This window comes from Rousettus aegyptiacus, unplaced genomic scaffold (assembly GCF_014176215.1).
Source record: "Rousettus aegyptiacus isolate mRouAeg1 unplaced genomic scaffold, mRouAeg1.p scaffold_m13_p_6, whole genome shotgun sequence".
NCBI lineage: Eukaryota > Metazoa > Chordata > Mammalia > Chiroptera > Pteropodidae > Rousettus > Rousettus aegyptiacus.
The window spans coordinates 66,815,434-66,931,451 of record NW_023416309.1 but is presented as its reverse complement, the minus strand read 5'-3'; the positions used below and the strand labels follow the sequence as shown (position 1 = coordinate 66,931,451).

General features: G+C 38.0%; 3 protein-coding genes and 2 long non-coding RNA genes across 7 annotated transcripts; 2 read left to right on the top strand and 3 right to left on the bottom strand.

Moving 5' to 3' along the window:
• Positions 1 to 1,721: 1,721 nt before the first annotated feature.
• On the bottom strand, positions 1,722 to 47,195 carry CDRT1 (CMT1A duplicated region transcript 1). 2 transcript variants are annotated; one of them, XM_016161285.2, is made up of 13 exons: positions 39,230 to 47,195; positions 37,105 to 37,278; positions 35,992 to 36,189; positions 35,774 to 35,922; positions 34,884 to 35,006; positions 31,724 to 31,833; positions 29,935 to 30,135; positions 22,460 to 22,581; positions 18,702 to 18,850; positions 17,660 to 17,802; positions 7,895 to 8,053; positions 5,953 to 6,224; positions 1,722 to 2,576 (listed from the first exon to the last, which is right to left on the bottom strand). In XM_016161285.2, exons 1-13 carry the CDS (start codon positions 39,735 to 39,737, stop codon positions 1,771 to 1,773), a joined length of 3,114 nt encoding a protein of 1,037 aa, XP_016016771.1. In that variant the 5' UTR covers positions 39,738 to 47,195; the 3' UTR covers positions 1,722 to 1,770. The 2 variants fall into 2 exon arrangements, with proteins under 2 accessions (XP_016016771.1, XP_016016780.1); XM_016161294.2 differs by having other exon boundaries at positions 35,774 to 35,901.
• Positions 47,196 to 47,997: 802 nt separating this feature from the next.
• On the bottom strand, positions 47,998 to 68,721 carry TRIM16 (tripartite motif containing 16). The gene is made up of 6 exons (XM_016161304.2): positions 67,968 to 68,721; positions 62,648 to 62,743; positions 59,349 to 59,582; positions 57,176 to 57,341; positions 56,614 to 56,709; positions 47,998 to 50,572 (listed from the first exon to the last, which is right to left on the bottom strand). Exons 1-6 carry the CDS (start codon positions 68,463 to 68,465, stop codon positions 49,989 to 49,991), a joined length of 1,674 nt encoding a protein of 557 aa, XP_016016790.2. The 5' UTR covers positions 68,466 to 68,721; the 3' UTR covers positions 47,998 to 49,988.
• A 23,748-nt stretch (positions 68,722 to 92,469) lies between these two features.
• Positions 92,470 to 94,432, bottom strand: LOC118603879. Its single transcript, XR_004951419.1, has 2 exons — positions 94,300 to 94,432; positions 92,470 to 94,096 (listed from the first exon to the last, which is right to left on the bottom strand). It is a non-coding gene; the product is annotated as an uncharacterized LOC118603879 (long non-coding RNA).
• Positions 93,420 to 114,773, top strand: ZNF286A (zinc finger protein 286A). 2 transcript variants are annotated; one of them, XM_016161385.2, is made up of 6 exons: positions 93,420 to 94,014; positions 94,504 to 94,670; positions 95,621 to 95,709; positions 99,550 to 99,664; positions 101,640 to 101,732; positions 112,278 to 114,773. In XM_016161385.2, the coding sequence occupies exons 1-6, from the start codon at positions 93,923 to 93,925 to the stop codon at positions 113,504 to 113,506; spliced, it is 1,785 nt and encodes a 594-aa protein (XP_016016871.2). In that variant the 5' UTR covers positions 93,420 to 93,922; the 3' UTR covers positions 113,507 to 114,773. The 2 variants fall into 2 exon arrangements, with proteins under 2 accessions (XP_016016871.2, XP_036078897.1); XM_036223004.1 differs by having other exon boundaries at positions 93,928 to 94,014; positions 94,426 to 94,670.
• On the top strand, positions 101,753 to 102,918 carry LOC118603880. The gene is made up of 2 exons (XR_004951420.1): positions 101,753 to 102,730; positions 102,765 to 102,918. It is a non-coding gene; the product is annotated as an uncharacterized LOC118603880 (long non-coding RNA).
• Positions 114,774 to 116,018: the final 1,245 nt, after the last annotated feature.

Below are 116,018 nucleotides of genomic sequence, written 5' to 3'. Positions count from 1 at the left end.
ACATCAAGCAATTATCTGTGAAACCAGCCGGGTGTACTATAATTTAATTCTGATACTATTCACCTGGAGTTAGCATCAGGTCACACTGGTTAAGGGCTCAGTCCTACAAGACACACACACACACACACACACACACACACACACACACACACACACACACACAGATGCCACCAGTCACAAATCCAGATTATCAGCTGTGCTTCTGACCAACCAGCTATAGATCAAAGGTTCCAACGACCCACCCCCGCACCTGGGGTTCAATTAATTTGCTAGAGCAGCGCACAGAACTCAGGGAAACACTTAAACTTACCAGTGTTTGAAAGGATATGATAAAGCAGAGGTCCCCAACCTCTGGTCTGCAGACCAGTACTGGTCCGTGGCCTGTTAGGAACTTAGCCGCATAGCAGGAGGTGAGTGACAGGAGGAGCGAAGGAAGATTCATCTGTATTTGCAGCTGCTCCCCAGCTCTAGCTAGCATCACCATCTCAGCTCCATCTCAGATCATCAGGCATTAGATTCTCCTAACAACACTAGTCTCTGGTGCCAAGAAGGTTGGAGATACAAATGAACAGGCAGATGAAGAGATATATGGTGCGAGGTCTGGAAGAGTCCTGAGTGCAGGAGCTTCTGTCCCCATGGAGTTGGCGTGTGTCACCCTCACAGTACGTGGATTTGTTCACCAACCTGGAAGCTCTCTGAACCCCTACTGTTGGGATTTTTATGGAGCTTCCTCCATAGGCATGATCAATCATTAACTCCACATCCAGGCCCTCTTTCCTCTCTAAAGAATGGAAGTTGGGCTGAAAATTCTCATCATGGCTTGGTCTGCCTGGTGACCATTCCCCAACCAGGAGCCCACCCAGAGTCACCTCATTAGAACAGAAGATATTCCTAGTCCTCTTATCACTTAGGACTTTACAAGGGTTTCTGGAGCTCTGTGCCAGGAACCAGGGACAGAGGCCAATATAATTTTCTATTGTCTCACAGCATCCTACACATGCTGAGCCACTGAATAGCAGCTCTCCCCTTTGCATGCGGCTTGAGCTCTCCAATGGGCCATAGCCCTCATGGTGGACTGCACTCTTCTAAATTACCTGCCTGAACTATAATACTATCTTCAGAAGGTGTGAGTAGAAACCTCAACACACTCCATATAAGTGGGCCCCTTTGTAGAAAGGGTAAATATGCTTAATTCTCTTCCACAGGAGTTTGCCCTAATTGGAAAAAGAACTTGTAATGTTCTCAAATGCAATAGGTCAACCCCACTGAGGGCTTCTCCTTTTAAATTTTTAACTCAACAAGCTTCATCAGGCTTCCAAGCAAAAGTGCCATGGAACTCCAATGCATTATTCTGATACAATCCCATCAGTTCATTTGGTACAAAAATGATAGCGGTGAATTGGTAGTGATGAGTGGTATTTAACTTTTAATGATCACTTCCGCATTCCCCATCCATGAAATTGTGCTTCTGTAAGTCTCACTGAATGGTTTTCAGTGGGAATACAAATGCCAATTTCTCCCAGCCTCCCTCTGTTTTCTTACTTTGATAATATCAGTTATTTTGACTTATAGGAAGATAATTAAGAATCCCCATGTTAATTACAAATTAAAAACAAAAAAAAAAAAAAAAAAAAAACAAAGAAAGAAAGAAAGAAAGAAAGAAAGAAAGAAAGAAAGAAAGAAAGAAAGAAAAAAGAAAAAGAAGGCCAAACACCAACATCTACTTGGTTTTCTGTTTATTGTAAGACATCGTAATTTCCCAAGGCTGGTTCAGATAAATATGTTTGGACCAAGTTCAGGGGCTGCTATTTTCCCTTGCTTCATGAAATTATCTATAGGCAGGCCTTTGATCTTCCTGATCCATGCATCTTTGCTGGCTTTTTCTGAATTGACCACTCCAGTGGGCTTTCTGGCCTCATATTCTTTCATCTTGGCTTCCCCATACTCTTTCTCCTCCCTCACAGTCAACAACATGAACTCAGTGTTCACTCTAAAAGGATCAAGAGCCGTGTGGAAGCGAGGTCGTTCTTTCTTGACAGACTGGGTTGTCATGACCACTGGCGGAACCAGCATTCTCTTGGGTTTAATGACTTGCATGCTGGTTAAGGGTCTGAAGCTGCCCACTGTTTCACTAATTGAACTGGATGCTCGATCTTCACCCTTTAAGCTGCCAGAGAACCTGGAGCGGATAAGCATAGGCTGGGGTATGGTGGACTGCACTCGGGGACTTTGCAAAGACTTTTTCAAGTTGGGCTGTAGTTTCTGGATTTCAAGGGGAATATTGATTTGTTTCACATCTATGGGAGGGTTGCTGAGTCTCAACTGATCAACTGCATGTTGGATTGATTTTCCTTTGAAACTCAAGACCTTCCTTGGATGTGAAATTGAAGGTCCCCAGGCATCAATGACTTGGGTCTGGGCCCTGCCAGGATAGGCAAACTGCCCTGAATTATGGGCTTGCTGCAGGGCATTAATGGTCAGGAGAAACCGGTCTGGTGACATAGGTATTCGCCAGGATTTTTTCTTTGAGTGACTGGTCAAATCTCCAGGAGTTTCCAGTTGTCCTTGTTTTTGTACTTGTTTTTCAAAAAAGGAGGAGGAAGAAGAGGAGGGAGAGGGGGAGGAGAGGGGGAAGGGAGGGGGGAGGGGAGAGGGAAGAGGAGAGGGAGGAGAAGGAAAAAGAAAACAACAAATTGGTCTTTCATCAAAAACATCAAGTACTTATGCATGAAAATTAAATCCATTCTAACTGCTATTCAAACTGAGGTCTTTGTTGCCAAATGAACAGGTCATCATGTAGCAAAAATCCTCTATGATACTAGAAATTATGGCATATTCAGCAAAACAAGTTTTTAACAAATATGTTAGTACTTGTGTGCAAGAGTATATTAACCTATAGATATGTATAGTTTGCAGGGAACATGTGTAATCCCAATGCTCCACACATTTTTGAAAACTTTATACCTCATTTATGACTCACACAGGATAGGCCTTATAAATTTATAGTAACATACCTCTAATTTTAGACAAAAATTGAATCACAAAATTTGATAACCTTAATCAAATTTGACTCCAAATGATCTTTGAACATTTCCCAAAATCAAAACTGCCTTCAAAATATGTCACCCCTGGGAAATGCAAAATATCCCAGGATGAGCAAAAGGCAATTCCTGAACAGAAGTTCCCAAAATGTTTTGAACAACAATAGAGGGTCCAAAAGCTGATGACAAGAACCAGAGATTTGTTCTGATACACTACATTAAAGTCAAGGCCTACAAGGTGCCTAAGACCTTGAGTTAGCAAGGATATCTTTACAGGTGAGCAAATCTTTCATATCTCTCTCATTTGGGCCTTTCCATCCCTGCATTGCCTCACGGATACACTTAAAGCATTATTCTCTTTTTACAAAAGGAATAACTGAGACACAAAAAGTAGAAGTCTTTATCTATTCTGACCTATCATGTAAAGATCTATGCCCCAAACTATACCAATCTATAACTAGCAAATAAAATGCAATCATGTGTTAAGCATATAATTTTCCTTGGCCAAATAGTTTTATCTCAAGATGTTTGTGTATGGACATGCTAGAATGGAATGAAACTTCAAATTTCTCCCTGACTTTTACTTGGTTAATAATATTTTACTAAAACAAATAAAACTAAAGGAAATTAGGATGTCATAATCTTCCCCACTCCCCTTTCAATCTCAGAATAAATGATTCTGGGTGTGTGTGTGTATGTGTGTGACAAAACACACGGTTTTTCCTCTTTTAAAAAAGGAAATGTGATGACTCATTCATTGTTCATTAATTTCTCTTTTTTTGTATACTAATATATCCTGACTCTTTTTCCAAGTGAATCTATGCAGATCCTCATAATACAACTTTTAGCTGTTATATAATATTGTATAGTATGCATTTTTCACTATCTACTTAGTCATTGCCAACTGATGGACATTTAGTTTGTTAGTGATCATCTTTAAAAAAATGCAGATACCATTTTTACTTATCATACAAGCAAGTACAAACTGATTAATAATACTCAGTGTTGTCATGGGTACAGTAGGAACTCTCATGAATCCTTGGCGGGATGGTAAATTGCCACATCATTTTTTAAAAAAATGACCATGGCATTATCTTTCTAGTTGTTAAATTCAGTTATCCTTTGGCTTAGCAGTGCGACTGCTAGGACTTTATCTTACAGCTATACCTACATAGGTACACAGACTTAGGTACAGACAAGGATAACCACTGTGAGTAGAGCCCTCCTAAAAATTATTTTACTCTCACCTTAAAACTAGTCTCTGCAGGGAGTTTGATCCAAAGAAACACTATTATATTAGCTAAAACTATCTGAAAGACACTTTAAATCTTTACCAAAATCTCTCAAAAACAACAAAGGGACATACCATTTGTAATATTCAGTGATTCTTCTTAAAAGCTTCTTTCCCATCTCTCTCCCTTATCTCCTTATGTCACATGGATAGCACCCACCCCCAAATCTATCTTCTCCCTCATGAAATCCCTTAAAATGCTCTCTGAAATCAGCCTCAACTGCCTCTTCTCTCTTCTGCTGTGCCTATTACTCAGACTGATGACACTATAGTCCAAGAGGTGAGGAGGCTGAATGGCAGGGAAAGGAGACAGGCTATGAACCCAAAATTGGAAACTTAGTCCTTAGAGAAGTTCTTGCTCTGTGGCCTCAAGTCAGTAAAGAGGAAATTAACAAAAATCAGTCACTCTTTGGAAAAGATAGGCATTTTATCTATTCTAAGTTCTCAAAGATAAAGTTATTGACCTACGGAAAATTAGACTGAACTAAGTGAGAGATAAACAGAGACATATTGGATCTTGCCACTGATTCAGAATAAAGTATCACCAATCATCTTATCTCCTGCAAAGGATTTTGCTTCCAAACTCTACTGCCCACCATCTATGCTATTTGTTTCCTTAGAAACAGGACTCAATCTCTTCTTGCCATCTCTTCAGGGTGATTTTGACTTTCCTTGACTTTGAGATGCCTCTACTGACACCACTAAATTAAGATTGAGATGGAAACCATGGTAATTATATAATTTGATTAGGTCTTCATAATGGGGGCATAACTGATAATTTGACTGGTTTTCACCCAAACCATCACCTTATTGTTTATTGTATGAAACCAGGTAGTCTCTTGGAGGCTAAGGATTAGATTACCTCCTGATTCCCCTCCCACCAGCTTTTCCTACCAGTTATTAAGCTCAAAGCATTATCTAAAACTCTTGGTCTTTTCTCCTAGTTGACCATTCATACTGTAATATGCTGGGAGGCGATCTATTAATCTGTAGGTTCAATTTTAAATGCCAAATACAGAGAAGATTAAAGAAAGGAGTCTGGTTATTTTAGCCCCCACATAATTTATTCTTTCTATGTCTTATAAATGGTAGGAGCCATGCTACTTCCCCACATATACTCTCTCTCTCTCTCTTTCTCTCTCTCTCTCTCTCTCTCACACACACACACACACAAACATGTATCTGCTTTATAACTAATATTTTCCAAGTATACATGTTATTAATTGGGAGTCTGGAGATAATACATTCTGCACAGAACATTTTTCTGCTGTACAACAATATCTCTGTTCTAAAAAAATAATTATGGACTATATGTTTGGATTGGGGACATGGGAGGAGGATATTGGTTGCTTGTTTTTTGTTTTAATAGCAAGTATTAAGGGCTTGTGTTAGCTACTATACAAAGATTCTAGTAAGTCTGAAAACTTGGGCCTTAAAAATCAGGAGGTTCCCCTGAGCTGGCTAACACATTGCCAAATCAAAGAGAATGGTTCCCTCTTTTCTTAAAGGTTTATATCATCAAGAAACCACTGGCTAAAATATCCTCCAAAGAAACTAGTCCTGGCAGCCTGCCATCTGCTCTGGGTACCCCTGAGATGGCGTGGGGGTCAGCTTTCTTACCTGTTGGTAACCTGGCTGCCCTCAGGAGAACACGGGGCTTGTGAGGTTTACTTAACAGGGTCTCCTGGGCCACCACTTGTTTAGTAGACATGGAGTCCCCCATGTTGTAAACCTGAATGCTAGCCTTGGAGAGGTCTTCTGTAAGGCTGTTTTCTTCCCTTTCCTCCTCTTTATCCTTATTCTTCTTTTGTTTGGCCGGTTCTGGGGAGTACCGCCACCTTATATTCTCAAACTGGAACATGAGAATATTGCTCTCCGTGTTGACCAACATCCTGGAACCAAAACAACAAGATTGCCCACTAAAGGAGCATGGAGGCTGCCACCGCCCAGCCTCCAAATATGCACTTCAATGACTTTCCTGTCCAATACTGAGGCCAGGGGAAAATTTCCCAGGAAATGACTGTTCTAATAGTGTGGTGTAGGTTGTTGAAGGGTCTAACGTGGTGACAGGTAGCACACCATGTAGCAGGGTTCTCCAACCCTGTAAATGTTTTCTTTAAAAATTAAATGTGAGCAAGGCACATACATTCTGATTACTTTGCTTCTCAAGTTAAATATATTTAAATAAATTTCCATTCTTGGGGTGAGTGCTAAGTACCTAAGATGTCCAACACAGAAGGCTTAGGTACTCTGTACACAGATGTCTTGAAAATCACTCTTTTCTTAAGCACAGAATCCAAACTGTTGCTGTGATGGGGATGTGGAGAACTCTTTAATAGGGAGGGCATCCTCCCTTACTGATCCTCTAGCCCACTCTCCTTCACTCCATCACTCCAGGGTCTCTGTGAGTACTCTACGTTTAGACAGAAATCTTGTACTTTATAAAACAGAATGACTTTTGTCTTCTCTAATTTCCACTTTTATGCCTTAGCAGGATAGAAGTTCCAAACCTAAGCCCCTCAAGAATTGCTTCAAACCCCTCCATTGGTTTCTGTCATTCAGTGTTCACAGAGCAAGCTGCTTTCCCCACTTTGTACCTAGATATCCTACAACCATAAACAAGAAACAGAAATAATATGTGTAGGTTCATTTCTGCTCCAAAAGGCTGCAATTTTAAGATCTTAATTGTTAGTGTAAACTCTCTAAAAGAGTGATTTGTTTTGGAATGAAATCTGGGGAATCATTGCAATTTCATATTTCTTTCAGACTTATTTATACTCAAGCCTAAAGGAAATTGTCTCTTTTCAGATGTCATAAATGAGAAAAAGTCAGAGATGATTTTTTTAACAATGATATTACCTTATAATTGAAAAGTGTTTATTTATTAAGACTTATTACCAGCCCTCCTCCTTTAAGATAGGAAATGGAATTAGTAAAGTTTCATTAAAGGGAAGGCAATATATTTCAGAGAGATTAATTGATGTCTCAGGTGAGACTTTGGTAGAATGAAAGTTAATTCTATTTGGATATCTTCACATAATATCACCCCAAAAGTAGCATATAACAAACAGTACGATATACAATTAGTTCAGTCATGGCTCTGGTTTCTGTAAACTCACCTACTCAGTACTTCCCCCACTGGACACTGGATGGGATACTGCATTCCTCACCCTCCTGTAGGTCTCTGCTTCAGAACTGAAGCATCAGAGACAGCTGGTGGAACTCTTATATAGCTGAATGCATGCTCAGGGAGCAAGCAGGGGCCACATGTCTACTAAACTGTGGTCCCTGCAGAAAAGCCATATTGTAGTCACTACGTGATTTGCCCAGACATCCAGAACAAATTAAAAGTAATATGAACTTTAACGGCTAAGTTTGGTGCAATGTCCAATTAGTCTCCTATAAGACTATTTGTTACTCTCTGCTAGCTAAAATTGGAAGGGGGCCCAATTTTACCAACTCTTTCCTACTGCCAGCAAATCCAGGGCTAGTTTCCCAGAGGAGAAAAAAAATCATCCAAACAGAATTACTCACAGCTCCAACCTCCACACCTACCACCCACCTGTTGCCCTGAATAAAGAAGGACAGCACAGGATCACCTCTGCCATTGGCTTTCATCACCTTCAGACAGTTCCCATTTAGGAAATTGTAAATGCGGATCTTCCCATCTGCACAGGCACTGATGACTCGGAGGAAGAGAAGGGCCACATGGAGCACCTCCCTGGAAGACAACAGACCAACAGGTAGTAACTGTCTTCTGGTAAACTGCCTGGGTTTTTTATAGTTTGGGATATTTTCCATATGGTTGGGAGTAGTGGTCATAACTATTCCTGAAGTGATCATTTTATAATTTTGGATGTAAACCATTAACCCTCAAGACATAGCTGTACTCTCTTTTTTCCCATTCTGCGGTTATTTTTCCTTCAATTTGGTCATAGTGCTACAAGTCGCAAAATACACAGGTTTATTTGTCACAATTTTGAGGGGTAGGAGGGTGGGGGATTCTGTTATATAGATAATCATGCTTTTACAATTTGATTCCTAGCTATTGACATCTGCAAAAGTTATGCTGAGAATTATTTAAAGTTTCTATTTATTTTCTAATAGCATTATTAGATAAAGAAAGAAAAACACAGAAGAGAAAACGACTATCTTTATATGACGCAAAAGCCTGGTATTTGAGCAGTTTCTTCTGGGTCTAAAATTGATGGCTTTCATTCTCAGTGAAACGTCCTGAAGGAAAACAGTTCTCAGATACAAGATTTATGAGTTCTTTTTTATGATGACCAGGAAGAAAAGAGAAAGAACCAGGAGATTCCTCTAACAAAATCCTCCCTACAACAGTTGGGTTCAAGTTGGACCCCAGATATGGGGAGTATTCAATTCTGTTAAGTGTAATTACCCCATTCCTGTTAATGATACCAAAAAGTTGAATTTGGTATCGCCAATTTGTTTGATCTTATATGCAAAGCAAGGCTACTGATCTCTGACATATCTACCCATCTAAGCCATCCATGGTCTAGTTCATAAAACCATCTCTTGTCTCCATCTCCCCTCCACAGACACATACACACACACATACACAAACTTCAGGTATACTGACAGAGTCTCTTGAACACAACCCATGTCTTATTCAATTTTGCATGCTCAGCACAGGGCCTCATCCATAACAGGCCTTCGATAAATATTTGTTGAAAAAGTAAATGTCAGCTCACATTTCAGGATACGATCATTGCTATAATGTGTTAAAAGAATGACATCCACCCCATATCATTTGACCTTAGCATTGGTCAGATCCAAGAGCCTGATTAAGACTTTTTCAAGGCCCCAATCACTAACAAAAAATAATAATAACAAAGACCTTGAAAGACAGGAGCATGGTTAGCATATTCAAAGAACAGCAAAGAGGGTAATGTGGCTTGAATCCTTCCTCATGGGACAGATGATAGATATAGATAGATAGATGATCGATATAAAGTGTAAATTAAGTGTTAAAAAGTCCAACAAAGTGCCAGTCGTTTTCTAAGATGGAAATGCATTAAGCTTCTTGGTGCCTTAAGTAAATCTTAGTTCACCTGTAGGGAAACCCAGCACCAGGAAGGGTGCCTTGTGATGGAGGCTTTGTGATGAAGGGTTTGCCTCTTTCTGTATCTCTTTTAATCTTACTGAGCTGGACCTGTACATATCATAGGTTCCTGTAACATTTTGTAGTTCAGCCTATATCATTATAGCTTAGTGATGAAAAGCATAAGTTGTGGGATCAGAAAACCTGGAATTGAAACCTGATTCTACTACTTACAGGCTGTACAACCTCGAGAAAGTACCTTAGCCTCTCAGTCTTCAGTCTTCTGCTCTAAGAAAAGGTGATAGTGATTTCTGCCTCAAGGAACTGCTGTCACAATTAAATTAATGAAAATATTTAAAAACAGCCCACTATCTGTCATAATAATTGTTACGATCCTAGCATAGACCAATTTCCTTTCAGGTTTTATTTGTCCTAAAAATAAGTCATTTGCCTCCTTTCTTCCTTCTTTATCAAAAGACACTACAGATAGTGAAATCAATGAAAATGGTGGAGGCAGGAACTCCCAACTTCTGTCATTTCATAAAAGCAATGAAAAATCTCGCAAAAAAACTGTCAGAATCAACTTTTTAAGAATTCTGTAAAATAATCAATGACTTGCAACAACCCAGGGAGCACTTAAACTAGAAAAATGGCTTAGTGTCAGTAAGAATCCTAGTCCCTTTCCTAACTCCCCAGCCCAGTGGTAGCCATGAAAATGACAGCCACCATCCCTGTACTGGAAGAAACAGAGCAAACCTCATTCACAATGAACTATTTGACTTATCTGGTGGTTTCCTGGAAGGCTTTAGCATGCTACCTGTGGGGAATTTGTTGAAAACATAGGCAAATGTCTTCATCACTGCTTCCTAAGACAATAAATATTGGTTGGAGCAAACAATACCCTAACCAAAAGGCTTTGAAGAAAAATCTTGGGAATAAAATGTCCATAGAGATTTTAAAAGCTCATGTTTCTAGGACTCTGAATGGGTACATTCAGGGCTGTGCACATACTTGAGAAAGACCCAAAAAAGCCCTACACTTTCACTCTTGGCTAACCTTGATATTCTGCACAAACAGGAAGAGCTAAGGCAGAGTTGTAACCTGCCTGGCTAAGTGTTGAAGGCTTCCCTTAAAAGGCACACAGAGCCCCTTGGCAAAAAAAAAAAATATATATATATATATATATATAAATATATATATATATATATATATTTCCAGGTATTCAAGTAAATATCCTTCCAGTCACTAATGAACCACCAAGATAATAAAACAGAGATTTCAGTGGCCAAACACAAAGAATACAGGCATGATAAATAAACAAACAATAAAGACTATAATAAGCAACAGCAAAACCAAACACTGAGGATGTGAGAAATTTGATTTCCAGAGTTGTCATATTAAAATATTCAAATTGAGAGAAGAGGGAATACTTCCTAACTCATTTTATGAGGCCAACATTAACCTGATACCAAAACCAGGCAAAGATAACACACACACAAAAAGTTACAGGCCAATATCTCTGATGAATACTAGCAAATTGAATATAACAATACATTGAAAGGACAATATGTTGTGACCAAGTGAGAATACAAGGATAGCTTAATATCTATAAAGCAATCAAGGTGATATACCACATTAACAAAATGAAAAACAAAAACCATATGATCATATCAATAGGGGCAAAAAAGCATTTGACAAAATACAACATTCATTTATGATAAAATAAAAACTCAGTAAGTATAGAAGAAACATATCTCAACATAATAAAGTCTGTGTATTATAAACCCACCCTAATATCATGCTCAATGGTGAAAAGCTGAAAGCTTTTCCTCTAAGATTAGGAACAAGATGAAGATTCCCACTGTCACCACTGTTAATCCATTAGTACTGGAAGTCCAAGCCAGAGCAATCAGGCAAGAAAAAGAAATCAAAGGCATCTAAATTGGGAACAAAGAAGTAAAACTGTCGCTATATGCAGATGACACAATCCTATATACAGAAAAAAAAAAAACCCTAAAGACTACACACACACACACACACACACACACACACACACACACACACAAACTATTAGAAACAATGAGCAAATACAATAAAGTTGCAGAATATAAAATCAATATACAAAAATCTGTTATATTCCTATATAATAAAACTAAACTATTAGAAAGAGAAATAAAGAAAACAATCCCAATTACGCTCTCAAAAAAGAATAAAATATCTAGGAATAAACTTAACAAAAGAGGTGAAGAACCTGTACACTGAAAACTACAAGGCATTGTTGAAAGAAATCAAAGACATAAAGAAATGGAAAGATAGTCAATGTTTGTGAATTAGAAGAATTAACATTGTTAAAATGGCCATATTATTTAGAGCAATATATAGATTTAATGTAACCCCTATCAAGATCTCAACAGTATTTCTCACAGAAATAGAACAAAAAATCCTCACATTTGTAAGGAACCACAAAAGACCCTGAATAGCTAAAGCTATCCTGAGGGGGGGTGGGGGGCAAGAACAAAGCCAGAGGTATCATACTCGCTGACTTCAAACTATATAACAAAGCTACAGTAATCAAGAGCAGTATGGTATTGACAGAAAAACACACATACAAACCAATAGGACAGAAGCGAAAGCCCAGATATAAACCCACATATATATGGGCATCAGATTTTCAATAAACGAGCAAAAACATACAATGGAGAAAGAGAAGACTCTTCAATAAATGGCGTTGGGAAAACTGGAAAGCCACACACAAAAGAATGAAATTAGACTGCTATCTGACACCATACACAAAAATTAACTCAAAATGGACTGCAGACTTGAATATAAGCTCTGAAACAATAAGATGGAAGGAAGAAAACATAGGAACTAAAATTATAAACCTTGGCCTTGGGGCGGGGGGCTTTGTAAAGTTGACTCCAAAGGATAGGGAAGTAAGAGCAAAAGTAAAAGTTCTGCAGAGCTAAAGAAACCATCAATAAAACAAAAAGGCAATCAACAGAATAGGGGAGATATTTGCAAATATCTCCAATAAGGGGTTAATATCCAAAATTTATAAAGAACTCATACAACTGAACATCAACAATCTGATTTTTAAAAAGGGCAGAGGACCTAAATAAACACTTTTCCAAGGAAGGCATACAGATGGCCAATGGATACATGAAAAAAAAAAAAAAATGCTCGCATCACTAGTTATAAGAGAAATGCAAATCTAAACCACATGCTGGATAAGATGTGGAGAAAAGGAACCCCTTTTGCGGTGCTGGTGGGAATGTAAATTAGTGCAGCCACTATGGCAAACAGTATAAAGGTTTCTCAGAAAGTTAAAAATAGAGCTACCATATTAGCCAACAATCCCTCTTCTGGATACCTACCTGAAAATTTTGAAAACACTATTTTATAAAGATATGTATACTCATGTGTTCACTGCAGCAATATTTACAATAGCCAAGATGTGGAAATAACCCAATTGTCTTCTTATGAATGATTAGATAAAGAAGATGTGGTGCATATATGAAATAAAATACTACTCAGCCATAAAAAGATAAAACATTGCCATTTGCAACAACATGGATGGATCTTGAGAGTACTGTGCTAAGTAAAATAAGTCAGACGGAAAAGAACAAGAACCATATGATTTTACTCATATGTGGGATATAAAGCAAAAAGCAACAAATGAACAAACAAAACAAACTCAAAGTACAGGCAAGAGAATGGTGGCTACCAGTGGGGAAGGATATGAGGAGGACAAAGAAGGTAAAGGGAGTTAAATACGAGGTGATGGAAGAAGACTTGACTTGGTGCTGAGCACAAAATAGAGTATACAGAGGTTATATTATAAATTTGTACACCTAAAATTTGTATCATGTTATTAACTCAATAAATTTAATAATAAAAATTTTTCAAATTTCCAGTTTTCAACAAAATATTATAAAACATAAAAAGGTACTAGAGAGTATGAGCCATATATAGGAAAAAAGTAATCAGCAGAAACTGTGTCCAAGGAATCACAATGGTTGGACTTTCTAGACAGACTTTATCTATTTTAAATATGTTAAAATAGATAATGGAAACCATGTACAAAACTTAAAAAAAGCATTAGGACAGTGTCTCAGCAAATAGAGAATATTGATAAAGAGCTAGAAATTATAAAAGGATCCAAATTAAACTTCTAGAGTTGAAAAATACAATAACCAAAATGAAAATTCACTAGAGGGCCTCGAGAGCAGATTCTAGTATGCAGAAAAGGAAAAATACTTGAAGAGAGGTCAATTGAGACTATCCAATCTAAAGAAAGAACAGAAAAGAAACAGAATGAAGAAAAATGAACAGTCTTAGAAACCTGTGTGACATTGTCAAACATCAACATATGCATAATAAAAGTCCCAGAAAGAGAGAAAGGGAGCATGGAAGATATTTGAAGAAATAATGGCTATAAATCCAAATGTGGATAAAATAATCTACACATCCAAGAAGCTCAGCAACCTTTAATTAAAATAAACTCAAAGAGATCACACCTTGATGTATCATAATCAAACTGTAAAAAGCCAAAAACAAAGAGAGTATTGAAAGTGGCAAGAGAGAAGTAGCTCATCACATAAAAAAGGATCTTCAATAATAATAATAGATTTCTCATCAGAAACCCTCATAAACTATGGAGGCCAGAAAGTGATGAAATAACATATTCAAAGTGTTGAAAGGAGAAAATAACTGTAAACCAAAAATTCTGTATTCATCAAAACCAATTTGGAAAAATTAAAACATTCCTAAACAAACAAAAACTGAGAGTTTGTCACTAGCAGACCTACTTTACATGAAATGCTATACAGGGTCCTTCAGGTTGAGATGAAAGGGCATTAGGTAACAATTCAAATCTACATAAGGAAATAAAAGCACATCAATAAAGGTAACTATATAGGTAAACATAAATGACAATAAAAATGTATTTTTGTTTATAACTCTTTTTTTCACTCATTTAAAAGGCAACTGCATAAAGCAATAATTATGAGTCTATGATGATGTAAGAATATAAAGATGTAATTCATAACAATAAAGAAGAGGGGCAGAGCAAAATTTTTGTATACTCTAGAAATTAGATTGATATTACTGTGAACTAGACTGCTAAAATTTAAAATGTTAATTTTAGTGCCCAGGGCAACTACTAGAAAAATAACTCAAAAACAGATAGTAAAATAAATGAAAATATCCATTTAACACAAAAGAAGGTCAAAATAGAAGAATTGAAGAACAAAAAAATACACAAGATTATACAGAAAACAAAGCAAAATGGTAGAATAAGTTCTTTTTACATTAAACAAAAATGGATTTAACTCTTCAAATAAAAGGCCAGGATTGGAAGAATTTTTAAGAGCATGATTCAACTATATGCTGTCTACAAGATATTCACATTAGAATCAAAAACATAAAAAGATTAAAAGTAAAAGAATGGGAAAAAGTACTCCATCCCAAAGGAGAGCTGCAGTGACCATACTAATATCACACAAAATAGACTTGTAGACAAAATTGTTAATAGAGACAAAAAAAGGACATTATATAATAACAAAAGGCTGAATTCATGAAGAAGATATTGTAAATGCATATTCACCTCAAAACAGAGCCTAAAAATATATGAGACAAAACTCACATAACTAAAGGGAAAACTATTCAACTCAATCATAGATGAAAACTTCGATACCACACTTTAAATAATGGATGGAACTGGATAGAAGATAAGCAAGAAAAAAGAAGACCTGAAAAACATTATAAACTAACTAGACCTAACAGACATATACCAACATTCCCCCAAATACCAGCAGAGTACACATTAATCTCAAGAGCATATGGAACATTTTCCAGGGCAGACCTCATGTTATACCACAAAACAAGTCTCAATAAATTTTGAAAAACCAAAATCATACAAAGTTCTCCAACCACAATGGAATTAAATTATAAATGAATAACAGAAGGAAATATGAAAAATTCATAAATATGTGGAAATTAAACAACATGCTCTTAAATAACCACTGGGTCAAGAAAAAATTCAGAAGTGAAATTAGAAAACACTTTGAGATGAATGAAAATAAAAACACAACATATTAAAACTTTGGGGATACAGCTAAACCAGTGCTCAGAGGGGAAATTTATAGCAGTAGATGCCTACATTTCACCAATCAATAACCTAAACTTTCACTTTAATAAACTAATAAAAGAAAGTCAAACCAAACTCAAACCAAGGAGAAGGAAGGTAAATAAAGCTTGGAGCAGAAATCAAGGAAATGGAGACTTGAAACACCATAAAGAAAAATCAATGAATAAAACAGTTGGTTCTTTAAAAAGATCAAGAAAACTTTAGCTAGACAAGTGGCAATTACTTAGACTGACCAAGAAAATTAAGAGAGAAAACTGAAATTACTAAAATCAGAAATGAACAGAGGACATTAGTATTGACTGTTGAAAATGTTCTCTAATTAGATAGTGGTGACATTTGTACAACATTATAAGTATACTAAAAACCATTGAATTGTATACTATAAAATGGTGAATTTTATGTTACATGAATTATATCTTATTTTTTCAATTGAAAAAATATTGTTACAATACTAGCTGTGGAAAAGTCATTAAAGAATAAAGAGTTATTTTTCTTAAGACACTACAGAGTACAGAAGCTTTTCTAAAAATCATTCCTGTCAGCCCTAATATGCATTCATTTTAAAGAAGGAGCTTACTTAAAGTCTAATTTCGTTTCTCATATTCATTCTCTCAGTCTTAATTTTGGATGAAAAAATGATAGATTAAGAGAACAGATAGCAACTATATCTTTTTTTTTTCACCTATGTCATATTCAGAAGATGTCTAATCATCATAACTCTCCAGAAAGGCAATCTGTCAAATTAGTCCTCATTACCAATTAGAAATATTTAGTGAGCACTTATAAACAAGAGGATTCACCATGTCCTCTAGATGTCTGTGGATTTGCTGTAACTATGCAAGGTATCAAGAACTAATATGAATGGTATGTTGGGGCTGTCAGTCAACGGAAGTAAGAAGATCTCATAGCTGAGGTGGAGTAGGAGGCTCATGGATTGATATAGAAACCAAACTGCTAGGTATGCTGGAAACAAATTATTTTCTAATACTCAAAGTAAATTCTACTGAATTGTACTTGAAGGTTTTAAAAATATATAGTTACAATTTTCAAGTGACATCATAAAGTTTGACTCCCTCCTTGAGGTCAAGCTTTGATAATCTAGATGACATGCTCTAAGACTTACTAATAATCACCTAAGGGTTGGGTAAATAACTAAACACAGGCCTTTCCCAGCACCCACTCATCAATAATGCAGTCATACAATACAGAGAACATACACATATATCCCCAAATCCCCTTCCACTCCCACAAAGCCAGTGTGCCTGTTCAAGAGGTTCTTATGAGAGCATAAGGAAATCTAGGCCCATATTTTACTAAATAACTATCCCTTGGTAGATCTCCAGAAGACCCATTTACTCTTTGAATCAATTAGGATAGCATTTCACTTCCTAGAATTGTTTATATTGCACTCAGAAGAATTATTCACGTGGTCCAGGCGTGGTAGAGGGCAGCCTATAGAACATATCGCTAATGCAAAACCATTAATTGACCACAATATCCTTTTCAAATAAGGCTAGGTGTGACCTCAGACTACTCAAGTGGCTCCAAGCAGCCACCACTACTAAATTGAGATTGGAATTGTAAAACAAAATCCATTTGCTGTTCTGGAATAGAATCTAGCCCACAGACTTTAAATAAGCTCCTTCTTTAAGCCCTTAGTTATTTTTAAACCTCTTTGTCACTTGGGTCATTTTAAGCTTTTGTGAACACAAACTTCTTACAGTAAAGACCAATTCCAAGAATTTTAAGTTTACTGGAGTTGACATTATATGGGACAGTTCTGTCAAAATTCATAGGTTTGATAGGTAACAGATATAAGTATATCACATGTGCCATAAGTATAACATTCCAAACACTTCAAAATCTACATCTGGTATTGTTATTTCTTAATAGAAACTAGTGAGGGTGGGAGAGGGATGGGCCAAACAGAAGTGAGGTGGGCAGGGGATGGGTAACAGTTGGAGGAGGAGGAAAACAGAAATAAGTAAGGAGCAAAGAGGACACGGTCAGCAGACAGTAGAAGGGACTGACATGCCAAAAATCAAAGTCTAGGCTATGATGGGAAAGAGAGAGAGAGCACCACATTCATCAGACAGGGCTTTCCTGGAACGTACTTTGGATGCTTGAAAGCCATGAGGCATCGCTCATACTTTCCCACCATGCTCCAGGCTATGACCAGGCCATCGGTACTTCCGGAGAGGAGATGCCACTGGTCAAAACACAGACACTTCACAGCTCCCTCATGACCGTTGAGAGTCTGTAAGGAAAGATGAGTGTTTTCAGCCCATCTTTAACTTATATTGTCACTTCTCCAAGGGCCAAAGCTGAAAACTTCCTTTAGATGAATTCCACTGTACTCTATCAATCTATGATTACCACTCACTTGGTATTTAACTAAGCTGACTTTACCTTTGCTCTAAGACCTGTGGAGTCCATGCCTCCTTCTCTACAGAACTCTCTCTCCAGTGAAAGCAGAATGTGACCAGGGAAAGGAATTATTCCTGGTAAGTCTGTGGCTGAGGCAGCTCCCATATTCCCGGAGTACTACAGAGGGCCAGAATTCAGTGTCCTCTGCTGCCAGAAAGCGAAGGATCAGGTGTTCCATCTCCAACTCCTTACCAGGCCCCAGAGGGCACCTGGGGGTATCTGTGCCTATAAATACTGGCTAGAGTAGGTGACAACAATATTGGCAGGAAAAATCTACCAGCCAAGCCAGCAGCTTCTCACTGTGATCTTGTGCTCCTGGTGTAAATGATATCTCACCACTATCCACTAGGCCCAGGGGGTTCTAAATCCAGCAAGAATATTTGAAGTATATGAATATTCAATCACTTTCAAGACAGCCAATGTTCTCATCAGAAAGTAAGGAGAAAACCCATTGTGACTTCACTCATTCTCTTACCCCATGCCAGAATCAGGGTATAATATTTCTGGAAAAGGAATATATTATCTCTACAGGTGTTTAAATATTCTGAGCCCATATATTATGTCCTTTTGGGGTAGGGCCTTCCTCTTCAGCTCTTCTAGACTGCCTTTCTGGTATCTGTAACTCAATTGCTCTAGGGTGGTCTGGCAGCTACATGGTGGGTAGACCATCAGTCTTCTCCAATCCATCACTACCAGTGTCCCATTCCCTCCAGTGCCCACCTCCCTCACCTTTACAAGCTGGGCTGTGACAACGTGCCACACTTTGATTATCCCTCGCTCACAGCTGCTCACAATGTAGGTATCATTGATCCTGGTGGCCAAGATGGGGTCTTTGTGTTTAAACGTCTTCAGGCACTTCCCTGTCTCTACATCCCACTCTGAAAGGGAGAGAGAGAGAAAGGTGGGGGTAGGGAGGAGGAGGGGCATGAAGGTGGGTTACAGTAGAGTTTCACACCCTATCACAGAAGCTAAGACTAACAGAGCCCATCAAATAAGACCCTAGTTGGCTTTTGCCTGGCCCAGAACCCAGACAGACTCACCAACAGCTCCACACAGAGGTCCCTAACGATGGGCTCTTGAGAGAAACAGCAATGCCTAGATCTTGGCTCTGATCTTGGGACTTAGTCTTAGAGTCCAAGTGCTGGACAGCACATCAAGAAGATTCCTCCTCAAGCCTGAAAAATGCTTGCTATGGAGTAGATTTCAGGAAAACCATGATATATGTTTCATGGTGTCATTCTTCCCTGATGCCGTTCTCCTGACCCACAACTTCTATCCACCCCCCAAACAAGAGAAAGTTGTCTACCTTCATTAACATTTTTAGATATTTATGAATCTGACTTGAATTATGAGAATTAAGAGACTGAGGTTAGGTTTACTGCTGCCTCTACAAAGATGGTGCTAGAGCAACTGCCTAGTGTACTGAAAGTTGGGTGTATAGGAGAATAATAGGTAAGTAGAAGAACAGAACTTAAAGGCAAAAATTGAAAATAGGCACCACAAATTCAGGGATGAGAACATTAAAGTCAACTTTATCATCCCCCAAAGTACCTTCCAGGCAATATCATGTATAACCTAAAACAAAATCACCATAGTTGATACTTATATCACACTAAAAATGAGCCAGACATCATTCAAAGTGCTCAACATGTATTAACTCATCTTCCCAAGACAAGTACTATTATTATTCCCAAGTATACAGATGTGGAAACTGAGGCATGGAAAGGTTCAGTAACCTGCTTAAGATCACACAAGCAGACTGAGTTGGGATTTAAACCCAGGGACTCTGGATCCAGAGGCCATCCTCTTAACCATGTATGCTAGAATAATTCTATCTAATTATGCTCTTTTTCCACTTTGTTTTGCATATATGTTGGCCCTTTTATCAAACTAAAAGTGCGAAAACTGAAATATGAATTAAAAGTCACTGGTAAAGTGCTCTGGTTTAAAGAATTTTAAAAGTGAGAGTTACCTTTCAGGTCTCCAAATGTCTCTTTTTCCTTCTATTTTGGTAACCCAGGCAGGTGGGAAGAGCCCAGGGGAAACAAGAAAGCTGGTAGCGAGGGTCAAGATCAGGGTAAGAGACATCTTTTGACATTTTTTTATCATGTATTTTGTGCATTAATTTAGACTTTTTAAATATTGCACTTAAATATATATATCTTGATTACTGAGAGTTTTTTGGTGCCCCCTTAAGTTTTACACCTGAAGCGAAGGCCTAACTCTTTTTGCCTTTGTTCTTGCCTACCTGCAGCCCCACAAGACTCTCAAGCTTGGAGACTTCATCTGCCTTTCTATATTCAGACTCTCACCCTTTCATCCTTTCTGCCTTACTTCCCAAAGCAATCATGGCAACAAAACTTTCATTCAGGTTAAGGAGGACAAAGAGGTAGGGAGTACTTTAAGCAGTGTTTGCTTAAATATATGAGTGTTTGCATATGTCACATCACTCTGTTCTCCCTTTCTCATATTTTTTCTCCACCTACCTCTAACATGCTGTGGTTTCCTGGGTTCCTTGCTTCTCTTCTCTTTTCATTCTTTCTCCTTTATTTTCAAAAGAAATCTCATCTATACCTGGGGCTTCCAACTTTCATTATAATTGATAACCACCAAATCAACATACCTGGAGCTCCAACCATGTATAGCCACACCTGCATCTTCCTCCTGCAATCCTCACCTGGATATCCTCAGGAATCTCATACTCAATGTATTAGCTCTCTATTGCTGCTGTAACAAATTCCCACAAGCTTAGTGACTGGAAACAACACAAATTTATTATCTTACAGAAATCCAACATGACCTCACAAGGCTAAAATCAAGGTGTCAACAGGGCTCTGTTCCTTTATGGATACTCTGGGAAAGGGGTCATTGCCTTGCCTTTTCTACCTTCTAGGGGTCACCCACATTCCTTGGTTCATGTCTCCCTTCCTCCATTTTCAAGCCAGTAATGTCGCAGCTCTCTGACGATTCTTATATAGTCACATCTCCCTTTGATCATAGACAAGAAAATTCTGTCTTTAAGGATCCTTAGGATCCACATTGATAACCAAAGATAATTTATCTATTTTAAGGTCCTTAGTTTAATCACATCTGTAAAGTTCCCTTTGCCATGCAAGGTAACATAGTCATAAGTCCCAGGGATTAAGATGTGAATATCTTTGGTCAGCCATTATTCTGCCTACTACACTCAACATGTCCAAAATCGAAGCCATCACCTTCTCCCCAATTCCTCCCCCTACATTACTATCCCCCTGTTGCTCCTATTTCCATTAGTTGCACTTTCATATACCCAGTGAGCTGAGGTTAAAAGTCCGGCCTCATCATTTGCCCTTCTATCTTTCTCATTTTTCATATCCAATTGGTGGTGAAGTCCTGTCAATTCTTCTTCTGTAAATCTCCATTCAGTGAGTCTGTGTCATATGATGTAAACTTACATTCATCTGAGTTTCTTCACTTTTGCCTATTCTTCGATAGAATGAAAACATGAAAACACCACAGTTCTCTAGTCTAAGTAGTGTTTAACTTGTCCCTTGTCTCCACATAGCCACCCCTCTCGAAATCCTTCTTCCACACTATCACTAGAGTTATCTTTCTCAAATACACATATGATCATGTCAATCTTCTGATTAAAATTCATCTATTGCTTCCATGTCCTATAAGATAAAGTTCAATTTCTTCGAATGATGCAGAAGGCCCTCAATAATCTGGCTACAAACAAACTTATCTTCAACAACACATGAAGCTATCCAGCCATACCAAATAAGGGTAAATTCCCTGAATATACCATCTTCTTCAATGTTCTATGAATTTGCCTGAGTAGAACGTCCTCCACTCTCCCTCTGCCCTTAGAACTACTCATTCTCAAGACCATTCTCAAGTAGCACCCCTTCTGTGATGCTTTCCCTTTTACTCTTACTTCTATGGTTCTTTAGAACTCTGCATGTTGGTTAGGAGCACATGATTTAGAGTCAGGCAGCCCTCATTTCAAATCTCCACTCTATCACTTAGCAGCTTCGATTTTGGGAAAGTTGGTTTTTTTCTCTTGAATTTTGGATTCCTCATCTGCATTTACCTCATAGGGTTCTTGTGAGGGTTAATAAGATAATATTAATATAAGATAATAGGATAAAGTACCTATAGCAGTCACAGTAAGTAGTCAATAAATGGCAGCTGTTATTATACACATATTTTATATCCCCATTATATATTTATATATCTATCTCCATTAGGAGACTATGAGACTCTTCAGGAAATAAAAAGCCATGTCAAAAAGGCCATATACTCATATTTTTCCTTACCACCTAGCACAGTATCTAGCATAGTGTAAGTATTCAACAAATAGTTGTCAAAAAATGGATCAATGATAGATGGATAGGAAGATAGACAAGTAAAAGAATGACTGCCTAGATAAATGAGCAAAACATGTATTTTGGCAACCCATCAAATTGGGGAAACTTCTTAGAAAGTTTAGAGTATTTCTTTCTCACCTTTCACCTGGCAATCTCTTGATCCAGATACCAACTTGTTCTTACATAAATCCATGCAAGTGATTGTCCCCTGGTGGCCATTGAAGATTCGTATGCAAGCCCCACTTTTCAGATCCCAATATCTGCAGGAATCAAGCCAAAAAAAATGTTTTTGAGATTTTCTGAGTGCCGAAGGGATCATACTGTGTAGAATTTCTTTAGATCAATAAGTAGTTAGTTAGAAGGAGGCAAAATTTTATGGTTAAGATCAGAGGCCCGGATTTGAATCCCAGTCTCAGCACCTATTATTGTATAACTTTGGGAAATTTACTTAACTTCTGTGTAAGCTTCATTTCTTCACTGATAAAATGGAAATGATAATAAAAGTAGTTACCACATAGAGTTTTTGTGAAGAATTAAATACATGAATGCAATGATTATCACTTGAGCTCATTTCTACCCCTAGGGGACATTTGACAATGTCTGGAGACATTTTTGATTGTCACAAGTGGGGAAAGAGTTGCTACTGATATATAGTGTGTAGAGTGAAAGGATGCTGCTAAATATCCTACAATGCACAGGACAGCACCACACAAAGAATTCTCCAGCTTCAAATTTCAATAGTGCTGAAGTTGAGAAACCCTGCATTAATAGATGTAACATTAGAACAGTGACTAACGTGCAGAAAATTCTTGATGTTAGTTGGTATTAGGTAGAAGGATCTCTGGAATGAACACAAGGCCTAGAATTCATGGCACTGATTCAATGATAGAGCTGATCTTCAAACAGGAACAACAGAATAATTAACCATAACAACTTAGACCCAAAATATCCTATGTATATTTATAAAGCATATCTATAAGACATATGGAAACATGTACAAGTCGCACTGTTTTTTAATAAGCAAACTTGCCTGAGGTCTCTCAATTATCATTAATACAGACTCCCACTTCAGCCAGATTGCTTTCATGACAGGTCAAAGTGTTATGTTAAGATAATGGGCTCTGGAGCCAGGATGCCTGAGGTCCAATCTCAGGTCCATCACTTATTAACTGTGTGATCTTGGGTAAGTTATGGAACCACTCTGTACCTCAGTTCTCCATCTGTAAACTGGAGATAATAATGGTATTTACCTCATAGAGTTATTATTAAACTTGGCACATAATAAATATTAATAAATGTTTCTTTTGTTTTTCTTCGAATGTGTTAAGCTTTTTCTTCAATTATTCCCAAATGTCCTATGGCCTTACCTGTTTGTCAAAGCCTACTATGCAACCACAGTGTGTTTAACCATGTCCCAGAGGTCCGAAAAAAAACACGTTCTAAATTTCTCTTTTTAACAACATGGTCAATCATATATCCAGGTTGTTTTTCTTAATTTATGCAGAAATGATATTTGATAAATACTTTTAGAAAATAGAAATAGAATAAACTTCCTTGATTTAGTAAACTTATAAACCATAGTCATAACAGCAAATGATGTGCTTAAAAGAGAAGCTGTAGGTATACTCCCTTCAAAAAGGGGAACACGATACAGATGCCTGCTCTCACAGCTACTGCTTGACTAGAAGGCCTAGGCAAAGTTGGAATGACAGAAAAATAATAATAATAATAATAATAATAATAATAATAATAATATAAGCATTAGAAAAGAAGTTAATATATTGCCATTTCCAGTTGATAGGATCATCTACATAGAAAAACCAAATCAACACATTTACTTTTAGAATTAATAAGACAGGTTATCAAGGTTGCTGAATACAAAATCAACCTACAAAAATCAATATCATTTCTCTATAGAAGTAAAAACCAACTTGAAAATATAAACAAAAATAAGATACCATTCACAATAGCAATAAAAGTATAAAGTTTATAGGTATTAAATAAGAATATTCAAGACTTTTATAAAGAAAATTTTAAAGCCTTAAGAACGAAGAAATAAATGTGTTGCATAAATTAATCTATAAACTCAACACAACCCCAATCAAGTCCAGTTAGGTTTTTCTAAGTTGATGAACTTACTCTAAAAACTCAAAAAAATATATGTCATAGCTAAGTTACATTAAAAAAAGAGAGTAGAACTTGCCCCACTATCATACATTAAAACATTCTCTAAACTAAAAACAGTTTTGTTTTAATGAAAATTTAAAAAATAAGATGATCCCAATCAAAATCCCAGCAAGTTATTTTATGGATATTAACAGACTTACTCTAATTTTTATATCACGAGACATAAAACTCAGAATTGCTAACACAATATCAAAGGAAAGGAACAAAGTTGGAGGACTGATATCACTCAACTTCAAGACTTACTATAAAGTTTCAATAATTTAAGACACTGTGGTATTAGTGAAAGAATAAACAAATAGATCAATAGAAAGGAATAGAGAGCCCAGAAATAGACACATATATAGTTAACTGATTGTAAAGGCAATACAGTGGAGCAAAAATAGTCTTTTCAACAATTAGTACCGAAACAACTGGACATCCACATGCAAAAAAAATGAATTTAAACACAGACTTTATAGCTTTCACAAAAATTAACTCAAAATGGAGCATAGACTTAAATGTAAAACCCAAAACTATAAAATTCCTAAAAGATAGCATAGAAGAAAACTAGATGACTTTGGATGTGGCAATGACTTTTTAGATACAACATCAAAGGCATAATCCATGAAGGAAATATTTGATAGGCTGGACTTTATTAAAATTAAAAATATCTGCTCTGCAAAAGACAATGTCAAGGAAATGAGAAGACAAGCCACAGACTGGAAGAAAAATATTTGCAAAAGATACATCTGATAAAAGACTGATATATAAAAAGCTCTTAAAACTCAACAATAAAAAAACAAACAACTCAATTAAAAAATGAGTCAATGAGATCTTGGACAACTCACCAAAGAAGATACATAGGTAGCAAATAAGCACATGAAAAGATGCTCCGCATCATAGGTAATCAGAGACACACAAAATAAAACAACAATGAGATACTGCTACAGTCCTATTAGAATAGTCAAAATCCAGAACACTGACAAAATCAAATACTGGTGAGGATATAAAGCAACAGGAACTCTCATTCATTGTTGATAGAGATATAAAATAATACAGTCACATTGGAAGACAATTGGTGGTTTCTTACAAAACTAAACATACCTTCACCATATGATCCAGCAGTCATGCTCCTTGATATTTACCCAAAGGAGGTGAAAAAAGATTCACACAAACACCTGCACACAGATGTTTATAGCAGCTTTATTCATAATTGCCAAAACTCAGAAGCAACCAAGATGTCCTTCAGTTGGTGAATGAATAAACAAATTGTAGTATATCCAGACAATGGAATATCTTCCAGTGTGAAAGAGAAACAATCAAGCCATGAAAAGACATGAAGGAAATTTAAATGCATGTTACTAAGTGAAAAAAAAAAATCTGAAAAGGCTATGTACTGTATGATTCCAATTATTTGACATCCTGGAAAAGGTAAAGTTATGGAGACTAAAAAGATCAGTGGTTGCTAGGTGTTGGGGGAAGAAGGATGAATAAGCAGAATACATTTTTAGGGCAATGAAAATATCCTGTATGATACTATAATGATGGATACAGGTCATATATTTGTCCAAATTTAGAAAGTGTAAAACACCAAGAGTGAACCCTATGGTAAACTATGAACTTTGAGTTACTATGATGAGTCTGTAAGTCCATCAGTTATAACAAATGTATCACTCTGCTGGAGGATGTTGATAATGTGGGAGATATGCATGCATGGAAGCAGAGGATAGCTGAGAAATCTCAGTACCTTCCTCTCAATTTTGCTGTAACCTAAAACTGCCCTATAAAAACTAAGTCTTTAAAATAAAAAGAAAGGTGATTTTGATGCAAAAACAGAAAAACAAACCAATGGTTAAGAATAGTGAGCTTACAGAGACAATCTCATGTACACATGGGAAATTATTATGTGATAAAGATGACACCATAAATCAATGAAGAAAATGGTAGGTTATTTAGTAGTTGCTGTGGGGGGAAACTGCTTACTTTATTTAAAAAGAAACAAATAAAATGAAAATTCTATTTAATACCACATACAAAGTCACACTGCAAATAGAGTAAAGAACTTAATGCAAAAGGTAAAACTATAAATTAATAGAAGAAAATATTTTAAAATATCTTTATGACTTCGATTTTGAAAGAATCACAGACGCAAGGCTAAAAAATTTATAAACTGATTGATTTTATTATATCAATATAAAGAATTTTTATTTAACAAAGATACTATGAACAAAGTTAATATATTGATTTAAAAAATAGGAGATAATACTTGTAATTTTAAAATTGACAAGGGACTAATATATAGAAGAAAATACAAGGAACTACAAATTAATAATTAGAGTAGCCCCAATAAAAAAATGGGCAAAAGACATAATCAGGCAATTTTAAAAAGAGGAAGCCCCAAAAATTAATAAGCAAACTTATTAGGTGCTACTTAATCAGATTAAGTACTGCCTACCTTAAGTGTCAGCAAGTCCTCTCCTGGGCACATATCCCTAAGAAATCTCCCAATGCCTACGAAGGGACAATGCTGATCAATACAGCCTTATTTGAAGTCGAACTAGTGTCTATCCTTGGGGAAGCAAGTAGGTAAAATATACATATGCAGACCTTGGAGTATGATACAACAGTTAAAATCAACTGACTAGAGGGTAACATGGATGAATCTTTGAAACATAAGGTGAGGTACAAAAGTTAGAAACCAAGAGATGTTAAAATAACACCATGGATGAAAGTTTTTATAATTATACAAAATATATCCATACACATTTTAAAGGAACATAAAAAAAAACATAAATAAAAAAGAAACACATGAAGAAAAATAAGAATAGAAGTGAAAATAGAGATAAAATGTAATTAATAAATAAACTAGGAATGAAGCCTTGTACAAACCAATAATTATTACATGAACAGAGAATTATAATCCACTCAATCCTCGGCACCTGAGGTCTAGAAAAGAATTTTTAAAAAAATCTCCCTCTTTCTTTCCCACCAAAAAATATTTAGATAGAAGCACCAAAGTCTAAGAAAAACTAAAACATTTGAAGAAGAAGGGGTAGGAGGGGGGATTTGTCCTACCAGATATAAAGCCTTTAAAAACAAAAGTAAAGACAATATGGTATTAATGAACAATAGTCAAACAGACAAATGAAATAAAGAACATGAAATTTAAATATATGGACACTTGTCTTATCAGAATGCAAGTAGTACAGACCAATGGGGGAAAGGGCAGTCTTTTTAATAAATGATATTCAGATAATTAGATATCCAAATGAAGAAAGGAAACAAAAAGGTAACTGGACCCTTACCACAGATAATAGCTAAAGCTAGTTTGGGGTTGATTTAATATCTAAAGATTAAAGGCAAACCTATTTTCAAAAAAACAAAAACAAAAAAACCTTTTAAAAAGATACTACAGAGAATGCCTTCATGGCTTTAAGGTAAGGAAGGGTATCTTAAACGTGTCAAATTGACAAAGTCCACTACGTTGAAGTTAATGATTTCTGTACACCAAAAGACACCACAGTGAAAAGATGAGTCTTAAATTGGAAGAACAAATATACAACACAAAATAAACAAGAATTAGTATCCAGAAAATATAAAAAACACCTATAAATCAATAAGAAAAGTATAAAAGAATGAACAGAAAAAATGGGCCAAACCAAAGAAAAAGAAAAAAGAAAAATGACAACAAATAACTGAACAGAAATTTCACAGAAGAGGGAACACAAATGGCTCTAAAACATATTGTGATGATTAATTTTATGTGTCAACTTGAAGGATGTTTTTGGATGAGATTATCATTTAAATCGGTAAACTGTGACTAAAGAAGATTTCTCTTCATAATGCAAGAGGGAATTCTCTAGCAGATGGCCTGTAGACTTCCTCTTCACCCTCAGTTGTCCTGGGTCTTTCCAGGCTCCATAATCATGTGAGACAATTCCTTGTAATAAATCTCTCTCTCTCTCTCTCTCTCTCTCTCTCTCTCTCTCTCTCTCTCTCTCTCTCTCCACACACACACACACACACACACACACACACACTTACCAGTTCTGTTTCTCTGAAGAACCCTGACTCATATACATATGAAAAAATGTTCAACCTCATTAGTAATCAATAAAATTAAAACTGAAACTACAATGAGGATTTTTTAAGTACCCATTAGATTGGCAAAAATATTCGACACTGACAATACTAAGTGTTCATGAAATTTTAAGGGATCTTCTCATACCCTGCTGATGGAAGTGTGAGTAAATACAACCACTTTGGAAAACAATTTAATACTCCTACCTAAAAATTTCACTACTAAGAATATACTTAAAAAAAAAAAAACTCATGCATTCCAAGTAACAATACTGTACTATTTTTATGAAAATTGTTAAGAGAGTAGATCTTAAAAGTTCTCATCACACACACACAAAGTTCTAACTATCTGTGGTGATGAATATAACTAAACTTACTATGGTAATCATTTTGCAATATATACATACATCAAATCAATATGTTGTACACCTAAAACTAAAATGTCATCTGTCAATTATATCTTAATAAAAAAATGTTTAACTCATGTACATGGGCACCAGGAGACAAATCCAAGAACATTAATGGCATGCTCTTTGAAAGAATTTTTAAAAACTAGAAACATCTCAAATATCCATTAACAGAAGAATAAGTAAGTGAGTTATGGTATATTTATCCAATAAAATACTGTATCTCAGTGAAAATAAATTCATTACTGCTACCTACATCATATGAATAAATCTCAAAATCATAGTTCAGAGCAAGAATCAAGTACAGATGAATTCTTAAAACACAATTCCATTGATGTTAAGTTCAAAAATGGACAAAAGTAACAGATATATTTAGAGATAAACAGGTAGCAACACCATAAAGAAATTTATTTTAAAAATACAAGGGAGTAATTACTATAGAATTTACGATAACATCATCTCTAGTTGGGAGGAAGAAAGAAGCAATAGAGGAAAGGTATGAAAGGGATTTAAAGAATGATAATGTTCTATTTCTTGGCCTGAGTGATGAGTACATGGATTTTTATTATATTGTTTTAAAATATATGTACATATACATTTTAACCCTATTTTGCTTCCATACCACAAAAAAATTACTTTTTTTCTGAAGAAATCTATAAAAAGAAATATAATTTTTGCCTTCATCTAAGAATGCTAAAAAAGACTTTCTGACTCACATTCTTCAACTAGAAAATAAACCTGATAATTGTTATATGTATATCTCATATAAAGTTTAAACAACATACAAACGTACAAGGATCTTATTTTGCCAAAAATAAATGTTGTGGGTTATTCTAGAAGTCAGTATCATTTAGGATAACTTTTCAATAAACTAAAAAAAGAAAAGAGCACGTGCTTCTTCCACAGGCTGACATTAAGCCCTGGGTGAAGTATGGACCACAAATTTCTTGGAACTCTCACCTGATACTCAGGTCATAACTCCCACTCAGCAGAAAGTTTTCATCCTCACACAAGAAGAGGGCGCGGACACTCCCAGCATGGCCTCGGAACTCGATGGGTATCTCCTTTACTTGCAAGATGTCCAGAAGCTGAATCTTCCGATTAGATGACACAGCTACCAAATCTCCCCCAGAATAGTGGATGATTCTATTTCTGTCCCTCCTGAGTTGCCGGGGGAAAAGATGAAACATGGAAGAAGAGTTAGATTCCTGCCTCAACCTTGGCACAATGGCTTTCATCTTCAGGTATAATGGAAAATTCAGTGCCTTCCAAATGGGAAAATAGCAGAAGGCAAGGCCTAGTATTAATGGGCCCTAATGGATCCCTATCTCATAACATAACATAACAACAACAACAACAACAACAACAACAAAAACCATTTCAGATAGATTTAAAACCTAAATACAAGAGGCAAATCTAAAATGATAAAATAAAATAAAATTCTGCTAATGTATATGATAAATCCCCAAGACAGAGAATAGAGTATGAAGTATTTCCCAAACTTATTTGACCTTTATTTCATGAAAAAAAAATACAGGAACACAGTTGCAAAGCCCTATCTGTACCCACTGCATATCCCACTGTTTCTTTTTTATCTTTTTATTAGGTTCAAAGTCCTGTGCTAATAGAAACCATGGGAAATACAAAGATGAGCAAGATATAGACCTTACCCTCGATGAGCCTGTAGTACATTAAACAGGACAAGTTGAATTAATTTTCCAATTTTATCCATGCATCCCTCATAAGATTATCAGCGAATAGGTAAAATATAAGAAAAATGACCAAATAACTTACTGCCCAAGCATTTTTTTATTGTGAAAGGAGACACTACTATTAATTATTTCAGGAACGCAGAGTAAAGTAGGATTATTTCAGTAAATGGGGATATACAATCACTCTAAATATGAGGAGCAATTTTGTCCTCATTCCATTTGTTGTATCTTGAGTTCAAGCAGTTATTATATCTTTTAAAGAGCACTAACCACCTTATTCATAAAAACTCAACTTTGCCTTTCCCCTATCTTCTCTGTCTTCCCCTTACTGACTGATCAAGATGCAATTTGTTAGTATGATTCACAAAAGAGGGGCCTTCACACTCATGAATGAAGAGTGAAATTTAGGCCTAAAGAATGGCAGAAAGTTGGTTATTAAAAGGTCTTCTTATGGCATATCTAAATGATGTCGCACTATGTAATTTTCATAAATACCATTTTTATATTTAACATGAAAAGATATCCACAGTATTTTGCTTGAAAGGTTACAGAAATATGTATATCATAACCCAATTTCTATTTAAAATATGTATTTATGCATGCAAAAAATGTAGGATAGATATCAATATTAGTGCAGATTATCTTTAGATGGCAAAATTATAGGAGATGTTTACTTTTCTCTATACATTTTCTGGCATTTGGTAAATTTTTTCCCACTAAGCATATATTACTTCAAAAATTAGAATAAAGCAATAAAGGTACTTTAAAAAAAGTAAGATTTCATGCACATAAATTGTGCTATAGATTGGTCACTACACCCAAAATTTATAAGGGGAAAGTGTCCTCCACACAGTGCTGAGAATGATGCAAAAATCAAGTATCTCTTCTCCAAAGAGGATCTCTTGTTAGTTTGGGGCTAGGGCTTGAGGTGAGGAAGTGTTGCCTTTTCAAGTGAACAAGAGTCATGGAATACCTAAGATGCCAGTGTGGATAATTCAAGGGTCATTGAAGACCTGAGCTCGGACCCCAGTACCTACATGTCAGAGAGAATGCGGATGTTGTAAGTCCCACAGAAGACATTTCTCTCCTCCATCTGGACCTGCTGGGTTTCCTGGTTCTGGTATGCAGTCCACAGGTTGTAGTCATTCTAACAAGGGAACACTTGGAGTCAAAGTACAGCAGCAACTTTACCCACACATCCCTTAGAGCAGCAGTCCCCAAGCTTTTTGGCACCAGAGACCAGTACTCCTACTACAATCTAATAACTGATGATCTGAGGTAGCGCTAAGGTGGTGATGCTAGCACTGGGGAGCAGCTACAAATAGAGATGAAGCTTCAATGAAGCTTCACTTGCTTGTCCACCCACTGCTAACCTCCTGTGTGTGGCATAGTTCCTAACAGGCCATGGACCAGTACCAGTCCGTGGCCCGAAGCTTAGGGACCACTGCCCTAGAGTCTCCCCTGGCAAGGGCACAAGGACCTTGTGCACCTTCCTCTTTAGACTCTGGCTGCTGCTACAAGATGATGGAAGGTGCCAATGAGCCAGCACTAAAGTAATCCTTGAATGAGCAAATATTGAGTCAAGGGTCCTAATTCTTCTTCTACTTCTATGTGTTCTGATTCCATAAACTTTCAATGTTACTGAGCTCATGAAGGGTATGCTTACAAGTCAAGCCACAGGTTCACTTTGACTGACCATTTCACGAAGGTGGGGGTTTCACATTTATATTGCACATATCTAACTGTACAAAGCATACTTGTGGGAACTCAAATCATATGTGAAATTACTGCTACACTTTCTATGTATTTGTGCTTCAAAGTTTTCATACATCTACAACCTTAATTTCTCCTAAATGCTGCCTCACAAAGTATATCATTCACCCCATAAAGTATTCTCATTATTTTACAGATGAAATATCTGAGCCTCAGAGAAGAAATAAATTGTATTAAGTCTCAACAGTGGTGCTTGCCTTTCCTTTTCAATTGTTCCTTCCTTCTTTCTTTTCTTTCTTCCTTTTCCCTCCCTCCTTCTCTCCCTCCCTTCATCATACACTTTCAGAGCAGCTGTGGCATGCCGGGTATACTAAATTCTGGCATTGATGACTCAACTGGACTCCCAGCTCCATTCTTATTCCCAGCCATACTCTTCACCCCCAAATAGTATAAAGTAATCACACTACCAGGAAACCAAAAAATGGGGTGAGATTTATCATAAAAGCAAAGAAGATCATACCATCATGCTTATAACTGGCGTCCTCCTGAGGACATTTCTTCCTAAGTCTCCTTCCAAACCTTAGCTTTCTCTATGCTTGTAGACTTTCCAGGATACCCACTTTCCTCAGTTCACTTGCCTTCCAAATCTCTAACCAAGCACTGATATCCACCTAGAAGTCTCTCCCCAGAAAAATCTGTCAAAGTGCCTGCTCTCCAGTGTCCAAGAAGTTTTGATGTCCTGCCTTGAATTAAATAACGCTTCCTTGGCTTTTCAACCCAGGCTGGAATTCCTTGGCTCTTGCTCATCAATTAAGTTTAAGAGACTAGAAACTACATGATAGAGTCACTGAGAGGAAAAGGACCTGGGATAAAATCCCAGTTTTGCCACTGACCAGCTCTGAGAATTTGGGCAAGTTTTCTAACATCATGGCCTTATTTTCCACATTCATAAACTGGGAAAAATGCTATCTACTCGACCTATAGTGAAGATCAAGTACATGATGTATACAAAGTCCTTGGCAACATGCCTGGCTCAGTATCCATTTCAATCAGCACCCCTCAGAAGCACTCACCTCCACCCTTTCTAGCAGGTCCCTTAATTGCTTAGTCTATTTCATGTGTTCTCTTCTGGTCTCCATACTGCATTACCTGTTTCTCTCTCCTTTCTTAAATTATACATTTCTAAAATATTAAACATTGTCTGGGTAGTCCTTTTTTTCCAGGCAATTACTAGCTACACTACCTAAGGAATAAAGGTGTTAGTTTTGTTATACTCAACAAAGCAACAGGCTTAGAAAACTCAGGTCAGTATTTAACTTGTATGTCTGTCACTTCACTGGCTAAGAGACCTGAAACTCTCTGTGCCTCAGTGTCTTCCTCTATAAAATGAGTTAAAGGGCAAACTCAAAGATTTTTTTAAATTGCAGGTCAAGAAAAGCATTTAAGAAAAGCAAATTATCACATGATAATTCAAATTTCTAGCTTCTTTTGAAAGCTCAGATGGTCTGGAAGTTTGAGATCCACAGTCTCCCATGGCAATAAATAGCTTCAGTTAAGTAGAAATTGGCCCTTCATATAGGAAGTAAACCCTCCAGTTCATCACAGTCCCACCATTCTTTACTGTTCACACTACCCATCTCGCTCATTCGTGAGACCTGTCTGGCATCTACAGACATATGAACTAGATAGTCTCTCTGGAGGGTTCTATATCTCAAATTATAATTTATTCAGTTTCCTTATGGGAAGCTATGGTCTGACCAGCTCTCGTTAAGTATTTTTTCAAGGCCCATTGAATAGATCTCAAAATAGAAGTCCTTTGAGTAGAGAGGAGGGAGCAGAAATCTAATGGTTTTAGAAATGAACCATGGCTGGATAGGCAGAACACAGAGCTCCCAGTATTCCATCTACTCTTCATTATTGCTCAAGATTTGGTATGGAGGTCTACTATTAATTAACTCTCTCCTTCCATCTTAGAATCAGAATGAACCTGTAACTGAAAGGTGAGAAAGCTTAATTCATTCTGGACTCTGGACATTCTGTACCAGCCCTGGCACTCCCCTCATGTCCTTCTCATTCCAGATCCACAGACTCTTGCAGCCTCTAGATGCATGCATGGGCTCATAGCTATCACTCACATTGTTCCTGGTCCTGAGATCTCCACTAGATGACTTGGTACCATGAACATAGGTTATAGCCATGAGATTTGAAGTAAGGAAGAAGCCTAAAAAGGACAATGACATCAATCTACTCATTTAATGGATGAGGCATTTAAGGTTTAAAGAAAGGAAATGACTTGCTTAAGAACACATAGCACAGAACTCTGGTCTCCCTTAAGGAATGTCACCTCCTGTATTCAATATCCTCCCATTTCCTAAATCCTATGTGAGAGCCAAGCCTGAACTTCAACCTTCAATAGACAGTAAGAATGAGACATGGACAATTATTTGTCTTCTTCCACCCACCCCCGATGCCATCGGAACCCACCTTCATTCTCAGTTTCCACTTCTGATTTTTCACACGCACGCGCTTTCCATCATCTGTCATTTTAGGAACTGGGATAAAAATCTTGTTGGCATAATTAGGATCTATTCCCCTTGTGTAGGACCCCTGGGGGAAAAAATAACAAAAACTGGTCATTCTTGGTTCCTACTCTCTAAGAGAAGGGCAAAAAAACTGATGCTTAGCAAGATCTGAAAGATGGGTGAGCTCTGGCTAAGGAAGCTCTGGGCCTGGCCACTTAGGCCCAGAGTAGGTACAGACTGGCTTAAGGAGGATGTTTATACCAAAGATATGTAGCAAGACCAGCAAGAGATGGTCAGCAGTTTCCAGCTTTCCAGAATATGGCCTGCCTCACAATGCCTGCTTCTTCTCATCTTCTCTCTTTTATCTCTGCTGGAAAAAAATCCAAGCTACCAAGAATCCACAGTTTAAGGTTGGGCTTCAGGCAAGAAACAGAAGTAAAACTGCTATAGATGGTTACTATCGGGGGAAAATTGCATTTTAACCTAAAAATAAAGTTGGTCGCCTTGTAAACATCTGTGTACCACACATAAGGCTAACCCAGGAATATACTCATGGCTTTCTCATTGCATAAACCACAATATAGCTCTCGGGGGAAAAGTTTCCTGCTTTGTGAGGTTACAGAAAGGCTCTGCCTCCCTCTTCCTGAGAGGTTTCTATATATGTTGTCCCTGCTAGACACACTGACAATGAGATAGTAAAGGGTGACTAACAAGGAGTCTACATAAAAAGAAAGTGACTGCTGAAGACTACAAAGCAGCAAACATGGAGCAGGAGGCCAATTAAAGTTCAGGCCAACCTTAACAGGGGAATGAGGCTAGTCTCCAGATTGTCCTCTCCCAGACAGGAAGTACCTGCAATAAGGTAATCTGGTTCTGAATAAATGTATGCATCGACAGGTCCATCTTGACTTGCTGTACCAATGTGGCCCAGTGCTGGCTCACAGAGGCACACTTGTGCAGGGTATTTTTATCCAGCATACCTGAAAAAAAAAAAGATAGACCTGGGAACCTTCAAACTGGATTGCAATGGGGAGGTCTCTTGAGAAATCCCCCAATACACCCCAGCATACTTAGGATATACTGGGAGAGATGGATGGGCAGGTAACGGATGAAGTCTCGGTATTTTCTGACTCCAGAAGACAGGTCTCTGACAGCATCCAGGTCAAACAACAGATCAGAAGTGTACCTTGCCTTGGGCATGTCTGCTTTTCCAGAAAATAGCCTATTCATCTCAGAAATACACTGGAGTGAACTCTTCCCTTGGGACTCTAGAATGAAGCCAGAAAAAGGTACATGGTTGGATTGTCTCTGTGATAACTCCAGGACAGCTGAACTATCAGAGCCTGTCCTTCGGCTGCTAGATTTTTGTTATGTCTTCTGTCAAACTGAAAATAGAAACCCCCTAATAAGAGTACTTTTCAACCTCCCGAACTCAAGGAGATATCTGTCGTCTCAAAGCTTGTCTTGCTCAGACAAAATAGCATGGTGTCTAGAATTTCCTTTAAAGCATTTTAAATGATTTTCAAAGATAAAATATAATAATGATAATTATTGAAGCTGAGTGATGATTATGTGAGTGGTTATTACACATTTCTATCTACTTTTGAAATTTGAAATTTTCCATATAAAAAATGTGTTGTGTTTCCTGTAATTGTTTCATGTATATGTCTTGCTTTGAATACCAACTTAGCAGGGCCTTGAGGTCAGGACCCAAATTTCCTGCTGCTTTTATTTCCTCCTCAAGACTGAATTCAATGATGCAAAAATAGCCACTGACTTTTTCAAAAACAGTAGGTTTAATTTCTAGAGGTGTCCACCAAGTCAGAGGTCAGTGACTAGACAAGGGACTGTGGCCTGGAAAAGAGGGAGACTTCCAAAGAAGCCTTTAAGAATTTCTTTCCTGGTCTCTGTTTTCAGATGTTTCTCAGAGGCAGCATGCTGAAGAGGTAAAAACATGGACTTTAGGGTCATACTGACTGATGTTAATTTTTGCTTCTCCCCTTCCCAGATGTGAGATTAAATGAGGAAATAAATATCAGAGAGCCCAACAACCATATATGATAAATGAATGTTAATTCTCCAAATCTGTTATCCCCAGATGCTATTGCCTTACCAGCCCCTCTGATTCCAATGGTACTTCCCAATCTCATACCTGTTAGCTTTCTCACTACAAGCCGACTTACCAGTATTAGATGCTCCTCCCACATTTTCAAGCAAGTTTTCTTTTCTTGAATTTTTGGACAAAGGGAAGGATGTGTTCTTGGTTCTGGCTGCCCAGTAGACCCATGAGGTCTCAGACTTGGGGTCATAGTCTTTCTCAGGAAAGAAAAACATGTAATTAGAGTCTTGTTCAAGCCCTGAAAAACAAAAGACAAGGATGCCCTTTAAGCATGTGTGTGGAGGAAAAGGAGATGAAGAGAAATGGTTTCATTTCTATCTGCTTCTTTTACATCTACATAAAATGGATCAGGCCAATTATGTCTGTTTTTTATTTAGGGCCTCTGAGTTTCTATGCAAAAATCACACAAAGCTGATTAGATTTTGCCAGCCCACCTCTAATACAAAATTTATGAAAGCTCTGTACACTAGGAGAGAGTGTGAGAGTGATATAGGCAGGAGCTAGAAAAGGAACTGCTTTTTTGAAGCTCTGGCTTAATTTTCTTCAATGATATAAATAATTAACTTTTCACCAAACTTTTTAAGAGAGAAGTTCCCCTAGGAAAAGGAGAAGTTTGCACAATCTTACTCCAATATAAGTAGTTGATTCCTATAGAGGGTGATAAAAGCCTTTGAGAGAACCACAAAATAATGCATGTGCTTGTACAAGCCAGGCCTACTGTAGTCTGTCTTCCTTTGTGATGGGGAATAGTGTTGCATAGTGGAAGGTATTCAGGAGGGGAGTCCTGGTTTTCAACCTCCTGCTGTGTGACCTAGGCCAATCACTCAGATTCCCTGAACTTTGGATCCCTTATCTATAAAATTAAAGAGCCGGACTAATTGATCTCTAATATATTTGGAGGATTTTCTAAAAATGGCATACATCAGGATCTAATTGCCCCCTAGGTCAGGGGTCCCCAACCCTCAGGCTGCAGACCAGTACTTGTCAGTGGCCTGTTAGGAACAGGGCCACACAGCAGGAGATGAGAGTCAGGTAGGCAAGCTAACAAAGCTTCATCTGTGTTTTCAGCCACTCCCCAGTACTAGCATCACCACCTCAGTTCCACCTCAGATCATCGGGAATTAGATTCTCACAGGAGCATCAGTCCCTGGTGCCAAAAAGGTTGGAAACCACTGCCTAGGTCACCTATCCTTAAAATTCTTTTGGATACCATTAGTCTACAATGATAACCGCAAATAAGGTCCCATGGACATTAGGAATTCCCATCCTTCAAGAGCTCAAACTCTGAAACTCCTCCATCTGACCTCTCCCTCCCAGCTTTCTCCTACCTTGACTAAACCTGTGTTTCCCGATGTTGGATCTTCTACTCCCAGACTCCACTGGATCTTCTAACTCTTGCCCCCTTTCTGGTTTCTTTTGCTTCCTTGATTGAGCTGGCCAAACATTTCCAAGATCTTCTCACCAACACCCTAAATCAATGGCTCTCAAAGTGAGGTCCCCTGACCAGCAATGTCAGCAACAGCTAGGAACTTGTTAGAAATGCAACTTGTCAGACCTGCTGAGTCAGGAGCTCTGAGAGAACACAGCTGTCTGTGTTTCCATAAGCCCTACCAGGGATTCTAATACACGCTAAAATGTGAGAACTACTGTGCTAAACTTATTTAGCCCTTTTGCTATCTCTAGCCTTGGATAAACTCCACTTTAAGCTTGGTTTTTATGTGTGAACGAGGAATGTGGTGGAAGGAATGAAAAAAAAAAACCTTAAGTTTTTACCTGTTGGTCTGGTTTCAGTGCAATGCAAGGTGAAGAGCAAAACAATTCATCCCTCTCAAGCCCAGTCCACTCCCTAGCTCACTAATGCAGGGGCCATACCAGCCTTCAGTAATAGAAACAGACCAACCATTTCTGGACCAAAGGAAAGCAGAAATCTACTTTAAATGCTTGACAGTTACAAGTTCTGTACAACTTTCTACATTTGCTATGTGTTATTTTCTAGAAGGAAGTCACGTTCAGCAATTTCTCTTTTGATATACAAGTTTGGGTGTCAGGACAAAGAACACTATCCTGCCTTCTAGAAAATCCTCATCCAAATAAGTTTTGTCATACCCCAGGTTTCTTTACAGGCCCCTGAAGCCTGGCTTCCTGGTCTTTGGGGCCCTCTAGTCTCTACTACCTGTGTCCTTATTTACCTGAAATGTTCTTCCACTCTCTCTGAAACAGGACTCTGATGACATCAGCAGCAGTGAGCAATAACTTGGAGTCACACATTTGCAGCAGCAAGAGTGTATAATTTGCCTTAGTCCGGTGGGTGCTGTTCCCAAACCAGTACAATATCTCCCTCATCTTCTGTTCTAATGTTTTATCTAACATCTGGTTCAAGGAGGAATTCACGATTTTCCCCTCCTTCTTGCTGAGGTTGATCCGGGACCTGTTGTAGATGAAATCCTTCCCCTGTGTGGTCTGAAGGATATTTTGAAAATAGTGTAACAAATATAAGCTATCTAACTGCTCCAGGATGCTTACTAGAAACCTCCTCTGCGATATTTCACTAATCCTTTTGAACCACTCTTTGGTAGAGAAGATCTTCCAAGCCAAGACACATGTTTCACACTTCTGGCACACGGGGACAGAATCGTTTCCCTTCTCACAGCAAAAATAGGTGGCATTCTTGAGCCTTGATTCCAGGTTTTCCATCATCCTGAGACGACCAGCTCATTTTATCCTTGCCTATGGTCAACTCCACCAAACACCAGAGGAACAGGAGAAGGTGATAAATATCCCACTTGAGCCTTTTCTGTTATAAACATCTCCCAGAGAAAAAATAAACCACTGAAATGGATGGAAAACTTATCTCTCCCAGAAACTGCCGGTAGAAGTCTGGCTTTTTGTACTGACCTCCTAGGAAACATGGCTTTACCGTAAATCTCCTAAACCTGGCACTTTCATATGGAGGCAGTTGCTGTATATTCTGAAAGAGCTGGTCATCTCATTTCTAGAACAATAAAAATAGTGTTAGTCAAATGTAAGTAATATATAGAACACTTTTAAAGGAAAAAAAAATATTATGGAGGCTGGAATTGAGCTTCAGTTGTTGTTGTTGTTGCTGTTGTTGTTGTTGTTGTTGTTAATGACTTTGAAATATTTCTGAGTATAAAATTAGATGTAACTTCTTATGTTTATAGTTGTTGGGTTATAAGGTAGCTATCCCAATGATCCTGAATATGTTTACATTTATTTTCTTAACTCATCATCAAATAAAAACACAAGTGTTTAATATAAATTTAAGTTATTTACTTGCTTCAGAATGCAAACAGAAACCTCTTCAGGGAAGCACTCCTTAGAGGAAGAATTTTCATTGGATCTAAGAATGTATTTGGGGACTTCCAACCTCAGTCACACACCCACCCCTTGTGTCTAGGAGGCGGTATTGCTTAGCAGTGAAGAGTGTGGAGTCTGGGCCAGACTTCTGGATTTGGACCCCATCCCAGCTGCTTACTAGCTCTGTGCACACAAGTACATTACTTAATCTTCTCTGCTTTACATTCCTCAACTGAAAAATTGAGACAACAGTAGTTCCTACTTCATAGAGTCTTTGTGAGGATTAAATGAGCTAGTATATGCAAATCACTTAGATGATTGCCTGGTACATACTTAGCCCTCAATAAATGCTAACTGTTGTCCCATTGTTTTCATTGGGATCATTGTCATTGGAATCACTATTTTAAGAAGTCAAACAATCAATGCCCACTAGGACGTTCTTATGTGTGTATGTATAAACAATAAGATGCATGTAAAGAAATAATGAATGTGTGTGTACGTAGTTTTTAAAAGAAAAATGACATGGCTTACCTATTTCATGAGATCTTTACCTTTTAGCCCTGGTTTATGATCCATTAAGAATGATGACTTGGGCCATTAGAGCCAATCTATGGGTGCACATGGCCACAAGGCGCTCCCCCACAGAAAGCTTCTGTTGTCAGTCTTGACCCAAAAAGAGACCAAGTGCTCTGGATTTTTCAAACATTTTTAATAGAGAAATCCTGTTTGCAAATCATATGTGCTGTAAAAGCTCATTACATAACAGAAAAAGTGATATTATAACAGTAAAAATTTATTTTATAAGTTCAAAAGTAAACTTTTGAACAAGTAAGGCAATTATTAGCAAGGCAATTATTAGCAAGGCAATTATTGAGAACAATGGGCCTACCTGATGAAGACAAAACTTTTAAACCTGAAGTTAAAAATAACAAATGCTGTCTTCTATCAGCTTCAAAATCCACAAAGTTTAAATTATCAGCTGCTCCAAGGAACCTAGAATCCACAGAAAACAGTTTGAAAATCACTATTAAGTGCTGACATATCCAAGATGGGTGTCTGCAAATAATTCTCAAAAGTTTCCACTAAACACACATACACATAAACATATATACGGTGTGTTTATGTGTGTATATATACACAGAGAGAGAAATAGAAAGAGCAAATCTAACAAAATGCTGAATAATGGATGAATGTGAGTGAAGAGTATATGAGTGTTCATTGTTCTATTCTTTCAGCTTCTTATAGGTCTGACGTTTTTCAAAATAGCTAATAAATATTTAATGCTAAATTGGAAAAAATTACTATAATAAACTACTACCAATCAATAGCCATCCTGCTCGCCACTGCAGCCAAAATGCCCCCGCAAATGTTGGGCAGCCCAGAAAAAAGTTTTGAAGGTGCACCGAGGCTATTTTACTTCAGACAAGACTAGGTGCAAACACTGGTTCTGGTACTTAGGAACATTTGATGTTGAATAAGCTACCTGGCCTCTCTGAGCTTCGGTTTCTCCACCTTACTAATGAGGGTGGAAGAGCTAAACGTGGGTAATGAAAATTATAGCTACCTTCTAGGATTAGATCAAATGTGTGAGAACAATGTCACCGTTACTATTGTTACTATTGTCACTATTGTCATTACTCCAGATTAAACAAAAAGGTTTGTAATACTGTGAGCATTTCTACTGCTCACATCTGGAGACCTGGCACAATTAGAGAAAGGCATTGGAAATCATTGCCAGAGCTGGTTTGCAATGGCAGTCTGGAACAAGGGTCGGGGTTGGGGACAGAAAGTAGACTGGAGACAAAAACAGTTTTAACAGCTCAACCTCTTCTATCTGGAGATATATCTGAAAGGCAAGAACAGATTAGCATCTAATCTATCAGGAAGGCCAGACAAAGGAGGGTGGTCAGGAGGGGAGAAGCCCAAAGCAGAGTACTTGGGTATATAAGGCGCCGGGGGTGGGAGGCACATTGCCCCAGAAGTGCTACAAATTAAAAATTTTTACGGGTCTAAGTAAATTAGGATTTTAATGTGGAGGTTAACATACAGCAAAGAAGCAGTTTTACCCATCCAACTCAGCCTTTACTTCATTCTTAGGGTCCAACTGTGGCTCAGTGGAGGGACACAAACTTGGAAGTCAGAGCAGCCAGGTGGAATCCCATTGCTGCTTCCTACCAGAGGTGTGGCTTTGAACAAGCTACTTAAGCATCTCTGAGCCCCCATTTCCTTATCCAACACATGATCCTTCCTACCCTGCAGGGAGTTGTATTGTGAGGATTACATTAATTAAAGTAGGAGAGCATGGTAGTTACTTCTGCTGCCTCTTCATTCCACTCACCGCCACCACAGGCACACATGTACACACACGTGCACACACAAGAATACACACAGAGCATCTTACCTGGCTCAGTTGAAGCTGTGTGGGATCTGGTGTTAGAGTCTAGAAAGTGGCCTTGGTGGAGGACAGGACAAGATGACCGGGTGGAATAAGCCAGTAGTAGAAAAATGTCATTGGTAGTATCCGAAAAGGAAGGCAGGCAAAACATTTCTCAGAGGAAGACTTTGGCACTGCGAAGTACATCTAGAGCTTTTTCAAATATTCAGGCTACCAGTAGCCTGAAGGTCAGACCCCTAGCTTTGCTTTCTGCCCTCTATTATTCTGCTTTGTTTATAATTCTGATTAAACTCTTTTCTCATACCACCCCAAATCTCCACTTTCTTTTCTCACTCTCTCACATGGTTTAGAGAGCCCTAGCAAGTGTAGCTGCTGCCTCTCCCCTACCCAGTTCTGCTCCTTGCTTAACGCTGCACCTGAGGTTCTGCTGGTTCTCACGCAAAGCTGCCCTGGTTCTGCTAGTGGGAAGGTGGGTAAGGGCTCAGGGTCCAGAGTAGGTGTGTGTGGAACAAAGCCAGGCTATGCTACAGCTCAGCTACATACCCCTGGATAATTCATTTTCTGCTCTTGGCCTGCTCACCTTCCATAAAATGGAGATCGTAATTCAACCTAGCTCTCACAGGCTAGTGCCAGGGTCAAATGAATGGATGTATTTGAAAAGGCACTTTATAATATGTGAAGAGCTATACAAATGAAATAGTCACCCTTTTATCCATAGGAGATGCATTCCAAGACCAGACCCCCAGTGGATGCCTGAAACCTTGAACAGTACCAAACCCTGTATATACTATGTTTTTTTCCATATATATACATACCTACAATAAAGTTCAATTTATAAATTAGGCACAGTGAGAGATTAACAGCAACACCTAACAATAAATAAAACAATTATAAAAATATATTGTAATAATAGTTATGTAAAGGTAGTCTCTCTCTCTCTCTCTCTCTCTCTCTCTCTCTCTCTCTCTCTCTCTCTCTCTCTCTCTAAATATCTGATAACTGATTTGATAACCAAGATAGCTACTAAGTAACTAACAGGAGGGTAGCATATATACCATGGAGACACTGGACAAAAGGATGATTCACATCTCAATAGAGAAGAAGCCAGGACAGCATAAGATTTTATCATGCTACTCAAATGGGCACCAATTTAAAATTGAATTGTTCATTTCTAGAATTTTCCATTTAATATTTGTGGGCCATGGTGGACTGCAGGTAACTGAAACTGCAAAAAGCAAAACTGTGGATAAGAGGGGACTACTCTATTGTTCTCATTAGGCAAAATGGGGAAACTGTCATGTTTTATCAATCACTTTACCATCGTATGGATTTATACTTGTTGACCAAGTTAAATGAGAAAGGTCTTTGTTTATGAGAAATGAGTGAGTTTGCAGGTTGCCAATTTGCCCTTTGGCTTTAAAAGAAGCAGGTGGGAAACAGGGACATTGGCTACAAATGTTTTATTATCCAGAAAGGGGAGAACTCTCAGAGAGCACAGAGAAGTTCCCAATCTAGCTGAAACAGCTGAATCTCAAAAGAGACGGGGTACTCTCTGGGCAGCTAAAAATGTCTTCTTGCTTGTACTAAAACTCATAGGAACTTGCTATTGATGGTAGAAGAGCAGAACAGGATAAAGAGAATAGATGTAAACCAGTGGTTCTCAAACCTAAATATGCATCAGAATCCCTGAAGGCCTCGTGAAAACAGAGTGTGGGGCCCACCCAGGAGTCTCTGAATCAGTATCTCTAAGCTGGAGCCCAATAATTTACATTTCTAATAAGTTCTCTAGTGGTGCTAATGTTGCTGGTCAGGAAACCACACTTAGAGAACCACTATGCTGTGTCTCAAAATCTGTGAACATGACATCATTTCAGAAATAAACATAATGCTTAATTCTTTCAAAACTTATTATTGAGTGTCATTGACTAAGTTTTTTAACCTTTCTGACCCACCAATTTCTTCACCTTTATTCCATGAAAGAGAAAATATTATCTATCTCACAGGGCAGAAAAGATTAAATGAGATAAGAAATGGGAAATGGTATCCAAAATGTTACCCAAAATTCTAAAGCCCTTTTTACTCTCATTAATCTTTCTTTAAAAAATTTAAGCTTTATAGTGAATGCCTGAGGACTTCAGCAAGACTTCAGCAAAAGGAGCATGGTAGCCGAAGTGTATTTGAAGAGAGAAAGAGGACCCAAAACCTCTGATAGATATAACCAGCTGAATATGCTATTATATGTTCTTATTTGTGCTTAGAAAGTTACCAGAGATAGTGAGGGCTTCTATGTGACAGTTATCTCTCACTTATATTTTATATAGGCCCTAAAAATCATACTACAGTAGCTTTAATAGCTTTTTATGGGCTCTAATTATACATTTATCATGGATGAAAATGTGATGCGTTGGTTAAGGATACAAATGTGACCACCGATACACTGAATAAGAAAAGGGTCAGCCTTTAGGGTTGGATAACTCTGAGAGACAGATAGGAAGTCTAATGCCCCATTTTATAGATGGGTAAACTGAAACCCAGAATGGCTGAGAAAGACAAATACCACTGGTAGCATGCCCAGGTTGAAAGATTCAATGATGAAAACTGGAGTGACAATTAATACATTCCAGTGGAAACAGGATTTGGCAGTCTGGGGTGAAGCTCCCCTGAGATGGGGCCAAAAAACTCCAGCATTCCAGGGGTCACTTTGAGGAGCAAGTCAAGAACAGCATAAATGGAAGAAATGAGGAGAGAGAGAGAGAGAGAGAGAGAGAGAGAGAGAGAGAGAGAGAGAAAGAGAGAGAGAGAGAAAAGAAGATGGAGACAAAATGAGAAAAAGAATAAGAACAATGTTCACCTGGCAGCCTTGTCCCCCATCCATATAGCTGGGATACAGAATGGGATACTGGCCCTGACCAGTATAAGTCATGGCTACTGAGGTAAGCACAGAATTTATTTGACAAATAGAAAACTAAATTGAAGAACGTATGAGAACAATGAAATGAACAATATTGCCAAATGGGAACACTGGTTGTTCAAGAGTAAGGAAACTTACTAACAAGCAGATCCAATACTTTTGGTGTTATTGTTCACTCAAAATTGATTTAACCAACTAACAGGACAAATGAGCTCATACACAGAACCAGTCATTCTGGTTTTCCCCCCTCCCTAGAGAGAACTGGATAAAACAGATGAGGAGTATGCTTCTGAGTGGACCTCTGTACCCAAGACCTCTAATGCAATCCTCATCTCCCACCACACGTGCCACCCCACCCAGGCTTCTCTGGGTCCTGCCAGCACTTCCAGCAGCGAGGGCCAGTGTGCCAGGGCAGAGACACATGAAGCCACCAGACACATGAAGCCAATCACACTGCCTTAATTTCACAGCATAAAGCCTGGAACATCCTGTGAGGAAATAAAGTTTAATTTCAAAATTAAGCTTTAAACTGACTGAACCGAAGAAAGAGGAGCAGGAAGAAGAGAGGACTGGTCTGAGGGACATGACTGGTACAGAAGAAAGAACAAGAGTTCTTATGTAAACTTCTAGAGAGGACATTATAATTTGAAAAGGCTGTGACACCAAATAGTTATTGCAGCTTGGTAGGATTTTTTAAAGATTTTTTTATATGAAACAAATGCACACAGAAACAGACAGATATCTCTTTTCAGGTAATCATCAGGACCATTATGTAAGGCGTTAATTTGGAGGAAAAATTTTAACCTCAAATGACTGATCACTGCTATGACAACCCTTAGTCCTTGTTAGATGACCTGTTTCCCCTCTTCCTTTCCAATACCTGGCCACTTTCATTCAGCCAGATGGTTGAATTTTCTCTATAAGAATACAGAGCAAACCAGAAATAGAGATAAAGACTAAGCATATTCCAGCAAAGTCTGGACAGTCAGTCACTCTACCTCCACAGTGTGTGCCCTGCATGTGGATATCAGATAGTCATGGTACAGTGAACCTCCTTGCAAGGGCTCTTGTGCCACCACCATGATGTCTCATAACAGACTTGGAGGGTGGGGAGTCAGTCCAAATCTGAGGGAGCTAATTGGGCCAGAGTTGTGGCCCCTGGAATAAAGGCAGTTAGTTATAGAAATGGGGAGCAATTAAGGAGTAGGTCAGTCCATGACACAATACAGAACTCAGTCACTGAAGATGACCCAAGAAAACATTAAATTAGAAGTTTGCACCACAGCATGGACATGAAAAATCTATTTCATATACCTCCTCATCTATAATTGTCTTAAATGGTAGATTCTTATTTAACTCTTCACATATGAACACTTTTCACTTCAATTTAAATCTACTTCTTGTGATCAAAAGACACAGCTAGTTATCTTCTAGATTACGATATCTTAGCAAGTAGCACAGTGGCTTACATGTTATAAATGCCACATACATTGAACCAATTTGAGGACAGTCATTCCAAAAACATGCTGAACCAAGTCTCTGTGACTGAGCCAGTATTCTTATCTCATAATTTCATTGTGAATCTTGGGAGGATGTAGCAATTTACTTAGAATTTGTAAAATTCCTAGAAGAGAATGCCATAAACCTTTGGAACAAAATGATCTGGCATCAAAAAGAACCTCTTGCTGAGATCAGATTTTTTTTTCTAAAATGAAAAAAATTGAGGAAGAAATAAAGGTGGGTAAACACAGAAGAGTGACACACAGACAGTTTTGGGGAAGTGACAGAGAATATAAAATAGGCCTTTGTTCTCTCTTTGAAAAAAATTTTAATTTTTTTGTTTTAGGTAATTTTCAGTTTTTGGACCAAGAAAACAGAAAAAAATGATATGCCTATCAATTGAGGCAATGACAGAAAAAAAGCAAATATTCCTAACACTCAATTTTGCTTTGATATTTTATATTAAGCAGAAAGGTCTTGAAACTGCAAACAAACAAAAAGACCTGACATAAAAATAAAGTTCACAGCAAGTAAGGAAGCACCCAAAGGGTTCCTTTTATATGAGTCAAGTATTTCTGGCCTAAACAAATCACGTCTCATGACACAGACACAATTTAACAATATGACCAAAAACCAGGTATTAATCTTTGAGAAATTAGGGAGGATGATAGAAGATAAGGACAAGAAAATTGTCTTGATTTTTAAAAAATATGGTAGATTCTAGAAACAACTGGCTAGTCAACCTGATGTTAACCCACAGCAGAATTCTAAAACGGTTTATCAAATAGTTTGTGAGCATTTAGAAAAGAACGTGACACCAACAACCACAGGGATTCAATATAAACAAAGCAGGCCAATTCAATATATTTCATGTACCTCATTTTCCCTTTTAAAAGCATTATTAGACAGAAACAGCAAGGAAATGAAGACATAGCTTATTTTGATCCCTGCCATTGAAAAAATCCCTCTTCAGGTCCAATGGTTAAAGGGGCAAAAGGCAGGCTACATTATTGCCCAGTTCTACCAATTAGCATAACTTATTGAATAACTAAATCCAGAGCATATTGACTGAATGTTGCAAGATTTTGAATTTGGTCCTATCCCAATAAATATATGTATCAATAAGATCAAGACTTAAAAAGAAAAGATTAACAATTCTGTAGGTGATACCAGGCAAGGAAGAAGAGATAATATATTGGAAATTGAATTATTAATCAAAATTGTCTCAGTAAGCAGTAATAATGTGATGAAATTTAAAATTCAAGTAAAAAGATAAATTCAATAAAATTCAAATTTTTAAAAATTCAAATCCTATACTGTATATATCTTCAGGTACAAATAATAGGACGGGGTCTCTGGGAACAAGTCGAGAGATACTGAAGTAAAATACTCTTGAGATAGGAACACCAGACTGGTCAAAGACAAGACAAACATTAGAACAAAAGACGCTCCTAGTGTTCTTATCATTTAGGAAATTACGAGGGTTTCAGAAGCTCTGTGCCAGGAACCAGGGGTAGAGACCAAGTAGGTTTTTTTTATTATAAATAATGACATTTTTATGTTATGCTTTCTGGTTTTCACCCATCTCTTTTCCAGGGGGAACAACAGCCTGGGTAAACAGACTTGCCTTGACACAGGTCACAAGAAAAGAACCAGAAGTTATATTTCCAACATGGGTTTCAGGTTATGTTCTCAGGTTATGTTGTCATTTGCCTAAAACCTTGATGAACATTCACCATTAATCTTATGGAGCACATCTGTTAAAAGGAGGATGAAATGATCAGGGAGGGTGAAAGGTCTCTGGAAACCATGAAGTAAAGTGGGAAATACAGTGTGAAAACAAGAAAAGTGGGAAATAAAGTGTGAAGAACTTACTGGGAGGACATGTGTGAGAACTTCCCTCGAATAATTGAAGAACTCTCCTTTGAGTGAGAAATCAAACAAGTCCACATAGTCTAGAAGACTTCAGATGAGAGGAATAAGACCCTTCTCCAGAGGTCGTAGGACTAAGACTTGGACTTCACTAATATATTCCTTATAATTCTCACTGTCCCTGCCCCCCCTTTCAAAAAAATGGGTGAATGAGTTTTCTGACACTGCACAGCTTGCATGGCCTATCAGATGTGAGAGAATGCAAAGAGATTTTCAGACTCTGAGAGGAAGGTTTAAGGTGCTGTTTCCTTCCATGTGTGCAGTTCATCATGTAGTTTATTCCATTAAACACAGCACCCACATCTAATGAGGAAGGCAGCATGGTATAGTGGTTAAATATTCAATGTCACCCTCCCAGTTTAAATCCCAGCTCTGTCGCTCACTCACCATGTGACCACAGTGACCTTGAGCAAGTTAACTAAACCCTGAACAACAGTTTTCCCATCTGCAAATTGGGGATGATATGAGTGTCTACCCATGGGGTTGTATGAGGGTCATGTAACTTGATGCATAGGAAGCACTCAGAACAGTGTCTGGAATATGGAAAATGGAGGTTAAAGTTAGCGATTTATTATGATTACTCTATGATCTTTTTTGCTCTCTCTGAAGATTCCTGATTACCAATTCTGGGTACAGTGTGCCGTTCACCTGAGTAGACAGAATATCACTCAAAAATAATGAAGGGGACTTCGAGACCTGAAGATAACTACAAACACAGAGAATAGCACAGCGTGGAGCAAACGGGAGAAGCCACGCCATTCTCCTCCACAGACCCACATGATTTCTAACGCCAGCTACCACTGGTAGAGATTTCTATCCCCAAGTCACCCTTAATGCAAGCTGCAGTTCAATTATTGTGGTTAGCAAAAGTCTGGAATATGGATCCTAGAGCCTACAGAGCAGCTTCCGCTGAGGCGGGGGCTGACTTTTCAGGTTCCTCTCCCAGATCCACAATTCGGATGCTGTTTTCCTTCTTAGAAAGCCAGAAGGCAGGATAGACTGGCTCTGAAAACTTGCAGTCAAACTTGTGAACCAGAGTCATGGCATCAGGTTCCACGCCATAGAAGGAAAGGATCCCTCCTGGGAAGTTGACGTAGATGCCCAGCCTCCGGAAAGGTTTGGCTTTGATCGGGGTTTCCGTGTCACTGTGCCAGGCTGTGAACTCCTTTCCATCCCAATGCATGCTCCAGGAGAAGTTGTTTCCGGAAATACAACTGTTGCGCTCCTCCCCTTTCCGGTCAATGCCTTTGCAGGTCAGGCCAATGTAGGTGCCTGCCCCAGAGATCTCAACCTCAAAATAGTACCTGTGCAGATACAGGCTCTGTTGAGACAGCACCTGCCGCCAGTGCATAAACCTGCTGGGGAGGTCCGGGTAGGGATGCTCCCAGGGCGTAGTGTTGGTGACCTTGCGATTGTCTTCCTGTAGCCGGAGATATCTGTGTGCTGTGTCAGGGTCAAACATGATGTCACATGCATCTGAGGAGATACAGAAGTCAAGGAGAATAGGTCAGAAAACAACAGCTGATTGAAACAGAACACTTCAAACCTGATCATATGCCAAAGTATGAGTAAACATCCATCTCCTTGATTTCTGTTTACCCAGGCTCTAGAAACAAGGTGGGTGAAAACCAGAAAACAGAGAACACAATGTGATATTATGATTTATAATAAGAAATACATACTTGGGCTCCCCACCCCCATTCCTGGCATAGAGCTCCTGAAACCCTTGGAATTTTCTGGGTGATTGGAGCATCTTTTGCTTTAACGAGGCAACTTTAGGTGGGCTCCTGGGTGGCTCCTGAATGAGGGCTGCTCACTAGGAAAAACAAGCCATGATTAGAAGCTTGCAATTTTCAGCCCCACTCCCTACTTCTCCAGAGAGGGGAGAAGACCTGAAAATGGAGTTAATAATTGATCGTGCCTACATGAGGAAGCTTCATAAAAATCTCATTAGGAGGGGGTTCAAAGATCTTCCAGGTAGGTGAACATATCCACACCAGGAGGTGACATACCCCAACTCCATGGAGACATAAGCCCCTGAGCTCAGGACCCTCTCAGACCTCACCCTATGAATCTTTTCAGCTTGCTGTTTATCTGTATCTTTTATCATAACCTCTTATAAACTTGTAAACATCAAAAGAAGTTTCCTTGAATCTGTGAATTGCTCTAGCAAATTAATTGAACCTGAGGAGGAGGTTTTGGAAATCTCTGATTTGTAGCTGAGTCAGACAGAAGTTGTGGATAACCTGGGGACCTATTACTCACAATTGGCATAAAGCATCTCTATGACTCCCTGAGGTGGGATGAGAGAAATCTTGTGGGATTGAGCCTTTAGCCTATTGGATCTGATGTTATCTCCAGGTGGATAGTGTTAGAATGGAGTTAAATTGTAGGACACCCAGCTGGTGTCATGGAGAATTGCTTGGTGGGAAAACCCACACATACAAATAGTAAGTGATTCTAAGCCCTTTTTAATAGTCACTTCACTTCCATTCTTTTGGAAGTTCAAATTACTTGGCATTTACTGTGTTATTGCTGAGCTGAATCGAAAAATAAAATCCATTGATTTACTCATTGATGCAACAAATATGTATTAGCAAGGGTTTTGGGGGAACAGGCATTCATATACTTACATTTTATCCATTCTTCAGTTGTTTTTTGAAAATAATATTAACCAATATTTAACCTGGTGAACTCTCAAAACAGTTCCCCACACGTCTTTTCTTCCCAGTCCCAAAGAATAATAGCACCTCCATGCAAAAGCTGCTCAAATCACACCAAAGTTATTTTTGACATTTCTTTTGCCCTTATCTTCACCCCCACCTTATCCCTCCTCACACACACAGAGGCAGGAGCAAGCCCCGTGGATACCACCCACTTCTCTCTAGCACACTGCTTCATCTCCCATCTAAACTACCACCAAATCTTGCCCAGACTAGGGCAAGAGGTTCCTTGCTGGTCATGTTGCTCTCCCTTGCCCCACTTCCATACTTTCCCCATGAAAGAGCCACAGTGCTTGTTTCAGAATGTAGGCTAAAGTGAATCATGTGGTGCCCAGCTTACAGCCCTTTAATGGCGCCCCTTGCTCTTCAGAGAAGGTAGTGACTCCTTGCCCCAGCCTGCATAGCCCTTAAAAGAGAAAGAGGCCAGCACACAAGTGACCATTGCTTGTGTCCCAGCTTTGTCTCCTGCCCAATCCCATTTGATCACCACACTCCAGCACCCTGACCTCAGACTGACCTAACACTGAGCCCACTTCAGGGCTTTAGCACAGACCATTCCCTCTGCGATGCAATCGTCACCCCAACCTAAGTCGGGGTAGTTACTACTGATCCTTTTAGGTTGCTAAGAATCCCTGTCCTCAAAAAGGCTCTCTACGACTCCCTGATCTGAATCAGTTGCCTCCTCATTGCTGACTCTCGGAGTACCCTGGCTTTTTAAATTTCATGCTACTCATCACAATGTGTATAATCTATTTGTATGTTTGTTTCATGCTTGTCCTCCTTCTAATCTATAACATCCACATTTTATGTGGAACTCTGTCCTGGGGTTCTAGCTCAGAGAAGACGTTCAGTATATACTTGCCAAATGAATTAGCATATTAAAGGCTATTTAAAAATACATTAATTTAAGAAATTATCTTAGTTTAACTTGGAGCTTTCCAAACTCCTTTGGTAAGAGAAATTCTTACTAGTTAATGATACCACATCCTGAAAGGAAATAAGGATACAGTAGCCCCGGTGGCCCCAACAGTATCCACAGCAGCACATTTACCCACCACCGATCCCTTTGGCAATCCTTAACATCCAGATTTTGGACAATAATATTCCTCTCATTTAAGGGGACTCAGGACTCCCAGAAGGGAAGGTGGTTCTATGTCCTGGGACAAGAAAACCAGAATGGGTCTGGAACATTCTGTTAGTTTCAGAAAGCAAGGATACATTTAAGAATGTCAAGGACAGAATATCAATACTTAAAAGAGAAAGAGGCCAGCATATAAGTGGCTCCAACTGGTCAAGTTGGCAATTTGAGTCCCAGAACTTTGAAAAGTGAAACAATGTGAGTTTATAAAAGGTTAAAGATTTTTAATAATACTCAAAGAGAAAAAGTTAATATTTTGTATACAAAAAGACATTTGTAATGCAAAAGAAAATAGATTATAAAAGAATATGTGTTATTTTTAATGTTAAAAATGAAGAATGTTTGGCTTCTTTTATTAATTATATCTGTTTGTAAAATAGATGTGCTTTTGTCAAGAAGCAAGAAAGAATAAAGGAAACTGTGAAACCCAAGATGTTCTGGGGAAAATGGCAACTCTAGCAGAAATAGAAGACAGGCATCAGAACATGAGGCTACATGTAATAACCAGAGAAAAAAGGGGTCCAGGAGTTAGTCAGCCAGCGGTTACCCCCAGAAAACAAGAAGAATCAGGGTTCGATGGCATGTTTCAAAACTAGATAAATTAGCCAAATGTCATAAAAATGAGCCTTGAGCAAAAACCAGTCAAGATGGTGGGGCAGGTAAATATGCTTGCCTCCTCTCATGACCACAGGCTGTAGCTGAACTTGACTTGTGGCAGGGCTCCTCCCAGAAGGCCCCAGGGCCAGCACACCAGTTGGCCAGCTTTGGATCAAGCCTGAGTACAAACTGGGGCTGCATCTAAGAGTAACACACACAAAAGGCTGTTTGGGAGGGCACAAAAAGCCCTGCTAAAGTGAATCCTGTTCTGTAGGGTCAGTCCTTCATTTACCAGTCCTCACAAACAATCATCTCTAGGGTCAATATCTCCCATTGACATGCAAATAGCAACCAAGTCTCAACTAGCATAGGAAGGCACAACCATAAAGGAACATACCTGAAGCACCCAGTTCAAGTGACCAGAAACGACTGTGCCACTGGGCCCCACAGAACACCTAAAACATAAGGCCACTTTACCAGGACTTGGAGACATATTAGCACTAACTAATATATAGAAACAAACACAGGAGGCACCCAAAATGGGGATACAAAGAAATATGTCTCAAATGAAAGAACAGAACAAGGCTCCAGAAAATGAACTAAACAAAACATAAACAAGCAATCTACCAGATGCAGAGTCCAAAACACTGGCTAAAAGGATACTCAATGAACTTATGAGAAAAGTAGATGAACTCAGTGATAACTTTAACAAAGAGATAAAAAACATAAAAATGGAGATATAGAAAAACATAAAAAAGGACCCATCAGAAATGAAGAATATGATAACTGAAATGAATGCATTAGAGGGAATCAGCAGTAGAGTAGGTGAAGCAGAGGATTGGATCAGCAGTCTAGAAGATAAAGTAGCAGAAAACACTCAATTAGAACAACAACAAGAAAAAAGAATCCAAAAAACTGAGCATAGTTTAAGGGGCTAGTTAAATGCTTGACAACATCAAGCATTCCAACATTCAAATCATATGGGTACCAGAAGGAGAAGAGAGAAAGCAGGGAATTGAAAACCTATTTGAAGAAATAATGACAGAAAACTTCCCTAACCTGGCAAAGAAAATAGACCTGTAAACCTGGGAGGTACAGAGAGTTCCAAACAAGATGAACCCAAAGAGGCCCACACCAAGGCACATCATAATTAAAATACCAAAGGTTAAAGGCAACCAGAAAATCTTAAAAGCAGCAAGAGAAAAGCAGTTAGTTACCTACAAAGGAGCTCCCATAAAACTGTTAGCTGATTTCTCAACAGAAATTTTGCAGGCCAGAAGAGATTTTCATGAAATATTCAAAGCGATGAAAAGCAATGGCCTACAACCAACATTATGCTACCTGGCAAAATTATCATTTAGAACTAAAGGACAGATAAAGAGCTTCTCAGACAAGAAAACACTAAAGAAGTTCATAAACACCAAACCACTGTTACAAGAAATGTTAGGAGGACTTCCTTAAGAAGAAGGAAAAAAATCGCAAAAATATGAATGATAAAATAGCAATAACTTTAAATGTAAATAGATTAAATGTTCCAGTCAAAAGATAGGTTAGCTGAATGGATAAGAAAACAAGACCCTTACATACCCTGACTATAAGAGACTCATTTCAGATCAAAAGATACATACAGACTGAAAGTAAAAGGATTGAATAAGAAATTTTATGAAAATGGAAACAAGCAAACAAACAAATCTGGAGTAGCAATACTTATACAAGATGGAATAGACTTTAAAACAAAGGCTATAACAAGAAAAAAGAAGGACCCAGTAATCCCACTTCTGGGTAATTATCCAAACAAATCCAAAACACTACTTCAAAGAAACACGTGAATCCATATGTTTATTGCAGCATTATTTACCATAGCCAAGATTTGGAGGCAACCTGGATGGTACATATATACAATGGAATGATACTCAGCCATAAAAAAAAGAATGAAATCTTGCCATCTGCAAAAATATGAATGGACTTTAAGAGTATTATGCTGAGTGGAACAAGACAGACAAAGACAAATACCATATGATTTCACTTAAATGTGGAATTTAAGAACAAAATAAACAAACAAATAAAACGGAAACAAACTCATAGATACAAAGAACATTTTGATGGATCCGAGATGGGAGTGGTGTTGGGGGCTGGGTGAAAGGGGAAGGGATTAAGAATTACAAATTGGTAATAACAAAATAATCATGGGGATATAAAGTATAGCATAAGGAATATAGTCAATAATGTTGTAATAACTATGTGTGGTATCAGATGAGTACTAGATTTATCAGGGTAATCACATAAGTTATATAAACATCTAATCACCATGTTGTATACCTGAAACTAATATAGTGTATGTTAAGTGTGATTGAAAAATAAAAACTTTCTAAAAAAATGAGCCTCGAACACACAGATGCAGTCCTTTCTTTACTAAGAGATGAAACCACCAGCTTGTTAATCATAATGAAGTATCGATTGGAAATACAGTGTTTTTAAGAATGCCAACTGACCAGGTCAATACCACATAATGACGGGACAATGAGTTATGCAATTCTGGCCAAGCAAGACTTAACAGGGAACCATTGGTAACTAGCCAGGATCTTCAAAAGTGCCAAAGTCACCAAAGACAAAACGACTGGACCCAGATTGAGAGAGACTTAAGGAGGCATGGAAATATCTGTGATTCTAGATCAGCCTTTAGATCAGAAAAAGGACATTGGTTAGAACACTTGCTGAAACATGAATAAATTCTGCAGTTTTGTTAATGATATTGTGGCAATGTTCATTCCCTGGTTTTGATGAATGTACTGTAGTTATATAAAGTGTTAACGTTTGGAGAAGCTGGATGAAGGTATACAGGAATTCTTTGTCATACTTTGCAATGTTTTCATAAGCTTGAAATTGTTTCAAAATAAAAAGTTTAAAAATTTTTTATTAAAAATTTTTAAGTGTACTCATTTAGGGATGGACCTGAGATTGCAAGAAACTGAAACCTATGTAAGAGATGGAGTTTTTGCTTTAGCAAAGCATTACACTGATATTAATAAGTGAAGAAAGGAGAGCTGTTCACAACTTACATTGGAGGAACTGTTGCCTGGTGCTGGGCTCAGGTTTTGAGGTCCAATACTTGCGCTCAACAATGGCAGATACTTGAGTTCTGATGTCATACTCCTCTACAAAATCAGAGAGTTATAAATGCACACCTCTTCCAGATGGTAAGGAGAATTTAAGAAGCAGGTCTTCCCTGGGCTTTTTGGGGGAAGAAGGGGCTGGAGCCTAGTCATGTCTCAGAAAACCAATGCTCTATGAACCACATTTCTCTCATGGATAAAGCAAAATAGACTGAAAAATATCCCAGACTGACTTGGATTTCACTTAAAAGTACAGGCATTAGCAATCTGAGAAGCTGGTCATTGAAATTCCAGCCAATCGCATGATGTGGATAACTTGTCTTCTCTGGGCTCAGTCATTAAATTAAATCAAGGTAAGTGTCACTTAGTAATATGGTCTAGCCAAAGGATGGCTTTCAAAATGAGACGTTCCCATGATTTTGTCCTCCTTCCCCTGGCTCTCTCTGTTACCTGCTCCATCAACCACTCTGAGAGGCACACATACCACAGCCCACAGAAATCTTCTCACCTTCCTTGGCAAACTCCTGGAGCTTTTCCTTGTAGTTGTGCAGCAACTGGATTAAGTGCACAGTGGAGTCTTTGATGACCTTGCGAATGCCCGAGAGCTTATCCTTGAGTCCTATGTAAACACTAGGGAAGGTGCTATCCTCGGTGTTCTTAAACTTGCAATACTCCTGCAGGAAAAGAAACATGGTAGAACTTGCTTTGGTTTCTGTATTTCTTAAACTAGGCTGGTCTCTTTATGTCACTTTCTACAACTGTAAAATTGGTTGATGGTAATGTGCACTTCACAAAGAAAATATGTAATATGTCCAACTCAAGATCTAACAACATAAAAAGCACTTATTTTTTTTTTAACTGGAGAAGTGAGCTTTTAAAAAGATGCCACAAGCAGCTCCAATACACAGTCCACACTGGAAACCAAAAAACAAAAAGACATTTTATGCCAACTGCCCAAATGAAGGTACCATTCCTGCGACACTCATACCTTTAGGATTTAATACACTATCAGTTGCTAGAAATTAATTAATTAATTAATTAATTAATTTGAACACAAGCCCCAATAAGGAATGGAGGACTTGGTACTACACTCGGAAGATGTGTAAACAAGTCCTCAGACAGAAAAGGTTGCTTTCAGCTGTAATGCCTTATCAAAATTTAAATATAGTTGAAACATTGAAGGACAGACTGATACAACATAAAACTTAGTGATGAAAACAGTTGTAGCAAAATAACTAGATAGATCAGTGGAAGAAAAGAAAAAGTCCAAACCAAAAAGCTGACAGAGAAAAAGATAAACATTTTAATACTCTGTATATATTTAGTACCATACATGATAAAAGTAGCATTTTAAATCAGTGGGGGAAAGGATGGGTTATTCGATAATGGTGTCTTTTCAGCTGGCTAATAATTTGGGGAAAAGGAAGTTATTTTTAACCAAAATAAATAAGTTAACATACTAAAATATATTTCATGCATATTAAAGTTTTTATGTTAAAGTGATAAAAAGAGAAACAAATAAAGGGAAATTATTTACATAATTTGGGAAAACTTTGAGAAAACTCATGATATAGAAAGCCAAATTTTTATTCACAATTTTTTCCTGTTTTGATATTGAAAAGCAAAGGAACTGACAAAGAAACATTATGCTATATTTTTGTCTGTCTTTTTCTGCTACTCTTTCTCTCACTCATTACGAGGTCAACTATGGCCATCTTTGGACAGTGGGAGTAAGGCCGATTGTTTTCCTTCATATTTTCCCATATTTTCCATTTTTTTTCCACAATGAAAATTTATGTTTGTTGTAACCAGAAGAGAATTTTTTCAAGAATGCGATCAAGAAAAATTATCTGTATTTAGAAATATTAGATCTGAAGGAGACTTGAAATTACTTACTCTGACTTGATTGATAAATAAGGAAGTGATAATTAAGGAGACCGATTTGCTAAAAACTGTGCAGCTGTTTAGTGACAAATCCAGGACAACAGAATTTATGCCCAGCCTAGTGTTCCTTCCCTGAAAGATTACATGTGCTCAGGTCTACCTCAAATGAAATTTGCCTTTATGTATAATGGCACATTGTAATAAAAAGTCTTGTCCCCTCTGCTGGGCCTTCCTCAATCACCTCAGAACATGTAGCCTTCTCTGAAAGGCAACAGGTCTCTAGTCTCACCCTTGCCAGGCAAGCCTCCTTACTACTGTCAGAGTGGTTTCTAGAGCACACTTGTCATCAATCCCCCTATCTGAAGTCCTCCATTGGTTCCTGGAACTTCCTGACAAAAAGCAGACTTCTCTCACAGCCAGATGTTCACCTGGCCCAGCCTACCTCATCTCCCATCATTTATGAAAACACTTCGTTCCCCAAAACAGTTGTGCTTTCTCAAACCTCTCACCTGCATACATACTGTTCGCTCTCCTGAAGCATACCTCTCCTTGAGCATTACTCATCTCCATGACTTGGTTTCAGTCTCCCACTGGGAGTCTTTGCTACCCTTCCTGTACTCCTATACTCTGCTGAATCAAGATCTGCTTCTCTCTGTCCCCACAACGCCCTATGCCCCATTTATCAAAGAGTGGTTCCATTCCCATATCTGCCAGTTAGTTCCCTGGTGTTAGTTGTGTAGACACCTCTGCCATCCCATCTCCAACCCCCCTACTCTTCCCACCCCCGTTGCCTGTACCTCCAGGAACAAGACAGTGTTACTGATGGCAGCAATCCTCCCCAGCTCCTGCTTGCTCTTCTCCATCTCTGCAGTCCTGTGCTCCAGGTGGGTCTTGATGCCATTGGCCTGGCTCAGAGCAGCTTGCTCCTTCTCCTCCAAGAATAGCATCACATCAGCCTGGGCCTTCCTCATGGCAGCAAGGAGTTCCCCAAACTGCTCCTCAGCCACCATCTTCACCTCTGACACCGACACCTGGCCAAGGGTGGCAGTGGGGCACAGCAAAGATCCTATTAGCAAGGCTTCTAACTTTATCGAAACTCAACACATATAAATGTAAACCTGAGAAACCTGTAAATCAGGGAGCAATTTTTCATTGTAAAAAGAAGGCTTTTATTCTTATATGAATCCTGGCTTCCTGGAAAAAAGACTTACTCTCCAGCATGTAAGCACTTATTTATCCATCATTAACTTAGTCTCTCGACCATTGGATAAGAGAGTGAATTAGATGATATCTGAGTCCTCTTCCAGCTCTGACAGTCGGGATGCTCTTCAGGGTTCTGAAATCAATTTTTCTATCAGGGCTATTTATGTATTCAGTGTACTTGATAGTTACATTTATTGTGGTAAATTAATAATTTAGCTTCTTTATACAAATCAGTAGCATGAATTGGCTTTCTTAGGATTTCATTATGTCTGATTAAACTGCCCACTAAGGCCATTAAAGCCAAAAGCACATCTAAGCTTATAGTGTCTCTACCAGGTATGAAATGTTTAGACTGCATGTTGGTAATAACAGCACCTGTGCAATGCAGTGTGATAAAGATTAAGATTTGCATGATGGCACTTGTGCATGTGGTACTCTGTCATTTCACAGGGTGAATGTCTTTTATTAATGCCTTCAGTCGATATCATATTTATAACATCAATCCAAGTTTTAAATAGTTTCCTCTTCTCTTTAATAGTTCTTATGTACTGGTGCTGACAATTATAGTTAAAAGTTCTTTTTTCTTTTTTTTTTTTTTTACTATAGTTAAGAGTTCTTATAGTAAAAATATGCAGTCTTGAGAATAATCAGTCCTGTATTCTTAGTTCTAGACCTGTTAACAGTCAGCTATCAGGCAGTCTGGGTGATAGATGCCAGGTGGTCTAGAGGATGGGTCCTAGGAGATCTGATCACATCCACTGGTCTGGATAATGGATATAAGGTAGATATCAGGTGGCCTGGATATGTGAGTCCTTCATGGGGGTAATCAGAGGGTTTTCTGGAGGTCTACTGTATGTCCAAATGTATATCCAGGCATTGACATTGGACTGAAAGTTCAAAAGTTTAAGTTCCCAGACTAGTTAGAACAAGAATAAAGTCTTTCCTTGTGCCTCAGTCTTTATAATGTTAATAATTTTAGCAGCTTAGTTACAGTGAATCCATTTTATATATTCTTTATCTCCTCCCTTTCTTCAGAGGCAATAAGCATTTATTTGGAATCAAAAAGAGTTGCAGTTTGAGGAGCACAGATTCAAACAGAAACCCAAATAGTGTCCCAATTATATGATGAGGGAAGGATTTTTTATGGGAAAAGGAAGAGAATAAATACACAAATAGAAAAAAAAGAAATTCATATTGGTGCTAATAAGCTGAGTTATTCTTTAGCTATACATGGCTAGTTACTGATTCCGTCTTCAGAAAGAAAGTCTATAATCATCAGTCTTCTGGTCAGGATGTCCACTTTGCAACAAGTTGTCTGTAAGACAACGTTGTTTTGACCAAGGGTGTTGTGGGAAAGGAAAGAAATCCATTTAATCCCTATAATGACAATATGTAGGTTCCTCACAGAAGCACGATACAATGAGGCTGAGAGACAGGAGGCTAAAGACAAACCTCAGAGTCCAAATCCCTCCTCCTTCACCAAGACCTTTCTGAGGAAGGGTGGTGGACAGGAAGCCTCAAACGATGCTGATAAATTGGCCCTTCTGCTGTTGCATGTAGCCTCTCATTCCTAAACTTTTCCATGAGGAAATAATTCTTCCTCGTATGTAAATTGAATGGTAACGGATATAACTTACTACCCAAATGATGACAAATAAGGACTATGGAAATGAAGGGCCTCAAATATAACAAGGTACCAAAGATAATGGTTTAAAGAGGTACACATGCCTGTAAATGTACTGAGTCATTCTTAGGTCAAGGGAGTAACAATCCCAGGTTCTCTTATTCCATTGATCTAGAGGCCCCAAACAAGTTTTAATATCTCTCTGTCTTCCCATCCTTTGTGCATGGTGGCACTGTGATAACTACCTCCCCCAGTTACCACACAAATATGGAAAGAACTACATAGGGATCAAACTGTCTGAAAATTAAAGACCTGGGAAAATGCAAGATGTTCCATTTGTTTCTCCAGATTTTCTTGTACCTAGAAATCAATAATCTCTGAAGGTTTATAGGGCTGTAAATGGACAATTGCTTTTCTTTTTATAATATTACATGGCTAAGAAGGAGGAATTTACTCTTCAATAATTGTAAACATTGTAGAGGAGGAAATTAAGTTGAAATGGATACATGTATTAGATATGGATGGATGGATGGATGGATGGATGGATGGATGGATGGATAGAATCATTCTTAGTATGTCAAGATGATGATGCTGACTAACTACCATAGGGTAGGTATGTTGCATCCTCTTCTGAGTGGTGGCTATTGGCTTGCCACTAATGAGAAACATTTATGGGACTGTATGGGTCTATTTAGAGTTTATATAGGAAGTGGTCATAAAACCAAAGACACTAAAACAAAGTAGCCTGGCATACCATTGACCTTAACAAGTATCACCCACTAATCCAGCAATTCTCAACTCTTTTCTGGATGCCAGGACATAAGACTAGTGAAATTTACATGCCAAACACCCTCTCATGATGGAGGAAGCCAAGATTATGCATAATTCCTAGAACTCTCTCTAAATACCCCCTTACGCTCCCTCACGCACCCTTTATTACTGGTCAAAAAATATGCAAATGTAAAAATAAAAATGATGTTATTACAGAACTAGTCTTGCTTCTACTCTATACTATGAAAAAGTAATTCATTTGCCAGTTTTGAGCCTTAAACTAATTTCCTAACAAATTCCAATAACAAGGTTATGCCACCTAGTGGTGTAGCCAATTGTATCTGTACCTATAATTCTCATTTTCTGAGAAACCCCAAGAAGCCCATGGACATGGAATATGGGCCTACAGCCATGTCCTACAATCCCAATGGGCCTGGCCGAGCCTGTAGCAGCAGCCAGGTGTACTGAAACCTGGCAAGTGACCCAAACCAGTCTTACCAAAACAGATTTATGGTTAGCTTGGAGTCTGGCGATGGCGTTTTCATTCAGCTTCAGTTTCCTCTCCAGGTCTAACTGGGTGGCCTGAAGCTCAGCCTAAGAAGAAGAAAAGACAGCGTTAAGCCCAACGCTCACACAAGGTCCTAGGAGCAGTGGCACTCTCCACATCCTTCCATGGAAAGGAGAGTTTAACTTCAAAAGTGGATCTCAGAAGCCAGCCTAGAGTGCCCTAAATGGAGGCTCAAATGATCATCGGTGTGCCAGCATCTCCTGGGGCTAAACTCAGCACAAATTGGCTAAAATATCAAGAGCACATACATTGCTTTATGTTGGTCATTATTTCAAGCATTTATATGTATTACTTTATAATATCCTAACCGCACCCATATAGGTAAATGTCATCATCTCCAGTTTAAGAGAGATGATAAAATCAAGCTACTTATCCAAGGTCACAGAGTTCAGCAATCGTGTCAAGCCCAGGCCATCTGACCAAGAATAACCTAACAAGGAGCACAGGCTCAGAGCTGGTGGTGGAGATCCCAGGTTTTCTACTTAGCTGCTAAGACTTTGGAAAAATTTGCTTACCATCTCCAAACTTGCATCTCTCCACCTGTGAAATGGGGCTAACTAAAGTGCCTAATTTGTAGGGTTATTGTGCAGGCTGAATGAGGTAGCATGTGTAAATAAGAACTTTATACAATAGCTGGCTCACCGTAAGTGCTCTATCGATGTCATTGATGCCATTATCATCATTATTATTATTGCTGCCATGGTGTGGCTGCTTTCCATCACATACTCTCATTCACTCTTGGAGGCAAGCATAGGAAACCTTCCCAGGAAAGGCAAGCCCCTGCCTGAAAACCTTGGGTTTGCCTACTTTGACCCCATTGCTTAGCTTACTTTCATCTCCTAAGACTCCTAAGCAGTTTCTGCCAAAAAGTGTGCCAAGGCATGAAATCTAAGTCTTTGAAAACTTTTCTGTTTCCACAAGGGCATGAGAGAGCAAAAAAAAAAAAAAAGCTTTAACTGTTTTTAATAAGTTATGTTTGCATTCAAAGCTGAGTCATCATGACCTAATAGAACTCAAAGGATATAAATGGAATGTCTCCTTTCTCCTACTGAAGCCTGGGCGAATTCCAGGCCTCTCAGTAACAGAAGCCTTGGCAAGCAAGGGATTCACCTCACAAGACACTCTGTGGAAGGCAGGTAACATTTGTTCAGATTCTGAGACACCGGCTTGGAGCTGAAGGAACCCCAGTGACCTCCTGCACTTGAGACCTGAGACCTAATGACCAGGAGTGAGGAGGAGTGGAAGGAGAGGGAGTTCTGGCCTATTTGGGGACAAATATAGAACTTATTCTGTCAAAAAGGCTTACATAGTGACCTGTTCCAAATGAGTGGGGTAAGCATGAACTGCTAGTTTAAAGGTGGTGGCAGACACAACAGAACACACCCTAGCTACAGGCATGGGCGTGAGAATGTGGTAAAGCGGTCAACTCCGGCATAATCCAGAGCCACAGGGAGACACCCAGAGAGTCTCCAGTGAGGGGCTTATTCTTTCTTCTGTCTGAAGATCACCATAAAAGGAGAAAAGGGCTTCTAAGTACCTAATGAGGACTTCCCTGAGTGAGTCACCCCAAGAGAAGTCACTCCTGTTTACCACAAAAGGTGGGGCCACTTTGGGAGGTCAGTATCTCCAGTTATTCCTGTTCCTAGAAAATTATGGGGTGCCTCAGATTCCAGCTTCAGGGTTTCTAAATTTTGGCCAAACACACACCTTAGGCCATGGCGGGCCCTGCTCCAAAGCAGGACAGTCATGTCAATAAGCATAGACAGTCCTATGTTGAAAGACACAGAGAGTCCTCCTGCCTACTTCAGCAGGGTAATGACATACATTGTACAAAGGCACCTATTTGGGGTCTGAAGACCTGCTGTTGCTGGTTATATGATCTTTCTCAAGTCACTTAGCATCTCCTCTGGGTCACAGAATATGTCAACAGAATTGTTGTTCTACCTACAGGGCAAAGGTGGCACTTCAAAGTTGGGCAGCCAGGGGTTGGGTTAGAGGTATAAACAGGAAGAGAAGAGAGTGTGAGAAGAGAGAAGCAAATTTCAAATGGTGAGAGTTTCTTTGTATTTCTAGCCATGAGATGTCAGGCCTTCTGGAGTATTTGTATTTGCTTTGCATCTGACTGTATTCCTCTGTTAATTGATCAGAACCTACTACATGCCTGTCCAGTTAAATAAGACACCCTCCCTGCTATTAAAATACATGCAGCTGGTAGAATGTTTAAGAAAAAATGTTACATAATACCGAGTCCAAGGCATTCCTCAGAATTTCTAAAAATTCTTTTCCTGAGTGACCTTGAATCATCCACCTTCTGGATACCAGCAAACAGGTTATAAACAATGCTGGTTAACTCTCCTTCATCCCCAAGACACACTAATACCTGTGGCTCTCAGAAACTTGGCTCCTTCTATACATGAAGACTGTGTCTACAGGCAACATCCAGTTCTGAACTTTGGGGGACCAATGCTGATATTGAATGCAATGGCCTGTCAATAATGAACTTCAAGATCTAAGTCAGGGCCCATTCAGTCTCCCCTCCTCCAAGAACCCTGCCCTGACCTCACTGCTCCACCACCACACCACAAGATCACTCCCTTTTTTGATCATGTGGCATTGTGTTGCCCCAGCCCTTTGGCACTCCAGGGAGCCATGGAATGTACCTTACCTTACTAATTAGTGTCCACACTCCCTGAGGAGAAACAGTGTAGCCTCACACTTATCCCATAGGAAGCATTCCATACTGTGTGACAAATTTGAGGAGGAACAAAAAGAACTGTGTACATTTCATGGGTCAGAACGATTAGGAAAGCAGTCAGAGAAGGAGTGCAAATTTTACAACACATGCATGCATGCATGCACACAGTTTCATTTCCACAGCAGCAAGCCTGAGAGGAGTAAAGACCAGCTGCTCTTAGAAGAAAGGGGCCTCAGGAAGCTGGTCTGGAGCAAAGGGAAGTGATGAGATCCTCATTAAGAGCCCAGAAGAATAGAACAAATAATCGAAGACTATCCAGAACACCCAAAATCCAGAGTTTTTGATCCCTGGCATAGCTAGAGACCGAGGGAGCTTCAGAAAAGGCTCATTTGGTTAACTGAGCAAGATCTGTTGTTTTGAGTCCTCGCGGCTGACCCTACCATTTGCAGTTTTTTATGCACAACATGCCTGCCTAAGTAATTAGCCCTTAACATAATCCAAAGTGACCTTCAGCAAGTAATGCCAGCAGGCTTGGGCCAGTGGAAGGGAATATTGGGTTTCTGGATCCTTAATTATGTCTAATAAAACTTTCAAAATAATCCTGGTGTCAGTTGCAGCTTCATCAAGGTACTTTCTCTTCCGGGCTGGTCTCTTTTAGCTCCTAAGATTTGTCAAAGCCACCTAGAGTGTGGCTGCCACTTACAGAGTAAACTTGCTCTCAGAACTGAAAAGAAGGACACAGGAGGAAAGGACAAGAACTCTCAGGCAGACCTTACCAGATTTCTCCTAGTACATCTGAATTTGGGGTTCTGCATCAGCTTACACTATGTTTAAAATTCATATTATGTCTATACTGCTACAAGCATAGAACATTTTTGAAAGAAAACAGAAGAAATTATAGATGGTGTGTTTGCCTTTGAAAAGAGACATGGAGGATCCAGGATGGGAAGGAGACATTTTCCTGGTATAATCTATTGAAATATTTGTTGGAGATTGCTTTCCAACATGTACATGCACCACTTTTCCAGTTAAGTATAATGAAATGCAGATATATAACCCAAAGAAAAAGCAGTACAACTACACTTTTTCTTGATATCTCTACTATATATTTCACAAGGTTTTCGCATAAAAATGTCAGGTTATGATACTGTGATCTTGGGGTTCTTGTCCTGTGTTCCTCCAGTGGCGGGGTGGGGGGCATCCCAGAAGCTTCCACTTTTCACTCCATGACGTAGTCATCTATATAAGTTCGAACAAATGTGGTGGAGATAAAAAGATTACCATCTCACAGAGTTATTTGAGGACTGGCTGAGAAAATCCGTGGAAAGCATTTAGCACATGGCAATGCTCAATAAAGACTTAATTTCCTCAATATGTGGAGGTTTTTCCTTTGATCTATCTGTTAATACAGAGCCTCTTCATGGTTATAAAAGTAGGGAAATGACGTTCCCAGAGACCAGAAACACTGGAAACAGTTGGCAAGTGGCTTACAGAACTGGAAACAGTGACTCATTGGCATCTGGAATAGAGCTTTCCAGAAGAATTCCCACTAACACTGGAGAAAATCTATGCCTAAGAAAGGATGTAGGGGAGGGACCCTGGCAAGTAAACTACCCTTCCCAGAAACCTCTTTCCTTTGCTGCCCAGGAACACTGGGCCAAAGGTAGGCCTGCTGCTGAGTGCAGTGCAAATAAAGAGCTATGAGGAGCATGAATATAAGGGATGCGGGACAAAGGTCAACTGCACTTCCTGATTGAAATAAAAAAAGTACTTATGGAAAGTTAAAGTATGAGAAATGAAGCATATAAAGTTGCTAAATCCATTCCCAAGAACAACCTTAGGCTCTCAGCTCTAGGGCAAGTTGTTCTGGAAACAGTTTCCCTATCTGATGGGAATAAAATGATAGGCTATGAGCATGGTGTTTTTCAGTCTCTCCTGATACCTCTATCTGATAAGGAACTTTTATTTTCCCTAAGTTAAGCCGTTCTTGACATTGTACCTGGAAGTAAGTTTCCAACTCTATGTTATCTTAGCACTTTTCAAGCTCTTAGATTTCATACTGGGTACCTCTAAAGGAGCACTTTCTACTGGTCTCTTGTTTGGGGTAGAGGAAAGAAGAGAAATTATGAGGTAAGTTTGATTCTTTTCTCTTGAATTTCTGCCAAGTTTCACACTTCATTAATTGCCACGCAGATCCAGCCAAAGGGAAACATCACTGCCCTACGCCCCACAGCTTCTGTACCACACGCCTAAACACCCAAAGCTGCATGAGAAATAGCAGGAAACTAGCCAACATGAGGAGAGACAGAAACAGATAATGTACAGGAACGGCAGGACTGAGATGGGGACAGAGTGACCTACTTCAGTTTCCAAAGCCAACTGCAATAGATATTTACACCTGGTGAACAGTCAGGTACTAAGGATAAAGTTCTTTTCAGCTGAACTCAGAGCACAGAAGTGAACTCAGCAGCTCCAGGAGCTATGACAGGAGCTCTGCCTCTCCCCGGGCACATCGTCTTCCCACTTTCCTCTCCCAAATGGACCCCAGCACTCACCTCCTTGTCTCTGCGGGCAACCTCCAGGGAGACTGAGGTGTGGCCCCTATGCTCACCCTGGCCACACTCCTGGCAAATGCACTGCCGGTCGGAGCAGCAGAAGGCGACCAGTGGGCTGTGGTGGGCCGGGCAGGTGCGCAAGTCCCTGTCCTTCACTGGCTCTGTCAGCTGGTGGCTGTGCAGTTTGCTGTTCTCCTGGTGTGGCCGCAGGTGCTCCTCACAGTAGTTCACCATGCAGGTAAGGCAGGACTTCACCGCCCTCACCCTGCTGGCCCCAAGGCAGAAGTCACACAGGATCTCTTCCTCTCCCTCGACCCCAGGACCTCCCTGCAATGCAGTGCTAGTACCCTCTCCCTCGATCTCCCCCTGGGGGCTCCCCAGGGAGCCCATGTCCTCTTCTGCTGGGCTTGCTGACCCAGAGTCTGAGCTGAGAGCGGCCAGAGAGTGAGCAGGGATCCCGGGCAGTGGCCCTGGAGCCATCAGATCTAACTCAGCCATCTTAGGCTCTGTTGCCTAAGCTGTCCTTCCTCTGCTCCTTGTCCCAGGATCTGTACGGCCCAAGTCAGACAAGAGAACCACGCCTAGATGATTGCAGCTGCCGCAAGATTTTAACTGTTTCCTCCCTCCCAGAGGAAGCTCAGTTAGTCATTACTCAGCTCAGGAACTGGACCGCAGCCAGCTGCGGTGACGACAAGGCAGCTAGATTACTCAGGCTCAGGACAGCCACTCAGGATGTCTCCCCACAGTCTCAGGCCCCTCCTCAGGTCTAGCCCGAAACTTCTATTCTTACGTGAATCGTTCGTCCCCTTAGGCTCAACAGAAGATCATGTGTGTCTGTGGCTGCTCTGGAAAGATTGCTGAGCTCTGTCGTAAAAAGCCTGTATCGCTTTACATGGTTTGACAGGCTAAGTTTTTGTTTTCATTTTTTTAAAGTGATCCAAAATGTAACAGCAATAGGGCAGCCATTTATCAATTCCCCTCATAAAAATCGAACATGAGGCAGCTAGGATTAAGATACATTTTTCCGAATCTGACTTTTTACATATCACCTTCTTACACATTCCAGGAGACAGGCTTTAGGGTATTCAGTGCAGTTCAGGAGGGTCAGGGAAAAACCTGTCGTCTTCCATATACAGAGCTCTATTCAGGCAGCCTTCCCAAGCTGCACATCCTACCCTATGGTTCCTAAAGAGAGGTATATGCCAAGAAATAGCCCTTTTGCTCACTTAATAAAGTGTTCCTGGACATGGTGTATGAGTGTGCTTGGGCTGTGATAACAAAATACATTGACTGGTTGGTTTCATTAACCTAAAAATAAAAGGCCAAATCAAGAGGCAACAAGCATTTATTTGAGATCAAAGAGAATAGTTATTTGGGAAGCACTGATTTAGGCAAAAACCTGTGGAGAAGGAAGAAAATTTCCTCTACCCTTTTAGGTTCTTGTCTAATCAAATAGACATAAGACAGATTAACAAGAGAAAATAACCAAATTTAGTTACATATGCATGGGAACCCCACATATATGGAAGAGTGAGAGATCCTACATACAAGAAAAAGACAGAAAGGGAAAGTGAGGTATATATGGTATTCTGAGCTAAGGATAAGTTAAGTCACCTTGGAGCTTCAGAGGGGAAGAAGGTCATTTGCAGGAGGATAAGAAGAACAGACGTTCAGTAAGTAGATGTTTGCCCTATCTTATAGATAGGTCATGAAAAATTGTCTCTGGTGATAACTTTTATTACAGGCAAGGCCCCAAATTTAAATTACTTAAGGAAGAAGTAAGTTTCTCATGAGACTGCAAGGTCTTGATTGCCTTCAGCTCAAAATAATTTACATGCCAAAGTGGCATATCTTAGGGAGACCTGTTCTGAACCTCTTTAAACCTAAATAGTTTTTTTATTAGGGGATGAAGACAAGGATGAGAAAAGGAAAGGGAAACAATTACGTGAATAGAAGTGAGGAATTTCTGAAGGTGCAAATAAGCTAAGTTACTCTTTAGTTATACATGACGATGCTAATTCTAAAGAATTTTTAGTTCAATAGTCAGGATGCCTGCTTTCCTGTTAGCTTGCAAACAGTTGTTTGAAATACAATGTTCGTTTGACCCAGTCCACATATTATTTTCCCCAGTTAAAACATTCCAAAAGTTAGAGGAGTAAGACGTGCAAGGCTGCCCTGGCGCTATTTTTAAATGGCTTCAACTTATGTCAATTTGTCACAGTTTAAAAACAGAAATGTATTTTCTCACAATTGTGGAGGCTGGAGGTCCAAGATCTAGGTGTTGGCCATGTTGGTTTCTTCTGAGGCTTCTCTGCTTGGCTTGTAGATGGCCGTCTTCTCTCTGTGTCTTCACATTGTCTTCCCTCTGTATATGTCCTACTCTCCTCTTCTTATAAGGACATCAGTCATATTGAATTAGGACCTACCTAATGACCCTATTTTACCTTAATGACTTCTTTAAAGACCCTGTCTCCAAATAAGTCAAATTTCAAGGTACTAGAGGTTAGGACTTCAACTTATGAATTAAGGTGGAGGGGTGTGACACAATTTAGCCCAAAACAGATGACCAGGGGATGAGAAAGGAAGTATGTAGCCCCTTAGAAGAAAGCATCACCTAGGCATCACCACTGGAAGGGAGTACACAGCATACTTAGTATTTGCCAGATGAATACCAAAACACTCAGGGTACCTGGACCCTAACTCTGTACCCTACAGAAACTCTACAACTTTCTCCCAGGATTACTTCAGATATTCTCATATGGATCTGGAAAACAAATGCAATAGAGAGATAATAGGGGAGGGGCCCTGGTCCAGCTCACCCCTGGAATCAAGGATTGGGGTGTCTCCAAAATATCACACTCCCCATAGCTCTCCACTCCCAAAGTGAGTTCTGCAAGATCTGTATTAACCCAGAGAAACCAAGGGATATTTCTTGTCAATGACCAGGACATTTCATAAATCCAAGAAATCCAGAGGCTCCTCAGAGTTGGAGAGCATCCCTTTCAAAGTAGCCCTTTTAAGCAGTTGTATAAATTTTCCTAGGTATCCCTATTCTGACTATCCTCTTCCACTGCTGAAGATCCTCCCACCTCTAGAAAGGTTTCCTTATATTTTATTTCTTTGTTTTTAGATCTCCAACCAGGAGGGAAATGAGCTGGCTTCTTACAGTTAGCTAGCCTTACGGCTTTCTCTAATATTAAGAGGACAGAGTCGCTTTCCTTTCAGAATGACCTGGTGCTGTAAGCTGAACAGAGCTTTTGGTCATTCTGGGGAGGATGCCTGCATGACCTGTTCCACAGCTTCAAGTGCCAGTTAGAGGGCACTGATCCGGTCTAGGTTTCCTTGTGGCCTCTCACTCAGTTCTCATCTTTTCCCTCCCCATCTCTTTCTCACCCTTCCTCCTTTCATTAATTATTTCCCTGTCACATTGTCTCTACCACTAAACTTATAGGGCAACTTACGGGGAAGCTCAACCCTTTTCCAGTACCCCTTCAGAGCCCTTGAGCTATCTGAAGTTCCACAGCTGAATGGAAAACAGGAAATCTGAATTTTAATTCCCAGGCTGTCCTGGGAAAATCATTTGTCTTCTCTTAATATCAGTTTCCTTGTCCATAAATTAGCAGGTTGGTCTAAGTCAAGGTTGGTAAATAGATTTCTGGTTTGGCTCTCTGGGGAACTGTGTTGTGTCTAAGTTCATATCTGAGATGAGTGAGACAGGGCACCTTGATCACATACCCTAATTCCAGGAACTTCAGTGCATCTCATCATGCCTCAAATTCCCTGTTCCACACTTTAGCTCAAGGAAATTGAGGCTAATACCCTGTGTGTCTCAAACTCGAATTCCCCATTGATATAGTGCTCCAAAACCACCACCTCCCCTTGCCTCCCAATGCACCCTAAGACATCCCAATATTCTCAGTCTCTTCTTAGACAACTCCCTTTGTTTCCTTGACTAAAAAGAAACTTGGCTTTCTCCAAAAACTCCATTTCTCCTTCAACTGGTACTGTTCCTTTTCTTACCACCTATGTGTCTCTGAGGCAAGGTGGCGCAAGAGTCTTCCTCACTCCCCATCCAGACTGTCAGCCACCCCCAGCTATCTTGTCAGACCTACTCCCCTGATGCTCATACCACCTGGCTATACCACCCTCTCTTCTGCCAGCCTCCTGGTCATGCTCATTATTCATGGGAGACTGAAACTCCTGTATCACAGCCTACCTTCCTCTCCACCCAGGCTCTGATTCTCAGAATTCTACCTTAGAATGCTTTCTTCACCACTCCATAGCTGAGGTCTTTTTCCTCAGCCACCCTCCCCAGGGTCTCACCTGTTTCGTTTTTCAATGTGGTAAAATAAACATGTAAAATTTTCCATCTTAACCATTTTTATGTGTACAGTTCAGTAGCATTAAGCACATTCACATTGTTGTGCAATCATCATCACAATCCATCTCCAGAACTCTTTTCATCTTGCAAAACTGAATTTCTGTCCCATTAAACAGTAATTCCCTGTCCCCTCCCCTCCAGCCCCTGGCAACTACCATTCTACTTTCTGTCTCTATGAATTTGACTATTCTAAGCAACTCATGTAAGTGGAATCACACAGTGTGTCTCCTTTTACATGCAGCCTATTTCACTCAGTAGTATCTTCAAGTTTCATCCATGTAGCATGTGGCAGAATTTCCTTCCTCACTCATTTTGAATTCACCAGAAATTTGTCTTCAAAATTATGAAATTATAATCCTACTCTCTGACTTTACCTATAGCTCACTTGCTTAAATGCCCTGTAGAAAAAGAGTGCCTGCTTCAGGTTCATCAGGCATCTAATCTCACTGCTCCCCACCATTCCCTCTTTGTCACCTTTCCCCTTCTGTCTTCATTATCTTCTTAGCTTCTTATAGACTCCATGGTCTACCACATTCTCTATTAGCTGCTCTTCTTTTCACTTTCTACCCCCATCACATCTCCTGACAACCCTAGAACCCTCAATGACCCCCCCCCCACTACCCACTTTCCCTGAGCCTGCACCTAAAAGCAATGATTATTGGAACAAAATCGCCAATCACACATAGTGCCACTGTAAATTCAAGATCATTACCCTCAGTGGGACTCTGGCATTACACAATCATCATGCTGTGTTTCTCTCTTCCCTCCCCAAAGACTAGGTTCCCCACTACTCAACCCTCTCACTTCTTTCCATCTGCACCCTGTGCAGAGGATCCTGACTCATGCTTTACTGTGAAAAAGAAGCTACTGATTAGGAAATCCCTAATGTTCCCATAACTAGATCTATAAAGGTGCCAGCATCTGTAGCCTCTCCTCCATCTTCCCTCTTGCTGCAATGGGGGGAGTGTCCCTATATCTGTTAAAGTCTAGTCCCTCCTCATGTGAGCTGGACTTCCCCTACCTTACCTCATCAGAGACTCTTCTCCTTCAGTGATGCTTCTTCCTGCACATTTACTCTGTCCCTCTCTACTAGATAGCACCCATCAATATGCAAAATATACTCTAGTATCTTACGTCTTTAAAAACCTTTTCTCTTAATGCCGCATGTCAGTCCAACTCAGATCTACAGGCCTCAGCTTCAATGTCCCTCCCCAGTGAGCCTCCCTCCCCTCTGACCGCTCACTTTATCTGTTACCAAGATGGTTTGGAAGAAGAGTCAGAGACTGGAAATGTGTAGCTTACCTGGATACAGGAGAGGAGGATGAACAAAACTAGCCACCCAAACCATATCTCCATGGCCTTTTATTAAGTTTCACAACAATGCTGGCTTTGTAATTTAATAATAGTTACTCTCAGGTCAGCAGATACAAGTTACAGCCAACTCCCAGATTCAACCTCAAAGCCACCTCTGTGTTCTCAGCTACTTCCTCTTAAATATCTTTTTTTTATCCTCTTAAGTATCTTTTTCTAGTCCCTAGAGCAAAAAGTCTCGAAATTGGCCAGGCATATTCCTTGATCATTTTAAGGGGTTGTACTTTGTTTAAACTGTATCCTTTACCCTTTTCTGGAATTAAAAGTGATCTTTCATGAAACTACAGTGATAATAGTAGGGAAGGCGTGGAGTTATTTGGACGAGTAACATCTAAGTTAGTCCTCTGAATTTGCTTTGCAATTTTTCTGATAAGATTCCAAAATCTGAGATCCCAACCACAGAGCTACATCACTCTTCCAGAAACCAGGCCAAAATGTTCCTTCTTCCCCTGGGGGAATGGTCACAGTGGGTTTTGGGGTTTGGGGTTGCTATCAGCAAATCGGCTCCCAGCCCAGCTTTTCTTCTAGAATAAGATGACAGCTTCTTGGAGTGTTCCAGTTATTGCTAGCAAAACAAGAGGACAAACTGAAGAACAGGAGAACAGAGGTTATAGCCTCAGAACATGATAGTTATACCACTACTCCACCTCCCACCAAAGCCTCCTATCTCTGTGGGGTAGTAATTGGCCTCCTCAGGAAGGAGGAGTCATCCTAGGGTATTACACATGCTTTCTCTTCACAAAAACTGGGGACATACACGTGTTCAGATGATGAAATTGCAAGCTCTGACAGAGTCTAGCTTGTCCTTCACCTATCACAAAGCCTGATGGACTGACTCCTACTGCTGGGTGGAGGACACTGGCTGGAACAGCTTCAACTGTGCCTTTATCTATAAATACTCTCCAACTAAGGAAGTGTGCTGGGTCATTTCCTCCCTAAGCCACGGAAGTTCTAGTCCTGCTTAGACGCCACCTACTGGAAAGCAAAAGAAATATACCTTCTTTACAACAGGCTAGGGACCTCTCCTAGAGGAGATCTCCTGCTAAATTTATGTAAAGTCTCTTAACAAAACATCTTTTCTAATTGCTAGCCTTCACCACATAATCACTAAATCTCAGGGATTATTCTATTCCATCATATAATATATCTTTTTTTCTGGAAAAAATATCAAGATACACTTCCATTAATGCCCCCAGCAAAGAAATAGTCCCTTAAACACCATGAACAACTCAGGTGACAAAACATCTCAGAAAGAAGGAGAAAAATCTCCAAAAAATAAGCTTTCAGACATAGAAATCTGCAATTTAAATGACAGACAATTGAGGATGGTACTTCTGAAAAAACTCAATGAATTCCAAAAAGGGCCATTTCGACAATTTCAGGAATAGAAAAAACAACTAGATGAGCAAAGTGAAAAGACTGAAATCCTCAAGAAGAATCAAATGGGATTTCTGGAGATGAAGAACACACTGCAAGGGCAGAAAAATAAATAGGAAGCCTGGAAAATAGAGTCAACCAAATGGAGGAAAGAATCAGTGATATCAAAGACAGAAATCCTGAAATAAATCAGAAGGAAGAAAGAGAAACAAAAGAATGAAAAATAATGAAAGAGAAACTCAAGAACTAGCTAATATCGTAAGGAGAGGAAACATAAGAATAATCACAGAAGGTGAGGAAAAGGAGCAGGGACTAGAAAGCATTTTCAGACAAATAGTTAACGAGAATTTCCCAAAACTAAGAAATAAGCTGGAGCTTGGAACTCAAAAAGTCAACAAAACACCCAATTATCTCAACCCAAAAAGGCCTTCACCAAGACACATTGTAGTAAAATTATCAAAAATCAACAACGAAGATTCCTCAGGGCAACCAGGAAAAAGAAGACAGTAACCTATAAAGGAAAACGCATTAGATATCCTTGGACTTTGTAGCACAGACCTCACAAGCCAGAAAGGAGTTGAATCAAACATTCAAAGTATTAAATGAAAGGAAAGACCAGCCAAGAATAATGTATCCAGCTAATCTCTCCTTTAGATATAAAGGAGAAATTGAGACCTTTCCAAACATACAAAAATTGAGGGAATTCTCCCTATGAGGCCTGCATTACAGGAAATACTGAAAGAAGTGAGCCCACCTAAAATAAAATGAACAAACAAACAAACAAAAAACATAATTAGGATAAGGTGACTAGCAGGCTGATAAAAGCATAGGAGTGCAACCTTTACTAGGAACAGGGCATTATAAGCTTACACATTAAGAAGAGATTTGCTATAGCAAGAGAATAATGGACATTCAGCATACGCAGGGACAAATTAAGATAAAAATGACTGAAAAGGGGAGGATTCAAAGATCCAAATTCAAAAAGGGGAATGGAGAAAAGGCATGTGCAAAAAAAAGGGATGGCTGTATATATACAACTATCCTTTACATATTTGTAATGGTAACTGCACACCAAAGATTCAGAACTGAAGTGTATAACATAAAACAAGAAGGACCAGAGAGAAAACTCACAAAAGCTAACCAAAATAAAGAAAACAGAAACACAAGGACAAGAAAACAATGGAAACAGAAAGCTACCAAAAAGTAAAAGATAAAATAGCTATAAGAAAACCTCATATTTCAATAATCATGCTAAATGTAAATGGACTGAAGTCACCAATAAAAAGACACAGAGTTGCAAATTGGATCAAAAAACAAAACCTAACCGTATGCTGCCCCCAGGAGACACACCTCAGCTTCAGAGAAAAATATGGATTCACAGTGAAAGAATGAAAAATGATATTTCAAGCAAATGGCATTCAGAGAAAAGTAGGAGTAGCAGTACTAATATCAGGCAAAATAGCTTTCAAAATAAGAAATGTAAAGAAAGGTACAGAGATACACTTCATAATGATAAAGGTAAATATGCACGAAGAAGACATAACACTTATCAACATCTGTGCTCCCAATCAGGGAGCCCTGAAATGTGTAAAGCAATTACTAACAGAACTAAAGGGAGAAACAGACCAAAACATCCTTAAATGACACATTACACCAACTGGACATAATTGACATTTACAGAGCTCTCCATCCCAAAACAGCTGCTCATACATTCTTTTCTAGTGCACATGGAAAATTCTTAAGAATCAAACACATACTGGGACACAGAGATAGCCTCAACAAAATATAAGAGGGTTGAAATCATACCAACCATATTCTCTGATCATAATGCTTTAAAACAGAGATCGACGGCAAAAAAAGAAAGCAGGAAGAACCACAAACACATGGAGATTAAACAACATACTACTGAAGAACAACTGGGTCAGAGAAGAAATAAAAAGAGAGATCAAGAGATGCACAGAAACAAATGATAATGATAGTACAACATATCAAACTTTTGGAACATAACAAAAGTGGTCACAGGAGGAAAGTTCATATCATTACAGGCCTACTTCAAAAAACAAGAATGAGCCCAAATAAACAACTTAATGCTTCATCTTAAAAAAATAGAAAAGGAAGAACAAATGAAGCCTAAAGCCAGCAGAAGGAAAGAAATTATCAAAATTAGACCATAAATAAATTAAATTGAAAAAAAAATCCAAAAAACAATAGAAAAAATAAATGCAACAAAGAGCTAGTTCTTTGTGAACATTAGTAAAATTGACAAACCCTTGGCTAGACTCACTACAGAAAAAAGAGAAAGGACACAAATAAACAAAAGCAAGAATGAAAGAGGGGAAATGATGACACTGAAGAAATACAAAGGATCATACAAGAATACTATGAAAAAGTATATAACACCAAATTTAATAACGTAGTAGAAATCGACCAGTACTTAGAAAAATACAACCTTCCTAGACTGAATCAATAATAACTGGAAAATCTAAATAGACTGATCAGTAGTATGAAAATGCAAACAATCATCAAAAATCTACCACAAAGTAAAAGATGGCTTCACTAGTCAATTCTACCAAACATTCAAAGAAGATTTAATATCTATTCTCCTCAACCTCTTCCAGAAAATTGAAGAGGAGGCAATACATCCCAACACATTTTATGAGGCCAAAATCACTGTGATAACAAAATCTGGTAATGGTAACACAAAAAAAGAAAACAATAGACCAAGATCTCTCAAGAACACAGATGCAAAAATCCCAAATAAGATACTAGTGAACCGAATACTGCTACATATTAAAAATATTACACACCAGGATCAAGTGGGCTTCATCTCAGAGGCACAAGGATGGTTCAACATATGCAACACATGAATGCTGTCTGTCTTTCCCTTATGTCAGTCAATATTTGCTTTATATTTTAAGGTGCACCTATGTTGGGTGCATAAATGTTTACTAGGGTTATATCCCTTTGTTGGATTGTTCCCTTTACCAGTATGTAATATCCTTCTCTGTTTCTCGCTATAGTCTTTATTTTAAAGTCTATTTTGTCTAATATAAGTATTGTTATCCTAGCTTTTTTTTCATTCCATTTGCATGAAATATCTTTTTTCGTCCCTTTACTTTCAATCTGTATCTTTGCTCTGAGATGGGTCTTTTATAGACAGCATATTTATGAGTCTTGTTTTCTTGTCCATTCAGCTACCCCATCTTTTCATTGGAGTATTTAATCCATTTACATTTAAAGTGATTATTAATAGGTACATAGTTATTACTATTTTATTATTCATATTTATGTCTTTCTCCCTTGTTCCTTTTAAAGAAGTTCTTTTAACATTTCTTGTAATACTGGATAGTGGTGATGAATTTCCTTATCATTTTCCTATCTGGGAAACTCTTTATCTCACCTTCAATTTTAATCCATAGCCTTGCTAGATAAAGTAGTCTTGGTTATAGGTTCTTGTTTTTCAACATTCTAAATATTTCATGCCAATCTCTTTTGGCCTACAAAGTTTCTGTTGAAAAATCAGTTGACAGCCTTAAAAGCTCCCTTGTAAGTCACTAGATGCCTTTCTTTTTGTTTTTAGGATTCTTTGCCTTTAAATGTTGGCATTTTAATGATAACATGTCTTGGTGTGGCCCTTTGTTGTATCTTGTTTGGAATTCTCTGCACTTTCTAGACTTGTATGTCTATTTCCTTTGCCACGTTAGGGAAGTTTTCAGTCATTATTTCTTCAAATAGGGTTATCAATTACTTTCTCTCTTCTCCTGCTGGTACTCTTATGATGAGAATGTTTTTAAGCTTGATGTTGTCCCAGAAGTCTCTAGACTTTTTTTAATTCTTTTTCTTTTTGCTGTTCTGATTGTTTTCCACTACCTTGTATTGCAAATTGCTGATTTGATCCTCTGCTTCATCTAATCTACTATTTATTCCTTCTGGTGTATTCTTCATTTCAGTTATTGTAGTCTTTATTTCTGACTGCTTTTTTTTAATGGTTTCTATGTCCTTTTTTATGCTTACTATCTCTTTTTTGAAATTCTCATTGAGCTCATCTGCTCACTGAGCACTCTAATTTCATTGAGCACCCTTGCAACCAGCGTTTTGAATTCTGATTCTGGTAGATTGTTTCTCTCTGTTTCATTTAGTCCTTTTTCTGGAGTTTTCCTCTGTCATTTCATTTGGGACATGTTTCTTAGTGTTCTTACTTTAGCTACCTCTCTGTGTTTGTTTCTTTGTATTAGGTAGATTTGCTATGTCTCCCAGACTTGGCAGATGGCCTTATGTAGTAGGTGCCTTGTGTGGCCCAGGGGGGTAGTTTCCTTGATCACTTGTGCCAGGTGCTTCAGTAGTATCCCTTGTGTGAGTTGTGTGTGTTCTCCTATTGTAGGTAAGCCTTAATTGCAATTGGCACTTCAGTGGGTGGGACTGACTCTCAGGCTGACTGGCAGTGAGGATTAGCCACACCCACAGGGCATGAGTTGTGTGGAGTTGACCCCATGGAGTGGGATTCACCCCAGTGGGCTTGTGTGCCTGTTGAGACCACCCTGAGACCACAGGTGTACCATCTGTGGTGCTAATCAATTGGTGCTCCATTGTGTTCTGATGCCAGCCTCCAAGTGTGTTAGTTTTGGGGCTCCTTCAGAGGGGCTCCTGTGCAGCCAAAGTCAGCCACTACCTGTCACCCATCTGTGGTTACCTAGTAGGGACTACAGAGTGACCTGTGATTGGTCTGCCTGTCCTGGACCTGAAGCATGTGGGAGAGGCCATCCTACAAATTGAGGCCAGGTGCCACCAACACCGGGCCTGAGACAGCTTAGCTAAAGGCTCAGGTCACCCCAAGGCCTAAGGCTGACCACCCACTGCTTATAAGGTTCAGCAGATGAGAGAGCCTCAGGCAGTATGGGATTTGGGTGAGGCAAGATCCCAGGAAGTTACCAGGTTGGGGTAAGTCATATTCCCCAGATTAGTGCCAATTCAGATTCCATGCCAGCGCTGAGCCTGTGGCCACTCACAAAAGTCTCAGGTCACACCAAGGCTAGCTGCCGCCCTCTTCAGGACTACAGAGCCCTGAGATTTGTTTTAAGAAATACTGCAGCTTGAGCCAGGGCTGGTTGCCTGCCACCTGAGGCCTGTTAATTGTTGAAAGAGCCTCCTGCTGAGAAGGCGGGGTTGGATTAGTTGCCTAGCCACAAATATGCCTCCAACAATTTGTGAAGTGCGTTGGGCTGGGTCCCAGTTAGTCACCAGGGCAAACAAGCAGATTTCTCCAGGCCAATGCAAACTCAAATTTGGTCGTGCTGAGGGGAGGGCTCAACACAGGCAAGAGGGCACCTGTCTGTAGACTGCCCAGAGGGAAGACTCAACACAGGGATAATAGCAGCTGTCCCTCCAGCCCTCACCCTGAAGCCACACAACTCAGTCTTTTTCTGTATGTTTCTGGCGCCTCCCAAGCTGTTGTCCTTCCACCAGAGCCTGGGGTAATTACCTATGGGTGAGTGAGTATGTACATTGTCCCTTTAAGGGGATATTTGGGTTTCTAGCTGCCTTCTGTCTCACCCTTATGATCAGAATTCCCACTGATTTTTACACCCAGAATTTGTGGGGACTCCTCTTCCCAGCACTCAGATCCTGGGTTGGGGAGCCTGGTGTGGGACTGGGATCCCTCACTCTTCCAAGGGGTCCTCTGCAGCCAAGTAGCCTCCAATGCTCAACCGCCACATGTGGGTGCAGGGCCAGGCCATTTCATGTCTTTGCCCTCCTACCAGTCTCAATGTGCCCTCTTCTTTATTTCCTTAGTTATAGGAGTTATGTTCAGCTAGTCTTTCATAGGTTCTCCAGGTTGATTGTTCAGTAATTTAGTTGTAATGTTAATGTGGTCATGGAAGGAGGCAAGCACAGCATTTACCTACTCCATCATCTTGATGGGACTTTACCACTTCATTGATTTTTTCTATTTATTATTTCTATATTTCTTATTTCTTTGTCTTAATCTTTTCCTCTTTTTAGCTACTTGAATGGATTACTTAGCTCATTTGTTTCCACTTTTTCAAATGATAATTTTTCCTCTAAGTACTCTTCTAGCTGTGTCCTATAAATTTTGAATGAATTTTTTTTCATTTTGATTCAATTCTAATTATTTCCTTATTTCTTTCATTATTTTCTCTTTAACTCAAAATTTATTTGATATTGTGTTTTTGTTTTGTTGCTTTTAATATTCAGAAATAGAGGTTTGGGGCTCTTTTTATTTCTTTGTCCCAATTTTATTGCATATAGTCTAACAACATAGATCTGTGTTGTACAAAAGGTAGCCAATAGCTATATGTGGATACTGAACATGTGAAATATGCCTAGTCTGAATTGAGATGTGCTCTCACTGTAAATCACACAACAGATTTTAAAGACTTAGTACAAAAATATAAAATTATTAAGTTTGATATTGATTATAAGTTAAAATAAAAATAAATTGGATATGTTGGGTTAAATAAATATATTTATTTAATGAATTTTGCTTCTTTTAAAAAATCTTTAAATATGGCTACTAGAAAATTTTAAATGAAAAATGTAGCATGCATTATATTTCAATAATCTATAATATATGTAGTGACATAGATGTATAATATTTATTTGAAATGCATTGAAGCATTTCTGTGCATGGTCGATTTTTCTGAATAAGGCATGAGCTAGAAAATAATATGTATTCTCTGTTTGTTGAATTTCAAGTTGTGGGTAGATTATCTTGACCTTTTAAGTCTGTTATTAAAACCTTGATAGCTTTTCTTCCTTTTGTCTCCCTGATACATCAGTTTCTCAGAGGATTATGTAAAACTTTCCTACTACAATTATTCATTTATCTGTCAGTCATTATATCTTCTTGATCTCTCATTCATTTTTTAAGTATAAATTGGTCCATAGAGGACACAGACTGATTTCTCCCTATTCCTTCCTGCTGAGTTCACTACAAATGGTAGAAATAACAAACAAGAACTCTGACAAATAGAAACAGGAAGGAGGACTGGGGAGAAAGAGAGAGCTCAGGACTGGTGGAACAGCATGGTGGCATGGCATATTATAACCCCAAACCTAGTGTTAGAAGGTGGCCCAAGAAGGCTAATTCCTCCCTGACATCGAATAGGTGTCCTTTCAACACCAGGTGAACACTGGCAGGAAGACTGATTGTACTTTGTATGTCTTGACAATAAGATGCTAGGGAAAGTGTTCTCCTTTCCCACCAGCCTAAGACGCTCACCCCCACATCCCAAACACCAGATGGATGAGGAGTATCTGTAAAGGGGGATACAGCCATAATAATCATGCAGCCAGAAGCCTTTTTGTCCCTTGGACCTGAGACTCCCCTCTCCCATTTAGAGTTGAGGTTGCAGTGAAATGGCCCTGACAAGTGATTCTGACCCTATAACTACCCTGTTTGAAAAGCCTTTTTATCCCCAATGTCTAAGAACCCACTCACCGACAGAGAGAAATCAGGTTTTAGATGGCATCAGCAGGGAGATTCCACCACAACAATCACCTGGCCCAGAAGAGTTCTCTGTCCCAGCCGTATCTGGGAATCCCCTGTTCCCCGCCCCAACACACACACACCTAGAGACATCAGGTGACTGGGTAGTACTGGCAGGGAGGAATCCCTTCTACATTAAGAGCTTGATCCGGGAAGCAGTCTTCTTCCCTGCAGGCTTGAGATCCCTTTCCCTACCTTAGCGCAGCCTGAGGAAGCTCCTTTCACCCACTCAGGCAGCACTATCAGGGACTACTGGGAACTTCAGCAGCACCAGACCAAAATAGTGCCAAAAATCTCTGAAAATTAAATTGTCATTGAAACCACAGCCCACAAAAGTAGGTGAAGACCTGTATGCTAAACCTAAATAGGGTAACTGTTTCTAAAATAGAAGGTTTAAATAGGACCCAGAGCCTCCTAACATAATAGACAAAATATCCAGGAATCAACCCTAAATTACTTGTTATACCAAGAACCAGGAAAATCACAAACTGGAGAAAAGGCAATTAACTAATGCTAATACTGAGAAGAATCAGATGTTGGAATCATCTGACAAGGATTTAAAGCAGCCATCATTTAAAAAAAGTTTCAATTAAAAATTACAAATTCTCTCAAAACAAATTAAAAAATAGAAAATCTTAGCAAAGAAAATAAAGTTATTAAAAGAACAAAATAAAAAATTTAAAACTAAAAATATAAATACTGAAATAAGAATTCATTGGACGGGTTCAGTAAGTAGAGTGGAGATGACAGATAATAGAATCAGTGAACTTGAGGACAGATTAATAGAATTTACCCAATCTGAACAACAGAGATAAAAATCCTAAAAAGAAATAAACAGTGCATCAGGGAGCTGTTGGGACAATAAGGAAATATCCAGCAATCTTAATGTCAGAGTCTCAAAAGGAGAGGAAAAGAGTGGAGCTGAAAGAGTATTCAAAGAAACAATGCCAGATAAGTTCCCAAATTTAATAAAAGACATAAACTTACAAATTCAAGAAGCTGAACATCCTCTAAATAAAATAAAACTCAAAATACTCTCTACCAATATATATCATAATTAAAATACTAAAAGACTTTGGAAACATGGTGGAGTGAGAGACATCTCCAGATCTCTCCCCTTAAAACAACAGTAAATTGAACATCTAAAACTCAACAGAAAACAACCACACTGAACACCAGCAAGTTTGAGTGTGGGATCTACGCATAAGAGCTACCACAGGGCAGAACCCCTGTAGGGCGGTGGACTGGGAGAAATAAAGAAACTGCCTCTCACAGCCACAACAGTTACCTGTAGGAGGAGGGGGAAGGGAGGAGTGGCAAGTTCCCTGAACAGCCCTGCCTAGAAAAGAAAGATGTGAACTACCTAAAGCTGGTCGGTGACAGGGCCCAGTTATGAGGGCAGCAGGCAGAGAATCAGAATTGCAGAAAAACAACAGTTGATTTTTACTGGCCATGGTAGCAAAACTCAGGCAGAGCTGCATCCCCTAACCCCCAACCCAGAAGGCCCCCTCCCCCAATATCCTCCGACACTGAACATCGTGGAGCCCCAGGGGAATCTGAGCAAATGCTACCGAAACTGTTGTTAAAATTGATGGGGACTGAAACTGAGGTAGCGAGTGTGATTAAATATCTATTAGAAAATAAAAAGCCATTATGAAGGCTTTATATAAAGCAGGGATCCAAGAGGCTTAGATGCCACCTACTAGAAACGGAAAGAAAAGCACCTTCTTTGTATCAGGCTAAAGGGAGACCTTTATAATAAATTTGCTTTCTGGAAAAAAAAAAAAAGCAGAATACATTTCCATTCATGCCCAGGTGGAGAGATAGTCCATTAAATGCCATGAAAAACCAAGGTGACGAGGTATCTCTGAAAGAAAGAGAAAAATCTCCAGAAAATAAGCTTTCAGACATAGAAATGTGTGATTTAAATGACAGAAAATTCAGGATGGTACTTCTGAAAAAATTCAGTGAATTCTGAAATGAATATTTCAACAACTTCAGGAATTGAAAAAACAACTAGGTGAGCAGAGCAAAGAGAATGAACCCTTCAAAAAGAACCAAATAGAACTTCTGGAGATAAAGAACACACTGCAAGAGTTGAAAAATGAAATAGCAAGCCTGGGAAATAGAGTCAACCAAAGGATCAGTGATATCGAAGACAGAAATCTAGAAATAAATCAGAAGGAAGAAGAGAGAAACGAAAGAATGAAAAATAATGAAAGAGAAATTCAAGAACTAGCTGATACCATAAGGAGAGGAAAAATAAGAATAATGGGCATTACAGAAGGTAAGAAAAAGGAGCAGGGACTAAAAATGAGCTGGAGCTTGGAATTCAAAAAGTCAACAGAATACCCAATTATCTCAACCCAAAAAGGCCTTCAGCAAGACACATTGTAGTAAAACTATCAAAAATCAACAACAAAGACAGAATTCTCAGGGTAGTCAGGGAGAAGATGGTAACATATAAAGGAAAACCCATTAGATTATCCTTGGACTTCTCAGCACAAACCTTGCAAGCCAGAAAGGAATGGAATCAAATATTTAAACTATTAAGTGAAAGGAACTACCAGCATAGAATAATGCATCCAGCTAAGCTCTTCTTTAGATATGAAGGAGAAATTAAGACCTTTCCAGACATATAAAAATTGAGGGAATTCTCCACTATGAGGCCTGTACTACAAGAAATATGGAAAGGGGTCAATTCACCTAAAATAGAATAACAAAACAAAACAAAATAATTAGGAGTAAAGTGACAATCACGCAAGTAGAGGCAGAGGAGTGCAACCCTTAATAAGAACAGGGCATTATAAGCTTAAATAATTAGAAGAGAATTGCTATAGCAAGATAATAATGAACATTCAGCATACATAGAGACAAATTGAGATAACAATGCCTGAAAAGGGTAGGATGCAAAGATCCAAATTTCCAAAGAGGAAGGGAGATAAGGCATACACAGAAGAAAATGGACGACTGTGTATGTGTGTATGCATGTGTATGTATGTGCGTGTGTGTGTGTGTGTGTGTATACAAATTCCTTTTCAAATTCTTAGTGGTAGCCACACACCAAAGATTCTGAACTGAAGTATAAAACATAAATAAAAAGAACCAGAGGTAAAATTCACACAAAGCCAACTAAAATAAAGAAAACAAAAAAAAAAAACAAGGACAAGGAAGCAATAGAAACACTGAGCTACCAAGAAGCAAAAATAAAATGGCTATAAAAAGACCTCATATTTTAATCACTCTTAATGTAAATGGACTGAACTCACCAATAAAAAGACACAGAGTTCCAGAATGGATCAAAAAACAAAACCCAACCATATGCTGATTCTAGGAGACATAGCTCATCTTCAAAGACAAATATAGACTCAAAGTGAGTGGAAAATAGTATTTCAAGCAAATGGAATTCAGAGAAAAGTGGGAGTAGCAGTACTAATATCAGACAAAATAGACTTCAAAATGAAAAAGGTAAAGAAAGATACTGAGAAATACTTCATAATGATAAAAAAATCATGCACCAAAAAGACATAACAATAATATCTATGCTCCCAATCATGGAGCCCCGAAATATGTAAAGCAGTTACTAACAGAACTAAAGGGAGAAACAGACCAAAACACTATCATAGTAGAAGCTCTAAATATCCTACTGTCGGATGTGGACAGATGATCCAAACAGAAACTCAAGAAGGAAATAACATCCTTAAATGATATATTAGACCAACCGGACATAATTGACATTTACGGAGCCTTCTATCCCAAAACAGCTGATTATACATTCTTCTCTAGTACACAATAGAACATTCTAAAAGACTGACCACATACTGGGACACAGAGATAGCCTCAACAAACATAGAAGGGTTGAAATCATACCAACCATATTCTCTGATCATAATGCTTTAAAACTAGAGATCAACTACAAACAGAAAGGAAGAAGAACAAATACATGAAGATTAATCAACATGCTACTGAAGAATAACTGGGTCAGAGAAGAAATAAAAAGACCGAGAGATATATAGAAATGAATGATAATGATAGTACAATGTATCAAAACTTTTGGGATGCAGCATAAGCAGTTATAGAAGAAAGTTCATATCATTACAGGCCTATCTCCAAAAACAAGAATGAGCCCAAATAAATAACCTAACACTTCATCTTAAAAATCTAGAAAAGGAAGAATAAATGAGGCCTAAAGTCAGCAGAAGGAAAGAAACAATCAAAATTATAGCAGAAATAAATGAAATTGAAAACAAAAAACAGTAGAAAAAATAAATATGACAAGTTGCTGCTTCTTTGAGGTTAATAAAATTGACAAACCCCTGGCTAGACTCACTAAAGAAAAAAGAGAAAGGACACAAATAAACAAAATCAGAGATGAAAGAGGAGAAAAAATAACAGACATCGCAAAAATACAAAGGATCATGCCAATATACTATAAAAAGTATATAATACCAAATTTAATAACCTAGAAGAAATGGACCAGTACTTAGAAAATAAAATCTTCCTGGACTTAAACAAGAAGATCTGGAAAATTAGCAGTATGGAAATGAAAACAATAATCAAAAACCAACCAGAAAGTAAAAGTCAAGGACCAGATGGTTTCACCAGTGAATTTTACCAAACATTCAAAGAAGATTTAATGCCTCGTCTCCTCAAACTCTTCCGAACAAATCGAAGAGGAGGCAACTCATTTTATGAGGCCAATATTACTCTGATACCAAAACCTGGTAAAGATAACACACACACACACACACACACACTACAGACCAATATCTCCATGAACACACATACAAAAATCCTAAATGAGATACTAATGAACTGAATACAGCAACATATTAAAAATAGTATGCACCACAACCAAGTAGGCTTTGTCCCAGGGGAACAGGGATGGTTCAACATACACAAATCGATTAATGGGAACACCACATAAACAAATTTTTTAAAAATCATATGATCATATCATTAGATGCAGAAAAAGCCTTCTACAAGATACAGCATACATTTATGATCAAAACGCCTAACAAAATCGGTACAGAAGAAAAGTACCTTAAAATAATAAAGGCCATATATGACAAACACTCAGCCAACAATATACTTAATGGTGAAAATTAAAGACCTTCCCTTTAACATCAGGAACAAGGCAAGGCTGTCCACTATCACCACTGTCATTCAATATAACATTAGAGGTCCTAGCAAGTGCAATCAGGCAAGAGAAAGATATAAAAGGCATCCAAATAGGAAACAAAGAAGTCAAACTGTCACTATTTGCAGATGACATGATTCTCTATATAGAAAACCCTAAAGACTCCATAGGAACACTACTAGAAACAATAAGCAAATACAGTAAAGCTTCTAGATTCAAAATCAATGTTCAAAAATCCATAGTGTTCCTATTCGCTAATAATGAAGTGTCAGAACAAGAAGTGGAAAATATAATTCCTTTTACAATTGCAACAAAAGGAATAAGATACCTAGGAATAAATCTAATGAAACATGTGAAGGACCTATATAATGAAAACTATAAGACACTATTAAAAGAAATTGAGTAAGATGCAAAGAAATGGAAAGATATTTCGTGTTCTTGGATTGGAAGAATCAACATAGTTAGAAAGACCATATTACCTAAAGCATTATACAGATTTAATGCAATCCCTGTCAAAATCTCACTGGCATTTTTTAAAGAAATAGAACAAAAAATTATCAGATTTGTATGGAAGCACAAAACACCCCAAATCGCCAAAGCCATCCTGAGAAAAAAAAATGAGGCTGGAGGCATCACTCTGCCCGACGTCAAATTATAATACAAAGTGACAGTAATCAACTTGGCATGGTATTGGCAGCAAAACAGACACACAGACCAGTGGAACAGAATCGAGAGTCCAGAAGTAAACCCATATTTGATGAGAAAATGATTTTTGACAAAAAAGCCAAAAATGTACAGTGGGGAAAGGAAAGCCTCTTCAATAAACGGTGTGGGAAAACTGGAAAGCCACCTGCAAAAGAATGAAACTAGACTGCTGTCTATCACCACACACCAAAATTAACTCAAGATGGATTAAGGACATGAATATAAGACCTGAAACAATAAAATGCATAGAATGAACCATAGCAACTAAACTCAAGGACCTTGGACTTAAACAGGATTTTGTGAATTTGACCTCAAAGGCAAGAGAAGTAAAAGCAGAAGTAAATGAATGGGACAACATCAAACTAAAAAGCTTCTGCTAAGCAAAAGAAATCGTCAGCAAGGTAAAGAGACAACCATCCAAATAGGAAAACATATTTGCAAGCAATGCTTCCAATAAGGGCCTGATATCCAAAATATACAAAGAACTCATACAACTCAATAATAGCAAAAAATAATAAATAAATAAATAAAATCAATGGACAAGTGGTCAGATGGCCTGAACAGACACTTCTCCCTAGAGGACATACAAATGGCCAAGAAATATTTGAAAAGATGCTCAACATCGCTAGCTATTAGGGAAATGCTAATCAAAACCACAATGAGATACCATATCACACCTGTTAGAAAAGCTATAATCAACAGGACAAGAAATAACAAATGTTGGAGAGGATGCGGAAAAAAAGGAACCCTCAGACCTTGCTGGTGGGACTGAAAATTGGTACAGCCACTATGGAAAACAGTGTGGAGTTTCCTCAAAATACTAAGAATTGATCTACCATATGATCCAGCAATCCTTCTACTGGGTATTTACCCCAAAGACTTGAAAACCCATATCCGAAAAGATATTTGCACACTGATGTTCATAGCAGCACTATTCACAGTGGCCAGAACATGGAAGCAACTGAAATGTCCTATGATAGATGATTGGCTAAAGAAGCTTTAGTACATATATACAATGGGATATTACTCAACCATAGAAAGAGATGAAATTCTGCTATTTGTGACAATATGGATGGACCTCAGGATAATCATGCTAAGCGAAATAAGCCAGACAGGGAAATTCACATGCTATCACTTACATGTGGAATGTAAACCTAAAAGCAACAAATAAACAGGACACAAACAGAGACACATGGACTATAGACTAGTGGTTACCAGAGGGCAGGGGATGGGAGAGAAGAGGGTAGGTAGACAGTTAAAAAGGGTAACATAAAGGGGGATTAGGGGAGGGGGAAGTGAGTAACGGAGATCAAATATATGGTAGCTGAAAGAAACTGGACTTTGGGTGGTAAACACAATAGAATATTCAGATGTCAAATTATAATGTAAACTGAAAATTATATAATCATATTAATCAATGTTACCCTAACAAACTTAATTTTTAAAAAGAGGTTAAATATCCTTTCATTTTGAGATAGATATTGCAAAATAAAATAAAATTCTGAAAATTAAAAACAAAGATAAAATCTTGAAAGAAGCTGAAAGAAATGTCACATTACCTATAGGGGAACATAAATTTGAATGACAGCAGATTTCTCATTTAAAACCATCAAGCCCAGAAGGAAATGACACATTTTTCAAGTGCTGTTCACTTAGCGGAAAAGAACTGTCAGCCATTGAATTGAATATTTTGTGAAACTATCCTTCAAGTATGAAGAGGAAATCCAGACATTTGCAGAAGAATGAAAATTAAAAGAATTTGTCACTTAGCAGACTTACCCTAAAGGATTACTAGACGATATTCTTCAAACAAAAAAGACATGATAAAGGAAGGAACTGTGGAGCACCAGGAAAAAAGAAAGAACAATGGAAAGAGTAGAAATATGGGCAATACAGTAGACTAAACTTCTCTTCATGAGTTTTACAAGTATATAACGTACATCTTGATGTGAGAGATGCCTGCAGTCCTGGCAGGATACTTGGTGCTTGGAGCAACAAGGTCGCAGTACAGGGAGGGTGCACATGCCTTTCCTATTCTGGGACTTCTTGCTCTAGGCACAAGGATAAGAAAAAGAGAGGGAGTAGCTGATAACACGGTGGTGGCCTTGAGGCTGAAATTGGGAGTTGGCTGTAATCTGTAATTACTAATCTGATTGTAACTAATAATAATAACCAAGCCAGCTTTGTGAGGAGAGACTAAAAAGCCATGGAGACAGGGGTGGAGATGCTAGCATTGCCATTCATCCCCTCTTCCTTATCCATGTTAGTTAATGTGTTTCCAGACTCCAACTCTTCTTCCTAACCATCTCCGCAACACATCTTTTGTCCGTTATGTTTTTATCCTGAATCTAATTTAATTAATAATAACATTGCTATATAGGTATTCTTTTAGTTCATATTTGCCTGATAAATCTTTTAGTGTTACTTTATTTTGAATCTTTCTATATTGTTTGGTTTCCAGTGTATCTTGTTAAGAGCATATTGCTGCATCTGGAAATTTTGGATTAATTTGGTTGGCTTATTTGTAATTCAGAGATTTTCTGCCTCTTGATATGTGGGTTTGACTCTTTTACATTTATTGTGATAAATGATATAACACGTCTTATTCTATATTTTCTCTTTACCATACTTTATTGTTTCTTGTTTTCTTCTTCTCTGGGTTTCCATTGAATAATCAGTTCTTTCTTCTAGCTTGAATGTTATACACCCTACTTCTATTTTCATGATACTTGTACCTTTCTTTTAAAATATCCACTTATGCTTCCCCCCTACTGTTTTCCATCCATTTATCAAATTTCTGAATACGTGTATCCTCCATCTAATAAAGTAACTCAGCCTCTCTCACTTTTCCATTTCCATTTCCCACCCTCATTCCCAATGGTATCATTAAATTTTTAATATTGGATTGTTATGTACATGTAATTGGCATCACCCTGTCTCATTACCTCTGCTTTTTGATTATTAAGATGATAATAAACTCTTTACTAGTTAATTCTAATCCTTACTTTCTTTATACCTTGAACCGTCATCCTGATTTTTTTTCTTCTTGCTAAAATAATTCCAAGAATATTTCCAAGGTCTTGTATGCATAAGAGTATTTTCATTTTGCCTCCTTTACATGATATTTAAGTAAAATATAAGATTCTGGATTCGAAGTTTTATCTTTTACAGTTTGAAAATATTATTACATTTCCTTATTTGTCAGGAGCCATTAAGAGCCACTGAAGAAGTCATGTAGTTGATAGCCATGAAGCAACTGCTGAGACTGCTTAAACAATGGTTCTAGGAAGCAGGGTGGGAGTTAAATGTTACTGACCCTGGAGGGGAGGCTTGCCTCCTAAAGAAATCCTCTTAAGATAGTGGAATGTTTTACAGCCCAGAAAAGGATGTTTGTACCCTGAGGGAAGGATATATAGGAACTTATGTAAATGTCAGCATTCCTATGGTAATGTACCTTGTGCTTTGCTATTGTACTCTGTGCTTTGCTATTGTATCCAAAAACTTATATAAAGGCTGCGCTAAATAAACTCGAGGCTGCAGCATTGACTGTATGCCACAAATGCCAGGCAGTTTTTGACTATGGGAGGTTTTAGAATTTCTTCTTATTTATTTTTGGAGAAGGTTATCAAGAGTATGTGACTGCTGATTGATTTGACAGGCAATCAGAGGCTCTTTACTCCCTCCCCCTTTCTTAGAATGTATGTTCTGCCCACCATTTCCAGTCTAGGAGCTGTTTCAACGACAGCCTTGAGAGAGTAATGTGTTACTGAGATCATCTAAACTGAATATGTGACTGAACCCAGTTAAAGCCTCAATATAAACTTTTAAGATTCTGACGGACACATGCAGAGATCTACTCATCACTTGGTCACCCAAGACAAGCCACATATATAAGTTCCCTTGCTTATTAAAATTGCCACCTACTAATCTGGAGTGGTCTGCCTCTTCCTTCACTCTCACTACCTTTCATATACAGGAACCAGTTTCAAATTTCACCCAAAGAATTCTCAAGGTCATGAGCCAACATTTATATCATTAGATTTTATTATATGTGATATTTTTTCATCTTTTCTGTTTGCCCGTCTGTGAGCACCTTCGATCTAAGTTCTTTAAATTATTTCTCCATAATTCTTGGTTATTGTTTCTTAAAATATTCTTTTATTCTTTCTTTCCCTCTGGGACTCTCATATGACTATCTAGTCGGTCTCCAGATTGCTTACCATTTATTCTATATTTTCCAACTTTTTATCCCTTCCCAATATCTGATGGAAGAATAGAATTCTTTGACATACATACAGTCCAGCTTTCAAATTCACCCTTCAGTTTTACATATTCTGCTAGTCAGTAAAGTATCAAATACCTTATTTCGACCATTATATTTATCACACAGTTTTGTTTTTGTGACAAGGTCTTGCTTAGTATTTATGTTCTCCTTTATCTCTTTTATGAGTTTTTTTAAAAATAGATACATTTTATTCTAAATGGTCCACTAATTCTGCTTTATCTGTCACAAGTTATTCAATTTATTGTTTTTCTTTTTAGCAATAGAATTCGTCAAATATTTTTTTTCCCCCCTGTGAGCTCATATTCCCCAGACCGAAGTTACAAGCTAGTAATGAAGGGAAGGAAGGAAACTCCAAATCTAGGGGTGTTTCCTATACCTCCTTCAACTCACCAGGAAGGGTCCAAGCTATAGATGAATTATATGCAGGTATGTGAGGAGGGGAGGAAGGACTTAGGGGTATTTGAATTATTTTCAGAGCGGAGAATATATGGTGTTAAAATTTGGACAAGACCACTCCCCATTTACCTCCCTTCCTTCTACCAGGTGATCTTATCCCTCAGGGAAACTATCTATTTCTACCTTTTTTTGCAGTAATCATCTGACTTTGTGTATGTGTGCGTGCGTGCGTGTGTGTGTCTGTGTATCACGGTGGGAAGGAAGGTAAATAAAATCCTTTGAAGTGGACCTGCTTGTATTTATTAGTATCCACTTCTCTCCCAGCCCAGCGCTCGCACCCTAAGGCTACACTGTGCAGTGGTGCAAGAGTGGGAAAAATTTAAAAAGGGCAACGTGTATACAACCGGCTTTTTGTAGCTAAAAGTACAGCTTTCACATCGTTTAAAGGCAAATGAGTTTGAGGACAAAAAAAAAAAACATAGAAAAGCCATACATTCCTCTAATATATCTTACATTAGAGTAATTTAGGTTGAACTCCTCAGCAGCCCTGAGCATTGTCCTGTATAGTCCATGTGCAGACAAGCTCGGGTACCGGCAACCACGTAGATTCGAGTCTCTAGCGTTCGCGCTCCAGGATAGTGGATCAGACGCAAGAGATATAGCCCGATACTCTCGCGAGAGGGAGAGCGACGGCTGCTCGCTTCCCCCAACAACACCATTTAGGCTCCCACCTGCTGCGAAACGGAGTCTGACGACGCCCATAGACTTCTGGGAATCGTAGTTCCGGAGCTGGATGAGGCCCGCCAGCCTTGCCCACTCCTTACGCCTGCGCGACTCCATGCTGGCCCAAGAAGTTCGTAGCCTTTGTCAAGCCCGGGATGGGAGGTGAGTTGGTCTTTCACAAGTGGCTTGTCTCCGCTTGGCTTCGGTGGTGACCCCTGGGGCCTCAAGCTGTGCTGAGTCAGGGCTGGAATGCGCATTTGTGAAAGGGGCATCGAGGGCAGACCATGAGTCCCGTCCCCTCACGCTCCGGCCTGAATCTCTCCCGCGGCTGCCGCCTCCCCGGGACGCGGGTGCGAGCGCTGTGCTGGCGGGGCGGGACGGGCGGGGCCCAGGGCCATCGCGGGGCTTCGGAGAGCTCCCCGAGCGTGGTAGGATCTGTCTACGCACCTTGTACCTCGGCAGCAGCCCCAGCGCCGTCTCTTCCAGCTGGTCGGTCTCCCCAGGGACAGTTCCAAGCGGCAGGAACAGGCATCTTAGGATCCAGGCTCAGGGATGCTGCCCGGGTGTTTCCAGGTGCCAGCCTCGTAGCACCGAGCTAGGCTCGAGAGTGAGAAAGAAGCCAGAGCTGACTTGACCGAAGCCTTTCCGCAGAGCCCGCAGAGGGAAGGCAGGGAGGAGGACCAGGAGGCCTCAAGAGACTTCTCACTATCCTGTCCAGAGAGGTCTGAATTGGGGCGGAGAGGGAGATCGGAATCTTCAGAACCAGGAGGAGGTGCTAATCATGGAGAGAGATCTGGACGAAACGCCCAAGAAGAGAGGTAAGAATTGCTGAAGTAGGTTGAACTTGTGTTGTGGAAGGGGGAAATTCTTCCTGAAGGGAAACCACTTACCTCAGGGGAGGTGGCTCTTGGCAGACAGCACTGTCCGTCTCCTTTGTCTGGGAATTGGATGAGCTAGCCCTTAGAGTGAGAATGGAGTGCTTGGTATAGGATCCCCTCCCCCCTTTTCACTCCAACTGTGTGCACAGTGGACCATTCGAAGCCTCCCCCAAAATGTCAGCTGAATGTTAGCTTCTAAGGCATAAGCAAAGAAAGTCTCAGTTACTTTTCTCACATGTTTTCCCCAAATGATTATGTCTAGTCTCGATCAGTGAGTCTGAAAATTTGTTTTTTTTTTTTTTTTTGGTTCGCATATCTGTTATTTCATTTTGCAGAATAAGCTCATGATTTCTATAGAGCAAATATTTTTGTTTTACGTAGTTGAAGACAGATATAAAGAAGTCAGAAACTGACTAGACTGGTCTTTCTTGAAGTTTGATTTGTGACTTACAACCTCAGAATTACCTCTGGAGTGCTTATTATATTTCTGAATTGCACCCTAGATGCAACTAATGATAATTATTGGGAAGTGGGATCCAGCAATCTGCGTTTTAAATAAGTTTACAGAGTGAATTTTGAGAACTGAGCCTATTTTTCTGATATTAATTTAATGTAGATTAAGCTTGGAAATAAACTGATTTATTCTAACTTCTAGATTAGAGAATGTCATCTACCAGTAGGTGTTATGATTATGGCAACAATGAATTTAAGCCCCAAGTAGTAACATTCCTGGACATTCTCCATGATCCTAGGAGCATGAGTTGTTTGGGCTCCCTTCAGTGGCAGTGTTTATAGGGAGCATCACTTATACGGTGGAGGTCTTTTTAGATTTGTAAATCTGAGTCACAAAATAGATTTCGTTTCTATCATTACTGCTTTCTTCCCCTTAGCTATGTCATCCCAGGATTCTTCCTTTTCACAAGAGAAGAGCACAGAAGAGGGAGAAGTGGCAGCTCTGCGCCTTACAGCCAGATCTCAGGTCAGTATGAGTCTCTACTGATTATTAAAATTCCACTTTATTTCTCAGAGTACAGATGCACTCCTTTCTTTTCGATGTGGAGTTTCTTTGTCCACTAGAGCCCATCTGGAGAGCTGAATTCTAATTCTAAGAGACTACTTGGGGGACTAATGAAGTCAGTAGATGTTTTCTACTAACCCATGCTATCTTCTCCATCTAGTATTGTCACTCAGCAGGCACATAAGGAACATTACTCTTCTTTAGCATATTAGGCTAATTTCTGTGCTTGGTAACTTTGGAAATTATTTGAAAAGAAAATATGGTGCATATCTCTTAAAATTTTTGTTTCTCTGAAGGAAACAACATACGCATGACTGTTAAGAATTTAAGAAAGTGCCTTTAGTGCTGAAGTGAATTATGAAAATAATAAGTACTCAAAAGTTCAAAGGAGTTCTTGAAAAGGAAAGCTTATGAAAGACTTAATTTAAAGTTAGAATGCAGCCCTCCAAGATGATGAATGCTGAAGTATTCTAGAAGTGAAATGTTATCGTGTCTGCAACTTACTTTCTAATCTGCCCTACCAGAGCAAATATTAAGAATTGTTGAAATTAAGTGGTGGTTGTATTAGTCTTTCAACTTTTTGTATGTTTGAAATTTTTATTAAATAAGTTGGGTAGGAAGAAAAAGTTCTCCATGATGTGTGTGGCACACCACAACCCAAAGATTTTCAAAAAGCCTTTCTCTTTGCTACTGTAATCCCAAGTGTAAAAAGTACATATTGCACATTGGTAGTGTTTGTAAAAGTAACTTCTCAGGATCCTTATATACAAACCTGTCTTCATTGGTTTCTCAACTGCCTAATTTTAGTATTGAAGACTGTATTAGTCAAGTCAAGAAGCTTTAAGTTGCAACTGATAAAAACTCAACTCAAATTAGCTTAAGCAAAAAGAGGTATTTATTAACGTAACTGAAAAATCCAGGTCTGGCTAGAAATGAAGTTTAAGCAGTAACATTAGGACCTATAGCTTCCCTTTCACGGACAGACCTTTTCTTTTCTCTCTATGGATTTTCCTCTCCAGCAGGTTTTTCTCCAAGTGCTGGCCCCTACCAAATCTAGGCTTACCTCTTCCCAAAATGAAGACCAGACACAAAGGGCAACTCCCTTTTGTCATCCCAGCAGAAATCCAGGAATTAACTCTTTAATGGGTATTAGTCTCATTCTTGGACCAGTTATTGTCTATATCTAAATGTTATTCTTTAATCGGGCAGACCTATATAATATAACTGCACACACATACAAACAAACATACCACCCATGAGTCAGAGATGGAATTAATATTACCTAAACTTCACTGGCCATGCATAGCAGCCAGAGAGAAATCAGAATACAAGTACCAGAATAAAAGTTAATGCTTTACATATTTCAACACTTTGATATTAGATTCAAGACTAGTAGAGCCTCAGGGTAGATTGAACCTTTTATGGAAATTGTTAAAACTTTCTTTGTCCTTTTTGCATTACATTAGATTTTTGTTTGATGCTGATATTGCAGCTGTCTTATTAGAATTTGCCCAGGCAACTTTTTTGTCTTATTAGATTTTTTTAAATGTCAAAGTTTTAATTCTTGCTCTTTGTAACCAGGTGAGCAGCACAGACATATAAAAATATAAATGTAAAATTAATATTCTCTCCCCAAATTCAGTCTTCCACCTCTCCCTACTGAGGATAACACTGATGTATATTTGTCCATATGTTTTTATTGAACTTGCACTACTATATTCAGATATGTGATGGTACCATATTTCCTTCCATTTCCTTCACTCTTAATACTGAACTTTAGGGTGTTTTTTGATGGTGTCCTTTGTGTAAACAGAATGTGGCCTTTTTAAAAAATGTTTTTGAGGGAAATTAACTCATTCACATTAATATGATTACTTATATGTTTCAAATTTTTCTTGCCATATGATTTTTATAAATTATACTTTCTCTTTCGTTTTTTTTTTTTTTTTTTTTTTTTGCCTTTTGTGCAATGCTTTGCATTTTTGTTCTGATTTTTTATTCTAATGGTCTGGAAGTTAACTCCCATTGAATGATAATTTATCTGTGGGTATGTAGATTGTAGGACAGTCGTTTTTCCTCAAAATAACCTGTCTACTTAGCGGCTACTTAGTGATTTTTACATTTTATTTTATTGTCCAGGGATGATTCTTGTATTTTTTTAAGTCTCAGATTATTTTCATTTTTGAAAACTTTATTTTGAAATAAATTTAGACTTAAGGAGATATTGCAAACAGTAGAAAGATTTCTTATAAACTCTCCATTCAGATTCTCCAAAAGTTAACATTTTACTTGACTTTATTCTTATTTTCCAAAATCAGGAAATTAACGTTGGTATATATTAGGTTCACGGAAGGAGGAATGCACAAAGCCTAAGGGGTTAAACAAGATTTATTGTAGCAGAGTGACACCTTGGCTGAGCCAAAGATGGCGAGGAGACCTGAAACTTATATGGGGCTTGAGATGGGCTTTTTTAGTAGGAATATTTGGGGCGAGTAAATTTGCAGGGAAGGGAGGAGAGTCCAGTGAAGTGGGAGGTGAGCATGTGGCATTGCTAATCCACATACAAAGTCTAGTTCCCACACAAAAGTAAGACAGAAGTCTGGTTCCTACACTACAGAGGGGTAGGGATAGAGCCTTCCTGGACCTAACAGTATATGGCACTATAACCTACAGACCTTATTCAGATTTCCTACCTCTCCTATTTTTCTTTTTTCCCCTCGCCTTAATTTCTGCTCTTATCCTGTAATTCTTCATGTTTTTCTTAGTTTGTTGTTGTTTCTCTAACTTGTGTGCTTCGTTCATTTATTTACATTATTTTTTTAATGAAATGGAAGCATTTACAAGCTGTGAAATTTCCTGAGTACGATTTTAGCTATTTCCATTTTACATCATTATTTTGATATTCAGAAAAGTATTTTTTTTTTTTTCAGTTATCAGTTATTGCTCGGTTCTATTTCTGTTTTGGAATTTATTTAAATTTACTTTGTTACTTTTGTAAATGCTTCATGAATGTTTCAATTTTTTTTAAAAGGTATTTTCTATTCAGTTATAGCATTCGATATATATTTATTTAAAAAATGTTGGCATATTATTCCCATGCTCTATGGCTTCACTTAAAAAGGAATGTAATACTTATATGTATCTATTTCCTTATAGTTTTATATTTTTTGTCTTATATTAACTTAATCCTATGATATTTACACATAAACATATATGAATTATATCTGTACCCTTACTCAATTTGTTGCCATCGATTTTAATTGATGCTTTCAGCCTTGAATTAAATTCATGCTTAATTGGATTTGGTGCTCACTGCCAGTCTTTTCATTGCATGACTAATCCATTCACAAGGTCTGTATTTCAGTTCATCTTCTGATTTATTAGATTAATTCTTCAAGTTTTTATTGAGGACTCACAGGAGAGTTATGCAGACATGCCTTTTTTTCACCTCTGCCTATCTGTTATTTACTTTGCCAAACTACATTGTTGACCGATTGGTTCATGTTTTAACTCTTTATTCCTCAGAAAAATAATAGTCCATCAATGATGAAACCATGGTTGTATTTCTTTTGGTTCTCATATTAAACCTAGCATAGCATCCCTAGTATATAACTGATACCCAGTAACTTTACACAGAATACTTAGAATCTGAATACTATTAGAATAATTGTCATTTATCACTGTCATTTTCTCTGTCGAATGTATTCAACCCCTCTGTTCCAGGGCCAGCAGAAACCGGGGGAGTGAAAAGGATGCTATCAAGTGAAAAATGGTAAACAAAAATATGTTTTTTTATCTTAGGCATCTGTGACATTCAAGGATGTGGCCATGGACTTTACTCCAGAGGAATGGGGGAAGCTGGATCCTGCACAAAGGGACACGATGCTGGAGAACTATAGGAACCTGGTCTCACTTTGTAAGGATGAGTTCTCATTGTGATTGAAATCTACTCGTGGGGACATTATTTTATTGAAAGTGAAATGTTTAACAAATCCTTCACTTTTCCATTTAGGAGTCATAAAGTGTTCATATCTTTCGGCCCAGAGAAAACCTCTTTCTGTTCTAAGTTCTCAGTAGTGAATTGTCTATGCTTATTTTGTCAGGATTCTTTGGATTGCAGTGACAGAAACCTAATTCGCAGTAGCTTAAAAGGGGTAAATCTTTGTTTCCATTGATTTTTTTAAAAAGCTTTATTGTAAGTGAAATAAATTTATCCATTTTCTAACAAATGGATAAATTTATCCATTTATCCTGACTATCTTCTGGAATTGAGTAGCAATTGATCACCTATTTCCTGCCTGATTGTTTTTTAGATGGTTCTATTTCAATTTTCCCTTTACTCTAAGGTACAACACTTACTTATAGCGAAGGGAAATTACTTTTAAAGTATTTCTCTATGTGGCCTTATGGGTTTTCAACTAAATGCCCACACTGTAACAGCTTGTCCACATTGATGTGAGATAAATATAAACCTATCTTTATAGAAATCTGTAGTTTCTAAAATCCCCCCAGTTGTTGTGTTCTACTGGGTAACTTTAAGTTGTGCTTTTGTGTGTATGTGTATATATATATATATACATATATCTCAGAAGTCAAAAAAAAAAAAAGAATGATATTTATATATAGATTTTGAGTCTCCTCTGTAGTTCCTTCCTCTGTTGGTTGAGTTCCTTAAATCACAATGTTTTGATGGAACTAAATTGCAGTCTCTCCAAGCAGCAGTAAGACTTTTGCTTTTCACTTGCACTCTCCTGCCCCACATGATGATTTAGAAATATCAAGGTGAATATGATTATTACATCATATGTTTGCTTCTGTCAAATATTATAGCCCAAGTCCTATGTACAATGATTGCTCATCTTTGCCTTCAAAACGTGGTTTTATGTGAGGTAATTTAGGTTATATACTTGTCTTTCTGCAGGAGTTAATCTGTTAGCACATTGGTGGGAGGTGAAAAAGGATGGGTGTTCTTTGACCTGATTTACTTACGCTTAGGTGGGCATCGTGAACCTGGACAAGAAGGTGTGAACTTCACAAATATTTCTGTCCTCCTTCAGTCATAATGCTGGGCTTAGTATATATCTCTAACCTTCCTCCAGGAGTAAATATTCTTTTTTTTTTTTCAATTCCCTTTTCCCAGCTGCACTGTATTTCCACCACTGTCCTCAGGTAACAGTATTGGATCCATCCCCTGAAGGCGAAGGCTTCTGTTATTCAGAGAGATGGGTCTATGTAGAGTTTAGGTGTTGGATTCTATTCCTGGGGAGGGGGGATCTTGATTCAGAGAATCAAATATATTATCAGGAATTTCTTTTATTTATTTTTTTATGGCTTGGCTTTGCCCTATATTGGCTTTATTCTTAGGAACTCCCCATGTACCAAAGATAGCCATTGGCAGCTCTAGGGTTATGTTATTCTTCCAGTTAGTGAGCTCAGGTAAAAAAGATAGTGCTTCTATCCTGGGAGTTTCAACAAATAGAGTTCCTAAGAAAGTGAATTTTAATAGCTAAAGAAAGAAGAAAGGATAAATTCTAGTAACCACAGTCACAACTTTGTGATGCTGTCACTGAGGTCCCATTTTCTCTAATTTCTCTAAGCCAAGGATTAATCCACATATCTCCCTGGAACTTCTTCAGTAAAGGAAGAGAAGTTTTATTTTTTAACCGGCAAAAACATTTGTTTTTTCAAGTATGCATAAACAAACTCTTTACCAGGCCCACACTTGCTGCAGATATTTTAAGCATTTTGGAGAGGTTCATCTTTCACTCCAGATCGTCCTGTGATATCCTGTCCTCTTTGTAGATCAGGGGAGTGCCACTGTGTTTTAGGACATATCTTTGCTCCCATCACAAATAGCTAAGTTCCTTTTTTTTTTTTTTTTTAATGAGCAGGGCTTCCAGTTTCCAAGCCTGAGAACTACAATTTGGAGAATGGAAAGGACCCATTGATGCTTGAGAGAAAAGCCCCCAAAAGCAGCTATTCAGGTGAGTCAGCTAAATGAGAGTCTTAAGAAATAATATCCCTTCAGGACAGTGGCACTTTTCAGTGCTTAAGAAAGACTATTAGAAGCACCTATATGCTTTTATTTTTTAAATATTTAAAATTATATAGCAATTTAAATACAAAAATCAAGAAAATAAAATAATATACATATCTAACACCAAGATCAAACAGATGCTTGTATTTTGCTTTATTTGCTGCTGCTTTTTCTTCCTTTCTTTAATATAAAGTAAAAATATATAACTGTATAGGACTATGAATTTTCACAAATTGAACACATTCATGTAACCAGCACCCAGATTAAGAAACAACTTTACCAGCACCCATAAAAGCACCTGTGTGCCCTCTTTTAAGTCACCTCCCTCTTTCCAAGGGTAACCTTATCCACTACAGATTAGTTTTGACTGTTCTTTAACTTTATATAAGCAGAATCATATTGTACATACTCTTGTGTTTGGCTTCCTTCACCAAAGATTAATGTGAGTTAGTATCCATATTGTTTCATGTAGTTGTAGTTCATTCATTTTCATTCTTGTCTTTTATTATGTCATTATACTAGTTTATTCATTCTCCTGAGTTGAGTGTTTTGGTAGTTTACAGTTTTTAGCTATATAAGTAGTGCTGCTGTGTACATTCTTTTACGTGTCTTTTGATGAAAATATATATGCATTTTTGTTGGATATTCATGTTCATTAGAATTGTTAGATCATAGGGTAAGTCCATGTTCCATTTTGGTAGATACTGCCAAGTAGGTTTCCAAAGTCATTGTACCATATACATTCCCACTAGTAAAGTATGTAAGTTCTAGTTGCTCTGCATCCTCATCAACACTAAATATTGTCTATCTTAATTTTAGTCATTCTTGTAGGTATATTACTTTTTAAGAACTAAAAAATATTATAGATTCAATTAAAGTCTTTTCATTCTTTTTCTCCCTAGAAATAACCAGTTGGTACAATTGGTGTGAAACATCGTAATGTTTGTGTGTGTGTGTATATATATATATATATGCAAAGGTATATGTAGCATTGTTATACTTTCATAATCCAGTGTTTTTAAACTTCACATTATATTTTGATATTAATCTATGTGAATTGTGTTTATTTATTTTAACTACTATGGAATAGTCCACTGTGTGAATAAACTGAACAGTTTATCTTCTTTGCTGTTTTTAAGAAAATTGCAGTGATCATTTTTTATGGCTTCCTTGTGTTCACTTTGAGATTTACATTAGGGTAGGTAACCAGAATAAGAATTACTGAGTGTTAAAGTATCGTATGTTTAGCTTTATTAGAAACAGCCAAGATCCCACCACGATACAGGCTAACAGTTGATACTATTAGATTTAGTAATTTTGTCAATCGGATGGATATAAAATGATGGATATGTCTTTTAATTTACATTTCTCTGGTTATGAGAGAGTTTGAGCATTTCATATGGGTATTAGCTACTTAGGTTTCCTGTTTCATAAGTTACTTGTTGATATTCATTGCCCATTTTTAATTTTTATTTATTTTATGGTGACATTGATTAACAAAATCCAATGTTTCATCTGTACACTTTAACAGGCATATATATATTTACACTGTGTGTTCACCTCCCATAGTTAGATTTCTCTGTCACCACATATTTGACCCCCTTTACCCGCTCTACTTGCCCCATCCCCTCTAGTAACTGCAAGTCTATAATCTATGTTCATGAGTCTCTGTCCTGTTCATTTGTTACTTTTAGGTTTATATCCCACATACAAGTGATAGTATGTGATTTTCAAGTTTTTCTGTGCTTTTTTCACTTAGCATGATTATCTTGAGGTCCATCCATGTTGTCGCAAATAGCAGAATTTCATCTCTTCCTATGGCTGAGTAATATTCCATTGTATGTATGTACCACAGCTTCTTTAGCCAATCATCTATCGTAGGACACTTCAGTTGCTTCCATGTCCTAGCCACTGTGAATAATGCTGCTATGAACATCAGTGTGCAAATATCTTTTCGGATATGGGTTTTCAAGTCTTTGGGGTAAATACCCAGTAGAAGGATTGCTGGATCATATGGTAGATCAATTCTTAGTTTTCTGAGGAAATTCATATTGTTTTCCATAGTGGCTGCATCACTTTGCAGTCCCACCAGCAATGTATAAGGGTTCCTTTTTCTCCGCATCCTCTCCAACATTTGTTATTTCTTGTCCTGTTGATTATAGCTTTTCTAACAGGTGTGATATGGTATCTCATTGTGGTTTTGATTAGCATTTCCCTAATAGCTAGCGATGTTGAGCATCTTTTCAAATATTTCTTGGCCATTTGTATGTCCTCTAGGGAGAAGTGTCTGTTCAGGCCATCTGACCACTTGTCCATTGATTTTATTTATTTATTTATTTATTTATTTATTTTTGCTATTATTGAGTTGTATGAGTTCTTTGTATATTTTGGATATCAGGCCCTTATTGGAAGCATTGCTTGCAAATATGTTTTCCTATTTGGATGGTTGTCTCTTTACCTTGCTGACGATTTCTTTTGCTTAGCAGAAGCTTTTTAGTTTGATGTTGTCCCATTCATTTACTTCTGCTTTTACTTCCCTTGCCTTTGAGGTCAAATTCACAAAATCCTGTTTAAGTCCAAGGTCCTTGAGTTTAGTTGCTATGGTTCATTCTATGCATTTTATTGTTTCAGGTCTTATATTCATGTCCTTAATCCATCTTGAGTTAATTTTGGTGTGTGGTGATAGACAGCAGTCTAGTTTCATTCTTTTGCAGGTGGCTTTCCAGTTTTCCCACACCGTTTATTGAAGAGGCTTTCCTTTCCCCACTGTACATTTTTGGCTTTTTTGTCAAAAATCATTTTCTCATCAAATATGGGTTTACTTCTGGACTCTCGATTCTGTTCCACTGGTCTGTGTGTCTGTTTTGCTGCCAATACCATGCCAAGTTGATTACTGTCACTTTGTATTATAATTTGACGTCGGGCAGAGTGATGCCTGCAGCCTCATTTTTTTTTCTCAGGATGGCTTTGGCGATTCGGGGTGTTTTGTGCTTCCATACAAATCTGATAATTTTTTGTTCTATTTCTTTAAAAAATGCCAGTGAGATTTTGACGGGGATTGCATTAAATCTGTATAATGCTTTAGGTAATATGGTCTTTCTAACTATGTTGATTCTTCCAATCCAAGAACACGAAATATCTTTCCATTTCTTTGCATCTTACTCAATTTCTTTTAATAGTGTCTTATAGTTTTCATTATATAGGTCCTTCACATGTTTCATTAGATTTATTCCTAGGTATTTTATTCCTTTTGTTGCAATTGCAAAAGGAATTATTTTTTCCATTTCTTGTTCTGATACTTCATTGTTAGAGTATAGAAAGCTATGGATTTTTTAATGTTGATTTTGTATTCAGATACTTTACTGTATTTCATTATTGTTTCTAGTAGTGTTTTTGTGGAGTCTTTAGGGTTTTCTATATAGAGAATCATGTCATCTGCAAATAGTGACAGTTTGACTTCTTCGTTTCCTGTTCGAATGCCTTTTATATCGTTCTTGCCTGATTGCATTCGTTAGGACCTCTAATGTTATATTGAATAACAGTGGCAATAGTGGACAGACAGTCTTGCCTTGTTCCTGATCTTAGAAGGAAGATTTTTAGTTTTCACCATTAAGTATAATGTTGGCTGAGCGCTTGTCATATATGGCCTTTATTATGTTAAGGTACTTTCCTTCTACACCGATTTTGTTAAGTGTTTTGATCATAAATATATGCTGTATCTTGTGGAAGGCTTTTTCTGCATCTAATGATATGATTATATGATTCTTATTTTTTAATTTGTTTATGCTATATCACATTAATCGATTCGCATATGTTGAACCATCCCTATGCCCCTGGGATGAAGCCCACTTGATCATGGTGTATAATCTTTTTAATATGTTGCTATATTCGGTTCACTAATATCTTATTTAGGTTTTTTTCTACCTCTATTCATGAGAGATATTGGTCTGAGTTTTCTTTTTTTTGTTATCTCTACCAGGTTTTGGTATCAGGGTAATATTGGCCTCATAAAATGAGTTGAGAAATATTGTCTCGTCTTCGGTTTTTTGGAAGAGTTTGAGGAGAATAGGTATTAAATCTTCTTTGAATGTTTGGTAGAAGTCACTGGTGAAGCCATCTGACCCTGCACTTTTACTTTTTGGTAGATTTTTGATGATTGTTTCCATTTCCATACTGCTAATCAGTCTACTTAAATTTTCCAGTTCTTCTTGATTCAGTCTAGGAAGGTTGTATTTTTCTAAGTACTGGTCCATTTCTTCTAGGTTATTAAATTTGGTGTTATATACTTTTTTCGTAGTATTCTTGTACGATCCTTTGTGTTTCTGCAGTGTCTGTCGTAATTTCCCCTTTCATTCCTGATTTTGTTTGTGTCCTTTCTCTTTTTTCTTTAATGAGTCTAGTCAAGGGTTTGTCAGTTTTACTAACCTTCTCAAAAACCCAGCTCTTTGTTGCATTTATTTTTTCTACAACTTTTTTGTTTTCAATTTCATTTATTTCTGCTCTAATTTTGCTTGTTTCTTTCCTTCTTCTGACTTTAGGCTTCATTTGTTCTTCCTATTTTGGTTTTTTAAGATGAAGCTTTAGGTTGTTTATTTGGGTTCGTTCTTGGTTTTGGAGATAGGCCTGTACCGATATGAACTTTCCTCTTATGACCACTTTTGCCATGTCCCAAAAACTTTGATATGTTGTACTGGCATCATGTTTCTGTGTATCTCTTGATCTCTTTTTATTCTCTGACCCAGTTACTCTTCTTCAGTAGCATGTTGTTTAATCTGCATATGTTTATGGTTCTTCCTCCTTTTTGCAGTCGATCTCTAGTTTCAAAGCATTATGATCAAAGAATATAGTTGGTATGATTTCAACCCTCTTATATTTTGTTGAGGCTATCTCTGTGTCCCAGTATGTGTTCAGTTCTTGAGAATGTTCCATGTGCACTAGAGAAGAATGTAATAAGCAGCTGTTTGGGGATGGAAGGCTCTGAAAATGTCATTTATGTCCAGTTGGTCTAATACATCATTTAAAGATGTTATTTCATTATTGTTTTTCTTTTTGGATGATCTGTCCATATTAAACAATGGGGTATTTAGGTCCCCTACTATGATAGTGCTTTAGTCTGTTTCTCCCTTTACATGTATCAGGGCTCCTTGATTGGGAGCATAGATATTAATAAGTGTTATATATTCTTAGTGCATAATTCCCTTTATCATTCTGAAGTGTCTCTCAGTATCTTTCTTTACCTTTTTTATTTTGAAGTATTTCGCTGATGGTAGTACCACTACTCCTGCTTTTCTCTGAATGCCATTTGCTTGAAATATCATTTTCCACCCTTTCATTTTGAGTCTATATTTGTTTTTGGAGCTGAGATGTGTCTTCTGGAGGCAGCCTGTGGTTGAGTTTTGTTTTTTGATCCTTTCTGCAACTCTGTGCCTTTTTATTGGAGAGTTCAGTCCATTTACATTTAGTGTGATTATTGAAATATGAGGTCTTCTTATAGCCACTTTATCTTTTGCTTTCTGATGGCTTGATGTTTCCATTGCTTCGTTGTCCTTGTTTTCTGTTTTCTTTATTTTGGTTGGTTTTTGTGGATTTTCTCTCTCCATTTCCCTTTGCAAATTTGGATCTTTGAATCCTCCCTTTTTCAGTCATTGTTGTCTTAATTTGGCCCTATATATGCTGAACTTTCATTACTTTCTTGCTATAGCAATTCTCTTCTTAATGCTTATACTTATAATGCCCAGTTCTTAGTTATGGTTGTACTCCTCTGCTTCTATTTGCCTGCTGGTCGCCTTACTCCTAATTATGTTTTTTTTGGGGGGGGATGGGAGTGGGGTGGGGTTGTGTGTGTGCGTTTGTGTGCGTACACACATCTCATAAAGAAAATCTTCCCGTAACATTTTTTTAAAAATCTTTTTGTTCTTTTGAATATTGAGAGAGTTTTAAAATCTTCCCTCGTGATGGGGATATGTCTGTTTCTCCTTTTAGCCCTGTTCATTTTTGCAGCTTACCTATTTACCACCTTTCTCCTTTTTTTTGTGGAAGGTATTGCCATTTTCTTAGTGATCTATAAGAACTCTTCATATATGAAGTATTCTTTGTTATACTACAGATATTTTTCTCATTTTTACTTTTCAGTTTTGGTTAGTGCTTAGAAAGTCCTTTCTCACTCTAAGATAATAAAAATATTTGCTTCTGTTCTCTTCTAGTATATTTGTCTTTTAATATTTCCTTTAAAGCCTTAATCCATTTGAAATTGCTTCTTCTCTGGTTATATTTTCTTAACTTTCTTTGCTAAACAATTAAATGTTTGAATTGCTCAAGATTTGAGTTGAATCTCCCTTTCCTCTATATACTTGGAATCATAAGCCTGAGTGCCTACATGGGTCAAGAAGTAATACAACCAAGTAAAGCAAGCAAACTGGAAGTAAGTGCCTCAACTGAAAGGAGTAGCCATTACGCCTTTAGCTTTACCTCAAGGGCTGGCAAACTTTTTATGTAAAGGGCTCGGTAGTAAATAATTTAGGTTTTGTGGGACATAGGTAGGGTCTCTGCTGCAACTACTCAATTTGCCATGGTAGTATAAAAGCAATTATAGACAATTCACAAATGAATGGGTATGGTTGTGTTCCAGTAAAACTTTATTTAGAAAAATAGGCAGTTGGCTGTAGTTGCCAACCTTTGCTCTAATGGTTGTCATTCAGTATGCTTCCAATTTTGTGGTTTTTTGCCAAAAGAAACCCAAAATTTGAATTTTTATACGAAATCTCCCTATTTTTAACTGTTGGCAATTAATCTCAAAATTTTGTATAATGTGGGCCAAACAGGTCATTTCTGAGGGTCAAATTTGTCCAATTAGTCACCTGTTTGCAGCCTCTGCTTTCTTTGTCAGCAGCCCAATCAATTTCCCATTACCAAAGTATCTCTTATCAAAATGAATTCCAAATTTGTGTTTCCATTTTAGATCTCTCCTTGGGGTGCCTGTTCTGAATATTTGTTTAATTATTTAATGTCTTCACTTGCTTATATCAAAGATACCTCAGTACAACATATTTAAAACTGAATGCCTGATACATCCCCAAATTTTCTGTCCCCCCCCAACAGGATCCTTTTTAATAATTATCTTAATGACACTCACTATCTTATCAAATTGTACAAGCCATAAATCTATGAACAGTCTACACTTATTTTTATCTCTCTTTTTATCCAATTCTTCTTTGTATTTTTCTATTATATTCTGAATATATCTTTATTGTTAACTTATCTCTATCTCCCTTTCGTTTGTTTGGACTACAATGATAATCTCCTTGATTGCATCTTTGCCACCATTTGTTTTATTCTTTGTATTGTTGTGAGAGTGATGTTTTCAAAATACATATCTGATGGCATCACGTTTTTACTTAAAACATTTTAATAGCTCGAAATGCTCTTAGGATAACAACCAAAATCTTTGATGACTTCAATTTCTTGTAAAATCTCTCTTTTACTTATTATTCCAACCTGATCTACTCTTCCTTCTGTCTTAGTGGTTCTTAATTGTTTCAGCATCATAGGACGTAATTGAATGCCCAAAATCATTGGGGACCCTAAAGAGCTTTTGTTTATGTGTTATATCTATCAGTACCTACTGTATTAGAAATTAAAATGAGAAAGATTTTTAAATATTAGGTAATTCATTTTAAAATAATAATTACAAACCCATTACATGTTAATACCAAAAACATAATTTTTATAAAAACAACTGTCTTCCACAACAACAACAAAAAATGTTATCGAGACAGCTATATTCTCACACTTGCTTCTGAATGCAATTTGTTGTGATGTGTAGTTTTGGTTGACCTGTATGTAGAAAATCCAGACTCACACCAACATACAATTGGAAAAGGAAGAAGTATTTTGTTGCCTCTTCAAATACTTGTGGCTATTCTGATACTACAACAAAACTGGGCAAGTGGTAGTTTCTTAAAGATTAGTTAACACTGTGGCATCTGAAACCATATCCATGAGTTTTTCATAATCTATTGATCTTTTGAAAAATATTGGTTCACTGAGTTATGCAGAGCTTCCAACTATCAACACATTATATTATACAATATTTTAAAAGTAACAATTTGTAATATCACCACTGACCTTGTTAAAAAAGTCTTAGGAAGCTAACAGGCTATTAGTGGTAGAAAAAGTTTTCCAATTTCTAATTTCTGCCTCAAAGCTCAAATTTTATCAAATACTGTCAGTTGTTTTTCTTGAAGTGACAGGTTCACTTTATTCATAAGTAAATATCTGCCAAAAGCCCAACATGGATAATGTTATTTATCTGTCAGTTGTTCTTTAAAGAAAAAACGTGGTCCATGAAAAAAGTGGCTAGTTAGGCTCACAATTCAAATGATCTCATAAGTGGTTATCTTCAAGACAAATGTCATACTATGATATAACCAGAATTGTTATATGAATATTTCCTGTTTTATCAAACCAGAATATTAAAAGAGCATGTACTCAAGGTTCAAAATTTAATAAAATTCATGTTTATTGTTTACTCAGACATTTTTAAGTGAAACTGGCTTTTTTCACTGAAAGAACATGGTGGGGAAGAATATAATTACTAGTAAGTTTGGTGTCATTTTGCTGATTCATGCTAAGTTATGAACAATTTTACCATCATTACTTTTGCAACATCAGTGCAAATGTCAAGACAGTGAAAAAGTCAGATACCATCTAAGCATTATTTTGAAAATAATTTTGAATTTACAGAATCTCAGGGGTCCATGGACCACATTTTGAGATCTTTACCTCTGCCTCCCTATACTAGCCTTATATCAATTTATATTTTATGTATTTAGCAAACACGTAGAGCTTATGCTGTGTCAGAGTTTTAAGTGTTTTGTAAATATTCTCATTTAACACTTATTAAGGTAGATATTATTGTTCCTCATGAAGTAGATACTGTTATTGCCCCCATCATACAGATAACTGAAGTAGAGAGGTTAAGTAACTTACCCCAGGTCACAGGGCTAGTAAGTGGCAGAGCTGGGCTTAAATTCATGCGTTCTGATTCTAGAGTTCATGCTCTCAAACCACTGTTTTTCTTGAATGTCACTCTCACCTCAGGGCTTATGGACATGTTATTTCTTCTACCTGTAACACTCACCTCAGTGCTTTTGTACGTATTACCTGGAACACTCACCTGAATCCCAACTCCATTTTCATTTCAGCTCAATTGGTTACGTCCTCAGGGAAGCCTCACTCCATTTTCCTAGAACCCCTTTCTTATATTCTTTCACAGCATCATTTGCCTTTTTCATTTCTTAATACTTACTACAGGTACAATTTTGTATGTGTTTGTGAATATTAAGACTAACTTCTCTCTCCACTCAGATGCATAGGGACTGCTTGTGTTTTTACCCAGTGCCTAGAACAGAACCTAGTATGTGGTAGATAATCAGTAGATAACTGTTGAATAAATAGAAGAGTAGACAGATAGACAGATGAGTGAGTAGAATTTATTTGCTGTATGGAATGACGGACAGATCTTAATTTTTTTTCTGAATGTTTAATCAGTTATAGCACCATTTGTTGGAAAAACAAATTATCTTTAGTTCACAAACTAAAATATCACCTTTATGTTGTCCTTAATTCATATGTATACTTGACTTTATTTCTGAAATTGCTCTTCTGTTTTATTTATCTATTTATTCCTTTAAATCACAGTCTTTAAATTATTTCACCATTATAGTTTTATATCGTATATAAAAATTCAAATATGTTCATATTAGATGTATTTCAGAATCTAGCTTCCATCTCTGCACTCTTCTGTTCTGATACTTTCCCTGTAGGTCACCATTTTTATTATTTCATTTATCCATCCTTGGTTTTGGAAAGTATAACCAAATATGTCTATATATTTGTATCTACCCTTTTTTCTCTACACTAAAAGTAGCAAACTATATACTCTGTTGTGCTTTGCTGGAGTTTTTTAAATTTAATTTATCTGATAGAACACTTTATAATAATATGTAGAAGTCTTTCTCATTCTTTAAAAGTTACATGGTACTCCATTATACGTATACACCATAGTTTATTTAATTAGTTCTCTATAGTAGGATGTTTGAGATTTTTTTTGCTGCCTCAATTAGTGTCATTGTGAATAGTCTTGTGCATATATAATTTCATATATTTGCCATTATACCTTTGAAAGATCATAGGAGATTTTTGATCAGGGTTGTATCATAAAAGCATTGTTAGAGAAGATTTAATTAGAAGTGGAATGCATATTTGGATGTGAGTAGGACTAGATGACTGAAAACCTTACAGGAGTTAAAACCTTTTATTCATTTTCTCCACATGCATTCTGCAATTCCTTCCATTTACCTCTCTTTGCAAATCATCTCATAAGAGTCGCTCATCGAAGGCATGCTTTTCACCTTCATTAACTCTTATTACAGAACTGCCTTTTTGTTGAGCACAGAAAACAAAGGAAATTTGCGTTTTCAATTTCTTTCAGATTTGGAGAGTGGACCTGAGAGCAAAGATTCAACCTCAGTGCAAGATTTTTCCAAAGAAGAATCGTGCCAGGTTGCAATAATAGACAGACTGACAGGGAATAGTATCTGTGACACCAACTTGGAATCAACTCTTGAATGTGAAAAGTGGTTAGAGAATCAACAAGGAAATCAGGAGAGACACTTGAGAGAAATGTTCACCTACATGAATTCACTCCCTGAAGAAAGAACTCATGAGCATGATGTATATTGGAAAAACTTTAATCAGAAGTCTGTCCTTACTCAAGACAGAGTTCCAAAAGGATCCTATGCCTTTCATACACTTGAAAAAAGATTGAAACAGAAGTCAAACTTAAGGAAAAAGCAGAAAACCTATAAGGAGAAAAAACCTCATAAATGTAATGACTGTGGTGAACTCTTCACTTACCATTCAGTGCTTATTAGACACCAGAGAGTCCATACTGGAGAGAAACCCTATAGCTGCAGTGAATGTGGGAAATCTTTTAGCCACAGAGCTAATTTAACTAAACACCAGAGAACTCATACTAGAATTCTCTTTGAATGCAGTGAATGCAAGAAAGCCTTCACAGAAAGCTCATCCCTTGCAATACATCAAAGAATTCATATTGGAGAGAGACCTTATGAATGCAATGAATGTGGGAAAGGATTTAATCGAAGTACACATCTTGTGCAGCATCAATTGATTCATACTGGAGTGAAGCCTTATGAATGTAATGAATGTGATAAAGCTTTCATTCATTCATCAGCACTCATTAAACATCAAAGAACTCATACTGGAGAGAAACCGTATAAATGTCAGGAGTGTGGAAAGGCCTTTAGCCATTGCTCATCGCTTACTAAACATCAGAGAGTTCATACTGGAGAAAAGCCATATGAATGTAGCGAATGTGGAAAAACTTTTAGTCAGAGTACACATCTTGTTCAGCATCAAAGAATTCATACTGGAGAGAAACCCTATGAGTGTAATGAATGTGGGAAAACCTTCAGCCGGAGCTCAAATTTTGCTAAACATCAAAGAATTCACATTGGAAAGAAACCATACAAATGTAATGAATGTGGAAAAGCCTTTATTCATTCATCAGCTCTTATTCAACACCAAAGAACTCATACTGGAGAGAAACCATATAGATGTAATGACTGTGGGAAAAGTTTTAAGTGCAGTTCATCCCTCATCAGACATCAAAGAATTCACACAGAAGAGCAACCCTGAAAAATTACTAAATGTGAAGAAATGTAAGTTGGTTTTATCACTGTGTTAAATACCTGAGTGTTTAGGTTTAAGACCTAAAATGCTGCTTGGGGACCAATTTTGTATGCATATGATTTTATTTGCATAATACATACTTTTGAGCCATAAACAAAATGTTCCTTAGATCCATTGATTTGATAATTATGAAAGCTTTTAGCCAGAGATTTCAGATTTTGATCCCTAACCCCTCCCCAATACCCTTTTGTAGAAATTCAAGAAATCTTTGAGAGTAGGTAGCAATATAATAATTATGAAATCCAGTATCTCCTTCTCTTTGTCACATCAAAGCCCTGCTAAGCTTCTCACTTTGTAAGGAAGTTCTTACTTGGTAGGTTAGGCAGAGGGCTCATATTCTCATCACCGGTAAAACAGAGTTGTTCCTCCTTGAATGCAAAGTAGAGGTCCAGATATACAGATATTGTCATTTCTCCAGAGAGTGTCCTTCCATTTATATTAGCTATAAAAACTTAAAGTTTAGAGTTGAAATATGCATTGTATTTCCTCCCTCCCCCTGGAGGCTACTTCTAATTTGATGAAAATAAATAGAATATATTTACATTAGGTTGTAAGTTTTGTCCACATGGATTATGCTGGTCATAGATTTAGATAATTGTTATCTGTCTACTGTGCAAACTTCATTTTCTACTTCCTTGGAAGTTACCCTTAAGTAGTATGGGTCAAAATCTTAACTAGTTTTTCATCAAGTCCTCTTTTCTGACAGTATTCATTGACTGAATTCTTGGTTTTCTATATTCTCAGTATTAAAGAGATTTCTTTACATTATTCTACTTTCTGTAAACTATACTTTGTTACTTTGAGAAAAAAATCTCTGCAATGTTGAAGGCCTGAAAAGTTGATGAGTTCAATGTGTTACTATATTTAGGGTCCCAGTTAAGAAGAACTAAACCAACTGAGTCGCAAGGACATATCTTCTTGTCAGATATGGAAAATAACTAACAGGACAATGACTCACTTGAGGATAAGCAGCTTCCTTCTATGAAGAAGTTGCCATTTCTCTGTCCTTTGTGTTTACCCACATTTTTTGTTGTTGTTGTTATTGTTCTCTCTATGCGTTGGTTAGTGTTTGCTATATCCCAGAGTCCTAAAGAAGACTGAAAAGGTGTGAAACCATAATGCTGTATTGACATAAGCTACATGGGTGCCCAAAGATCAGTAATGGGATTGGGAACACGAAAGCAAAAGTTCAAATAAATATTTAGCAAAAAAATATACAAATGTCAGTTTTTATTGTTATTCTATTACATATTGTGTGAAAAGAAGACTATAGAAAAGATAGAAGGGAAAAAGTAGTTATAGATTTCTTATTTTTTGTCTGCTAAATCCTGTTTATGAACATTCAGCAACCAGTCCATGTCTTCCCCCCCCCCAACAATATCCCTGTGACTTCTTACAATTTCTTCTCTGTAGACTTTTATTCCGTTATTAAAGAAGAGTATAAGAATAGAGTTTAAAGAAGAGGTAAGTAGAGAGCAAGATGATAAGGATACATCAAGTATAAATCCAGCAATGATGGAAATCAAAGAAAATAATAGGAAATTGGGCTGAAAGGACTGGAAATAAGTTTTATAAAGAAATTTTTAAACCACATTGAAGGGAGTTGAGGTGGTTGGGAAGAAGGCTCAAGGACCGAGGGGCTGGGGTAGGAGAATGGCTGACATAGGAACAAAATAAAGGAAAGAGAACTCAGCCCTTTACATCACCTTAATATTCAATAGTGGTCTAAAGCAGGAATTGGCTAACTATAGCCTAGACCCACAGACCAAGTCTGTCTACTGCCTAGTTCCATAAATAATGTTTAATTGGAATTCAGTCACACTCATTCATTTACATGTTGTGTTTGGCTGTTTTGTGCTACAATGGTAGAATTGAATAGTTATACCAATTCTGAGTGAAAATAAATTCATCACTTGGGGGCCAAAATTTGACTAACAAAATAACATCAGCATGGGCTTTCCAAAGCTGGATTTTAATTTTGCCACCTCCACTTAGCAATATGTGACCTTGAAAAGCTACTTAAACCCCATCTAGTAACTAGATGAGGTGCTGCCCGATTCAGGAATCACTTAATAAAGCCAATTAGATCTTCAAAACAAAATACTTATTTTCTGAACCTCAGGATTTTATCTGTAAAATGGAAATAAGTCATCCATCTCTCATAATGTTGTTGTGAGGATTAAATTATAACAGTGCAAGCAAAAGACATGGCACTCAGTAAATTACGTATAGAGTCTCCTGTGTGTGTGTGCACGTACATACCCATTTTAATGAAATGTTATAGGTCTATTTGGGTGACTATAACAAAATAGAGACTGAAGAGTTTACATACGACATTCAACAATCTCAGTAGTTCTGGAGACTGGAAAGTCTAAGGTCAAGAACATGGCAGATTCACTGTCTGGTGAGGGTCTGCTTCCTGGTTCATAGTCATCTTTTCACTGTGTCCTCACATGTT

What these genes read in the sequence shown, in the direction of transcription:
- TRIM16 (XM_016161304.2), bottom strand. Translation starts at nt 68,465, where the DNA reads ATGGCTGAGTTAGATCTGATGGCTCCAGGGCCACTGCCCGGGATCCCT. An exon ending in CTAACCATAAATCTGTTTTG is followed by an intron (nt 59,583 to 62,647) that starts GTAAGACTGGTT and finishes ACCCTTGGCCAG; the next exon opens with GTGTCGGTGTCAGAGGTGAA. An exon ending in CAGGCAACAGTTCCTCCAAT is followed by an intron (nt 50,573 to 56,613) that starts GTAAGTTGTGAA and finishes GTATCTCCTCAG; the next exon opens with ATGCATGTGACATCATGTTT.
- CDRT1 (XM_016161285.2), bottom strand. Translation starts at nt 39,737, where the DNA reads ATGATGGAAAACCTGGAATCAAGGCTCAAGAATGCCACCTATTTTTGC. An exon ending in GGGAGGAGCATCTAATACTG is followed by an intron (nt 36,190 to 37,104) that starts GTAAGTCGGCTT and finishes GCTTCATTCTAG; the next exon opens with AGTCCCAAGGGAAGAGTTCA. An exon ending in TCTCTCCCAGTATATCCTAA is followed by an intron (nt 35,923 to 35,991) that starts GTATGCTGGGGT and finishes GAAGGTTCCCAG; the next exon opens with GTCTATCTTTTTTTTTTTCA.
- ZNF286A (XM_016161385.2), top strand. Translation starts at nt 93,923, where the DNA reads ATGAGGCCCGCCAGCCTTGCCCACTCCTTACGCCTGCGCGACTCCATG. An exon ending in CGAAACGCCCAAGAAGAGAG is followed by an intron (nt 94,671 to 95,620) that starts GTAAGAATTGCT and finishes TCTTCCCCTTAG; the next exon opens with CTATGTCATCCCAGGATTCT. An exon ending in CCCCAAAAGCAGCTATTCAG is followed by an intron (nt 101,733 to 112,277) that starts GTGAGTCAGCTA and finishes AATTTCTTTCAG; the next exon opens with ATTTGGAGAGTGGACCTGAG.